The following is a 144179-nucleotide window of genomic DNA, read 5'->3' on the forward strand; positions in this document are numbered from 1 at the left end:
AAAGGGGAGAATTTAGCCAATTGTGTCCACAAAAGGTTTTTGAGCTGTTAATCTGGTGACAGTCGAGTCAGGTGTAGCTTTAAAGGACATAGTGTGAACAGTTCACCAACACACCTTTGACCTGACTATGAAAGTTCACTTTAAAATGCAACTTTATGTAAATGACATGATGACACAGATGACAAGAGAAAGACGAGAACAGGCTGCTGACATGTTAGTAAATGTCCACAACTCCACCATTTATTCCTGAGAAATCGTTTCAGACAGCTTGCTTTGATGGACAATCTGCCACATGATCCTGTGATCCTGTCCACCAACTTCACAGGGCCCTTCAACAGCCTCTTGATTCTCCCTGTCACAGATGTGGGACTCACTACCAGTGTTCCCTGTAATTTTTCCTGAGTGTGAGCAAACACACAAACTCCCTGAGCGTTCCTTGGACCACTGTGAGCAACATCAGACGTGTGCACTGTGGTCACACCAGCATCACATCCATTCAAGTTACATGGTTCATTAAAAGAATCAAATTACAGCATTTACATTTCTGTTAAAACACTTTGTCAACAGGAGCCAGTTGAAGGCTGCAGTGATTTTAGTGACACTACAATGTATAAGAGTGAAGTTATTGAATATTTGTCTCTCTTTACTGTTGCAGCGGTTTTGCAAATTGCAGACGGACCCTGTTCACTCCATAGACACCAATGTTATTCCTGTAGCTTGAAAGACAGCTACTTTTGATAAAACTGGGCTTGTAGCACATTGTCTGCCTTGCAACAATGGGAAAGAGGCACCGTTTATGTTTTGACAACCTATATCTAATGAGTTATTGATGCTGGAAGTCCGAATCTGTGAATATCTTTCCAACTTTACTGAACTTGGGGCCACTACCACCTAAGGAGTGATATATTTAATTTTGAAAAAAGCATTTAGCCATACTTAAAGCTTTAAGTGCTTTATTAACGCGGAACTAAAAATTTTGTATTGTTTTATTATCACAGGTTCTGTCTGAAAAGAGGTGGCATCATCATAAACAGTGAAATCAAACTAATAAAATGTAATGACCAACCAGTGAGCAATACTGGATTCTGCAAAAACATAAACATTTTTTTAAATCTAAATCTTAACACAGTTAATGTATTAACTTATTTTTGTGTGTATGCATGTATTTATTGATTTATTTAGTACTGTTAACATATCACAGTTCTGAGTGAATTTTTCTTAAGATAGGCAAAGGCCATTTATTTATTACATATAGGCTATTAAATGTTTATTAAAAACTAAAAAGCATTTTAAAAAAAACAACTTAGGCATTTATTGAGTCACTAAAATACTGCAGAGTACAGACCACATCAGCATGATTATAAGCATCCTCTGGTAAATTAACAACCAGATACTGATGTCTCTCACCATATGGACTTCAGGAGATGATTAGATGATGATAAACTGTGACCTACTGGTTGGGTTCTCTCTGTTCTCATGTTTCTTACATGTTTGTCCCCTGACAGCCGGGTCCTAATGTTTTTTGAGCAACACACCATACTATGACGTTTTTACAATGATGGTTCTACTATGGAACCAGTTTGACATGTTCAGGTGTTCTTTGTGTGAAAACTCAGAGATTTCAGGTATCAGAAGGTGGTTTTCAACTTTCTTTGTTAACTTTCTGCCTCAACTTTAAACTAAATTTCCTTCACTAAGCCAGCCCTCTGGACTTCCAGGAAGCTGTGTTCCTATTGGCTGTCCAGGTGGCTGCTTGGTGTTATCAGGAACACCTGAGCAGCTTGGTGTTATTAGGAACACCTGAGCAGCTCAGTGTCTTCCTGCTTTATTTACCTGCAGACAAACATTTCCTCTGTTTCTCTTCACCAGTGAACTGGGTTTGGCTCCATTGCTTTAGCTTGTTCTTTAGGCGTTGGCTTGCAGCTTCCAGCAGTAAAATCGTCTTTAATGTGTTTCTTGGTGTGTTTTAGGGCTTTGTACTGGATAGTTGTCTCGGTAAATGTGGTTCTTTAGCCACAGTTAGCACATGGTGCTAATGTGTGCAGTGATTAGTGGATTTGATGCAGCTGAGTTGTGTCTTTATCTTGGCTGTAGTGAGTCTTTAGAGGTTTTTGGTCAGACACATTCTGTATTCTTGTTTGTGAACCAACGTTGGTTGTCCAGAAGGTAAGAGTTCCTGTCCTGATTCTGTGTTCTCAGAGGTTCTCTGGTAGGCTGCAGGAGACTTTAGTGTTTGGGTTGTGCTAGTTTGGTTTTTGTATGGTTTCATTTGGACGACTATCTTGAGGCCCCTCCATGTGGTTTAGTGAGGTTTTCTGTACCAGTTCTACAAAGCAACCTGCAGCAGAAGAGACTGAGAGTTTTTAGGAAGTTCTGGAGACCAGACTTTAGAGCAGCAGAAACATTTGTCAGCAGATTGAGAAGGTGAGCTTCAGAGTAGAAATGAGACGGAAACCTTCTTGACCCGTGTGGTGAGGTCCTGTACCAAGAGTTTGAGCAGGTTGTGAAGAGTCTGTAGTTCTTTGGTCTGAAAGCACAAGAAGAGTCGACTCATTAAAGGAGAGAACAGGAGATATTGTTGCTTCTTCTGTCACTCTGCAGTTTCCTTAGACTGAATATCAAGTTTATATTTTAAATAATTTACCATGTAAGCCCAAGAAGACTTCAATAAACTCCCTCCATCCCCTGGACACAACATATTTTATTACCATGTTAAATCTTTTTTTTTTTTTTTTTTTTTTTTTAATAATGTTTTTGAGTTTTAATCATAGTTTTAGCATAGTTTTTTTTCTCTTTGCTTATTTAGTTTTGTCATCTGTGTAAAAGGTGCTAAACAAATAAAGTTGAATTGATAAACTGAATAATTGACTAACTCATGATTGTGACAACAGAAGTATTTTCATTGTGATTTAAGGGTTTACTTCATTTTTAAGGTTGGGGTTAAAATCTTGACAGAAAAAGAAGATTAAAGAAATAAACTACATAACAAAAAGCAATTACATCAAAGGAAAAAAAAGTTAATACAATAAAACTTTTAAAAAGATTTAAGAAATTTAAGATGTAATTTTCTAATTAAACATTTAATTTTTTAATTAAATGTTTTGTCTATTTAAAGGTTTAATAATCTAATTAAATGTTTTGCATTTTTTAAATGTTTAATATTCTTCTTGTTTAATTGTGTTTTTTAAATGTTTAATTATGGAAAATATTTTATCTGTAATTTTTAATATTTGTATTTTAAAAATTTTGTGTAATTTCATAATGACATGTATCTTGTTGAATTATCTAATTCAATATTTTGTCTGTTTAATATAATTTAATTGTATTTAATGTTTAACTCTATTAAACAGACAAAATATTGAATTAGATAATTCAACAAGATACGTCATTATGAAATTACACAAAATTTTTAAAATACAAATATTAAAAAATTACAGATAAAATATTTTCCATAATTAAACATTTAAAAAACACAATTAAACAAGAAGAATATTAAACATTTAAAAAATGCAAAACATTTAATTAGATTATTAAACCTTTAAATAGACAAAACATTTAATTAAAAAATTAAATGTTTAATTAGAAAATTACATCTGAAAGACAATAAAACTTCAAATAGGAATTACACAGAAAATACAATGAAGCATTTAAAAAGAAAATTAAACATTAAAAGGTGGTAAAACATTTAAAAAGAAAAACCTTAAAGATTTAATCGAAACATTAAATATTGGGAAAGAAAAAAAAACTCAAACAAGCCGATAAAACATTTGAAAAAACAATTAAACATTAAAAAGACAAAACATTTGGAAATCAAATCAGACATTAGAAAAGAATAAAAGGTGAGAAAAGAGCAAAACTAAATGTTTAAGAATCAAACTAAAGACAAAACATTTGAAAAGACACCAGTTAGACTTTAGAAGATCAAATTAAACAGAAGAGACAATAAAACGATCAAAAAGAGCAAAAACAGATAGTCTTAAAGCGTTTTCTAGTCTGAAATGAAAACATCAAGTTGTTTCTTCAAACATTTCCTCTTTCTATGTTCTTGGTTTGATTGTGGACAGATTTACTAAGAACTCATTTCAGAAAACTGCTTTCCAGATAAAGTCTACTAGTAGTTGAAGGCATTTATCGAACTAATGTTACCTTCTGATCTCCACAAACTTTACTGTTCAGTGAAGAGAATCAAAGTTTGTTCAGGATTTCTAAAAAACCCACAGGTGAAGGTCTGAGAAGAACTCAGATGGATGGTCTAAATGTGAAATCAAGACTCATGGTCACAAGTTTTAAGGCTTCTGTTAACCAGAAAGTTCAAACTAACAGAGAAGTACTGAGAAACTTTTAAGATTTCAGTCCTCAGACTGTCTGAAGGTTCAAACGAACAGAGAACTACTCAAGAACTTTCAAGATTTCAGCCCTTGGCCTGTCTGAAAGTTAAATCTAACAGAGAACTACTGTGGGACTTAGAAAATTTCAGCCCTCAGACTGGGTGAAAGCTCAGGTCCTGAGGACTCGGGAGGTGTGGAGGCTTTGGAAAGTCTTGGAACTGAGGGTTCCACCCTCCAGCACAAAGGCTGAAGTCCAACCTCCTGAGAAAAACGGTCCAGACGAGACTCGAGTTAAAAAAAAAAAACTCGAAAACGACAAAAAATAGATGATAAATGCGCAAAAAAAAGAAGAATTAGTATCTGAGCGAGTAGCTCAGGGGATAAGAAGACAGACTACCAACTGGAAGGTCGCAGGTTCAAGACCCACCACAGGCAATTTTCTTTCTTTGTCTTTGTCAGGATTTTGATAAAAATTTAAGAAGGGTCTGGTCTTGAACCAGCGACCTGCAGCTCCACAGGCAAATCCTTAACTCACTGAGCTACAGATCAGATGAAAAGAAATAAATTCGTCGTCCCTTTGGCATCGTAGTTTCTGAAGTGACTACATGGGTGGCGCTAAGGCGGAGTCTGGGTGGAGTCAGGGCGGAGAGTAGGCGGGGAGGTGGGTGGCGGCCTCCCCCCTCTACTCCCCCACCACCCACCACACCTTCCCCCACCCGACGAGTTCTTCGAGTCTCCACGAGTTCTTCGAGTCTCCATGGGTTTTCCCGAGTTTCTGGAGTTTCCACCAGGTCGGAGGCAGAACAAGTTGTCATGAAGAGGTGTTGAAGTCAGTCAGGATGGACTGACTTTTTACAGCGACTAGAAGGAAGACCACTCGAAGAGCAGGTCTTTAACCACCATCCATAAAATCCATGGAGTCGCTCCAGAGAAACGAAAAGTTAACTATTATCAACCTCCATCCAGATGTTCAACTTGTTATCTTTACTTTGACATTTTTAGCACCACAAACCTTTAGTATCACACTTTTTTTTTTTTAAATCATTTATTAGGACTTTAATGGAATCCACCAGCAGATTTAGTTTTTGTTGACAAACTTTATTCTTGTCATCGTGGGACTGCAGTATTTAAAACTCTTCCTTCTATTTGACCTCATGTTTATTAGTTTTAGTGGAGAAAGTTATTTTAGTTGTCGATTAGTCTCTTAAAAACCAAGTAATAAATTGGATTAGTCAAGAGGTTTAAATTTCTTACTGTCATATTTTAAATATGACAAAAAATATACAAATAAAATGTCTTGAGACAATTTGACCTGTATTTGGCATTATATAAATAAAATTGAATTCAAATTGTATGTATCTTGTAATGTTGGAGTAATTCAGCCATATATGTTGGAAAACACATTTTCTTTGTCCATTAATCTGTCGTTTTCTCCAGTAATTCATTTCTTGTTTTGGTTTATAAAATGTCAAGCCCAAATATATTCAGTTTACTGTCATAAAAACCAAAAAGATTTACATTCATGATGCAGGAATCAGGCAGTTTTTCACTTTTTATCTTAGTTTAGTCAGAAAGATAGTTGATAATGTGTGAATTATTGCAGCTTGTGAGGCGTAGAAGGTCAAAAAACATTTAGAAACCAACATCAACAAAACACTCAACAAAGATTTGAACATCATTAAAGGGAATTCCAACTTTTGCATGACAATGTCTAATTAAAGGACATTTATTTCCAACGTAAATGTGTGATATTCATCCTCTGGAGCTTTCTCTTCACATCGTCTTCCACCTGGACTGGTTTGGTCGGGAGCATGTGCAACAAACATTTGAAAAACTGCAATTTAACATCAATGAATGACACTGAAGTTTAATCTCTACATAAATGAGACTGAGTCTGAATGTGCTGCTCTGTCATTAACTCCTAAGTTTAGGGAAAGTTCAAACAAAAGAGTTCAGATAAGACTCGAGAATGAGCTTATTTTGAACAAACATCTCAGACTTTCTGAGCTTCAGCACCTCTAGCAAGATATTTTAACAACAAGCAACTCAAGAGATCCAGAAGTTGGAGAGAGTTAGCTTTAGCTGAGCCAAAGAACATGTGGGACGCTAACCTAGCAAACATTTCAGACTTTTCTCTGTGAATTCTGAGAAATAATTTCCTATTTAATGACAGAGCTACACATCTTAACTCAGTGTCATTAAAACAGACTCTAATTCAGTGTCATCCATCCATATTAAAGTGCAGTTACCCAAAATGTTTGTTGCATGAGCTCCAACAAAACCTGTCCAGGTAGAAGGCCACTTTGACAAACAGGAAGTGGAAGATTCCAAGCAGATTTATAGAAGGGGGAACCGGACTGTACTAAGTGTCGAGTATAGAGGGGTGTTTTGTGGGTTTTTAAGGCTGCTAATGATTATTAGTGAGACATTTGGAGTAGATATTCATTTGCAGTAAATGAAAGTATTTAAAATCTCGGAGTTAAACTTAGAAGAACACAAACTAACAGAAAACTTTGTTGATACGTTTTTGTTTTGTTTACAGATGTTAAGTTAAAAGAGTTTTATTCGTTACGTATAACCAATCAAATCACTCCAGAAGACAGAGCGACCACAGGTAGATAAAGGTTCAGAGCCAAAGTAGCGCCATTTTTAAATGTATTTATTACCGTAAATCAGTAAAAAATAAAATACTGATAATCAGTAAATCAGTCAGCCCACAATTACTACAATTCTACAATGTATGTCTCTTTGCTTTCACTTGTTATTTGTACAATATACGATGTATATGATGGCGTTTTTTTCATACCAAAGGCTCTACTATGATGTTTTCTAAGAGACATATGATGCTACTCTGGTTGTTCTGGCTCTGGGCTGCTGCACTCCTCCTCTGTTGTTTTCTGGATTGTACTCAGCTGCATGCCTTCGTCCACCCGGCCTCCGTTGACTCGTCCCGCCTGCCGTCTCTGGAGCTGAAGCTGGATTGGAACAGACCAAAGTACAGTCCAATCACGATGCCAGCTGCCTCTCAAAAGGCTCCTTCATCTGGCAGGTGGCAGCACTTCTTCTGAGGGGAAGCTGAGCTGGCCCAGCAGAACTTTGGAGATGTGTTCCAGTGGTTGGTGGATGTGTGGGGAGATAGAGAGGGACCTTTGAATTGTTCACAAAGGAAAACAGGGAACCCTTTAGTAGTTTTAGTTTAGGATGCTACTGCGGTGTGTTTTTGGGTGAACAGGAAGAGTTTTTTTTTTCGTATTGATTATCTTTTACTTTGTTCCTGGTTGGAATGCCCATCAATGTCAACATGAAGTTCACTTTTAGTTCTGTTGATTTATTTTTATTTTACTAACACCCATTTGTTTTTAACCCCCTCACATGTTGTGTTGTTGTAAACTTACTCTTTTAAATAAATTCTCGTCTAACCCTCTGGAAACCAGCATTTGGACTGTTTTTGTGTTGCTCCTCACCTACTGACAGCTGTGGACTAAAGGCTATACTGTGACGTTTTTAGAGCAACATGCTATACTATGATGTTTATTGGGCGACATGCTATACTATAGGCTTTTTAAATTAATATATTACTGACGTTTTTTTTGTTTGTTTTTTTGCTTTTTTTAGCAACATATAAGAATTCGAACAGTTTTAAAAGTTACTATACTTTTACTTGTGCAATGAAATTATTATTCTATGGCATTTTTTAGATGACATATTATACTCTGATGTTTTCTTGAATTACATACTATTTTGACAATATACTGCACTATGACATTTTTTGAACCACATATCATACATGACAATTTTAGGCAACATCCTATCATTTTGCGCTTTTTGAACCACATAATAATCTATGTTTTGTTTTTTTTTCTTGCCAACATGCTGTACTATGAACTACAGGCCATACTATGTTATTCTTGAGTAAAGCATACTATACTTTGACATTTTCTGAACTACATCCTATACTATGGCGTTATACACAGAGTGCTTTGGTTACATGTTGATTTATAATCTAGATTGTTTTCTGTATTGTTTTTTGATGGGATTACCACAGACCTGACCGTGAACACCGTCAACACCCACCTGAGGGAGACGCTGCCTAAGATCTCAAGGCTGCTTGGTCGTGGTCTTTCTGGCACGTACTCTTCCAAGATGAGCCGGGAAGTTTAACACTGATGGAATGACACCAGGTCTAAGCCGACAAACTTCCAATTCCTCCTCAACCCATAGTCTCTGGGAAACCTACATGGAGTAAGAAAAGTAGACAGAGAAGTAATTAAGTCTGTACACAACATATTAAAAAGAAATCATGCTAATAAATTAAGTACAAAGAACCGAATTCACCAATATACTGGAGACCAGAGCTATTTAATTTGATAAGTATAACCTTGTTTAGTAACATTTCAATTATTTGAGAGCAGTCCTAAAGAACTGCCTGTAATCCCAATCATAAAATGGGTTTGGAGGAAGAACATAGATGGTAATCTGGATATACATGAGTTAGGCTTTATAACTACTATTGGTAGTATTGGTGGTAGTAATACCAATGTGACTAGTACTAGTAGTAGTAGTAGTACACTCTACTGCTGCTGATACTGACACTGCTACTACAACTTCTAATACTATTACAAATGCTGATACTACTTCTATGACTCTAACAGCTGTTTATACTACTACTGCTGCTTGTACTTTTAGTATTACTACTACTGCTTGTACAACTATACTACAGCTACTATTAATCGTCTGGTATTTGGTTGTCAAGCTGCTAGCTCGCCTTAGTGTTTTGCTAGTGGCTAACTAGTTAGCTCCCATAGACTGGAAGCTCTCAACAAGATTTCATAATGAAAAAAGAGCTAAAAACTATTCTTACCTATGAAAAGTCATTCCAAGTTTCCTTGTCTCAATCGTACGACGCAGTGTGTAATTGTATGCAGCACAGTGAGCCGGCATACTTGTTGTTTCCGTTTTCACGCCGTCTACATCAACGGAATGCACTGAAACTTTGCCCCCACTAGCTTAGCCTCGCTGTAGCACGCAGCTCAAAGGGGCGTGTCCTATCTACTTATTCATATCTATGAGAACAACGTTGCTGCACATAAGGACGCCTGACGTTGATTAGCTGCGTAAATACCATTATATACAGTCTATGGTAAATATGTATGTGAATCGCATCATTGGCTGCAGCAGCCAGTCACCGGTCACTCACTGACTCACACTGAAAAATAGAACAGAATGAATTGTTACATGTTTATTTTATTTACAATTTAGGTTGGATCTTTTTTTTTTTGTGCGCAGCGCAGATTTTCTGTGCGCGGAGACCGTGTCAGCAGTGCGCAATTGCGCACACGCGCATCTTGGAGGGAACAGTGCTCACTACTGACTTGCGATTTCTCATCCATGACTTCACGCCTGATCTGTCCATTACCTTTTCCATGATAGTGTGTACCTGATTACGTCATGGCATCCATTATGTTGTAGGGATGCCGAACAATAAATGTTTTTTCCCTTGATATTTTTGTTCGGTATAATAGCACAAAGCTTATTGAAAGGAGTTTTGAATGTGTGTGTGTGCTCTTCAGGAGTGCTCTTTCATAGTTTTACAAGTATTAAGAGTGCACAGCAAAAAGCCGCAGGGTGTCAAATGACCTGCGGTTTTAGCTTTGGCTTCCAGAGTAGCAATTCCTGTAAATTCTGATATTTTTTTCTCATTTTACTTCACAGTTTCCAGTGTTGTAATTAGTTGTCCTCCACTGTTTGGTACATTTTTTTCCATTCTTTTCTCTGAATTATGTGTCCGACTATCTGCAGCCACTTGGCCTTGGAGCTGCTGATCATTTACTTATTAAAGATGACTGATTTATGGATGAGCGCTAGCAAATGCTACATATCCAGCGTCATGTTCAATTTCAGAGCAGGGGACCCTGAATAAAAATCCATCATATTTTAGTGGATGATAGTGAATGTTCTTTAAACCAGACGTGCCAAGCGAATACAATTTACTGCCTGGTAGGACAGAAGTCCGGCTCTCGTGGGGATCCTGGAGGACGGGGGCCTAACCACAGCTTTTAGGCTACATCTCTTCCTCCTCTTGTCCCCTGCCTCTTTCTCTGCCCTCTATGGCTCTCTATGGATGCCAGTATTCCCCTGGCTCTAGCCCTGGTCCCAGACAGCGGTGAGAGATGGGTGTTGAGTTTCCCAGATCGTGTGAAGGCGCTGTCATGCGAACGTTGCAGCACATTAATCATACAGGGAATGTGGCTAGAGATACTCTGTATCCTGTACTGCTGAATATTTATTATTAATAAAGACACAAATCTGAAGGTTGAGACCACATTTGGTATCTGTGAAAAATTCAAAAGCTACTAAAGAAACAAGGATGATAAAGGAACAATGGAAGAGGGCTGTTTTTCATTCTGGAAAGCATTAAGAGAGTAGAGTGACCATGTTGTACAAAATTTCACATTATTGGGTTTGAGCTCAGTGGTAGTCGACATCGTGAAACTTTTGTAGATATCGTGGTGTTTTCTGATTGCCCCAGAATGCTCCTGTTGCCACCAAGCAGGCAGTAATTTGGTGCCTTATTAGCTCGCTAGCAGTAAAAGAACAATACTTCACCCTGACTTTCCATATAAAGAAAGATATTTTAATAGATAAGTCCCATTTGCAAAAACACGTAGAAACATTGGAAGACACTGCATATATACACTGTGTTCGCTACCTTGCAGCTACCTCCTCCATGAGACATGTATGACAGTCTTTTCAACAATTATCAAAAAGATAGCAAGAAAAAAAAGCCATATTTATTCACGTTAGTAAAACAGAAAAGCCTTCAAAACTGTAGTTTTTAAATTATACAATTTTGCCTCTTACAATAAATACGAATCATCAAACATTTACTGAAATGAACACACAGAGAGAGAAAAAGACAAATCCAAAACAGTGACACCATGTACAGTTGTGCGTGTCGACTCAAAAAAAAAAACCTGTCTGGGTAGGCTGAACTTCAACTGAACTACTCCCAGTAGTGCAATTTAGAAACTACGACGGTAGCTTCACTGAACTGAGACTGACATTGAATCAATTTGGTGCTTTTAGTTCATTTGTGCAAAAATACTGATGTGAGGACAACGTCTGATGTTTTTTGGACTGAAAAGACAACATGAAAAGTGTATATTCATTTCAAAGGAAATGTGTCATATCTGCAGTGAGACGTGAGGCTGAGCGGAAATGCTGATCTTGTCATAAACACTAATCTAAACTGTACAACATTAGCTTAACATAAATTAACATTGTTTGTTCAACAGGAGTTTTATGACCTAAAATATTGACTTTGTTGTGCACATCGACAGAAGACTCAAATTCAATAAAATGTTTTCTTTAAACTAACACGTCTATCTCATCTGAACAAACCTTTAACTGATAATAAATATAGTCAGAGTGGTGCAGAGCATCTTCCTTAGGACCAAAACCACTGCATGTCCTGCAATTTAAAGGGCAATTTCAACATGTTTTGAGTTGTTTTCACCTATCATCTTAATTCAGTGCTGTTAAATGTTAACCGTGACTTGCTTCTGAACTTCAATAACTTTTATATAGTGCGCTCCTCATTACAATTTTGTTTTTATCCCTTCCACAAGGAGATCAGAGCTTCTGATCAAACACCGAGCAGCACGTCACAGGTCTGTGATGATGCTGCTTCTAGTGTAACAAACAAATACTTTAAGCTTTTGCCTGACTGATAGTTTTACATGTTTTGGTCCGTTAACTGTGAATTGTTTGTGACTGCGGTGGAGTTTTCTACTTGATTCACCAGCAAGCAGGGACCATTTTCAAAACTGTCGTCAGTGGTATGCTCCAGGATGCCTTGACAAAAGCACTGCGTTGGTAGATGCGTTCTTGGAAAATCTAATTCAGAACACAAACACTAAGCAAACAAGCATGTTGTGTAAAAGGATAATGTGAATTTGGTTGTCATGCATTAAAAGTGTCCTAGAGTGCATGAACAAGGAGTGTTTTCAAAGCACATCTTGCGAAAAGCATATAACTTTGATAAATTTTTTTTTTAACTGCAATGGATAGCAAGTAAGTTTCAAGTCTCTGCAAGTTGATTTAATACGATTCTATAATGCATAGAAACCAGCAGATTCCATTCATACATCACTGGAGGCAGTTATGACAAAGGTATTTATAGTTAAAGCACTAAAACATGCAAAACCAGCAGTTGTTCTTTAAGCTGTTATCACTGACTCATCAACATAGTCTCAAAATCAGCCGTCTCACTCCAATAAGCCCAGCAGTTGGTGTAAGTCATCTCCTGTGTACAAAGTAAAAAAAAAAAAAAAATCTTTTTACAGCAAAATCTTTGTTTCTCCCACAAAAACCAGGAGTGCACAACATAGAAACCAAAAATAAAATTGTGTTTCTAGACATAATTTGTCTCATTGTCACTAAATCCAAAAGTGCTTGGAACCAACTACAAAACGTATTCCTTAAAAACAAATCCATGAGCTGGATTTGAAAGTATTATTTCTGATTGTCACAACACTGACGCTAGAACCTGAGCCTTGTTTGTGACCTCTTCATCACACAGAAGAAGAAGTACTTGACATCCTGGGAATCCTCGTAAGCAGAAACTCTTGTAACGCTGGTGCATGTGTATGAAAACGATAAGACGAAGTACTCTAACATTTGTGCGTATGGAGTGAGTCTGGGGTGGAGGCAGGTAAGTATCTGTGGTTGTGTTTCTGTGTGGGTAATGCACCAGTCACTCTTAGGGCATATAAATGTAGGGGCTGGACTTGTGGTGCCCTGTGCTCATCACACAGGGCATAACGTTCCTTGGACCAACCATCATGGACTGGTTCATGTCGTGGCCGCTCTCGGACCAGGGGGGAGAGTCCATGGGCTCCCGCTTGATCGAATGGATCAAACCGTGACCTTTGAACTCATAAGTGCCATGCTTGTTGTAGTCCGGGTGCATGTAGGCCTTGTGCGGGTCCTGTGAATACACGTGCGAGTCCATGAGGTTGACGGGTTGGTTGCTGCATAGAGAGTCTGAGTGAGAGAGTCTCTGAGGGCTAAACTGGCTGGAGTCATTGTTATTCCCCAAGTCTTTGTCACACTTTAGGAGACGTGTGGAGTTGTTCCCACCGTTGTTGACTGCATAGTTCTGGTAGTTGCCGTTGTTGTACGGTGGGCTGATTCCCGCTTTCCCTCGCTGACAGGGCGAGTACTGAGGGTCGTAATAATCTGCCTCGGATTTGAGCTGCAGGCCAGTGTTTGGGTCGTACACCCCGTTACCATAGCGTCGGTCGATGGCAGCCGGGTCGCGGCAAGCCCAGGGTCGTCCGTACGCGTCGCAGCCGTTCTCGGAGTCCGAGTCGTGCTCTATCTTGATGGGTGGCATCTCGGGCATCAGGTGGCCATCGTAGCACTCTCCGTAGCCGTTCTCGCTCTTCACCAGATCCACACAGTAGGCGTCTGGGTCTGCCGGAATCTGGACATTCCCGTAGAGCCTGGAGACAAACACCTCACCATTTCTGCTGCTGTGACAGTTCGGGGAAAGGCGGTATGGCTTCCCGTACTGGCCGGTCTTGTTCAAGCGGTTAGAGGGGATGTAGCCGACACCCTGGCCTGCTCTGATGGGACCTGAGTTCTGCCGCAGGGGCCACCCACCACCCAGGCCCGGGCTCAGACCCTTATGTGGAGCCATGGAGGACTTGCAGTAGTTGAGGGGCTCCTCCTGGTTGTAGTAACCATCGGGGCGGTACTTGAGGTTGTCTTTGGAGAGCGGAGTCCAGGGAGTGTGGTGACCTCGCTGGGTGGCACCAGGCGTGGGGCAGGAGAGGAGGAGAGGGTCCGCAATGTCCCCCATTCCTCCACTGTAGGAGTGCCTCCGGAGGTGTTCCCCACGCTCACTGAGAGGGAGAGGGATGGCATGAGAAGAGGGAAAAACAGAAAGACAAATTCAATCATTAGTCACGAAACAAGTAGACAAATCAAATAAACTCCCGAGTTTCTTGACAACAAGGTATTCTCCTAAATTCTCACTGGTCCACCCATATATCCATATGAGAATGTCCACATACTAAATCTAGTGATGAATGACTCAAAGCATAAATATCTAGGTTTGGTTCACTTTAGTTCATGACAGAATCTGTCCAGAAGTGACTCATCTTTTCCGGGATGTGTCTCATCTGAAAATTGAGAACAGAGTCAACTTCCAGACCCCAAAGATCAAAGATGGCCTGGACTCCATGTTTATAGGCAGTACAATGCAGTATATCGTCACTTTTACACACTGCAGTTGCGAAATGCGAATGTGTTTTAGCTTTTGTGGGTTTTTTTTTAAATGTGTGGCAACCTTTTTTAATACAAGTTTCTGATCTCTTGATTTAGAAGAATTAATTTTTCCCTGAACTTGATGCACTGTGAAGATCATGATAATCAAAGACAATAACACAATTAACAACTGTTCAATTAAACTGGGCAGAGCTTTTATTTACTTAGACCACACTCTGCATGTGTTCATATAAAATGCATTTAGTCAGTTTCAAAAACCTGCTTGAGTTTTTCTTTTATGCCAGAAAAAACACCTCAAAAATGTGTTGTTTTTTTCTCATTCTTCATTTAGTAATTGAATTTAATCTGCAACAAAAATTCTTGGAAACCATGGAAACCCAAACACAGTGCACAGCTTAATAGGTCCTAGTCTGGACAAATTAACCTTAATTATCTTATTTGCAGTCCAGAAACTCTGACAGCACATCTGTTTCATCAGTTGTATATCGTCTGTTTAGCGCCTTTGCCTCTCCTGATCATCTCTTCCCTCTCAACCCAATAACAGCAGCTGAGGCTTTGGAACAGAATAAGAGATCTGAGTACATGTTAACTGCTGTATATTCTCTGGCAATATCTGTGTTATGTGAGTCTTTATTCTGCTCTTAGATTGGTCTAACGCAATGTACACAATGTCACAAAAACAAAGAATGACATAGTTTAAGCCTGGAAACTCAGCTGCCATACACACAGGTAAATAATGAACCATGAGGAGGCATGTCGCCATGGTAACAATCAGAGACACCTGCTGACTACTGGGTTAAAGAACAAAAAAAGAAGAGTGTTTTTATTGTAATACTCTGGTGCAGTCTCTCTCTTGTCTTTTGCTAAATGGAAAAAGCCTTAATTTACGCAGAATTCATGGCAAGTTACTCCAACTTTGAATAGTCAAGAAGCAGACATCGTTTATTACAAATATTACATATTTTGTCAGCTTTCTGAAGCCACAGCTGAAGTCTGTCTTTGTGGAGCCAGACCCGGATGCCACGTAGAGTAAACATTATGCTTTTTATGCTTAATGTCCCAAGAATAGTTCTATTATCCACCATGATGTAGAGACGGAGTGAACAGCAGAGGGGGTGGTAGGCTCTGCTCACCGCCTGCAGCTCAACACTTGGCCTCTCAGCCTCCTAAAGCTGTTAATGATACATGAATCACTGAGGGCTTCATCCAAGCTGAGGCATGTATTTGCTCCTAATTGGCTGCAGGTATGGCGTCCAGCGCTTGTTTGGTTTGGTATCAGAGCCTGCTGGGTGAGGAAAGAGCTCATGTTTGTATTGGTAACTGGGTCTCAGGGTAAAATAAAGCTGTTGCTGGGTAATAAGCGGGTATCTCTAAAATAACAATCAATAAATGACACAGGACTGCTGCACATGTATTTTTTCAGGACTCTCGTTATTTGCTTTACTTTTATGTTGTGGATCCTAGCCAAGGTGTTTGGTAGGTATATTTTACACTGACTGTGCACTCCACAAGAACAAATCGTCACGCCCTTATGCATTATGAGCCGCTACAGCCTTGGTTGTAGTTTCTGTGGTTTCCCAAGCTCTACAGTTTTGACCTTTAGTTCTAGCTCCACTGCAAGTCAGTGTAGTTTTCCAGAGGCCATAACAAGGTGCCAAAATGCATCAAACCTCAGCTTAAATTCTGTGTTAGAAAGGTTGACCTTTAATTACTATATAGTACCTCATTAAAGCAATCAGTATATTACACCAGGACATGGTGAGAATATCTCTGCACCTTTAGGTAAAGATACAACATGTATGAGGTCTTACCTGTGTTCCATGGCAGAGATGATCCCTCCTCCTCCACCCTTGGTCTTTCCTCGCATTAACATGTTTTTCATTTTCATCTCAGTGATGGAGGGCAGTAAGAGTGGCACACCTATGCAGAACAGAGCCAGCTGAGGAGGCAGTAGAGCCCCAGATGCTGACTTCTTTTTCTGGCCATGGAGGAACTTCAATCGACCCTGGAACTGCATAGTCTGAAACAGAAGAGAAGAAGGATTAGAACTCACCTAATGGTTTTTGATATTGAAGAGAATTATATTAGTATGTATTTGTCTTTGTTTCCATTTTTCATTGATTGTAGATGGACCCATACTCGCACCAATGACTGAAATGCAAAAAAGACTACAGTCTTGGTTATACTCCCTTGTGGACGCACACATGGACAGCAATGGACACATAGTTCCTGTCATTATACTACTTTTGTAGTCTGTTGGGAGGACTCCATTCCATATATATACAGAAGGTCACACAACCAATCCTTGTACTGTAGCCATTGTGCGGACTGTCCATGCAGACACACATTTTGGCATGCATGCCTGTACGAACTTTTATGTCATTATAGTACTTTCTAATCTATTGGGCAAACTCTGTTCCATACATGTGCATACTAATATACACTACTATTCTAAAGTTTGGGGTCACTTAGAAATGTCCTTATATTTTGAAAGAAAAGCATTTTTTTTCAATGAAGATAACATTAAATGAATCAGAACTTCAGTCTAGACATTATTAATGTGGTAAATGATTATTCTAGCTGGAAACAGCTGATTTTTAATGGAATATCTCCATAGAGGTACAGAGGAACATTTCCAGCAACCATCACTCCTGTGTTCTAATGCTACATTGTGTTAGCTAATGGTGTTGAAAGGCTCACTGATGATTAGGAAACCCTTGTGCAGTTATGTTAGCACATGAATGAAAGTGAGTTTTCATTGAAAACATGAAATTGTCGAGGTGACCCCAAACTTTTGAACGGTAGTGTAGATTTTATTTGTTTAGTAGATAACTGGAAGAAATTTACCATGCTGACTATCTCGCTGTAGCTTGCTAGCATGCTAAAATTTGCTAATCTGCACAAAGAAAAGTTAACATTGGTGGTAATCTTTTTAGCTGTTGACACATTTCAGCTTTGACCAACACTGATGACTGACTGACATTATCTTCCATAAACTGATGCTGCTACGGTGGCTGAAAATACAGGCAGGTGGTTTAAAACTTACTCTTTTACCTTAAGTTAAAGATTCTCTGGCTTTCTTATTTGCCAGCAGAATGAGCAGGGGGCATTACATTCCAAATTTTTGTGTCCTAGCTCTAATTATGTTGACTGATGAGGAAAGCATTTCACCAATATTTGCTCACTACTTGGCTACTGTTGCTTGTAGAATATGTCAGAAAATTGCCATCTAGAATTTCTGTTGTGCAGCCAACATCAGTGCAGCCAGAGTGGACTTGGTGACAGTGAACTGGACTGACCCTGATAAACGGTCCAAACCCATAGTCTTGTTGCTCTGTCATCAGGGCCTCTAGTTTTTCCACTGCTGGTCTCCAAACCATTCTAGTCACAGCCATGAGGGATGAACCAAGCTCCTATTCTGCTGCAGCATCCAGGCGCCCAATTACTTTGTAACTCCTTGCAATACAACTATAAATAATGCTACACGCTGCAATTATAAATGAAGTTCGGCACTACTCAAGGGGTCATAACACTCTTTATAGGTCTGGGTCTTCTCCCAACAAGTGGGCAATAGTTTGCCCATGCTCAGTTTTAATGTTTAGCGTAAACTTTAATGCACTGAAACCTGAAGTTTCTGTTTATTTTCACTGGTTCAGACCACTCACCAAGAATCCAGAGGTGCTGTCCAAGAGGCATCGAACTCTGGCTATGAAACATCTGTTGAGAAAGCAGGAGAGCTCAGAAGAGATTTCCCCTGCCTCCTGTGAATGGAACAGGCTGCTCACTACAAAGTCTTCACCTGCAATGTAGCAGAGAAAGACGGAGGAGGATATCAATAATTTAACTTGAACTGTAATTTGTGTACAAATTACTTCACAGTAAGAAAAACAAAACATTAATAGCAACTAATAGAACATAAAAAATTACACAGACACTGAAGAAACTAAGTAAGACATCAGTTTCAAAAGATGGGTTGGAAAATGATAATGTTAACTGACTATGTTTTAATATTTTACATATTTAATGATGCAGTTTTAATGAATATATTCTACTAAATGAAAGTTTAAAACAATTTTCAGGCAGTATTATATTATTTAAAGTCCCTTTCTGGTTGTTGTGTAAACCCCTAACAACTCACCTCAGTTATAAATTTAGAAGTTTTTACATGATAATAATCCCCTCTGCCTTCAAAATAGCTTAGAACTAATTAAACAGTGTTCTCTGTCTAGAATGTGTGGATCTAACTCGCTGCAGCTTGAGCGCACCAGCTCACCTACGACTCTGCTCAAACACTGTAAAACAACTCTACACTGCATAATGGCATGTAGTATTATCGGAGTAACCCATACATTCATATATGTACAAACTGGTAACCAATTCTGAGGAGTAATATTGATACAGAAAGTCGACAGGTTTGGTTCTTTAGGTTTTTTATGTATGAAACCCCACAAGTCTGAATCTGAGTCATCAGTACACTGCAGTTTCAAGTGGAAAAGCTTAGTCACGCGACTTCCTATTTTTCAATGCACAATTTTGCTTCTAGCATATAAAAAAAGCACCACATGGAAAAGTTATCGAGGTAAAAAACTGTAACTGTCTTTAATACGTTTAGCATCTCTTTAAAGTTCACATTTTTCTGAGGATTTCTGGTAATGTGCCAGTTGTCATACTCCCTCCTCTTCCCAGTGAGCTACCCACCAGTTCCTGTAGCCAGCTGGTTTTCCTGGTGTGTTGATGTCCCCTGATGCTGTGGAGGACACATGGCCCAGTGCAGCTGGCGTCTAAACTCCTGACGGTCGTCTATGTGGATGTAGTCAAACACATTCTGGTGCATCACGTCAGTCTGTAGGTAGATTTAGTAGAGTAGAGTAGAGCAGATTTTAGATACTTTGTTAAGGAAATCTACTGAATAAAACATTTCAAATAAAATATGTGCATAATCAGTTGGACATATTTCTAGTTTTAGACTTTTTTGTGTCATGTCATCTCATGAAAATCTTAATACACGTGAGATTGAGTATTTTTAGCAGCATGCATGGAGTGACTTCGGACTGGTGTTTTGCTGCTGTCGGTTCAGCAGGTAGCTGCTGTTTGAGAGGGGATTCCTTTCGTTGCTATTCAGAAAGGCTCAATCTGCCTCAGGATTCGTAGGAAACTTGCAAACTTCTCCATGACACACACAAGGGCCTTAATGTATACACAAAATCAATGAAAGTCAAGAAACATGCATGCACATTTACTTATATGTATATATTCCTATGCATGCATACAGGCAGGAGAATTTATCTAGTAGAGTAATAGTCTAAGGGCAGCTGCAGGGCCAGTGAGGGCAGCTGTGTTTGTCAAACATCGCGTGACACCGGCTCCCGAACAGCAGTCCAGCCCAGCTTACCCTCCCCATCCACACACACACACACGCACGCACGCACGCACGCACGCACGCACGCACGCACGCACGCACGCACACACACACACACACACACACACACACACACAGTGAGTCGGGTTCCAGCACACTCTCGTCATGCCTCCCTCTCTTTTCCAGCAATAGCTTTGCTTTCTGTCATTCCATGACAGATTCCTTACTAAAATGTTCAACCTTCTCCGCTTCCCTCTCTCCCTCCTCCCAGTCCTCTCTCCATAATTTCCACACTGGTGGCACGCGAGGGTTTTTGATCGCCTGCCTCTGAAAACACAATCTGTTCCCACCGTCTTCGGCGAGCGCTTCGTCCTGTGGTTTGGTTCCCTACCGGCAGTCAGGCAGACAGACGGATCGAGTGACTATTGTTTATGTTTCTCGTAAAAAACACAGAGAGGAAAAGAAGAGGAAAAAATGGAGAATAATTGATATTTTCACTGACCTTCAAAGGCTAACTGCCCCCGTAACAAATTGGATCAAAGACCAGTGGAGGTTTTCTGCTCTTCTCCACGGCTTTCTTGTGGTGCTACTTAGTGAGGCCTTCTCTTTTCTTTTTTTTCTGTGGTATATTACGGATAAGTGTCCTTGTGACTACAATTGTGGGCTCAGAATTATGTGACATGTTGTCAAGGCCAAAAAGGCAAAGGATGTGACTTAAAAACAACCGACAGCTCCTTTGGAGGAGTTGAACATGTGGGAAAGACAAAAGGAATGTTTTGATGACAGTCTGAAATATAATGTGAGGATCTGTGGGTATTTAAAGACAGATTGTTTTGATGTAGGACCATGTAGAAGTGTGTTTACTGTCAACTGCACATTCATTCTTACTGAATATTTAATTAAAATCCCCTATGTTTTGATTCTCAGTGCTTCACCAGCACAGAGAAAACTACCTGATTTGAACCAAGTTGATCTTGTGCCGAGATAAATAGTGATTTTTCTGCCTCTACTGAGTGTACATCACCTTATCACCCAAAACGCTTTGCATAGCTTGTCAATACCTTATCTCTTCCTCTAAAGGATATACAGTACTTTTCCAATAAAAAACACTGATGTGGCATGATAGTTGCTATGACTACACCAGTATTTTCCACACTGCCTTTGCTGAGTTCAGTACTCACAAAGAACCAGTTGTGGCTGTATTGGCTTGGGATGGTAAATTTGAATTTAATCAAGTGCACTTGTTTGTTGACATCCAACACTGCACGAGACAGCATGACACTTGAGAAACTGTCTCAATCCCTGAAGTGCTAAAATTGTCCAACATTTTTGTAAGCTTGTTCACCACAGACTTTGGTGATCTATTAACTTTGAATCTAGTTACATCATCAAGTCAAAATTCAGAATTGTCAAATATTTAGGTTTATGACTAAATACTTGACCAACTAATGACGTTAGATGTAATTATACTCTGTTGCTTCCTCTAAAATGTGCAGATCTGTAAAGTCTCCACCTCTCTTTCACCACTCAACCCTCTCCACTCGCTGTAGTTCAAGCACACCGGCTCACCTAGGACTGTGCTCAATCACTGTAAAACTACTGTACGCCACACAATGGCAAGCTGTAATACTGGAGTAATTGCTGAAAACAAAACTTCAAAGATAAAGCCCCACAACGCCATCGGTACACTGCAGTTTCAAGGTGGAAATGGTCTGCCATAGGGCAAACTGCTTATTTTCCTCATAGTGTGTCTTCAAGCACATAAAACACACCCCATGGACATGTTAGCAAGGTAAAAGTCCTGATTTTTAACCTTGTCATAATGCACATTCGCAATTAGCATCTGAAAGCCCTTCTGTGTTTTAGCACAGCCTTTCAGAGCTGCAGACCCTTAGTCTAGTGAATATTTATGTTTATTTCCAAGGCTACATCAAACAGAAACAATTTGTGAAGCATTACCTAAAAAAAAAGGTCCTTATTTTTGAAAGAAAAAAAGCAGTTTTTCCCAATAAAGATAACATTAAATTACCCAGGAATACAGTGTAGACATTGTTAATGTGGTAAATGACTATTGTAGCTGGAAACAGCTGATTTTTAATGGAATATCTACATAGAGGTACAGAGGAACATTTCCAGCAACCATCACTCCTGTGTTCTAATGCTACATTGTGTTAGCTAATGGTGTTGAAAGGCTCATTGATGATTAGAAAACCCTTGTACAGTTATGTTAGCACATGGATAAAAGTGTGAGTTTTCATGAAAAACATGAAATTTCCTGAGTGACCCCAAACTTTTGAACAGTAGTGTAAATGTAAAAAAAAGTCATCCCAAATTAAATCAGAGTTTGACTGAGCTGCTGACACATAAATGCACCTTATAGTTTTAATTATCTTTGCCTGTCATTACTGATCAACCTAGACACACACTCACACATACTGTGGCAGGGTCTCTCAGACCACTTTGGTTTTCATGTCGATTTCATGGCGCTGTGTTACTGCCCCCGTCTGCTTGTAAGCCAAGTAGGAGCACTGTAGCAGAAGAATTTATGCCCTGATGTGACTGTGTGTGTGTGTGTGTCTTTGAGTAGACATGAGGGCAAAGGAGGGATTTTAACAGTGAAAAGCACTTTATTCATGGTTTTGAAGGAGAGGAATGATTTCAGCATCGCAGGACAGGCGAGCCCGTGTTGATATCATTCATAATTAATGACTGGCTGGGTATAGCCGCCGGAAAGGAAGGAAGTTAAACCGTTGGTGACTTATCAGGGCCCGCACACACAGACATATGCAGACACCCACAGAGTGTGTCTCAGGGTGAAACAGAGGTCTTCACCCTTCTGTGGCCTCTTAGCTGTAACCTGTGGGTTCCCTCTGCCCTTTACAGAGAGTTATCAGGCAGCAGGAGGCAGACTGGAAGAAAGACTCTGGCTCATTAGCCGAAGGATGAAAAGGAAAGCAGAAATAGATCGATGGTACAGAACAGAAAGAATGGACTGCAGAAAAAAATGAGAATGGTGACCTTGTTGAATAAGGACAGCGATATGTCCCCTTTCAAAACCTTGAGAGGGTGTCTCTTGAAAGACTATGGGAGAGGCTATTTTAGTGGATTTATTAACTTACCTGCAAAAAGGGACACAAATTAACGTCTTTCACATCCTCTCATGTAACTCGTGGTTAGAAATATAGAATGTATATAAAAGGTAGGCGTACGAGTTAATGTAGAGGTGCCCTCTTGTTGCAGAAGAGACCTGCCTTCTCTGTAATGGCCAGCAGAGGGCGACTCCTCTAGTTGCAAAAACAAGTCTGCTTGTATAGAAGTTTATGTGAAACTGGCTGCACTTGTCACCTGATTTGTTCCGTTAGTAAAATTTCCCAAATCAGTTTATGGTCTCAATTGCTTGTTTGACATCTCATTCAACACTGCATGAAGTTCATTTAATAAATTATGGTCCCACTGAGAGTAAAACAGACAATAAAACAGGGTATTTCTTAGGACAGGGCCACTTGGTCCTGGAGTTGCTTTTCCGATTTCAAAAATCAAAATAGTGACGGCCAACTTCTAATCTTGATGGTAGTCCACAAACCAATAGGTGACATGACTTTGTCTAAGCCCATATTTGTATATAGTCAATTGTTAGAAATCTATGGTGTTTATTTCTCAAAATGATGTGATTTAAGGTGAGTAGCACCAGACAAGAAAGGGTGCAACAGAAAGAAACTGAATATTCAGGAACTCTGACAAATTAAAATGTAAGTCTTACCATTGGCTTTATTATTATTGTTTCCCCCCATGATTTTGGTGAATGTATTCAGGCTACCCTAACCTCAGGCAAGAGTCCACTGGAAGAATGACACCTTGCCAGAAATATGATAAGTCATCTGACAAGCTAAGTAAAACGAAGAGACACGAAGAACACGGCTTATTTTTTTGGGAGAAATGTTCCATATTGGGGCTCGAAGATGTCGCTGTCTGCCTGTCTGTTTGGATTTCAGTACAATGACATAAAAGAGTGACGCCATGTTATGAAACAAAGTCTGTCCAACTTATTGGTGCATTTTAGGTTACATTTATACACACTATACTTGCATTCAACAGTATTTCAGTTACAATACTGCAAGATCAACTCACCTGATGAAATCCCAGATAGTCCACAATGGTGGAGGAAGCATAAAAAACCATCCCATCACTGCTCACCACCAGGGCAAAACCTGTCAGAGACTACACACACACAAAGACACACACACAGAGACACAAACAGACAGAAATAAGCAATGACTCAGGACAGCTCATGCAGCAAATAAACTCAAGTGCAACCAACACAACCCGCTCCTTTTTATCTATTCTATCTTTGCACAGCTAACCTCAGATGGCATAATTCACGCTTAGCGTGCACGCAGCACAAACATGGTGAAACTGAGTCAAGTTGTTTTATCTGTGGCCCGACTGTGGTGACAGTCATTACTGTACAATTATTTTTTTTTAAAGCTACAGACAGAATGCAGCGAGGCACATTTGCCAAACTTTTTATAGCGCAGTTTTAATTTACATAATTCATTCCATCATTTACCGAACAGTAAATAACAGTAAAAAATGGAACAAAAGACAGAATAATACAACATTGGAGAAGGAATCAAAGACAGATGGTTACATTACAGAGTGGGCCAAATAAAACTTAGCGATTTGTAACGCTAAAAATTGCTTTTGAAAGACTTTTTTTTGAATATTTTCTAGTGAAATTTAGATTCATGGTATTTTTTAAAGCAGTTAACTTACAGATGACCTACGCACCAATTTGCTCTCCTCTGAACATGTGTATTTCATAAGTTCAAAACTTTGATAATTAAGTCTGTTTGAATAGTAACATGCTTTGATTTGTGATAGCAAACACATTGATTAAAAGCAGAGAAACTCCAGACACAAACAGCCCTACTTTCCCTCTTTGCACACACACACCAGTGGACACAAGGGGGAATAATGTGTTTGTCCAGTGCAGCTTAGAGCGACAAGTGTTGATTAAAAAAGAAAATTTTAAATAAATACATTACTGGCTTCAGTTGGATGGGGTTGGATGGACAGATGGGGAGGGAAGCAAGTGGGGAAAAAAAAGCAGGAGAGGAAGAAAAAAGCACAGGAAGAGGGGAAGAGGTCTTCCAGTGTGTATGTGTGCACACAGCTGTGATAGCGTGACAACTGCAAGGCTACTTGACTTGCGTGACTGCTGCTGCCAGAGTCTGTCACCTCTATTTTAATGCGAGACTATGCAGGTCTTCCCTGGTGTGTGTGTGTATGTATGTGTGTGTGCATGTGTGTGTGTGTGCGCGTGTGTGTGTGTGCGTGTGTGTGTGTGTGTGTGTGTGTGTGTATTTTACGCATTCTACATCCCCGTGGCCTCTCAATTCACACTCATACCTACTTTTCTTCCACGTCTCCGCCTCTCGCTCTTTCACTTTCGCCCCAACAGTGATCTGATTGCCTTAGCGAGCGATGTAATGCCGTGCTCGCTGCACATGCTCCCTCTAAACCTCTCTGCGAATAGAGCAATTTGTAGCCCGAAAACCCAGAGGTATTAGAGTCATACTGTGACAGAGCGGCCCTGAGAGAGGAAAACTAACTCGACTATGATATGATGATGTCTGAAAAACACGTATGAAGGCATGACAAGGGGAGCGGGGATGGGAAGGAGGGTCAGGTTCTCAGCCTTGGAGATGCAGATGATGTTTGACAAGCTCAACTGACACATGTTCGTGAAGTCCGGGAGGAGAGCGATCCCTCCCATGACTCCCCCCCCCCGACTCACACACATAACACGCACACACATAGCCAGCATTCAAATATAAGTGATTTTCTTATTTATTAAGAAATAACTCACACACTTACATAGCACGGTTTCTGACTCAGCACCTACTAAGCAAGATTTGTACATCAAAGATATCTGTCTGGCTGTTACGATGAAAGGCATACCGTGCATTTTGGAGGACTCTGAAGCTTTTGAAATGAAGGCAGGGTAATGATGGATCAATGTAGCTTAATATGGTTTCCAAGATACTTAATATAGAGGGCACTCGGGGCAGCATAAACATCTGGTAACGGTATGTCCGAGCCAAATTTAATATATTCATGAAAACCGTGTCTTTTGTCTAAATCCAGCATGTCTGTGATGACAATGTGAAAATGTCTGGTTTTTAGATTAAGAATTTGACTATGTGGGATCTTTACTGCATTGAAACCATATGTCTAAGGAGGGATAAGGTGTTCCGAGCACTATAGTTTGCTGCTGTGTATTACTTTTTTAATTGAAATGTATTTAATTTATTGATACCAACATTTACTGCCTGAAAATTGACTGTCCGGTTGAAGAGCTTATGTTCAACTAGCATGGGAAGCTTCAGTGACTCACTGATCTGTCATCTGGAGAATGTGTCCAAAAAAAACTAACATTAAAAAGTCATGAATATGGTGGGAATGCTTTTCTGGGATACAACAAGCCCAGACTTTACACATTGGGTTAATTTAGCCAGTTCACATTCCTCCGTTCTTCTTCCAAGTCATTGCAATGCCATGGTAAATTTCTGCAACCCATTTTCTTTTTAAAGGACTTTGACGTTTTTATTCTCCTGGAACAAATAGGCCTCAGCCTTGTGACCTGAAAGAGTATGTGCAGGCAAAAGTCTGTATTTTGTAAGTTGATTACTTTAATTGGCCTGTTCAAAATGAAATGCCTGGCAGATGAATACAGTTCGTTTGCTTTTCACATGTCCAAATCCATTAAGGGAGCACCCATCATTTATTTTGGAAAATGGCAGCCCATTTACAATTTAGATAAAAGCTGGAAAGAACAACTGAAAATGTACTATTCAATCACAGTAATTATTCATCTATTTTCGTTATGAAAACAACTAAGTGGATCAAAAAGGTCTTTGTTCGTCTCTTGTTCTAAACTAGGAAAAAAGTCCCAAAGAAAGAAATGCTGCAGTGATATTGGCTGCACTGTGCTACATGCTGTTTCTACATGCTGTCTCCATTCACATTTCCCTCAGTTCCTTGCATACTGAAGCCTTTAGGTAATGGAAACAGGCACCTGCTGCTGGCCCGCTCCACCACATATCTGAAACTACGACGCCCCCGGCTCTCATAACTGCCCCTGGGAGACTAAAAGCTTTGACTTACAAATCTTAAGAGGCGCTTTGCACGCAGAGCCCAAAATAAAATATATGTTCACTGGATTTGGAAAGAATGGGAGGAGAAGGGGAGAGGAGGAGGTGGGAGAGAGAGAGGGGGGGGGTGGTGGTGGGTGGTAGCCTTGTCCCATTGTTTCTACAGGGTTTCTTTGGTTTTTCTGCTGTCGAGCTGTCAGAGTGAGATGATGAGGTCATGACAAACATGGAGACCTTCTGCCACCAGGAACACGCCCACATCCTACACAAATACTAAGGTTACAATAATATGGGATTCTGTTACATCCCATATTAGTATAAACACTCAAGGGTACAGAAATGAAAGTTTATTCATTTTCACTTTAGTTTTAGGGACGGCATTGTTTTTCACTGCTTCTGTCCTGACTGGAATATTCATTAAACTGTTGCCATAAAATCTGATACATATAGAATATTAGGACTCTGATGACAGCCATACTTTTCCTGTGGTGCCTCTGTGACGAGGACATGTGTGGCTTTGAGTCTCAATAACTATTAGATGGACTGCAATGAAATTTGGTATAGATAGATTCTGTAAATGTCCTGCTCAAGTTGAAATGTCATGTCTTTGGTGATCGTTTTACTTTTCAACTGACACCTCTAGATCATCATTTTTTAAACATTTGTTTTCTGGCCAACACTTTAGGCATTTTATACCTTGTATTAACTACTAATTAATTACTGAACTAACTCTCTGAAGCCAAAAGTCTGCCAGCAGGACTAAAAAAAACACCAAAATTACACAATTTATTAGACCCAGAAACTGTAAAAACAGAAAGAATCATTGGATTTTCAACTTAAAGAAAAATTTTCATCATTTTTACTCATCTATGATTTTATTTGTTTTTTCATTTAACCTTGATTTAACCTGGTAAGTTAGTTGAGAACTGATTTTCATTTTCAATAACGACCCAGCCGCTGTTACATCTGTAAACATAACTTTGTAAGACCCAAATATTGAAAATAAAATAGCAATAAATAAATAAATACGTAAATAAACTAAAATATGTATATATATATATATATATTTATATATATGTGTATGTATATATGTACACACACACACACACACACATACACATATACATATATATGAATACAAAATAATATAAAATAATGATAAAAAAATAAGCTGATGCATTTGTGCAGCAGTGGGTTTTATGAGGTTAAACTTACTTTTTTTTAATCCCATGTGTCATATTTTTAAGTTTACAAACAATAAACCATTTTCTCAATCCAGATTGTATAAAAAATAACAAAAAAATACTGTGCTTCTCAGCACAAAGAGCCATTAATGACTCAGCTGTAACCACCAGTTACGTGACAAAAATTCAGTAACTTTTCAACTGCAGGCTGTGCTTCCAAATAGCAGATAGGAAACTAGCATGGAAACAAATTACAAATGTAAGTCATAAAATCTCTATAATACGTAGAATTTCTCCAGTATTGGTAGCTCCTGTGGACACTTGAGAAAATGTAATATGTTTATTCTAGTTTCTTTCTGATTTTTGTAATCAAAGGACTCAAACTTACATTTTTTTAAAACTTTTTTATGATTTATGGCATAACTTTGTTATACTGCCCAAAAGACATTTTTGAGTTCTTATTACTTCTAGTTATGGTTTTGCTGTTACCATGGAAATGCGGGGCTTTATATTGCAGTGAACAATGAGCCCAAAGAGAGCAAAATGGTGACAGGGACAAAAAAAATACGAAGAAAGTATAGCTACACAAAATTGTAATTTACAATACTGCAAATAAATATGTGTTTTATTGTACATTCTATTAGCTTCAGACTCCAAAAATCAATACTGGCCAAACACGTCTACAGCACAGCACACACAAGCACACAAACCAGCACAAAGTACATATAAATGTACCTGTCAGACACAGACAGATGCTATACAGAAGCATGCATACCATAACTCACACATACGGAGACATGCAACCCCACCAGACACACGCAAACACAAATATCTTCCCTCTCTTGAGATCCCATCGCCATAACAACTAGCACACAGCTTGCTATGGGGCCCCGATCCAGGTTTAGTCACGCAACGGGAGGCAGCACATCACTATGGTCAATCTAGCCCTTTGTTTACTGTCCCATTGAGAAACCTAACACATTAACAGAAGCATCAGTGGATCAGCTCGGCTCTGCTTGTCTGACTGCGCACGTAGTTGTTGGGCGATGATCAGGGTCATAATTTGCTGCTTGACCGAGAGCCATTAGGACATTGAGTGTGTGACGATGATCTGATACTCGAGCGATTCCCATGTAGCGTGCTGCTATATCCGTCTGATTATCACACGCTGTCCGCTCCGATGCCTTCAACAGAAACCGTCAGCCTTTCTAGGAATTTAACAAAGTAGCTTCACAAGTTTGATGCAAAATATATACAAAATATGCATGTGTGCACTAATGCAAAGCCTAATGTAACCGGGTGTCCTTATGTCAAAATACGACAAAAACACTTGTCGCACGCTATTCGTTCGCCAGTGTAAGTGGAATAAATGCCCTCATAATGAATCTGTTGTTAAAATCTGATCAAAGGTCTTAGGTCAAGTGGCTGAAAAACAAATCTCGTATGTGCTCTGATTAGTGTTGACAGGCTTGGTGTGTTCTTCTCACTCTCTTCTGCTCACTTTCACACATGACCACATGCATTCAGACACAGATGCGCTCACACAGACACACACAGACACACACACACACTCAGTTCACTGGCTGCTCAGGCCGCCAGCGTGTGTGAGTCCCCACCTCCTTCATCAGCTCTGACACTCCTGTCTCACCCGTATGTCACGCAACACCACAGTTCTGCAAAGGAGGTCAGGGCAGAGGGCGAAGGGCACACACGCATGCACACACACACACACACACAAAAAAATGCTCCCCTGCCTCCAATTCCCAAGTCGCTCACTCACTCAGACACAAACGGTGTATGAAAGCCGGAGAGCATTTCATTGATGGAGACATGCAGGAGGCACAAAAGTATAACGCCACCCAGTAGTAGTAGTAAAAATATAGATTAGTAAAGCAGATTGTTAGGCAGCATTTGTGTAGACACAGTACACGAACAAACATCACACGTGTGGTTTCTTACTTCCAGCAGGAGGCTGCTTTCATTGACGCTGGTGCCCAGTGGAAGGCTCTCTTTCCTGGGTTCAGGGTTAGAGGATGATGTGCTGATGTTGTGCTTCCTGGAGGTTTTCTCTTGAGTCGCTATAAAAAAAAAGAAAAGATAAAGGGTCAAGAGACTCATTTATGTTTAAAACAAAAAACTAAAATCCACCACTGTGTGTGTAAAAGATGATTAAACTAAAGAGGAAAACCATGCATCCCGAATTCAGCCCTTAAATTGACCTCATATCTGCTGCACCCAAGTCAGATTCTTAACTTTAATAAATTTGCTGCAGACTCAGAACACAGAGCGTATATTAAGCATCCTGTCGACAGAAGAAAAGTGGAGAATGATAACAGTAATGAGTCTGTTTTCCAAAGTACGCTTGGACGGACTCCACAGCCTCTGCTCTGGTAGTGAGAGAGCTGGACCAGCGCTCAGACATGTGGCGGACACATTAACTGTATCAGTCTCCTTTGTTGCACTGCGCTAATGCCAGGTATTAGTCTGCAAGGTGGGCAAGTCTAACGAGATAAAACAGTGGAGGATTTCATGACTTTACAGGATTCCTCACGCACGATATAACCACATGCAAAACTCAGAAAGAGGGCGGCGACTGGGGCATCTGGGAGGTCTGGTTTAGATAGGTAACCAAATATAACCAAAAGAGCAGACCATGGTAAAAATAAGCCTCAGTTTTATTGAACTAGGCACTATGCTTTGAGTACTATTTATCCTATAAATGATCAAATATCAATAATAATACATATGAGCTGTTCAAATGAGAAAATTCAATTATTGCTGGAGAAATTCATCTTGAATAAGTAGAAGTTTTTTAGTCCACTCAAGCTACAAACTAGCATATTTGTACACAAAAGAACAAGACGATCGTGTTCTTCATTCTCTAAACTCTGTACAGACGAGCGTCATCCTTGCCATAATAAAAGCTCTTCATATTCCAGTCATGCTGTAGTCTAGCTGAGCCCGACCTCTGGCCTCTTTGTGAAGCAGAGACAATGGATCACAGAGTGGCGTCCTGCGATATTTTACTCCTACAGACAATACAAGTGGAAGATGTAAAGAGCGGGCCTCTCTGCACGCTCTGTATTGTGATGTAGCTGTAATGCAACCCTGCCTCCTAATCGCTCTCCTGCTCCTCTGTGTTGCTTTTTAATAGAAATATCACAACTGAGCCACACTCCATCAACCACTGTTTTTTTTCCACCTTAGAATACGGCCGACTCACTACCACACCACAGTGTGTATACATGCAATTAGCCGTTACGACTGTGGCGTGCTGAATTGTCACATGCGCCCCGGTGACGTATGCGTTGCGTGTTGGAGGCATGTTTGCGTGTTTCTCTTATGGGTGTGCTGTCAGGGGGCATGTGGCTCACTCCAAGAGATCAGCCCTTCACTCCGTCACTTATTGTAGCAGGCACAGATTAGTCACGCAACACACGCACACACATCATAGCTTCATTATGAAAAAACTATCTAAGTGTGCATGTATATATCTTCCGATGCTACGTTACAGTCCCCACCCCCATGGACTAACCCCATTACGGCTTCCATTCCTCCCCCTTTAACCTTCTACTATCTCCCATCCTCTGTCCATCTCCCCCCTCCCATCCACATTTCTTCTTCATCCCTCCTCCCTCGTCTCGCCGCCCTTTTTCTTTGTTCGGCTCGGCATCGCAGGCGATCGACAACCGATTTCGTGATGCTAGGAGAGTTCCCCTTGTCTTAAATCCACATTAAAGCACGCAAAGCTAATGCGCCTGGTTTTTTTCCATCCATACATTTTGTGTGGCTTAATTTTTCTCACATAAACTCGTTTATTCCCACAGTTGGTTTATTCAAGGTAAACGTGGAAATAAAGGCTGCAATGTGCGCTTGTTCTGCTCAGAGCACTGACAAGTGGCTTCATGAACTCATAAAAGCCAGTAATAATGTTAAGTATTTTGTCATCACCTCCGCTAGGTGCTAACACGCACAAACAAACAGACTCAGACAGCCACACACACACACACACACACACATAACCATTCTGTTCAATTACTGCAATATCGTCCAACCAGTGGAAACCATTGCAGAGGGAAATGAAGCTAATAACCGTCTTTATTTTCCTCCTTCAACGCCTCATGTATTTTTGTTTTCTCTCTTACGGCAGCTTTTGGAGAGGATGCGGCGTCAGGAAAGACAAACACACGGGATGATTAATTATCGGCACCGGCACTTCCTCGGCCAACAATACTGGTTTTATTCATCGCCTCTCATGTGTTCGCCTTTGCTTTTCTTTGCCTCTATTTTCTCCCTCACTGCTCGAAAAAGGAAAACAGAGTAGGTAATGGTGAGGCGTTTATGTGCTCTGTGTGAGGACAGGGTGTTAAGTAAAAAGTGACAAGTAGCGGGATGTAGATGCTGCCAAAGGGTGAGGCTCAAAGTGTCTAGCTCCTCTAGCTGGCCAGGTCCGTCTTTCCATTTCCACTGAGTATACAAAATATTAAGACCACCCGCCAAATACTAAGCTCCAGAATGATTGCATTTTCACAATCTAAGTCACAATTGTCTCAGGACCTCAACTGGCTCAGAGATACATGGGCTAAGTGACCATGGAGCTTATGATGACATTAGATAAGTTTTTGAAATGAAACAATAATATGAAAGACTGCTGATGCTTTAGATTGCTGTGAGCCAAAAGAATCATTTCTTGTGCTTCTGTTAACATAAAAAAACTGTATTAAATTACCTCTCTTTCACAAAACTTTCAGCAAACTGCAGCTGCCTGCCAGTAACCAGACAAGAGCATCGTCCTTATCAATCACATATTTATTTCTACAGCCTCTAGGGGGTGAGGTGAGTTTAGCAACGTAGCGGACGGATGTGCACAGCACAGTCTGGGTGTGTTTGCCTGTTTTCAACACCCTCTCCTCTAAAGCCACTTCCTCTTGTAATACCGAGAACAACTGAAAAAGAGAAAAATAGAGAAAAATAAAGAGAAACCTAAAAAGAGACAAAAGAAGAAAAAGCAAAGCTCTATAAGGAGAGAGAGAGAGAGAGAGAGCACTGAAGTAGGGAGAAAAATGTCCATGAGGGTCCAACATGCTACTGACATGCTTTCATTCTGGGGATAATGGACATAAAAGACAAAGAAATGTCTCACAGAATTATGAAAAATGCAGAGATGAATATTTCAATACAATCTTGTACATTAGAGTAGAGTCAGAAATGGCATAACATTATGTTGAGGAGTCCTGCAGAGAGGTGTTGCATGACTTTAAGTGATTTATAAATCCTGAGTACAAGAGTAGCATGCGTTTGGAACTGAATGGTAGAAAATACTCCAGGTCTGTTCTTTAGATCATGTTCCTATCCAGAGCAATGTGCAGTCAGGAGCAAGTAAGTGTTCATACATGTTACATGCTCAAAGACACAACACCAGCTGCTGCACGGCTGTAACCTGGGACCTACCAGCCTGCATGCTACTCCACACCGAATCAAACAGGTGGTTATGGCTGCTGTTGCCTTACTGTTCCTTTTCATTACTTTAAACAATGCCAGTTTAAAGGAATCTGCTTCGGAAATGAATTTAATCTACTTGAGGACAGCAATAGGCACAGGTTGAACAAGATTAACCTAATAGATTAGTTAGATTTTACATCCAAAATATATGCTAAACTTAAAATAAGGATGCAGCAGTATATAAAATTGTTAAAACCACCTTAGTCCAAAAACATGACAACTGGTTTTAAAGGCATGCTATCGTTTAAAAAAAAAGATATTTTAGCATCTATCGGAGCTAGAAACTGCAATATAATATGACAGTCTTTAAACAAATCATGATGTGCAGCTACTCTAAGTTTAAAATTGTGATACTTCAAGTGATATTTTGATGTCTCCTTTAAAAATGTGCAAAAAAATAAACATCTGGACTAATCAGATTCTGTTTAAAAAAAAAAAAAAAAAATGCATTTCTTGGTGTAACCTACAAACCATTAGTCGCTCAGATGTAACCAAGAGTGACATGATAAAAACTCAGGGACTATCCGGTTGAGGTGGGCTGATAGGAATGCAGATAGGAGACAAGTGTGGAAAAATATTCAAGATGTAAGTAGCAAATCTATCTATATTTATAGATACATATAGATACACATCTATAGTTTGTAGAGCCATCATTTTTTCTAGTATTGGTAACACCTGTGGGCACTTGGACAAATATTGTACATGTTGATTCCAGGTTTTTGAATATTTGAGAATTTAGAAAGAAATAGAAACTTTTTTCTCTATAATATATGGCATTAAAAGTTTGTTATGTTGCACAAATAGATGTTTAAGTTCTCTCTACTTGTAGCCATATTTGTGCTGTTTCCATGGAAGCAGAATTTTATATTATAGTGGAAAATTTTCCTACAGTGAGCAAAAAACGCTCAGAAACTGCTTCAGGTTCCAAGACTTAATGCATTAGTAATAATAACACTTTAGGCACATTTTGCAATAAAGTACTCTAACTTACTTATTCATATTTTTTACATGGCAGTATTTGAGCGAACACATTCATGTTCTGCGTTGAGGCTTCATGTCTCCCTGATTCGAGCGGCATGGGTGCCATCTCTTGGCAGCTGATCCTCAGCTGTGAGTTTGGCTTGTAAAAGCAGAGCTCCAGACCTGAACATGCGAGCTCAGAGCAGCACAGCAATCCCTCCCCTCCCACAAGGCTTGCGTGAGTAGAGCAAAACCGTGTGTGTGTGTTCGTGTGTGTGCGCTTGTTGAGGTTGGGTTGGCTTACTGCCACCTCCTTTGCCTATTCCCGCCCCCTTCCCTCAGCGCTCTTCTTCGGTGTCTCTCGGTCTCTCTCTCTCTCCGCAGGCACAGGAAATCCACAGTGGAGAGAGCAATACCAACACAGAGAGAGAGAGAGAGAGGAGCTGGCTGATCAAGGGCTGGTTGTCACGCGAGCTAGCCGTCTGTCAATCTCCCCCCCTTCCTCCTGACAGGCTGCTGGCGGACAGCCAAGGCCTTGCGTGCAAGCCGGCGAGCCACATTAGCCCATAAAGAATTTCATAATAGCAACAGCTGTTAAATATTGATGACTGTTGGCAAGCGCTCAATGGTGCTCCGCAAAAAGGTTAAGCCTGCACTGTAATGGAAGCTAATACTTCATTATGCCACAGATCAAATGTCCGGATCTCGCCCTGTCCAAAACCAACCCTTAACATTTAAACTTTTTTTTTTCCTTGTTTTTGCAATGAAAAAAAGGATTTACTGTAAGAAAGTTTTTGGCATTTTCGGAGTTTTCTAAAGACAAACAGGAGCAGATTTTACGACCAGTTTAATTGTGCTCTAGCGGTTAGACATTAACAGTACGCTGATTCCTTCCTCATTCATCCCGCATACCAACATTAATGTTAAACTGAGATTTATGATCTTTCTGATATTGTTGTGGATGAGGAAAAAGTACTTTTGTTAGAGGCAGGGAAGGAATTACAAATATTCATCTTTCAGAGGAGATTATGATGTGAGTGATTGATTTCTGTGGCAGCACATGTGCATGTAGAGCTGTGAGGGGAAGCCTATCTCTGAAGCAGGAAAAAAAAACTGATTCCTGAATAGAACACAAACAAAGGCCTCGGTTGTATGCCTAGATACTGAATAAGAAGGAAGTGATATTATGACAAAGCAAATGGGATCACACAGAACGAAGGCTCGGATGTAAACCCAATTGTTTCCACTTCAGTTCTGGTTGACAGGCTGATACACCAGTCACCATGTTGTACAGAGGTAATATGGGTCCATACATGTGCCCTGGGGCAAAACAGACTTGTATGGCAACTTCTCTGGAGCGTCTGTTGCTACTGTATGTGGCTTCGCTGCATGGTGCATCATAAAAGTGGCGCCATGCACTTGTCCCATACACACACCCTGGAGGACCATTATTGCAATCATAATCTGAAAGTCATCTAATTGCTTCTATAAATAGAGAACATGAGTGATTGTGGCACACATGTTTTATGTGATGTTTGTCTGCTGGGAAAATTGCTTTTCTGATGAATCCAGTGAAAGAGCGACACACAAGCCGAGCCAGCTAAAAGGCTGTCTAAACACTCCTAAATTTGGCTTGTCAAGCCCTGGGAAAATTAACCACAACACAAGCCCAATGTGGTGCAATATTTATACAGACAATTAGAAAAACTAACAGAATGCAAATGGACGGAGGCCCAAGGAGAACGTGCACGAATGTGACGTGCTCTCCGCTCACACACACACACACACACACACGGGCTGCATTCAGGCATGTGTTGCGTGAGATGAGCCAGTTATGCAGGAAAGCTTTTTATTTGACTGTACCCAAATGAATGCAACAGTGTATCTTCTAATTGGAGACAACAAGAAGCTCCAGTTTTCCTGCCGTTGCCGGGGATGTGACATGTTCCACCAGCCCAGCGTCGACCCTGGCCCTCCGTCTACTCAGCCGGGTTGAGCTCAGGATACGCACTCCCTCATGAGTCACATATATTCCAGCAACACAACGCTGCCTGGAGGCTCCATGGCAACACGTGTGTACACAATGCATGTACAGAAATAAACGCATGTAATGAAAGCATATTTTGTGGGAGGGGAGTGGAAGGGAAAGTCCATTGTTTGGTCTATTATATAGCCATTACAACTTGTCTCCTTTTCTTCTATGTTTATGTCAAACTTCCTCTGATACACCCATTCAAGCAGTGACATAATAGATTTACTTTCTGCAGCACCTCCGTGTCCAGACACACTTTCTACTCCACTTCTTTTTAAATTGTTGGTGTACAGTAAGTGATCTTTTTCCAGTTAGCCAACTGTAATAAACAGTGAGAACTGATGAACTTCTCACACAATGCAATGTTCAGGGCGGGCATACAGAGAAGTGCAACATCCACATCTCAGATCTGCTGCTAGAGACATCAGCTCTGGCATGCATGTACGTGTTTGCATGGTTGCTCTATAAATAGCTTTTCCTTGGATTCCTGTTTTGATGAGGATGGCTGTGGCTTGTTGCTCTCTCAAGGAGCTTGTGGTTAATAAAAGTTGCATTCAGGAACCCCACCTGGCCACAATAAAGCACAGGCCTTCTATTTTTGCACTCACACAATCTCTTTTTTCACAAGCAGTCTGAGATTCGAGAGCTTGAAGTTGCCGTACGAAGCAAACTGTAAAGTTCATGTTAACATTTGCTGGATGCTGTAAAGCCAAAATTTTGAGTTTAATTAGGGATAAATTTGTAATGAAAACCTCTCAGGCTTTATAAACAGCAGGAAGCTTGCAGACAGATGTGCTATAAAAGGTGAATTTAAGGTTTTCAATTAATTAAATATGAAAATGCAACAGGGAGAGGGGTGAAGAGGAACACTTTGTTCTAAAGAACGATAAAGTTCATTAAATTCACTGCATTAAAATCTCAAACTTATACACTCAAGAGCACAAGACCTTCAGCTCACGATGTACAGAATAAACCAGCATCAAGTGTTTATTATAAAGCTCCCTCGTCGTGCTGCACTATTTACTGCTGCAACTGAGTTTTTCAGTACAAGGAGTACCAGTGCTTTTGACTTTCCTGCTTATTCTTACTGAAAAAGGAAATACTTGAGACAAGTCAAACAACTCACGGAATAATTATTAGTTTTCTACCCCTGTATTTTCGTCTCACTGAATTCCTGCATGAGAGGGGAGGAGGGCAAGAGAAAGGCAGAGAGGAAAGCAGGGGTTACAGTTTTCAGCATCACATGCAACTCCACTTTAGCGAAATGGTGTTTCCTTGCATTGCGTGCCAACAAGCATCACTCTTATTATTCACAATGACAGGGGGGAGACAGAACCACAACAAGCCTTATATTATCCCTCTCGCATTCTGCTCCTGGTTGGCCAGTCAAAAGCAATCCTCGCTTTGTTCCGTGTTCACCGTAAGCAGAACAGGTTTTCAGGAAAAGAACCACACCTTTTACAAAACATTGATTTCATCAGTGATCCCATTAGAATATTCTTTTTTTTTCATCCATACAGCCTCTCCATAACAAGAGGGTAATCTGTTAAAAAGGATTATGGTGCCGTTTCGGCCCATTGAGGCAAATAATAATGGGCAGATGGTCCCTCAGGCTGAATCCATATGGGAAGAAAACTACACTAATGCTGCTGTAGCACGCAATGCTAAACAAATGCTAACCACTGACACAGGGTGGAAAGAACGCTTCACAGCTTTACAACAAGTTGTGTTGATTTGTGGAAGGTTAACTCAAGCAACATTTTCAAGGGGGGGAGAGATTGAGTTAAGAATAAAGTAAAAAGTGGCTCATTTAATGCACTAATGAGTAAAGTGAGTTAAGGAGACGGTACAGTTGCCACAGCTATGAAACAAGGGTTGAAAAAGAGCAGGATAGATGTACTTTTACAATATCTTACAGAAAAGCACAACATTACCATCCACCACAGATCTCCAAAGCTTTTCCAGACCTCGGTTTTGCTTCATTTCGAGCTCGTCTAACAGCGTTTTAAATGGTTCATTAAGCTGAAGAGTGGGAAAACGTTCTTCATCCTTTAGTTTTAAGATCAATAAGCTTAGAAAATCTTTCAACAGTAAGCAAAAAATGCATAAACCTTCTGTATAAGTGCATACAGTGCGCTCCTTACAGCACACACACTGCACATACTGGCACAGAAAGGCCCACCAATGTGTAATTAAATGGGTGTGAGGTGGTTAATGTGTCCAAGGTTGAGGGGGATCAAGTGATAGCCATGATGCTGATCATGCTTTATGCATGAAAGCCATTAACCTGTCAGTCAAACAGACACTACCTGAGGTGTTCTATATCTGCTGTGCACGTATGTGAGTGTGTGTGTGAGCAGTACCAATCTGTGACCCAGGTAATCTAGAGCAATAGCAGGATGCAGTATTTATTGGTCTCTTTCAACACACAGGCACAGTTCACTTCATTTTCCACCACCATAGCTCTTCAATCCAAGCAATTAACCTCATTACTAGAAAGAGATGGTGTGTTTTCAGTGCTCAACATGCATCTGAATGAGAGGTGTAGAACAGACATTTCTGCAGTGTTTGATTTGATTTTACCTGTCAGCTCCACATAAACCGAGTGACTCTCAGCCTGCGCCTCTCGTCAATAATATCACACAGCGATTTGGCCTCTGAAGGAGCTAATTCATTAAGCAACACTCTAACCCAACAGTAATCTGATTATCTTTCTCTTAGCACCTATTTAGCTGGAGCGGCAGGGACACATCGGATCCCTGAGGCATCAAAACCTCAAATCTAGAATGAGGCTGATTGCAAAATGGACATGTTAGTGATTAGAGGTAAAAATTTGGGGAAAAAGGCAAAAAGTTTGTGAAAATGAAGAGTCACACCACAGGCACAGCAAAACAGTGCATGTTAATATTTTGTGTGTTAATAATATGTCAGAAAAACAAGCTTTCATCTCAGTAGTGCTGGCAAAATCATTATGGAGTGCAAGATTTAAAAGGAGGCAAAATGTCCAATTAATGGCAACATTCATTAAAAATCGTCATCCATCTGCAATATTTTATAAGTGATGAATAAAACTTTATCTCAAATCTATGTTAACTTTCCCATAAGGATGGGTATTAATCAAGTTTTGAGATTTTTTTTTTTGGTGTTTCTGAAGCTTTTCAACCATGACAACACTAAATGCATGTAATTCTGTATCTTGGAGGGCTCCCATGCAGCAAAATGTTACAGATTTAAGGTATTAGAGCAAAGCATCAGGTCCCAGCAGCATCAGTTCAATAACAATGGTATCGGTGTTCCAAAAACTTTGTCCTTCACTCTAGGTGTGAGTACTGGGAGGACAGGTGACAAAGCAGCAATATGGCCTCTGTCATGTCCGGACATATCGTGACTGTCCACTTCACATTCTCCCATCTGTGCCCCTTGCATGTCACCACTACCCTCTAATCCAAGCCTGTTTACGCTAACAGTGTTTGCTACGATCACTTCATTTGGCACAGGGAGGGAGGACATACACCCCCTGTGCCATCGCCCAGCAGGCGATATGTATGCTTGTGTACATGCATGTGTGTGTGACTGAAGGATATAGGGGGGCGGAGGGCTTGATGGGGAATGATGGTGGGATCACGCAAGCTTGCTAAAAGAGGCAAAGTCAGGAGAGAGTCACGCATGGTGGGACTTTGCTGCAGATGCCACTCAGTCGCCACTCCACTTCCTGGCATCTGGTGTTAGCGTGATGCTACGAGTGTATGTGTGTGTTATGTTTAATTCCTGACCAACTGAAGAGATTTCCAGAGTGTAAACAAACACTGACTCGTCTGCCCTCTCTAAACAGGCTGTCGCTCTGAATAGGAAGACTATTTTTCTCACTACACATGCAAATCTGCCAACTGTAGCACACTCAGCCATGCTCCCGCTAGAGGGAATACTGAAGGTCCTGTATGGAGGGAAGTTCTACTTGTGTTGAGCTGAATAGGTGCAGTACACTCCACCTGTTCTAGTCTTTAGTCAGTTTACTAGCCGGTGGAAATATTTCTATGTCTTCTGTGGCTCTGAAGGATCTCAGTCAAGTTTGAGGAAAAAGCCCTCATGGTGAGACAGCGATGTGATCAGGGTTATCTCAGAGTGGACTTACAAACAAAGCCTGTTTTTACAAATCAGAAGTCTAGATTTGATTTACTGCCATTAGCTGCATTAATGGGAGGCTTGACTCATATTAGTGGCTAATTTAATGGGATTTATTGGCATCTGCTGGTCTAAATGTCACCTTTTTTCTTTGGGGGTGCCCTAACTTCATGGGAGTACAAAACTAAATCACTGGAGCTAGTCTTTAACACTCTGAGTCTATGTTTTTTGCTCCTGTCACATTTTTTTCCTCAATGTGGGCTCATTTTTCACTAAAACATGAAGTTCTATACCTCTTTGGGAACAGCTCAACCATGGCTAGAAGTAGAAAGAACTCAAAAATGTCTTGTGTGCAGTATAACAAAGTTAGAACCCCATAAATCACACACACAAAAAAAACAACTAAAGTTGGATTTCTTTGATTATTTTCCAAAAAAACTGAAGAACCTGGAATCAATGTGTACAGCATAGCAAGTCTCCACGTGTTTTAACAATATGGCAAAAAAGATTCTATAGATATTTTACTACTTGAATTTTTTAAAGTCTGCTAACTAGGTGTTTTTCACGCCACTCTGCACATCGACTCTAGAACGATGTTTCACCGTGCTGAATGTGTCTTCCAATGACTTGCTAACAACTTGTCGCTCTGTATACTGTTTTTGATTCATGCTGTATTTATTTTTTATTAGTCATGTATGTTTTATTTTGCACTCAATCTCTCTAATGTGTTTCCTATCTGCTCCGTGTAAACACAGACTGCAGTTCAAAGGAATAGTCACACATGACTTAGTCATAGCTTAGTCACTAATGGCTTCAGGGAGAGAATATTTAGGTTCTTTTTACAGCATCTGGTGCAAACGGTTTAGTTTTGGTGAATTTTTAAACAGAACAAGGAGAATTAAGTGATTTTGATGACATATCACAATTATTGTAAGCTTAGCCTTGGTTTATTTTCGAGACATAACCGCACATAAACATCATTAGTTCGAAGACTGTTGGAAAGTTGAAAATTCAACTTGGTTTTAAAAATTTTAGCTCTGATAAATGGTGTCATCAAATTTTCAAACCCTCTGGTGCAATTTGGGGTTCAGAGGGTTAATCAAAAATAGCTAATATTTGTAGCTATGAGGCCTTTAGATGTGTAATTTACCATGAAAACCAAGTCTCAACTTTCCATTCCACTTCCTGTGTGGAAACCAGTTGTGGTCAGAACAGATGTTCTGTCGTCATATAATCATTGTTTACAGTTCTGATGAGCTGAAAAAGCTTGGAAAGTTAAAGACATCATTAAAAGAAACCCCTTGTGATTTTGAGCTGCTCGGTCCGAGAGTTAAAGATATGTGAAAATTGAGGTATATTCAGTTATGCAGCAGAGCTACGTTGTTGGAGCAGGGCTAAGTAAAGGGGTAAGAAGATGATTCTAGTCTTCGTCTACATCCAAATCCAGTAAAACAAAAATGTTTCTGTGTGTGTGATCTATTGAGTTTCATAGGTCAGAGCTCGTTTTTGGTGCTCTGTTTGTGTGTGTGCCAATGACACAGCAGTTGTTTGTGTGTATGTGTGCTTCAGCCTGGTAATGATCTCATCTCCATGTGGTCAAATCTCCTTGTCCCTTAAAATGAGACTCATGGAAGCAAAGTGGGAAGCTGTGGCGAGCACGTGTGTTTGTGTGCGTGCGTTTGAATCGGGGTAAAAGAGGGATTGTTTCGGACGGCTAGGCAGAGTACAGTAGGGCGCAGCAGGGTCAGCAGACAAAATCGAGTGTCTCTGTCCAGTGACCCAAAAGCCTCCATGTCCCTGAATGACACACTCAGACTCAAACCCTGTACCATATGTTGCACTACTTTAAATCTACTGTCCAAGTCATTTTTAACAGAAAACTGGAGCTGGCCACCAATATCTTGGCTGATTCCATGCATAATATAGTAGTTATTTAGAATAATAGTTCTTGTTAAATGTCAAAAAATGCATTTAGACGATACAGAAAGGTAAGAATCTTCACCGAGACTAAGGATGATCATATTTATGTCCTTCTTTTTCAATGATTGCTTACAGCAGGACGATTGCATGACAAATCTCAGATGGAATCCAAATTTCAGCCAGGATAGAACCAAGCTAAAGATTTATTTCGTTGCCAAATTGCGCCTTTATGTTTCCATACTATCTAGAAATCTGCAGATGGTGAAGAGCAGCGCTGTAATGCTGTGGGAATGGATAAATGTGGAAAAAGTTTCAGAGTAAATATCGTAGGCTAATTTGATTTATGTAACTAGTAGGTATGATCCAGTAAAAATATAATTTGATTTGTTGAGATTTATGGTACTTATAAAGACAGCAGCTGCATGAAACGCAACATGAGATCACGTGCATCTGATATTTGTTTAGTGATCATACAGACATGCATCTGTCAAACCCTTTAAGATGGTTTGAGTCCTGGAGTGGCTTCTTTAAGTTTGACGTTTTGAAATCTGCTTAAGCCAGAGAATTCCATCGGTCAAGGTTCATAAAGGTTGAAAATTCAAAGAGAAGTTCTTCTACATGCTGTATGGTGAACATCAGTTATCTAATGCGCGGCACGCTTCTCAAACTACCCTTACAATTATCGCCTCCACACTAATGAACCTCACATTACACCCTGCGCCCGTAAACCACCACTTAGGTTCAGCAGCACATAAACTTCCACTTCGGCTCTTTGGTGGCGCCCTACAGCTGCGACCTGTGGGCAACACCGCTGGACCAGCGCCCATAGCCGCCTATCTGTGACTCCACTTCTGGCTTTTTTCATGTTGTCGCTTAATTTGAAGGGTGACTGCATACGCTTGTCTGCGGCTCTGAGGGCTGAAAGATCCTATTTAATGTCTTGTTGATGTGATAAACTGCTTAAAAACCCTTCAAGACCAATCAAGACTGGTATGATAGAATTTTGGAAGTATAAAGTATAAAGTATCTCTCAGCGCTTCTACTTCACTCTCATCTACTAGCGCTGATATTTTCTGATCCTGTGTCCAAGCAGAATTAGGATTTATTTACTTCATTTATTGGTGGAGATGTTTGATCTGCGCACCCAAAAAAAGTGGAAAACTTCTCTGTTTTTCTCATCTCTGGCGCTGCAGCCCAATTTCCTCACAGAAATCGTCTAATCAAGTCTAACTGCTGTGCTGGGTGAGATGTGAGATGGCAGCATTTAGAAGAAAAAATACTCTTCAAACCTGCATAAGTATTGCGGTTACAAAAGTAGCTGATTTGTCCATCGAGAGCTCCAAAGTCAACTTCACTTCATGGCCTGGTTTAATCGTATTGTAAATAGTCAGCTCAGCTTGAAGCCTTAAAAATCGCTTGTCATAATTCTCAGTTTTTGCTGCAAGAAATCTTTACCTATATTAAAGAATTAAAGAGATGCAAGGACTAATCGGACATTTTTATTACATAAGCACAACTTAGAAAACGCAACAAGACACCTCAAACAAGGTAGAAGTGAAGAACATATGTTTCTAAAGCTGTTCAACTGAAGCTGTGCTGTACTTTACTGTATGTCGCACTGGAGGCCAGTCCTACAATATTTTCTGCTTGACTTTTCAGCTGAAATCTGATTTATGAGCAGGACCACAGAAATTCCTGTGCAATAGCTTCAGGATGTCAGAATAAGAGCAGCATCTCCGATTTGGAAAAGTAATAGCGGCTCAAAACACTGGTGTCACTGCGAGCAACTCACGCGAGGCAGAAGATCTTTCCTCTCCAGACTGTGCCTCCTTTTCTGTTCTGTTTACTCGTCAATCCGGTTGTAAAGGTTGTTATGACTTTCCACAACTGTCAGCTTAACAGACAATAAAGGATTTCTCAAAACACTGACATAGTTTGAATTGATTTTAACATGGTATAAAGGAAGTGTGATTTTTATTCCTAGTGCAGATTTTACTGTCTGGTGATATAAATCACTGTCACTGTACTGTGGAGAAACCGTCACATATCATTTAGATCCTGGTCCAGTAACACTTAAAAACACACAGAAACTCTAGCACCAAACACACAATGCAAACATTGCATTTCAACCATTTATAGACATGGTGTCTTGCTCAAAGATACTTCAACTGCTGCTGGGTTTGAACCGCCATCTGTTTGGGGGCCTGTCTGCACACACACACACACACACACACACACACACACACACACACACACACACACACACACACACACACACACACACACACACACACACACACACACACACACACACACACAAAATAAACACACCAAATACCCACATCCTCCTCACCCAAAAACAGTGCTGCAACTGTTTCTCATGTGACAGAGGAGGGGGGTGGGGGGAGCTGCAGAGCTGAGGGAGTGGCGAGGAATAGCGTGCGAAGACCTAATGCAATGTTTCAACCCCAGATGGGTCACATCAGTAGCCCGCAATCAACAAATTTGGCCCTGCCAAGTTTACACGCTTTATATGTCAAAAGGGACGGCGCAGAGAAAAGAGAGAAGGGCAACCCCCCCCTCCCACCTCCGCCTTGCTGCTTTTATATCAGCCGCCACAGGTTCTAATTATTAATTACTGTGACAGGTTTTTCCATTGTGGAAGAGAAGAGAAGAGAAGAGAAGAGAAGAGAAGAGAAGAGAAGAGAAGAGAAGAGAAGAGAAGAGAAGAGAAGAGAAGAGAAGAGAAGAGAAGAGAAGAGAAGAGGTTCAGAGTGAAAAGGACCCAAAATATCTGAACCCCAGTAGGATGAATGCGGAAAATAACAGAGCTGTTTCCAGACATAAGGCCTTTCATAGGAAATTAGTAGGAATGGGTTAAATGCAACAGATTCAAAGGGTCACGAGACATCCTCAAACCTACCACCCCAGTCTACATTTTAGCTCTGTGGTCAGCCGATCCATTTCCTCACTGACACCAGTGATTATTACCACCGCCGCAAAGCCATTTAGAACCGGCAAAACACCTTTGTGTCTGTCCACAGTGGTTAGTCTGAGCCAAGAGGACACCTGGTGAGTAACTTTAGATGGATGGCTTCCTAATGCCTTCACAGTAGGGATGTTTAAATAAGGCAGATGATATCGCTCTCTCGAGAAATAAAGCTGGAGATAACAGAAGTTTCTGCATCCTGCCTGAAATTATCAGTGAGAAATCACAAACATGCATGCTTGCATTCGCACAAACAGGCACAGGACTAGACATACAAGAGATCTCTGTCTCACACACACACACACACACACACACACACACACACACACACACACAGATAACTCTCCACCATTCTCTTCCCATAGCAGTGTGTGGTCTTGTCATTCAGTCAGTTTCCACTGTGGCCTCTCATCTTTAAATAGCCTCCTATAATCTGTCCATTCAAGCACCGACACATCTAGTTTCAGAGCAGATTTTATACTCTACTGTGCACTTTAAAATCCGCTGTTCAGACCAGACTATATGATCTGAGCCCAGATCTGCTTTCAGGGTTGTGAACATAATGATGGAGGCTTTAAATAAGTGGAAAGTTCACTTTTATAATCGCTGTAAGAAAGGAATTAGTTAAATGAAATGACACTGTTCCCTGTGAGAGTACAATTTACTGAAAGATCAGAGAATAATAGTGTCAGAATGATGAAGCAAAACTTCTTGATGGTTTCTGCACAGAGAAAATAAGATAATGATTTGTCAAATTGCCTGGGTGTGGGCTAATCCTCATCATGAACTTGTTTATGCAAGAGCACTTGAATCTGAACTTAAGGTTGGTTGAATCTGATGTTGCAATTCAAGCATCGACTCCAATGATACTGACTGACAAAGGAGAGGTGGGAGGAAAAAAGAAAGAATGGAATTCCTTTGTAAGATAAAAAAAATGGCAGAAAGAGAGGAAAAGATAAAGAGAATCCAGGGTGGGAACTGTCATAAAAAGAACAGAGAATGAGATTCAAAGTTTTTTTTCCCACCGGACAATAAAACATGAAAAAGTGTGTGTTAGAAGGAAGGAGAAATCCTTTGTGGCTCCATTGTACTGAGGAGGAGAGTGAGAGAAAGCTCCAGATGTGTCTCAAACATGCTTCAAGTTTCATTGTGATACTTAGTGGGTCTTAGTGAAGCAGACCCAGGGTTTGTATTAAACCCAGTCCAGTCTGGCCCATGTTCATCCAGATGGTTAGCATATGATAGATAGCCCTGACCTTAATTGTGCAGTTATCCTTTCAAAGACAACTGTACACAACACTCACCAAATTACCTACTTTTGATTTATTATGTAGCTACCAACAAGAGGATGAACATCATTCCACAGCAACAGTCTGATCTAGAGAAGCTTTGAGTCAATGCTGCATGTTTAAAAGTAAAAGTATTAGGAATTTTAAGCTAAATATGTAAGCTTTAGTGGTACAAGGTTGCTTGTAGGTGTGAAAAAACCCCTCCTAAAACGTATTTAACTGCTGCATGAAAGTGTTTTCTAGGTACTTGTGTTTATGAGGAAAAAACCACCAGCAAACGGAGAGGATATTGCAACCCCTCCCTCATTTCAACACTTCCCCGATGTGAAAGTCAGCGGCTGACATCACCTCTGCTTTCCTGCCTCGCTCCCCTCTTCCCCTTTGCTCGGCGGTCACAGCTTCTCCCTGTCCAAACATTTAGTGTCATTATGCCACAATAGAGAAATTCACCTTCGATCAACAGCGGGGAATCGCTGAGGCAGGAGGGAGGGCAGCACAGCAAGGGAAGATTAGGATAGGAACCGCACCACCTTGTTTGTGCTATTTGAAAGGAAAATATTACACAGAATGGCTGAATTTGACAATTTAAAAAGTCAAATACAAATACAACAATACATGCTCATATCCTGCCTTCGTCAAGCCGAACAACTCAACTAGAAGTAAGACAGACACACAATATAAAGAAAAAAAATTGATGATGGTCTCTGTATAACAGGGAATATGTCCAAAATTCTGATTTTTTTAATTATGTTTTTCTGGAAGTTGATTAATTAAAGGTTCGTGTCTACCTCATAGTTTCCATCCTGTGTCAAACATTGACTTAAAAGAGGCGGACAGTTAGATGGAAACACTGCTACAGTTAAATTATGTACGTCAAACTCACATTTTTTTGGGTCAAAGCCAAACAAGCTGATTGATAAAACGCCAACTGGAACACAAAATGTTGCGCTCTGGGCTTCTTTTGTTGTTTCCTTTTTGAGTTACTTAAATCACATCTGACTGAGAGTGAATCTTTAATCTGGCACATAATCCCACAGCGCAATCAGCTTCAGTGTTCCTATGAAACACAGTATGATAAAAAAAACGGCACTTTGACAAGGGAGGAAAGAACATAAAAGGAGGAAGAATGTTGCTTCTGATTGCCAGTTCCAGGTCCAGATAGTGCAGATGTGTGAAAGTGTGTGTATGTGAGTGTGTGTGCGATCTCATCTGATCAGTGTCAGGAATGACACCTCCACATCCTCAAGGCATCTGAGGAGTGTGTGTGTGTGCATGTGTGCAGCATGTCAGTGATTTGTATCCAAGCGGAGTGTATATGGCGCCATCTCTGCGACTGACTCTACCTGATCACTGTTAACTATGTCAGCTCCGTATCCTGGAGGTGTGTGTGTGCCGCTGTGGGAGGGAAAGAGCTGGGATTCCCTAAAGCGTGTTCAGTAAATCCTCAACCGGCACGGATTCCCAGGCATCGCGTGCAGCAGGGTGGGACTCCCCGAGCTAAACCACGCCTTCGCACATATACTGTACACACACACACACACACACAGAAGACAACAGCTCATCGTAACAGAGGCTAGTGTAACAGTTAGGTGCGAGGCTTAAGCTGGTGTCGTGGGAGGGTTAATGGATTTCAACCATTTATTCACCTGTCATTCCCATTAAATCCATAGCTGGTGCTTCCGTGACCAAATGAGACCTCTTATCTCTGTAACAGCCCTCGTCTGGTTAACCTCAACCCTGCTCTCTCTCCATGCTGTGTGTGTCAGTGGAAATGCACATTCCCTGTTACGCTCTCGGCAGCACTCCTGGAAACACAGAATGATACTTATCTCATGTAAATTGGAGAGCAATACCTGCCGTCGCAAAGAATCCTCAATATGCTTGTGATTTCGTCGTGGCCCGAACACCTAGAGACAAATGCGGTTTAGACTTTAAAGAGCAGGTCTGGCTGATGAATCTCACATGCCGAGGAAGTTCTGGTTGCAGTGTGGGTGGTCAGTCCACAATAGATCAGAGCACTGACAAGAAAAACCAGTCTGAACTGTTCCTCTGTGTGTGTGAGAGTGTGTTGTGGTGGTGGTTGTGTGTTTGAGAGTGCAGCCTATTATGATAGACTACTCCAAAACATGTCATTGCTGAGAAATGGTCGGTTCTCCACCTCTAAACTATTTTCAGTGAGACGCTTTTCATTTTGAACAGAGTGCTGATAAACAGCGGCCGTTTCGTGCTTTGAATGGTGAAATATTTATCCGTGAAATTGGATTTCAAATTGGAAGGCGTTGAAATCGCAGTCCCGGCTAAGGGTCCGGTTTTGGTCCAAATACTCCTGTGCGGCTATAGTGGCAAGAGGAAGAGTCTATTTTGGCATCAAGGTGACCTGTACTGCAAAAAGACCTTTCCACTGGAGGAGAACAAAACTCTGCTAGATCCATTTTTACAACTTGCATCGAGGACCTACAGGGCAGCTGCAAAGTTAGCTCACACATTTAGCTTTGCTCATTGTGGTTTGGCAAGTCTGGACATAATATTTCAAATGCTCTGCACAGTAGACAAGTGACAGTACTGTCTGTCCTATACTCGATTATATACTGTATATTCACCACTTGCCAGACCATCATTGGGCTTTCCTTCAGGTTGTAAATTTTGACAAACATGGCAGCTGTTCTGGAGACAAGTCTTTAAATGTCAACATATTTCTTCTGTCGAGTCTGAAACACTGCCGTTGTGAATTTTATTTTGGGAAGGGTCAGTTGGACCAACCGATGCCACCACTCTGGGAAACATAATGCCACATCTCAGTACTCTCAATAAATAATATAATTCAACATGACAAAAAAAGCCATCATCTGGAGAAACGGCATGGTAGACGTGCCTCTTTATCTGTCGAACAACGCAGTAAAAGATTCAGTGATGGAATCTTGAGGCAGGTTTACTACGTAGGCAGCTGTGATATTGTGGATCTCATTGGTTCATTGGTTTGACTGATTTGTTAAATAGTCCAGTACCACTGCCTGGAGGTTAATATGATTAAGGAAAAAGAAGGGATGCTATTGAAAGCATGCATTCTGCCCCATTTTAGTATGTACAAGTGTGCATAAACATAAATGCGTGTCCATGTGCGCAGCCTTGATGGTAAACCTGACACCATTACAACATGTGATGCTCACCACCTGTGCAAACAGCACTACAAAGACTTCCCTGTTTTCACGAACTGGCCCTTTAATTAGCCTTTAATTGGGCCACAGCTCCCACAGTCAGGACAGTGCGAGACAACCAGCCAGCTGTGGAAGGAACACGAGCAGAGAAAGGAGATTAACTGGCGGCTGGAAAATTACTTTTCCCTACATCAACCAGTCAGTAATCAGTCATTTTTAATGGTGTGATGTGCATTTCTGAGAACTCCGTGCTTTTTTTTTTTAAATAAAAGGGTTATCTCATGACATGATGATGAATAGTGTTAAGGTGTCTGTCAGAGCACACAAATGCACACTCACACTCACTTCTACACCCCGAAATACTTCATGATTTACAAACCGCATCTGAGAAGTTATGCAATGTTCAAACATGTGGCCAGTACTGAAAACAAACCGTGGCACGCAATGGGAGAGAGGTCATTTTTATACACTGCTGCTCTGCTCTCTCTCTCTCCCTCCACTCTCCTCCATCTCTCTCTACCTGCTCTCTCTCTCCCATTCCCAAAGGAGCACTTACGTAGCTCACAGGGAAAGTGGTCGGACATTATTAGCTCAGCAACATGCCACTGAGTTTTTCCTGACATAAGGTGACATAAATAGACTTAACACTGGAGCAGCGACACGCAATGTCTTTGACAGTCATTGATGAGAAGAGGAGCAAGTTCAACTGAATGTCAAGGGGAACAGAAAACGACTAAATTAAATGGGACCAATCTTGATGATGAGGTGATGATCCCTGATCACGGGAGGCAAGCGAACTAAACCGAAGCGTGTACTTAATGGCTGATAAGAAACATGTGACTGCTTCTTTGAGGTTCTGTATGCTTTGTAATTTTCATGTAATCACTACCACATTAGAGTGGCAGGAAGCCACTGCAAAAGGTTCTTCTTGTTTTTATTGCACACCCATATGCACCCACACTCAATGATATTTCAGACAGAAGCAAAAATGCACTTTTTGTTGAAAATCAACTTTAAACATGTCTAAATCCCCAAAATTGATTAATTGAGGTATATAAATGACCAATAAGATGTAAAAATACAGCTCATTTAGATACAGACTGCTTTTAGAAGTCCAGTTGTATGAGGGCGGTATGTGGAAAACCTGGGGCAAAGAGCTGTTTATAGCGAAAATGTGTTTTCATCATTTGATTATGCTAATGTTAAGAAGCAAGTGTTATTATTCAGTTCAAGTTTTATAGGTATTACGTCTTAAATTTGGCAAGTGTGGTCATAATAAAATAAGTTGAAGAAATCAGATGTGAGGCTCTGCCTGATTTATGTATGCATTAGGAGGAAAACACAACTAATAATGGTTGATATAGAGCTTAGTCACCTTTCTGACCTGTAATAAATTTTTATTGTGTAAAATATAAAGACGGCTGAATGAGGACCATATGAAAAATTTCTATTAACTACAGGGAGGATGAAGACCGCTGCTCACATGAACATTTTCTACAGATGATGGAATGCAAGCGTGGACAAAAAAAGAGGTGAGAAGACACTATAAAAACCTAAGATTCCTCCACTTGTTTTCCATATCCTGTCCCGTCTTTATAAGCTGCATTTGATGAGAAATTTGAGAACCGATACAGCAGGTGATCTGACTAAAGGTGAGTCGTTTTTACAAGAGAAGAGTCAGCAGTTGTAAATGAAATGAAAGCAGTATGAGTAAGTGTGTGTGTGTGTGTGTGTGTGTGTGTGTGTGTGTGTGTGTGTGTGTGTGTGTGTGCATTGCACATGTGTGCATAAGCAGACGGCATCCTGTGGAGAAGCAGAGGGAAACCATACCATTGTGTTGGTATGTGTCGACACCTCCTGCCTACATCCTCCTAACGAAACGGACATACAATAGAAAAGCAGGTTTCTCTTCTCAACCTCTTCACTGACTTGTAAAGGTCCATCCTTTGTAACAATGATAGATCTTCATCACACAAATACAAGGCGAGCATGAATCATTTTGGCGATAAACAAGCAGCCTGACGCCTTTCCTTCTTTTTGTCCTGTATCCTTGATTACTTTAGAAATCATACAGCTTGAAAGTTGAAATTTATACATATTTTAAAACTTAAAAACTAGGGCTTAAATTCAAATGGAAACATCTGAATGCATCCGTGACAGGATTCGTTATTAAATGTGACAGGGTTGTGAGGTGAAGTTTTGGAACCTCAGATTGAGATATTAAGTCATATTTACACCATATGACTTCATAAAAATTCTTAGAGACTCATCGGAAGGATCAAAAGTCTCATAATATAATACCTTATTTTGGACCCAAATTTCTCTCGTGTGACTACAACGTGTATTTTTCAACAACATCCAAGAAATAAATCTAGAAAAGGTGCAACTATATCAGGTCTGGTCACCAAATCCATTTAATGCCGTGCAAAACACAGAACAAAAGAATCCCCTTTTGGCAAAGCTTAAGTGGGCAATTGAACATCCTCGATTATGCCCCAGGACAAGAGAGGAATGCCTCGATATACACTGCGAACGACACACCATTAAAATCACATTTACCCACATTCCAAGTGGATGCAACAGCTGTGTGAAGAATGAATTACTACATGTAGTACTAGCACGAGGGACGGGGAGATGAGAGATGGAGGAGAGGAAACACATATGGAGGAAGGCATGGATTGGCACGAGCGAGTTGCCAGTAATGTATTGCTTCCACAGGATGCCCCGCACGCTCAAAACAAGCCATAATTGGCCTTGATCACGCTCAGCCATTGAGACGTACAGTAAATGTGACAAGCAGCGGGGGGGGGGAGAGGGGAGGGAGGGTAGCGATGGTAAGGCGCTGTGACAGAGTGATTTTGCAGAAGAGGATGAACTGTAAATATTGACCCTGAAGAGGAGGGCGAAACAGTCGTGCCGCACCAGCAGGGAAACCATATCACACACACATACGAACGCACACACACAATTCTTCTTTCGTCTGGAAAATGTACAAAGCTATGAATATTTTGGAGAGAAAATAAACACTGGTTGTAGAACTTTACAGTGATTGTGTGTACAGTTTCAGAGCAGAGTTGACGATTCTTCTTGAGACCTTGTGTGGTCTCTTAAATCTTCTAGTGGAAACCTCAGCATTATAATTAAAATACTGTAGATGTACTCATCATATGCACCTAGAAATGATAACAAAATTCAAGACTTCACATGCATACACTTCTATGATAATTCTACTTTTAAATAAAGTCATTATTAGTGATGAGGCTGAGGCTCTTAAATCCTGAACCAGAAACAGTCACCTTAGTATCCAAGTGAGACCAGAAACAACACATAACTCTTCTCCTGACACATATTGTACACTATTTATGAAAATGCATCTTTTTAACTCCATATCAGATGACTTTTTGACCCTTTGACTAATCCACATACCATGTACACAGGCCTTCAACCCCCTGAGCCCCCACCTTTGGAATGCACTTCTCCACCATCTATGAGCCCCTCAAACTTTAGTGTCCTTTGAAACAAACCATAGTGTAAGAAGGCATTCATTTCTGCCACTGCCTGAGAGTCACGTCGTTCCTTTCCAATGCATTTTAATTGCTACCTTAAACTGCAGCGCAGCAGTAAAATCATTGTTGTCATGACTATTATTATGCAGTAATAGTAGGTACTTTTAAGTAGTGAGCTGTTTTTATTTGCAAAGATAGCAGCCCATGATGTAACAAGTTACCAAGCTAGTTTTCACCTATTCTCACCTCATTATAGAGCCCTGCTGCTTCATAAACAAGGTTTCCAGTTCTTAAAGGCTGGTTGGAGTGAGATTCTAATCATTTATGTTTTTATTTATGAATGAAACTTAGCAGGTACCATCAAGTTGGGTTGTTTAGATCAAGAGTTAAACAGGAAAAAAAGGACTTTTATGTTGAAACAGGCACATTTTCTGCAAAATTAACCCCTTGACGCCTGTTGTCCCGAATGCACAACATACAGCTTTCATTCAGACTGCAGCCGAGATAACACATCCATTCCCCCAATGCTGGTTTGTGCATATTCAACACAAACCTTTTGCAAGTACTGGTTTCTCATAGGACCGGTCAGAGTGGGACCTAATTATTATATATTTGTTATTATTGTTATAGATCTGTTCTATGTGTAATAGATAAATTAACAATCTCCACTTATTTTAGCATCAGCTGGAAAGCAAAAACACACAAAAAAAATGTTTTTTTATTTAACTGTAAATAAATTCAGGTGTCAATTGGTTAATACTTTACGTTTGTGTGATATTCCACTTGCTTCTACTTTACCCTCAACAAAACACTGAAGTTGTAAAATAAAATGACCTGCAAGTTACCTAATGTCTTTACACAGTCTGGTTTTGTTTACGTAATTACCCTTTCCTTGCTGTAAGACCTGTATGGTGAGTGTGGGACCGAGCTTAAAAGTGTGTATCTCACGGCAAAAGCGTGAGACTTGGAAACCTTGCTCATAATAAAGATCACAATTGTCATGACACAGGCTCATTCACCCTCCATCTCTGTCTTAGCCCCTTGTCCTGGTATGCCCTCCCTCCCTCCCTCCGTCCCTCCGTCATGCTGCTGTCCCTGTTGAGCGACTCATGCATGGATACAATGTGCTCCACTGTGCTCTTTCAAGGCTAGCATTACTGTTCACACGCAATCTGCACCAAACACCGATACGTTTCCCCCTCTCTCCTACTTCTTCCTTGCCTCCTTCTTTCATCCCACTTTCATCTTCTGCTAACTCTGTGTATACTTTTAGTAATATTTACCCGTTGCTGTATACCACATTCACAGTTCTATTCAACAAAAAAAAAGTTAATTCCCAGAAATTACGCCCATGTTTTGATTATTTTTGTTTTAAACTGCTAAAACTTTGTTGCGGTGACAGATGTTCTCGGCCACATTTACATTCACTTGCTTTTGGTTAAAGCTCGGTTTGCAAAATCCGCATGTGTCTGCTGTGACAAAGAAAATTGAGCTCTTACATCTTTCTTTGATTACACAGTGCAGGTCTACCGCCCTCCTGCTCGCCGAGGAATGAGCAAAAACAGTCACTGGTCTCACCACAGTCGCATTATGGAAATGAACCTGATGTTCCTCTAATTATTTTACCACACCGGAAATCTAAAGCGCATTATGTCACTCTGTTGTTGGGGGGAAATATGTTCATATAAGTGGGTTGATTTATATAAAAATGTGAAAAAGTGGCACAATAAAGTTTATTTATTCCTGCATTAAGCACATGCTAAGAAGAATGTATGCAAATTTAGCAGTGTGTAATTGAACAGTACATTCTATCCCTCCTGTCTTCTGTCTGTCTCTGATTGTTTCCATGTGGTCGGCCTCAGGAATCTCTCCTGGATATTCAGAGCATGCCACTGCCACAGGAGGAATATGATACCTGACTTTCTCTCCCCATCTCCCTCCTGTTTTTACCCTCAGTGACAAAAATATTCCCTTCCTGTCTCTGTTTTTTTTTAATCCCTTTGCTTTTTGTATCGCGTCTTTGTACGCACGCGATCTGCTCCCCTGAGTAAACTGGCCTTTAGTGCTGTCCTGTCATGTTAAACTGCTGTAAGCACAGCAGAGAGCTGCTCCTACAGTAGCTCTTACCACACAGTGTGTTTACTGCACGTGTGCTACGGTTGGTGTTTGTGCATATGCGTTGAATACCTTAAGGAATATGTGTGTGTGCAGCAGCCCTCCGGTGCCATTCAGTGATACTATAGAACGCAAATGAACTCATTTCTGCAGGGTTGGTCTCCCTCATTCATTCTCTCCCACTCTCTCTCTCCGCTCGCTTCGACAGATCGTTTTCATAACCACTTTTCTGAGGTCACAGCCTCGTCTGCAGTAGTCACGCAACCCCTCGCCTGCTCAGTCAGCTTTACATGCGCGCACACACACACACACACACACACACACACACACACACACACACACACACACACACACACACACACACACACACACACACACACACACACACACACACACACACACACACACACACACAGAGAGCGTATATGGCACACACAAACTCCACCACAGCAATACTACTCTACGCTACACAAACCCCTGTCTTAAAGAGACAGTGTGCGTCTCTCTCCCAGCAGCCACAACATGTTACAGACTCCGCTTTTAAAGGGTCAGCATGTCTATTTTTGGCTCGCTGTGCTCAAAGCATTCCTCCGCTGCTGGCAACACAAATGCAACCTGTGGCTGCAGCGTGGAAGTGTAACACCAGTTAAAGCCGATTTTCCCATTAAACCTCCGAGTGTCAACAATTTTATACTTTCTTTAGAACGCACATGGAAATGTGTCACGGTTTTTATGTTTTTATGTGTGCAAAACGGGTGGATTTATCATAGCAGTGATACGCTTGTTCTGGCAACATTCCACTTCAGGGGATTCATTGAAAACTGTCTTGATGTGGCTTGTGTGTATTTAGGATGCACTTTTTTCATCTTTACCTCATAAACCTCATTTGAATCAGTCATGCCAGCTGTTAGAGCAGGTGAGAGATAATTCTACTCTAATGTATGCACAGATCATTGTAGGGAAGATAGGGCAACTCCTCAGTATCGGATTGTCTTTCTATGTGTGTTAGATTTGTTAGTGTGTGTGTAGCATAGTGATGGCCATTCTTCCAGCGTCTAGAAAACAGAGCCTCACATTGTTGTGATCAGGACAAATCCATGTTTGACTCTCTGTCCCTGTCCTCTTCTCTCTGTCTCGTTGCCTCTCCTAACACCTCTCTATCCTCTCATCACCTTTGTACAACCAGGATAGCCCAAGGAGGAATATACAGTAACTGGGGATGACAGGGAGCAAGAGGAAGAAACAGTGGGCAGAGAGAAAGTGAGTGCCTGTGATTTTGAATGGGCTTAGGAGGACAGAGAAACAAAGGAATCATTCACATTGCACATGGCCTTGTAAAACGCGTTCAAATTCTTACAAAGGTCTGGTTTGTTGGACATCTCTTATATACAGCGTGACGGATGCGTCTGAGACCTGATGCCAATATGAAATGACAGGAATGTTGAGAAGATGCACACACAAAGAACCAAAAATAATTTGTTGGAACTTAAATTTTTCTGTTTAATCCATTAAAGGTTGCAGAATTTAGACAGGGAAAAACAAATAAAACAAAAAAACTTAGAAATGTCCTTATTTTTTAACAAAAAGCATTTTTTTTTCAATGAAGATAGTATTAAATGAACCAGAAATCCAGTCTAGACATTGTTCATGTGGTAAATGACTATTCTAGCTGGAAACGGCTGATTTTTAATGGAATATCTCCATAGAGGTACAGAGGAACATTTCCAGCAACCATCACTCCTGTGTTCTAATGCTGCATTGTGTTAGCTAATGGTGTTGAAAGACTAATTGATGATTAGAAAACTCTTGTGCGATTATGTTAGCACATGAACAAAAGTGTGAGTTTTCATGGAAAACATGAAGCTGTCTGGGTGACCCCAAACTTTTGAATGGTAGTGTATATAAAACAAAAAACCTATATACAAATCTATCTAATTTTTTTCCCCGTGTAAATTCAGATGCATTTCATTGTTCCGCTGCTCAGCTTTGTTTTCCTCTGGTTCAGACAAACAACAGAAATGATCTAAATTGTCCTTGTACACGCATGGATCATTTCTTCATTGGGCTGTGGTAGACTTTTAATCTATTTTTCTTCTGCTAATTGACCTAGCCAGCTAATGTTAGTTTCAGTAGTTGGTTGAAAAAGCCTCCTCTTGCTGACTTTTTATTGTTTCAAGCTGACTAGTTTTATAGCAAAAACCATATAAAGGGATCTATGTGGATAGAACTATGCAGATGGCCTGTAATGTTACAAAAGAGGACAAACAAGCGTGTTTGGCAAAAGTAATGCTAACTGAGATAATGAGTTTGGCTGTGGCTCTTGAAGTTTAAAATCCCACAAATCCGACAGAGCAGGACAGATCTGCTAACATTAGTCAACACTCCTATATAGTGTATTTGCATCCAGGACACATAGTGGTCAAATATCACACAGTCAATGTGTCAGTCACAAACGCCTGTTTTTAAAAATGTAAGTTGTCACCCTACCAAGTACTGTAAAAATATCCCCACCACACAAGTAAATTTGGGTTACTTTACTATGAGTTAGTAGTTTGCAGCTTACATAAGAGCAGACAAACACACTATTTAATCCATCCCTTAGAGCTCTTGTATTTTTGGTTTCAGACGGGGTAAAAAAGAAGCCAAAGAACATCCAAACTACATTATATAAAGGAACTACTCTTACCATAGCCCCATGCACGCCACTTCAGAATTCAGAATCCAAAATCTGCCAGCCCTGCCTCGCCTTACTAAGCTAGGATTGGGTAAAAAATTTTAGCTTTGTCTGAAACAATGTCCATTTGTTGCATATGTACATATTCCCAAACTGTTTAAATGCATGGACATGCATGAACACACACAAACCTTGTTGAATTCAAATATTATTACCTGCACTCCGGCTGTATAATCAAAGTTGACATTTTGACACTTACTCTACACAGAGTGGACAATAATTCTTTACAAGCTGGAATGAGATTTTCCAGCTCATCAAATCTCAGTTTGTGTTTTTTTGTCATGACATCACCAGCAAGGGAGTGGAGGCCACAAAACAGCCTCAATATGGCCTGGAAATTGACAGAGAATTTGGCCAGGAGAAGTTGCATGAGAAGGAGAAGGACTTGAAGTAGGAGGGAGCGGAGGCTTGCCAAGAGAGAAGGCTCAGGCCTGAAGGCTTTTGGCAGGTGTTTTGTCTCTGCTATCCATCCAGCTGCTGACTAAAAACATGGGAGGCGTTACAAGAAAATCTATTAGCTGTACAGACAGGCTGTAATCTCAGTAATCTTCTGCTGTAGCTGCTTTTGCTAATTTCCACGGAGTGACAGCATTTTAAAACTGCAGTAGCCTTTATCCTGCTACAAAATGGGACATTATTATGTGTCTATGCAGGTCAATACATGTAACAGGAGTTTAAAAGTTTAGGATTCTAGATTTTAATGCAATTTCACAGCTACTCAGTCATGTCTGAGGGGGATTACTTCAAAGCTAGAGGAGAAATTAATCTTCAAAACAGCTGTATAAACAGCAGAAATATCACCATAGAGAGCTGTGCATCAAATGTTAGGATACTTGACTGATTAGTAGATAAAGAGATAAAGAGCTGGATCACTATTCTGTAAAATCTGAATCATAGTTCACTGGCTACCACAGCAGCCCCATCAGCAATCATACGGCCCTACCAATTTGGTCAAGCCTGACAGTTTTCTACATGAATTTAATAAAAATGCTAGTCCATGCTGGATGGACGGATGAATGGAGGATTGGTGGTGTGATGGCACAATGAATTATGCAAGACAGTTTCTCTACCTTCTGTTTGCAACCCCCATTGACCTCCCTAAAACTCTGCACTGTGTTAAAATCCTCCCTGGTGTTAGCATGGCGTGACACAGTGACCTCATTGCAAGGGTTTCCCTGCTCAGTAGCTGAAATGTCAGGTTATTTTATGTCATGTCTAATTCACGATCATGGGAAAGTGAGAAGAAGCGCAGAAGTCGGGTGAGTGATGGTCAGCAAAAACACAGTCTGAAGCCTGAGATACCGAGTTAAAAACAATGTCAAGGGAGTGAGTGAAAGGGAGAGTTGGAGGCAGGACGAAAACACCGGTAGGCAGCCAGGCTGAGGCTGTCCAGGCCTCTAGCCCAAGGTGTGGTGGCACCACAAGAGAGGAAGGATTAAACTGGAGATTAACAAGCTCAGCAACAGTAAAACAAAGAGACGTACACATGTGAACATGCACACACAGAAACAAAACGCAGCTGTCTTGACATTCAGAATATATGACACAGTAAATGATAAATCAAGAAAAAATTAGCTTTCATAGACTGTTACAAATAAGTGTTATTTTTACAGTAAAATTCCAGCAGCTGTGGTTTCTAGGACACTACCGTAAAATTATGGTAAAACATTTTCTTCATTTACAGTAAAGAAATGTATTGCTGCTGTTGATTTTACTGTAAAAAAAGTTTTAACCTTTTAAAAAATTTTTGTTTTACTTGAAAATTTACATGCAATGCCACTGTTGAAGAAGAAATTTCACTCTTTGTCCTGCAAAGTTTGCTGTAGTGGGGTGTTTATTGGTATTCCAGTATACGGTGGGCCTACCAACACTTCTTCAAATCCACATAAAATAAAATTTGTGTGATCTATTATATTTAACATTTAATATGTGTATTTTTAAAAAAAAAAAAAAACATTTATAGCTATCATAAAACCATTTGTCTGTTATTAACACAAAAGTACATCAATTTGACAGGTACAAATTGTATTTTTTTTTTACACAAAATGAATACAAAAATCACCATGTTATAAATATTATGGCATGTTTTTATTGTAAGCACAACAATACATACATTTAACTGTGAAAAATTGTATTCTTGTCGAGAAATACATGTAAAAATTACAGTACTAATGTTATATACATACACATATATACATGTATATTTTAAGAGAAAAAATGTAACAAAAAATACAGTTTTCTTCTAATTAACTTATTTATGGTGATTCAGTGTTATATAAACAGCATCAACTGTTTTAGAGTTTACGTATTTTTACCATCATGGTTTTTTCACCATAACATTTACGATCATTTTTTACTGTGTATGCAACAGAAATTTTAAGAAAAACTATATATCTATTGCTGTTATATTATTCAAACCTGTTGATAAACAAAGGCTGAAATATATCGGGTTAATGTGAAGGACAGAAATGTAAATTTCTGTGAACTTTTTGACTATTTGAATTATTTTACCATAATATAGGTTTAGAATCACTTTTCAACGTGATTCTGTTCAAAACAAACAGATGTAGCAAACCAACAACTCATAAAGAAAAAAGTAGAGCAATCTGTGTCATTACTGTTTAATGATCCACTGCAGGATCATCATTATCATTTCAAAATCATCAAAAAAAGACTGCAGTGTCGAGTGTGCAACATCAGTTTTTCTAGTTAGCTCCCTAAGCTACTGATAACTCTTTTCTTTAAGCCAACATTAGAGAGTATTCCAAATATGAACAGATGGTAAGGGGTGATCTGCTGGATCCAATGGCAGCATTAGCTCAAGGGAGAAACACTGACAGACACAAAACAATCGGTATTTGTGGCTCAGTAAGAGAGAAAGAGTGGGTATTTATAAAATGATCACCACATTATCATGCCTGAGACATGTGAGCGGGCGCGGCATCTTCATCCTTAACTCGTTTAGGACATATTGAGGTCATTTTCCCCGGGTTTACACAACATTGCGTGAGAAGGGAAGGGTATCTGGTGGATCCAATTGCCCTCTGTGAGGGCGGCAGCGCCTCCATGAATGTGGCCTTTGAGTGGCGAGAGGCCAGTAGTCATGCAGACAGCCTGTACTTACTGTATGTGGGAAATAGGCCTGATGCGACTTCAAACAGCCACAATGATGTTATTATGGTCCCCCCCTCCTCCCCAAAGACTGATCCTCTCTCCCTCTCTCTCTCTCGTCTTTCTGAGAACTTGTTGCTCATGAGTCACAAGGAAGGAGTCTCCAGTGATCTGTTGTTTACCTCATATTACTCATGGTAGGACTTGGACGAATCTTTGCTACAATTCCAGTTTAAATAAGATGCTTTTTGTTATCACTCCCTCTACAAGAGACGGAAATTGAATTATGATTACCTCCTTTTTTCCTCCGTTGAAAATGAAGTTTATTTTCTTTTGCCCAAACTGCTTTTACAGCATTTATTTTATTGACCAAAAGAATGTCAAGAACATTTGCCGTAATAAGCATGTGGTTTTCAGGGGAGAGAAAATAAGAAAAAGTCCTTGTTTTTAAGGTAAAACAGGGTAATTTCGTAGTGTGTAATGGAAAAAGACATGGAAAAAATTAAAATGACGGCTCCTCCACTTTCAAAAGTGATAACCCTGCGTTGACTCTGCTCTTAACCCTATAGGCAAACAAGTATTTCACACTCCTTTATCCTAAACTGGGTTGTCTGTATCTTTAAGCCAAGATTTGCTGCTTTTTCCCTGAAAAATATAATAAGGCCTCTCAGCAAACATTTGACAGGCAACAATGTGCAAAAGGTAGCAAAGTTCAACATCATCCTAAGCAAAGTTTTTCCAACATGATGGTACAAATCAGTAAAAAAATGCATGTAAAAGCTTGTCTGAACTTGTATCAGATGGATATTGAAGTCCTGGTTTCACAAAATGACGCAGGTGGCAGCTATGGACGACGAGTGGATGTGACTCAGCTTTGATTCTGGTGCTATATTTACCCGAGCTTTCAGCGTCGGTGCTGGCTGTCATATCAACATCTTTTCGGTGTCAGAATTTTTGCTGGGCCAGGCTAACTTTTGACAGCAAGAAACTGGGTTAGACTTGTGAATGACAATTTCATCACATTTAATTTGTCAAATAACACTGCGAAAAACACTTATTTTGCCCTGTGAGTTTTCATTTTGGTGAAGCAAATGCAAGTTATGATATTTTTTAACTGTGCCAGATTAACACTGTGACACTATTTTGCCACTATTTCCAAAGTATATAACATGTGAATATATTTCAAAACAGCTGGAAATTAAAATATCCTGAAAAGTGAAGTGTCCTGGTTTTCACAGTTAATCTACAAAACACATCACTCAGTTGCCGCATTAATCCTCCTGTACTCAGACTAATTGTTATCCCACTTTGCATGTGTTAATTTGTAGACAGTTCCAGAGTAAGCACTGAGCTCCGTTATAGTTCAAGAAATTCTCTGTTAGAAATCAAATATGATTGAATAATTATGGGAGTGGTGTATGAAAAATAAACATGGGTGGAAGCCACTTCCAGCTCTATATTTGACAGATGACACTGTATGAAAACAAGGATTAGACTGTCAGTGCTCTGACCGGATAAATGTGAGTAAATGTGCGAGTGTGTGTGCATGTGATGCATATTTAAAACATTTGCAATTTGATGATGAAAACAAACCCTGGCACATTAGCATGGAGAATTTCCCAGCTCCGCACGCAAACTTAGAGCAGGGGAGGGTGGCAGTGTGTTTGTACATGTGCGCGGGAGGCTGTGTGTGTTTTGCTGTGGGTGAAGCCGGCAGCTGTTTAAATTCAGTTTAACAGCGTTCTCTCTGCAACATGCCAATTTAAACACGATCCTCTGAGACAGAAACAGAATCTGACACTTCTCTTCACCACCTCTTTGTCACTTTGTGTCTTTCTCTGCATTTTGCTCCGTTGCTGAAAATATTTGCTGCTCCGATGACTTTAAATTTGAATTTGACACCATAATATCCATCATTGTGCTGAACGCAGAATTCACTTCTCCTGCTGCACGAGCTGTGATGGAGCTCATGCACCTGATATGATGATCTGACTTGATCCCTTTGCTCTCTGTCATGTACCATCTATAAGAGGTCGCGCCATCGTGCCTGATGAATAAGTCATTAGATCAGCGCTGTGCTGGTCCCTGAAAGGTCCAGAGGCTCGTTGCCTGTGGCTCCGTTTCTAATAAGGTCACAAACACAAAGGAGCCACCGCGACAGAAAACAGCTCGGCCAAATGGTCGTTAAGGATAATGAAATTACGGCACAATATGGAGCATATAAACATCAAGTTTAACATTAAAGAATAAACTATTTACAGAAAATGTATGCTTATTTATGAAATTTGGCAATTGAAATGATTAAATTTAAAACGGTTGAAGCTTGAGCTGAACTGACATCTGAATTGCAAATGCAGAAAGAAGTCGAAACAGAAGAGATGACAGGAGGTGAAGTTTAAGTGTAAGAAGCTGAAGAATCAGGTGAAGGAAATGTGTGCAAAAGATGAATTTTAACCACTGAAAGGAGCTGAAATGTCAGTGGATGTGAGGGAGATAAACTGATGTGTCAGAAATGTCAGCTCAAGTGAAAGTCTGCAGGAAAATGTGTGTCATCTCAAGTGTATAAATTAAAAGACAATTTCAGTTGAACTGTTGGCTGATCAGTGAGCATTGAAAGCAACTGTAGTGAAGGAAGAAAGAAAGTTGCGAAGATATGAGATCTGCAAGGATTAAAGTCGTCAGCAGTTTAATTGTAATTTAAAGAGATGGAAAGTGGGGAGATGAAACACTAAAGAAATCAACAACTTGTCACTAAAAAGCAAATTTCCCTTTGTGGGACTAAAAAAGGATATTCTATTCTATTCTAATAAAACCTACATTAGAGCTTTAACACTAACAGCATTTTAAAGTGTTTGTGTGTAACATTCAATAAAGGCTGCAGCAAGAGATTTATTATTGCATTCAATCAAATTAGGTGACATTTGATTCCTATATTTACTTTAAACAATGAGCCAGTGCATTTGTAATCCTTCACAGTGGACTAGTTACATTGCCAACTTTCCAAGGCATGTGATGGGCTGATTTTATCACAATTGCCCAAAATCAGATAATATCATAAACGGGCAACTCATCTCAAGTCATCACTAAAAATAGCATCCCTTCCTTTCCTTCTTCATTATTCAATCACTACATCTTTTACTCATTTTTCTTTCCTTTTTTGAGTTGAAACCACAGTTTAAGGCACTCAGAAAGCCTCAGAGAGTTTTTACCATGAACTCCCTCCACTGGGCCAGTGGGATGCTGGTAATGTTAGTGAAAACCTCCAGTGGTGGCCAGCGATCCAGAGACACACACAACCCAAAGAAAGTGGAGAGACTGACTCACAACCAGACTTGATGATGTTTATCGGGATTTCTGTGCCGGTTTCAAGCTTTTCTGGGGAAATAATTAGTTTTATTTACAATTTATTTACAAATAAAGGAAGCACTTGTTTGAGTTTCTTGAGCTAATAGAAAAAAATTGTGTAATGTGTGTGCGTTTGTGTGTAAATAAGCACCTGTGTGGTTATATTAAATCATGATCCCCTGCAGGTTCTGTCACAAACCTTAATCGTGGGGGATGGATGCATGAGGAGTGAAATCCCTCGGCCTGCTCATGATTTTTTAAGTGCACACACACACGCACGCCCATGCGCACAAATCTGCACATTCCAAATAAATCCCAGTGAGCGTTCGGGTCCTGTCGCTGCTCTGTTTACTGTAGAACACTTAAGATATACCTTCCTTTCTCCTGGCTAACAAATAACGCCCGGGGGGCTTGAGGGCTGAGCTAAGCACAAGTCACGCAACTGCCTCCCTCGGTCTCTCTCTCTCACACACACACACACTCTCCTCCCCCCTAAAACACACACTTTCATCTCCCTGACTGACTGGATACCTGGCTGCCTGGGTGAGACATTTACCCCTGCAGAGCTGTTCCTCTTTAGAAATGCGCCTGGACGCTGTCAAGTCAGAAGCGATCCTGCTGCTGCTCACTGATGTTCAGCCTCACTTTGCCTCTCTCTGCAATGTACAACCGCATGTGTGTGTGTGTATGTGTGTGTGTGAGATAAGGAAGGATTGTCTTTACCCTCATTCCCCGTTGCCTCACCCTCTTCTTGCGTCTCTCTCCATCCTAAAAATATTTTGTCAGGCTCACTCATTCGATCATAATTCGGCAGAGAGCGGGAGTTCACTCAGAGTTCAGTCTGCTCTGGGTGTGCAGAGTGCAGCAAAGGCCTGCCAGCCAATAAAAAAACACACAAACCCTTTAAAACACACTCTTGCATCACATTCTGCTGCCCTCTTTAATTAGCCCGTGCTAGGCCGTTTCTCACTGTAATATATGCCTTTTACAGGAAGATGTTTTGCGTTAGTGCTATTTCAATTTGTACGTTGAATCTAGTCTGAGTCTGAAAAAACAGAACTTCCCCCCAAAGCTTCTCCAAATAAGCCTAACTTTATATGACATGATCTAAGGAGCCATTTTTACTCGGGCGAGTTACGTGCTGCTGTTTTCCCATATCAAATGCTGATGAAAGGGGACCTCATCTGGCTGACGGTAGTTAGCGTATCGAGCTGTATCGGGTCAGATGCCACCTTTGGTTAGTGATCTTTCCAACCGCATGGAAACATATCGATTTACATTAGGGAACAACAGCAGGGACCGGGTCTGGCCGCTGCTGCACACTGAAGCATGCTTCAATTAAGATAAATGGAGGTGACAGACAAAACAAACGCTGTACAGTACGCTCAGGCGGGCGGCACACAGACACAGACTGACGACATGTACTACATGTGGTAGCTGTGCCACGCGAGCCTCCCTCTTCAAACATCCAACATGATCGCTATCAGTAATATTGCTTATCAGAGGCACATGCTCCATTTCCTTTGCATTCATTCCATCACTCATTCCTTCTGGTATTTATGGAGCACTTTGAGGTCAAGCTGACAGTTTTAAGAGTTCACAATCATGATGCATTCAGCTGAGGTTGTTTCCCCGACCAGCAGACAGTTAAATTTATGTCAGACAACAATGCAGGGCAACAAATGTGACACAAACTACAGCCTTCTTGTTGACCAAGTTAGTTCAGTTGTGTCTAGTTTTCATGCTGTTATTTTATCTTCTTTTTCTTGGTTTAGATGTTGCTCCATATCCTCACACAGCAGCAGTGTCAGTGAGTTCATTCATCAGCCACTGTGAATAGCCTCCATTCGCTCGGTTTAGCCATCAACAGATCGCATTACTGACACCAGTGAGCTTTTTATGCGGGTGGCCATGTTAAATTGCTTGTGCTGTAGCTAATAGGCCTTGGGTGCTCAGTGGGAGGAAGCTGGTGGCTATTTGAGCCAGGATGATGACCAACATTTCTTTGTGGATCTATGTCAGGTCATCGATCAGTTCATTGTGATTTTTTTTATTATAATCTTTAATGTTCTTCTTGGTTTGTAGGCATTCCAGCATTGTTGCAAAATGGTTTCTTAAAATTCTGTGATCCCACAATAAATAGTCATTAAACTTTTTCCTAAACTCAGGAAGCTGTTTCTGTGTTGAAATGCCTGCATGCCACAACAAATTAAAAAAAGAAAAGACTGCTCTGAGGTTTAATTAGTTATCAAATGGGCTTTCAACATGTGGCTTTAGGCTGTGCTAAATCTGTAAGCCATATTGCATGTTTGCATGGAGATCAACAAATTTTATTTGTTTGTTCGGTGGGGGAACGAATATAAATGGGCAAAGTAAAATTTTCAAATCTAATTCAAAAGGGGTGTAGTTGGAGTTCAGCACTTCTGCAGTGACGTGCCTGTAAAAACAGCACACACAACAGCGGAACAAATGTTTGTAGGAAGAAATATGTTTGCCAGTAACATCACCATTCAATAACGGAAGATTAACTGCAGTTTGAACGCCCAGTAAACTTCAAATATTCTTGCCTTCAGACTTCAGCATGTAAGATTTCGCATCGCATGCCATAGTATTATAAACTATGTAAAACAACAGCTGGGATGTGTCAGCACGTTTTTAGCACCACTGCATCTTTAAAGTGCTTCCATAATATAATTATCAGCTTAATCTCCTGGGGCTTTGGTGGGCTCGTTGCTTCCCTCCTCGTCCCTGTGTGCTTCCCTTTGCTCAGGCAGACCATCGCACCGCGAGGTAGCCATGACAGTAATTACACACGGCAGCTTCCAACAATAGTGTTGGGCCAACAAAGGCTTCTGCTCCCTCTGCAAGAGTCCTGGCTGCCTACAGTTCAGTGTGTAAGTTTATATACCCAAGCAGACTTTGTAAGATGTGCACCAGTCATTAAAGAAAACATGAGAGCAAAACACAATTCTACTATATTTTATGGGATTTAAATTAAACCAATTAGAACATCACAGAATAGCAGATTTATTAAACAAAAAATAGCAACAAAGAAAATTACTGAGGAGGTTCCCATTCAAAAGTTTGCACACTATTTATTCATAATAAGGCTGCAACTGACAATTATTTTCATTGCTAATTAGTCTGTGGATTATATTAATTACAGTTTATTTGGTTCTTAAAATGTCAGAAAATGGTGAAAAATGTCAACTACTGTTTCTTACTGTTGAAAATACTCAGTTTACTGTCATAGAAGCAGAAAATATTCACATTTAGGAAGCTGCAATCAGATAATTTTCATTTTTTTCTTAGAGGAATTACTCAAACTCATTAACTAATTAACAAATTGTTGACTTTAATAGTTCAGAACAGATCAATTATTCGATAAATTGTTGCACCTCCAGTTCATAATACTGTGTATTGCTCTCTTTAGCATCAATAAGTGCTTGCAGCCTATAAAATGATAGTTATAGATGAGGTCTGTTATTTTCTCAGGTGCTAAAGCTGCTCATTCTTCTTGGCAGGGACCTTCAATATCCCGTAAATTCTTGGGTCATCCTGCATGAACTGCACGTTGGAGATTTGTGGCTCAGTGATACTGAAGTCTGGATACTGCGATGGCTACTCTAGAACTTTCACTGTTTTTCACTTCAGCCATTGAAGGGTCGAGTTGTGGTTTTGGATCATTGTCATGTTGGAAAGTTCAAGTGCTTCCCATGCGCAGCTTCCTGGCTGATGAATGCAAATTGTCCTCCAGTATTTTCTAATTACATGCTGCATTTATTTTGCCATCAATTCTGCCTAAATTCCCCATGCGGCTGTAGCTCACACGCCCCCAAAACAGAGATCCACCTATGGACTTAACAGTAGGGATGTTGTACTTTTTCTCATAGCCCGTGTTGTTTATAGTTGTGAGCATAAAATTCCATTCTGGTGTCATCGCTCAAATGTACTGCACTCCACAAGTTTAGAAGCTTGTCTAGGTGCTGTTTGGCACATTTTCAGTGAGCTGTTCTGTGGTGTTGGTGCAAATTTTCTTGTAACTCAACCGTGTAGCCCATTTTTGTTCAAGTATCTCTTTTTTGTGCTTCTTGAAAGAGCCACACTACTTTTTGCAGAGAGGTATTTGTACTTCAGCTGATGTTGCTTGTGGTTTTATCTTTGTATCTCAACCAATTTTCCTGACAGCTGCGGTTGAAATCTTTCTTGGTCTACCTTACCATGTCTTATCAAAATTTTCCTGATTATCAACCTTTTCTCACAGGTCCTTTGACAGTGTTCTTCTCTCTGCATGGCTCAGTATCCAACATTGAATAGTATATTCAAACTTCCCTTTATAGCCATTTAAACCTGTATATGTCAACTTGTGTGCACATCATCAATGTTCAAAGGTATTTTGGTTATTATTATGATTTAAAAAGGTCACACGCGGTTTGAAGATAATAAATGGATTCATCTGACCATATTTGAATAAATAAAAGAAAGGTTCTGTGCATGAACACCCATACGTTGCAAAAAATGGCAACTATTTCAGGAATTCTATCAGGAGTATTTAAATTTATGAGCACAACTGTTTTCACACCATGTAAAATGCAAACACACACTGCCTGCGAGTTTCACACACGCACTTGCACAAAAACACACCTCCCACAACTGCACGGCCGCCACTGGCTGTTACAGTTAGCGTCTTACGGGGCCCCCCTCGGCACTGATTTGAATAATTCACTTATGGCCTTTTGTGATCCCGAAGGGCTCTCTGGGCCCCCCAAGCCGGCAGAGTCCAACTCCACTCAAGCGAGTTCAGTGTCTGTGGCACGAGAGGCCAGGCAGGGACAAAGCCAGTGTCATGCCTTTGATTCAGGCAACTAATGAGTTAGCTGTGAGGATGCTAAATGCATACGGCGGCTTCTCCATTCATGGTTCTCGACACATACAAGGGATTAGCATGGCTGGGCTGTCGCACTAGTTAACAGCTATTGTGTTGCTGATAAGTGCAGAGGGGGCAAACACACATGCAAGAGGGTGGGAGAGTGAGCCGACATGCAACTAATGTGCAATTTAATATGGAATCACTGGGCGAGTAATTGCTATATGTTAGCTGCAGAACAGGGAATGTAACACCATTTAAACTAAAAAATGTATGCAACCAGCTCCAGTGGGAATTTTCTTTACAACTTGTGGGGATAAAAATGGCCTCAACAATTTTATTAGTGTGGTTTTAATAGTGATTTTAATTATATTAATTGAACCTTTGGAGAAAAAAGCACTTCACCGTCTACCAGTTCTCATGGAGGTGGTAGAAACCATTTAGTCATCAATCAAATCAAAGATAATGCAAGATCATGGGCTGTTTTATAAAATGGTTTGAACTGCTGGTTGTAAAAGAGGTACAGGAGAATATACATTTTGAAAATATACTATATTTAACAGTAAACAGTGGTGATCCAACTATCTTCTACCAATGGATATTGGGTAAAGTTATTTCTGTTGCTAGATTTTTATTGGGTGGGAATCAAATTGCCAAATTTAACAATTTTCTCTTTTTGCACAAACTAAATTTACAGTAAAAACAAATACTGCCATTCAAAATACCCATAAACCTATTTCTGTCAGACCCTGCTCACATAAAACCAACAGGGTTTTTGCATGCCAAAATAAAGGAAAGGAATGATAAGACCCTGAGCACAGACATTAGGTTAATCATAACAATGAGAACACATTAACATTTACACTGGAAATGTATTAAGCAGCCATACATCTACCTTTGTATATAGAACTCATAGCACGGAATTACAGACATCGCATGTGGAGGAAAGAGGAAGAAGAAAAGCCTGAGCACTGGCATTTAGCCTGATCACGCACTCTTTGTGAAGCACATGGAGATGAGAGGTGACTTTCTTTCACAGAGGTCAGTGAAACAAACAGAAGGGCAGAACCCCATAGGGAGGACGAAGGGGAAAGGAGGAAGAAAGAGAGACAGAAATGTGAGTTGTGGTGAGAGCGTAAGAAGAAAGAAGCAAAGAGGAGAGAGAGTTAAAAGAGGAGACAGAAATTGGGTAACGGGATGGATCTGTACCCTCATTTGAAGATGATAATCATGCATAAGAGCAAATTTTCTCTGCTTCAACAGCAGGCACGCACACACAGATTGGGACGCTGTGAACCATTATCTCCCTGGATAATTGTAATCAATACACATCACTAGATCTCATGAAGATTTAGTGATGTGTGTTGATGATAAAACTGATGGGAAGCCCAAATGATCAACTGAACAGTCAAAAAAATCGTGAGAACTTGACCTGCTGGCTGCAGCTCTGGTTAGTCTGCGTCATGAAAGCTGAAGGGACGCTTTTGTCCAGAAAAACATGCAATTTTCAGCGTCACCTTATAATCTCTTACTCTTGTTTTACTCATAGAAAGTCTTGCAATGCAACAGCTTGAGGTGAACTGGAGATTTCGTGCCACCACCACCAGTAAAGCACTGGCCAGTCTCTTTGTCTCCAGGCTTGATGCGACATATGACATTTAACTGATATGATGGGCTGATGGGCTGATGGGCGGACATCCTTGCATCTGTTGGGCTTTGATGCGTTGCGTGCTGGAGGAATCAAATATAGAGTCATCCTGCACAGCTAAGACAATCAGAAATCAACATGCATACACTGATTCACAGTTTGTCGAGTTAGTACTAATTACCCAAGAAGTTGAACTGATTCCCAGTGATTCCTACCTTCTAGTCCCTCTAACATTGTAATTGGGTCAAACAACAGGGGCGAAAGAAAAGGTCAAAGGGTTTGACCTTCGTAGGGTTTGAGTGTTCAACTTTATAAAAGGTTTAGACAGATGTAACAAATGGGTTAATGAGCTGTGCAGCCAAGCACTTAGTGCATAGATACAACCTGGGAGCATATGATACTTGAACCCCACGCTGACCTGAATAGGGTCCTTGAAAGGACCAGTTGAGCCAGATTATTGTGAAATGGTTAGAAAACAAGATTATGACGCAACGGCAATGCTAACAGCACTATGACAGCTGTGCTTTGAAATAATTGGTAAATTTAGCAGGTTACTATGCTCAATATGATAATGTTGACATTCAGACATTCAGCAGGTATAATGTTTACCATGTTCACCATGCTAATTCACCAACTCAGCCTAAACAAAAAGCACAACTGAATCTAATGGGAATGTTGGCTGATTTCTAAGGATAGGCTTAAATAGACTAATGAAGATGGATCAACCCTCTGTGTGGTCACCCATAGGTTTCCTGAAGAGAAGCTCTGGTTGTCACTGTCTTGTCAGTGCCTAACTCCTCCTAACTCCCACAAACAAGAATGAGCAAATAGGTAGAACATGAGTGGAGCTGAGGTGGGTCATGGACTGTCCTTTAACGGTACCTTGTCCCTCACTGTAGCGACACCTGTAATTATAATCAAATTTAAGCTTTAATACAATTGTAAGAGCTCTTTAAGAAATCCATCCTTTGTAAAGTTGTCATGACAGTAATTATGAGCTATAGAAACCAAAACTTTTTTTGTACCAGGCTTTAAACATGTTTATTTCTGCAGTAAAGTTGGGCATTTTAACTTGGAGATCCATGGGGATTGACTCACTTCTGGAGTCTGAATCAAGTGGTCATTCAAAAAAAACAATGCAGGTTTTGGTAATTCCCCATTGGGTTTATTTTTTCAGCTTCATACTTTTCTGCTTGCTTTAAACATATCTGGTCATAAATCAAAATATTGGAAATTTCAATTTTTTGCCTTGATGATGTTGTCAGATGAAATGTGACAGAATCATCAAAGTCAGTCAGATTGATCTTCTCTGGACAGTGAATATCTGCACCAAACGGTGAATCAACTGGCAGATCAACTTACATAAAATACAACCAACTACAGAGCTATACATCTATTTTAGCCAAAAAATTATTAAAATATTATATATTTTCTCTTTATTTGACCTTTCCTTCTAATTTTCTTTGGCATTTCACTGTTTTCAGCTTTAGAATACAGAGAAAATGTATTCAACATCACAGTTTGAAACAAGTGGCCTATCAGGATATAGGAAGAACATCTGCAGATTTACTCAGTATAAACTAATAAGGGCCGTACCTCTGTTTTCTCTCTACATATATATTGTACACAAATACATAGGAAGTGGATCTTGTGTACCTATGTACTGTGATGGCTGACATAGGCCGGAACCAGGCCAATGTAGCACAGAATAGATAAGTATGTAAGAGAAATGAAAGAACAAGATGAGTGATGAGTCTAGAGCACTAACATCCATAGATGTGTACTGCAGTGGGCTTAAAAGGTCAAAGACAAAGCAAACAAGCTGTCAGTACTATTTAAAAGCATTATTTAAGAATGGGTACAGCTGTGGCTTGCAGTCTGTGATTCACTGGACATTTCAAAAGCGAAGGCATTTCTTTATAAAACTCAGACAACAACAGTAAATTGACCACATCTTGACCTTTCTATTGCCAAACCTTTTCACTTCATTTGTAATCCGTGCGGCTTGCTGATACGTCTTGGCCTCTGCCCTACCATCTTGTCTGCCTTTGGCTTCCAGAGTATTAGGGAAGGAAAAAGTGTGGGGGTCACTGAGAGTTTAGTAAACACAAAGTCTGTCTATAATGTGACCTGATACACATTTTCACCCCTGAGCAAAGAATCCTTTCAGAAGCTGCTATCACGCTACAGCACTTCCCTCTTTAGGAAATCAAATGGTCTGCACTTACACTGGCTTGATTAGATACAGACTTGACATGAAAAAGATTAATCCAAATAGCGGTGAAGAGGGGGCTTACATCCGTGAAATTCTTTTAAATTAGTAGATGATCGAATAAGGATCTAGACTGATTGTTTTCTCTTATTCCATCCTTCCCCTATTTCACGATGGTGGGTTAGTTACAAAACCGTCTCCTGTCTGCTGGCTGACGTCACGAATCGTGTATGGTTGGCGTGAGTCTGTGGGCTCTTCGGCGTTTCTCTTCCTCTTTTATTATAGCTCAGCCAGCAGTTAGACTCAGACAACACACATATTGAAACTGCCTCACACACTTTTGCCAATTAGCAACGCAGATGTATAGCAAAGATCTAAGCGCCGACGGCTGTTTGGAGTTCGGTTTTGCAGCGTGTTGATCAGCAAGTCACATAACCAAACTTGGCATTGATTGGTGTACTTGTACTGAAGCCTCTCATCACATTTGTTTGTGTCTGCGTGTGTGTGTGTGTTCCCACAACCTGTCAACACTTTGAGTGGACTGACAGCTATGAGTGAAGGTGGGGTTTTAATTGAGGACTTCCAGACTCACACATTTATAAATATACCTCGCTGCGATGTGGATACATTTACACCAAGGGCATTTATATTTGGCCATGAGATTTGTTTTGGTGGTAACATTAGGGCTGTTATGATATATTGCAAGACGCTGATGGTTTTCAGGATTATTTACTCAAAGCGAAGCAGTTCTGCACTGAAGTCATCCGAATGGTTTTCAGGTTGTTGATGTCTTACAGAGAGCAATTTGCAGGTTTTTATTTTCACTAATTTAAGAAAAATGCTCTGCACTGTATTGACTGGTTTGTGTATGTGTATCTAAACTGATGCATATCAACTTTAGATATATACTATCGTTCAAAAGTTTGGGGTCACCCAGACCATTTCATGTTTTCCATGAAAACTCACACCTTCATTCAGGCGCTAACATAACTGCACAAGGGTTTTCTAATCATCAATGAGCCTTTCAACACCATTAGCTAACACAATGTAGCATTAGAACACAGGAGTGATGGTTGCTGGAAATGTTCCTCTGTACCCCTATGGAGATATTCCATTAAAAATCAGCTGTTTCCAGCTAGAATAGTCATTTACCACATTAACAATGTCTAGACTGGATTTCTGATTGATTTAATGTTATCTTCATTGAAAGAAAATGCTTTTCTTTCAAAAATAAGGACATTTCTAAATGACCCCAAACTTACTAGTTACACATATATCATTCCCAACCAAACAGCATAATAAACCCTCCAGTGCACTACTGCATGTCATGTCACTAGCTGTGTTTTCAAAATGTATTTTTTAAAGTATTTTGGCTTATCGCATTGGTAAAGATCAATAATTTTGTAATAAAGTGGTTTTGACTTTGCAACAGGTGATGGAAACAGTTTTATAATAAGGTCTGATGTAGCAAACATTTAACTCATGACTGATCAGCTGTTTCCACCTCTTTCATCGTCATTGCCGCTGGACAGCATGAAACATGGCCCGTAACTGCTGACTTTAAAAAATAGTTACAACTTGTGTGATTGAAAACAGTTCCTGAGGACTTCTCTCCTTTCTGTCGTAGATGGCCAAAGTTTTGTTTCCTCTTCTTCTCCGAGGATCTTTGACAGTTGGCAAACAACTGGTTTCATTTCCGGGTTCTACTCTTTTTATTACTGCCTTAAGTATGGTAGCGGATACCGCCATCTTCTGATAACACTATGCTGCCTAGTTTATTTGCTCCAAGGCAGTTAATGAAGACCACTTGCAACTCGCTTAACAATTTTATGAAAACTACATGAGTACAACTAGTGCTCCAAAGATATCGTGGCCTACATTAGAACCGTGGCTCAGGTAGCAGGTCTAAAGATCAATGGGTTGATTTTAGTTATAGTTTCGGTTTTGATTTGAAAGTTGGGGAAGAATTCACGTGATCCATGGTCATAGTAAAAAAGACTGGACAAGAGCCCGTCTACCACTTTGAATTTCCTTGCAATTTCTCGGAGAAAAACGTTTTTTCACGCCATGGCGAGGCAAAATGTGACACTGACACGGTATCTTCTAGTGGACCGGTGGGTCTATTACACACTTAGACGTGAACCTAAGCTGAATATTCGACATGGTAAAAGGCATAAACTTTCTCAGCCCAACTCACAGTGGTGACAGAGTTATTACTTGGCCCTGAGAAATGACGACAGACAGAAAAATAATGTGCCTCAGCTTCTGCTCAATTAACCATTCATTTCTAGTAGAGGAGTACAGCAGTCGAGCAAAACAGATAAATGCAGATGCCAAAAGCTAAACGCTAGTCATGAATATTGTTCTAAATCAAATAAAAGTTCTGCCTATTCGGGTGACATCAGTTCCTCGTATATAATGAGTAATTTGTAGTCAAAATTAGGCAAATTATTGAGAGTTTACGTGAGTTTTTAACCTGGGGATTTTAATAATTTGAGGTGTTAATTAAGACCATTGAAACTTAAACTATTTGACTGAAAAAACACACTAAATCTAACTAAATTAACTTTAATTTCGCTTTCAGTGTGTTCTCTTTGGAGCAGAGGCTGAATAAAATGAAAAGCAGGGAAAACAAAAAAATCCAAAACATGCAGAGAAGACTATGAAGGTCCATGAAAACAAACTGCAGTGAGTCAGTACTGGTATGCTGGAAGAGATGAGGGATACATTCTTTATATGTGATTCCAGGAGGGACGATGAGGACAGAGAAGGGGATAGATACGGGCAATGAAAAATACATAAGGATCAGTGCCAATGCTTCTTTTTTCCAGGGGTGTGATGGGGAATCCGATCGCAGTGACACAAGGTTCAAGAACTTCGATGGTGACAGATTAGCTTCTGTTGAATTTCATCGAAGGACAGAGTCAAAATAGTCACCATGGCTTAGCAGAAAAACACGACAAACAGACTTAAACCATTTTACTATAGTAGCTGGAGTTTCTGTAAAGCTGTGTTTTCTGCATAAGAAAAGCAGGTTTCTACTTTTCATCACCAACTAATAGCAGGGGTTCTTCAATGGTAGTCTTTCCAGCAAAGAGCCAACTGAAACTTTTCCAACTATTCCGGGGATTTAAAGTTTACAATGACGCTTTACAGTTTCTCAGAGAGCTCGTGTTTGCTTTATCAGAGACAGACAAAGAGAGGGAACGTGGCTGCAACAGACAACCAACCACAAGCTGCACTCCAACTTGCAAGGATGTGACCACAATACAAGCAGAACACGGCCCACAGAAGGAGCACACTGATGCTTGACATTTTTTGACAAACATGTCGTGCCAAGGGCGAGTATAGCACATTAGTAAGAGTTACATCAGCTGACAGAAAGACGATAACAGTGCAACACATTAGCCTTATTTATAGGGCGATGGGAAGGTCTGTCCTTTATTATGTGGCCTTCAGATTCTCAGCGTTAAAACTTCCATCTGATTCTAATCACAAACTCTGTTAACTTCTACTGTTGTTAGTTTCAATTTGTATCAGCTCAAAGGGGGACTAAGGATAAGGGAGACAAGAAAACAAGAGGAGGGTGATTGAAGAGCATAAATCTGTGTGACATCCAGTTGCTTCATTTATTAATTATTATTAGATATTAGAACTGCTTTCAGGTCACAGAAATAAAAAAACAGCCCCCTGTTTATGCGATAATTAAATCAATTTAAAAAGCAAAGTTCCCCTTAAAGACTTGCCTTAAACTACATAATCCCTTGAAAACTATGGTAGCGACCTGATTAAAATTTAGTAACAAAGAATAGTCTACTTTCAAATAATGAGGTAAAAAAGCAGCGTAACACAATCACACAGAACAGACTCTAAAAACACATATACACCGGAGGAGAAATACAGACAATCGGGCCAGAAAGACAAACGAGGAGGGATAGTTAATCCTAAGGGTAAATATTTAACAAGCTCAGCAATTACAGTGAGGGCAGAGACCTAACATGGAAGAGAAGGGAATTACAGCCTGCTGACTGTCAACACACACACACACACACACACACACACACACACACACACACACACACACACACACACAGACCTGCCTGACTGGGTATCTGTTGAAAAATTTTAGTGACCTAAAATAAAATTTCAATGAAAAACATGGGACAAAGAGTTCCACACAGCCTGTAGGCTACAAACTGATGACTTTTGTTTCTGTCTTCTTGTTATTTTTTTGTTGTTTTTTTTTTTTAAAGGAGAGGTTTGCCCCTCTGGACTTGCAGCCCATTTTCACTGGCTCTGCAAACTTTATTAGAGCCGTGGTTTATGTAAACGTGAATATATGCATTTCTGTGTAGCAGCAGAAATACTATTAAAAAAATTAAGACTAAGCAGTGAATGATATGTTCACAGTTACGCTTTCAGTCTCCAGCTATGTGCTAAGGAACTTTTGAAAAGCCTTCCATACATTTTATACAGCCTATAATAAAAGAGAAATGTTTACTCAGTGGGGCTTTCCATTTCCAATAAAAAATCCAAATATACATCTATGTGAAAACTTGGGTTTTCTTTTAGACCAGTGGTTATTTGCAACCTTCAAGCAGAATAGATAAAAACTAAATAAAAGTCGATATAAAAATAATAGAGTGCACAATATTTATGATTATTTTTCTGCTTGGGAAGCATGTAAAACAGCACATGGAGTCTTCCGAGGTCATACGTGCCCGTAAACACATCATGATCCCATGGAATATGAAGATCAAGGGAAATTTGGTGAGGAGAACCTCAGTCTGATGTTACTTTTTATTTGCACACAGAGACACACACAGCCTAAGGGTTTATTTGCATAAAGTGCATAGGTACACACTGCTTGTGAGCTCCACCCTTGTGTAGTCACGCAACAGACAACTGGCAGAATCTCGGGGAGCTTCCAAAACCACCTGCTTCATGATTTTCTGCTCCTACTGCTGCTGTAAACCTTTTAACTCACTGTATACATGATGTCTATAATTGTTTTATGTTAAGTAAATAAATATATGTTTCGTAAACTGTTAAAAATAAAAGATTGAGTCCAAACTGTAGTCAAATCTTATATCCACTCAACAAACTGCATCAGTCATGACTCAATAGTAACTTCACATAGTCCCCCCAGTGGACAAAAAGCTTAACTGCATCTAAAAAAAACCCTTCATTATTCCTCTATGAAACGAAGGCAAACGAAATCCAAAGCTGCAAGTTTCATAACATGTTTTCTGTCAATGACTCACTGTTCAAAAAAAAAAACCAGACAATTATGACTGTTGTTCTAAACCACAGGAAGGATGTGGATGTGTACTTGTTGCTCATCTTAGATTGATCTGGAAACACTCCAGCCACCCTCCATGCTTAAATATCAGAGGAGAAAACGCGATTGTGAGAAACAAGTTTCTAAAAGAGAGGGGGAGGGCAGAGATTCCAGATGTATATAGAACCAAATCCCTCATGTTCCACGCTAATTAATCTCATTAGTGCAGCATCAAAAGAGAGCTAAGCTGGTCACTACCGCCACTGATAACAAGGCATCTAGCAGAGGCAGCAAACAAATAAGCTTGAGAATGAATGCAGAATAGATGGTCCTAAAATATTCCAGATAAATGCCACCTATACCGTTGTTTTCAAAAAGATTGCTGCGACTTCCAGCCATAAGACTGGTCCACAAAGCCTTTGGTAGCTATTGGCACTGCCAGGCAACACACAGGCAATATCACCACTCCCTTTCAACAGCTTCTACACACCTTTCAACACTTCTAGCAGCTTCCCACACAAAATTGAATCTTGTCCATTTTCCAATCATTCCCTTCACAGGCCTCGCTCGCCACTGACAATCCTCAGCATCGCTCCTCATTGAAGCAGCGGTTGCCGTCTTTAACTCTGCGTGAGCCCTTCTCCAGGAACGGCACCTTTAATAAGTCCGATTAGCACCTGTACTGCAAGTTTGCGTGTTGGCTAAGCTAAATGAGCATTGAAATAAGTCAGGGTATGTGTGTGTAAAAGCTGCATGACTGCAGCCAACAGGATGCCAGTTGTTGGGTGCCATGCCAAACCAAGGCAGCGGATGATGGAGATTAAGAGTACTGTAAGGATCAGGAGAGGAGAAGGTGAAAGAGGAGAGCCACATGTGCTTGAAGAGGACATGGCTGCACAGCTCTCAGATAGTCAGACCCTTACAAATCCCTCTGCCAACTTCTCCAAGAAAACAGCTTTACATGAGAATTTTCTTTCAACCCCCAGGACTAGGACAGCAGTGAACCTCAGAGGACCTCTCCGCTGCCTCTCTTCTCCTCTGCTCTCCCTTTTATCCTCCTTTATCACATGAGTTTTTCCTTGCAAAGCAGAAGGAGGGATTCTTTTTTTTTTTCGTTAATAAGAAAAGCACCTCTTGTTTCTAGAGCTGTCACATCCAGCTGTGCCAGTAGCCTCTGCGTTGATAAGGCAGCTGCCAAGGCCACCGGCAACAAAATACGTCTGAGGCAGCGCATGAATATTTGAAGCGGATTGTGGAGCAACGCAGGGAGACGGAGGGAGGCGGTCAACGAACAGCGGAGGGGTGGGAAAACAAGAGTAGACCTCAGTATAACTGTATGTGACTAAAAGACACAAAGGGATAATAAGGATTTGGAGTGGATGAACAGACAAAAACACAAACAGTTCCTACTATCTACAACCTATCTTTAAACTGTAAATCACCGTCAGCAGCTAAATGAAACTTGTAATTGGAAATGTTTCCTAAAAAACAATGTGAGCAGATAATGCAGAAGAGTCTTATCTTCTATCTCAATTCAAGCCTAAAAATGCCAGGCAGAAAAAGTTCATAGGTTTCTACAAAACCATTAAAAGAAAGAGTGCAAAGAAAGGCAATACAGATTAATTTTGTACAGAAAATAAATAAGCAGCTACTTAAGTGCGTTTGACCACCAGTCACAGAGGAAAAGCATTGAACCAACACAGTCTGCTAGTGGGCGAATGTTTTTACAGCTCCTGATCAATATTTGTGAATGATATTGAATATCTTTAAAGTGACCATTTCCAAGCATAAACATTATGTAGTTTTCCACTCTACTGTAACCATGTGATTATTTACTACTTACAGGACTATTGCTACTACAAACAATATGACTATTATCATATGTTTGGATACTTATGTAGAATCTTATCAAAACATTTCTGTAGAATCAACAGTCTAAACTAAACAGTCATATCCTCATATCAGAGGTTAATGCAGCCACTATATCAAAGCTATTTATCAGTTAAATCAGCAGCTTCCTAGTAACTCAAAGCCACATAAACACATTCATGAGCACATAAACAAAATACCCACAAACAAAAGTTATTTTCTGACCTCCTTTACCTTGGAAGAAACTCTTGACGCGGAGGTAGGAAACTGCAAGGCGCAGCACTGACAGCTTGTCCAGCTTAGAGATCACATCCGGCGAGAACGGCAGCAGGCTGGCCAGCCGGTCCAGTTCAGCATTCAGCCTGTCCCGGTGCCGCTTGGACGGGTTGGTTTTCTCACTGGCAGCCGACGGCTTCCTGATGCGAGATAGACAGGGCTCAGGGGGAATCATCCAGCATGTGTGTGGAGATAGACGTGTGAAAATCACAAGTCATATGTTCAAATAAAAGTTATTTCACAAACTTACTCATGCAACTTTTCACATACTGGACTTCACAGAGCGGCAGAGCAACAAGTAGTAAAACAACAGCAGCACACAGAGAGGGATTAACACGTCTAACTTCACTTGTTGTGTTCTGCTACTGTTAGTTTAAATCTGATTCACATAACATAACACAGAACTTTCTATAAAGTTAACACGGCAAAAGGACTTTAATGAAATTAATAATCATTGATATAAATACTCTAAATTGTAAACCGTGTAAGTAAGAGGAAGTATTTAACGTCCGAACCACAAAAATGTCCAAACGCTCTCATGTTAACTCATTTTCTGGGTTAAAAGTAAAGCAAAGCCAGATTCAGGACTTTGTTTATTATTATTATAATTATTACATGACTTTTTGAGAAAGTACTGGTCTGAATTATATATTTTAGAAAAGATTTCTGAATAGATACCCAATAAGTATTTTTTTCCCTCATTATGATGACACAAAACTGCAGGATTCTGATTTGTCTAAGTGTGATTTGTGTGTGGCAACCAGTGCAACTTCCAAACACAAGCAGAAACACACAACCAAATAAACAACACTGTGCACAAGTCCGTCTTTCTTTAAACTCAGCCTTTCCAAATCCACCGCGCACCTCACTGAGTGCTGCTTTCCCTAAAGACAAGTTTCATGCAAAAGTTGTTTTTTCCCCCTACAAAAGACAAAGCAAATTATTGAGGCATTCTGTCATATCAGATGTCAGTCCCTATAAAATATCTCTACAGGCTGACATGAATCCTGCAGTTTTACATAAATGTAAAATCAGCTCTTCTTAGTGACTCCCAATATTAGAGGTATCGGACAGACGGCACGATCCGTCCCACTGCCGCAGAACATTAAACACTCTTTAGGCACAAAGTTATTTGTGTATTTTAGTATGGTGCACCACAGCTTCACCAGCTGAACTTAACGTGATCCACATATGTTATGACCAGCTCAAATTTCCACAGCTGAGAGTTTCTGTTTATGTCCAGCGAGGCCGAATACTTTTGCATGAATGGTTTTACTTTGTTTAATTCTGATGACCCGGCAAGTCATTATATTTTACACTTGTTACTACTGGAAAAGTGTGCAAAGAAATACCTGCAAATGTCAAAGTTTGATTAGAGCATTCAGTTAAAGTTTAAACTAAAAGTTACAAAAATAAAAACCTTCATTTTAACATTTAAAAAAAGATCATTTAACTTCAAAGTCTGGTAAAGTTTAGTGGCACAAGCAGCAAGGCGACAGACTATATTAAGAGCCTCACACAGTATCGGTTTGATGTGGCAAAGATTTCCTTTCAGATCAGCAGCGAAGGCAGAGCAAAACATGAAAACTTTATAAATGCCACAAGCCTTGTTAAATTACCATTTCCCTCTTCACAAACTTATATAACCTGCTAGTCAATATTCATGACATCAGCTGACAAGTTTGTCCCAAAATAATGTGTCCTCTCATGTAAAACCACTTAAAACAAATGCAAACTGTGACTCCTACGGCTGCATACAGACATGCAAACTTTCAAAAAAAAAAAAAAAACATAGTCTGCGGGCTAAAACTTGCAACAGCTGACATTTAGGAACCAAGAATGAGGCGAACCAACTAAATTTCCTCCTCACTTTAGCTACATTTCTTTAACTTATACATAGTGGGAAGAGCCTTATAATTAACTTTATAATAGGTTCAGATTATTAATAATAAGCAACAAAAAATGCTATCATCTCTACAGTTAGGTATGATTGCAACTTGTGTTTAGTGCTGTTTTTAATTAAAAGTATCAGTCAATACCATTTATGCTCAATATTAATCATAATCCTGAGAGAGGGGCTAATCTCAGGGCTAAGGCGGACCAAAAAAAAAAAGCACCAGAAAATTTTGCAACCTGAGCAGGCACTGATTTAACAAATGCACAACATTAAAGAGCAGCTCCTTAACTGTTTTTGGATGGGCTTCCTCCTCTTTCTGCCCGCATACATGCAGTCTCCCGGAGGGATCATGATCGTGCGCTCCGTGGAGGTAACAGGTGCGCTGCGGAGGAGAAACAGCAACTTTAACTTTGGGTGAAGCATGACAAGAGAAACTTTGCAACAGAAAAATGAGAGAGGGGGAGCAAAAAAAAGAGAAAAAAAACATGCTGAGACTTGCTGTTGCACATTATGTCACTAAAAGTCATTCCTTTGGGATCCAGTAGCCTCTGCAGTAATTCCAAGCATCCCTAAAATTAAGTAAATTACCTTAAAGCAATCCAATTATGATGCTCTAAAATTAAAAACAAATGTGTGAATGTGCGAAGTAGCCAATTAAGATTTATTATAGGTATTATTCCTTACTAATAATTGAGATTAAAATAAAAATAAATAACAGACTATGCTAGTTAAATGCTAAAAAAAAGTACAGAAAGCATGCCGGATCCTTAAAAATGCACCATGAATTAATAATGGCATTAAAAAATTTAAATCACACACTCACATACAAAGAAAAAAATGTGACCGATTACAGCACTAACCGAGAATATCCGTGGGCTTCAGTTAATTCCAGTATAGTGTTTGGCTGTTGAGTCACATTGACTTTACGCGCAGAAAAGAGATGCGTCTCCCAGGGTGCACCGACTGCGATAAATCCAAGATAAACGAAATAAAAGCGCAGAGAGTGCGGCGTGAGCTCCGAGCTGATGTTTTCATCAGCTCCACACTGCTCGGGGCAGATGTTGGCTGATGCTTTATACCCAATTGAGTCGCCTTCACTTCCTCGCGTTTCAGGTGGCGGATTCCTCTGAATGATATGTCGAGTCCTTCGCACGCAACTCTCTGCCTCACAAACACGGCGGCAGCGCACACACAAACACACGCGAGGCTTATGCTGCTTTCAGGTGCCGTCCGTATACGGGGCTTTTACATTTCAGTTTACAGCCTACATTGTGTCCACGTGGTATTTGGCTCTTTCTGTTTTTATCGCGAAAAAATACATTTCTATTTTCTGTTCTAAATTTCTATTTCCTGTTTTGAAAAACATGTCGTTTAATGTTAAATAGTTGCGTGTGGTTAGAATGCCAGCGTCACTCTGCAGCCTGAACTAGCCACAACGTCTGTTCGGCTACAGAAAAAAACGCTGCCGACAATAGCTACATTCTACGCCGTGTTCCAGTCATATCTGTGTGAAAATACGTGTATTTTTCTAGAAAAATACTGAGAAATGTGTGATAAGTGTGTAAATTTACGAGCTGTACTTGAAAGTGGCAGTAGCCCAACCCGACCCGACCGTTCGTTCTCGGCAGCTCGAGCCGAAGGGGAGGGATCACACACGGAGAGCAGCGGCAGCTCAGAGCCGCTCACTCACTCCGAAGCTGCCGGAGGTCGACGGTACTCACGGACCGAGGGGGTTTTTACTACCACAAACCTTTACGGAGGCGCTTACATTTTACACTGAAGCCCGCTGTACTCGAGTACAAAGCTGCGTTGGACCGGACGGGGCGTCTGAAAACTGATTTTGCGGATTCCAGACGGTTCTCTGGGACATTGTGTAGCAGCTGCGTCAAGTTCCCCACACACATCAGGTTTGCACAGGAACTAAGAGACTGCGCCTTCAAAACAAAATCAACAATGTGACGTGGATTAGTTATTTAAAATCATCTGCAGAATCTCTGGAATAAAATGTCACACCGTTGTGAGCGTGAAAGGACTAATCACGGTGGTAGCTGGCACGTCTTTTGGTGTAATTTACAAAACTGATTGAATGTCCGTCAGGGTAAATTGAATTTTCTAACCGGAAGAAGGTATGTTAATGTGATATATTGACAGAACTGGGCTCTCATTCTTCTGTGCCAAATATTTGACATTGGATTGAATTGTTAATTGATTAATTAAGTCTCACGATGCGATTTGGCGTTTTATAGCTTGAGTTAGCAATTCTGAAAGTCACTGCACTGTGATTTTTTAGGTTAGATTAGCTCAACTTCATTGTCTTTGTACAGAGTACACGGAACAAGACAATGTAATGCAGTTTAGCATCTAAGCAGAAGTGCAAAACAAGCAGTAAAAGTGCAGTGACATGAAAATTGTATCCTTCATTTTCTCCCTGGTACCACTAAAGCTATATTACCTGAAGAATACAATGAACACGACAAAAAAATGAAGCTGATTCCATAATACAACATGTCCTATTTGACATGTTTAAGCTTAATTGTATTCCCACAGTATATAAGAGGCCATTTCATGTCATAAGCAGCGCTGCACATGCAAAGGCCTAGAGTGGTTTCCTGCTGACATTCAAGCTGTAGCACAACTCAGAAGTTGTCAGCTCTCACATAATGCCTAAAACTAAAGAATTATGTGAAGCCACAAAGGCAGCCATCTTGGCACTGCTGGCAATTGGCATGAGTGAGAGACAGGTAGCGAAAAAACTGAAAGTCTCCAAGACAGCCATTCATTACACCAAGAAAAAACAAGCCCAATATGGTACTACCAAACTGCTAGCTGGTCGTGGCAGGAAACGTCTTTCTACCCCACGAGATGATCGTGCACTCATCCGTTCCTGTGTCAGCAATCTTTGTCAGACCACCAGGGACCTTAAAAATGAGTGGGCATTGTCAAGAAATGTGACTTGTTCAGCAAGGACAGTTCGAAACCGACTTCTTGAAGCTGGTCTGAAGTTAAACAGGCCACGGAAGGAGCCCTTCATCAACGAAAGGCAGAGGGAAGCCCGGTTACTCTTTGCTGGGGATCACAAGGATTGGACTGTTGATGATTGGGCTAAAGTTCTCTTCAGTGATGAATCCAGTTTTCAGTTGATGCCCACTCCAGCCAACTTACTGTTCAGGAGGAAGCCTGGAGAAGCCTACAAACAAGACTGTCTTGCCCCTACAGTAAAACATGGGGGTGGATCAGTGATGATCTGGGGTTGTTTCAGTTTGGGTGGAACAGGGCAAGTGCAATTGTGTGAAGGACGAATGAACCAGGTCATGTACAGGGCTACTCTTGAAAACAGTCTTCTTCCATCAGCTGCAAAACTCTTTCCTGCCTCCAATGACTGGATTTTCCAACAAGACAATACACCTTGCCACACGGCAAGATCAATTAAAGCCTGGATGGAGAACCAGAACATTCAAACCATGTCTTGGCCTGCTCAATCACCAGATCTAAATCCAATTGAAAACCTGTGGAAAATCATCAAACGCAAAATGGAGAACCACAAGCCCAAAAACAAAGCAAATTTGTTTGAATTAGTGCAACAGGAATGGGCTGCTGTGACAGCAGAACAATGTCAGAAGCTAGTGGAGAGCATGCCAAGACGCATGGCTGCAGTAATCAGAAACAATGGTTATGTAATCAAGTACTAATTCCTGTGTGGATCATGTGATTAAAACAGACAAAAACAGACAAAAAAGAAAACAAAGCTGTTTTTGGCAGAATAATGCCATAGCTATTGATGGAAGAACTTAAGTGGTTTTGGTTATTATCAAGAAAACCATGGACAATGTCAGATAGCAGCTCTTAAACTCTTATGAGCCATTTTTGTTATTATTATATTTGTCCAAACAAATGTGCCTTTAGTTGTACCAGGCATTAAAATGAACAAAAAAATCAAAGAAAACAAGGGTGGATATAGAATTAGCATTAGTAACAGTATGAACAATGCATGCAAGATGTATAAGTAATAAATGTAGTACTGTACTTACAGAATTGCTATATGCAGTATGACACAGTATGAACAGAACTATAAGCACACAAGTGTACAAATAGAGTAAGTTGTAGGTAGTATAAATGTGCTAGATAACAAAATATAGGTAGGAAAATGTAAATACAAAGATAAGATTAAATTACAATACTATAAGTACAGGCAGTGGACAGTATAAACTGCACTATGAAGAAACCATGTTTATATGAATAGTTTCTGTCAGTTTATAGTCAGAAATCAGATGCTTGTTCTGAAACAGTGTATTTTGTGATCAGTAAAAGCTCCTTGAACAGTGTGACTAGTGAAATGATGTTGATCTGAAGGTGGATGTTCATCAATGAAGAGAGGACACAGGTAGATCAAATTAAGAGTACATTTAATACGGACGAGCCCGTGATTCAAGCATCATGCGGTGAATGAATGAAGAGAGTTACAAGGACTAGATCTTTATAGATTTCAACATCTGGCATACATTAAGATACATCGCGTGCGAAGGAGAAAGAGAGAAAGAGGGAGCCAGAGGGCCCCTAGTCCCTTTAAGCTAAATCACGTCAAACTATGATAGATGATAGCTAAAGTAAACGTTTCAATATATGGTTTCATTTTGTTTAACATTCTTGAGCTACAGAAAATATATGGAAAGCACGTATCCCAGAAAAACACATACCATCAACTAGCAAGTGGTGGCCATCACTTTTATTATAATTAGTTATAGGGTTGCAAGATAAAGCTATGTCATGTATTCAACCTGCGTTGTTTGTTATTTCAGTGCCAAACTTTTATGCATAAACTGTCTCCAGATTCCCATTTGTACATCCACTGCTGCCATTTATTAAAAGTTTTGTAGCAGCAGCCACTGCAAACCTCGACTGATTGCGTGATCTTCCTGCAGTCGTCCTTCTGAGGCTACAAATGCCTACAAAAATCTACAGACTAAGCATACATACTGTTCTGGTATCAGCACTTTTGCCAAGTCACTGCAGGACAATCCTTCTCTCTGTATTTCTAAGTGCATTAAAAATGTGTTTGACTCTCTTGTCTTGTCACTGAAACCCATGACAGTCGCCAGAAAATGCATGAACTGCATGTAGCTTCAATGGTAGTCTACTCTACTGCACCCTGGTGTACTAATTCATGCACTACAAACACAAGCACACAAGCTGATTGTCTATTTATCTGTAGTGAATCATGGAACAGAAGCAATGCTCCAATGCACTTCATTAAATATAGGTGACACACTACAGGAGATTCCCTTTGGTGATGATGTGTCACACATCCTACAAAGTACAGAAAAAGGAAAATGAGTGTTTGCAGGCAATGTGGATGTTTCTTTGGCAGACTGACATCAAATCATGAATGAGTCTGTTGCAGCAGCTCTTTAGAATAGAACACATGAAGTTAAACAGCTTTGTATTAACTGGGTCAATATATAATTTAGGCACTTTTGAAGTACATGTGATATATCTTGCATACATTTATATTAAAAGTAAAAAAAAAAGTTTTTATCTTCATTATGATCATGTCTTTACAAATGCCATAATTATCTATTACGGAAACAATCACTTATTAATAAAACGTGACTGGATATCACTAAAATGTCAACTAAACCGTCCAAATTTAATAACAACCACCTTCTAATTAGCTAAACAATAATAAAATGAGCTTATTCAAAGATTGTGTTATTTTTAGTAAGTTGAGATAATCATGACAGATATTTCTTTTTTGGTAATATATCAAATTTTATATGGAAAATAACAAATTGTATCTGTGTCCGAGAAATTTACTTTCAACTAAGTTCCCCATTACAAAAACACCTCTCAAGGAAGTGTATTAATTCCAGATCACATGACCTGCTCCACATGATGTCATTTCCTCCTGAAGAAAAGCCTGGCCAGACTTCAAGGCTTTCTGAGTTATTTAATATAAAGTACTGTGTGAGTCAGGTGTGGATTTATCGCATGTCAACAGGTTTACTACAATATCTTTAGAAATAACTTTCAATTTAAATTTTACTCAACTGTATATATAATATTTAGAAGAATCTTTCTGTAAAAGTGATATGTGGTGTTTGGTTAGAGGTAGCCATGTTGATTTTAGGCCTAAAAACAGCAAAAATGTCACCTATGATAACTGTCAACTATACAAAAAGTCCCACAATTCTGTATTGATCCAACCACATTATTTATAAAGGGTAGAAAGATAGTGTCGAGCCACAACTTGTGATGTGGCTCAATCAACTAAGGTTTATGTCAACCAATAGGATTATTACTGAAAAGCTCTGAGTGATGTTTGTCTAACTAAAGCTTTAATCTACAAGCTAATAAAACGTTCTGACAGCCGACAGCAGCCAGTGGGCATTTTGGCAGCGTGATGAGAGCAGAGTAAATCGCTGTTTAATCACCACCGGTCCTCAGAAATGTCACATTTTAATGCATATGGCGTATAGAACAGCACGCACAACAATGGCCTCGTGCTGGAGGTTGATGTGCCAAGGAAGCCTGACACATTTGTCATTAAATCCTCATTATTTCCCCTCTCTTCTGGCTGTTCAGGAATGCTACTCTCAGTACACAGCAGTCACACTGCACCATTGATGGAGCAGATGGCATCAGGCTGCTGTATCAGAGTGTCCATCAGGGGAGATGCTTTATTTGTTGTGACAGGTGGAGCTGGGGATCTGAAGAGGTCCTAAGGTCCTGTTAACACTGTCAGTGGCTGCCATTAAAGCCACAGGGAGCTTTGGTATCAATGCAAATCCACTGGCAACACTACCCAAGCTGCCTTCCAGATTAGCCCGGGCTTAAAGCTCTGCTAACACTGCCGGGGCAGACCTTCGCACGCAACTGTGCATGCGTGCGTGAGCGCATGTTTCTGCGTGTGTGTGTGTGTGTCTGTGTGTGTGTGTGTGTGTGTGTGTGTGTGTGTGTGTGTGTGTGTGTGTGTGTATGCATACAGTAAGTATGTGGCTAAATACACATTTCAGAATAATGACCATGGAGCCAAACAGGACTTACTGAAAGCCATCTGCCAGGTGCAATAGTGTGGCTTTCATTGATTAAGATGTCCCTCTTAGCATCACAGTGGGATTTCAGGAGACGTGCAGCGCCGTGACATGACAAGTCTGATTCTAATGGACATTCATAATTGATGGGAGGGTCAATATCGGAAAGTACCAAACATACACTCATTTCACTTCTGTCACTGTCACTTAGAGAGAGCTCATTTCCCATGAAGTGCTACATGATTGCTCAGTGACAAGGAAACAATATTTGACAATACAAGACACACAACACACGGTATAGCTGCCAGTCTTCCTTTAGCACAAAAAATAAGTGGTTGTAAGAAAACTACCAGAGAAAACATGCAGGAATTGAAGTACTTCGCCTAAATTTTATCCAATACTGACGAAAGTGGTGCCCATAGAGGACCCTGAACTCAGCATGAAGAGAGCTCTTAGTCTGGCAAGTGCTGCTGAAAAACAGGAATGGTGTTGTCAGGATTTGTGGAGCCAGAGCATAAGCCATGACCACAGAGAGTTGTTAATGCAAGAGACTGAGCTCAGGAAGGGCTGTTAGGTCAAAAAGGAGGCATGTTCGGACCATGAGGACCTGCGGGAAATACTCATACATGTACGCACGTGCACAAACAAAAGCAAGGCTTCCACTCTTCATTTTCATGCAGCAACCAACACACACTGACCTTGAAGTGTTTAATACCATATCTGAACAGACTGATGTTTATATGAGGACAATGATCAGATCTGCTTTGATCTCATAAGACCACAGACCTCAAATCCAACGTAAGAGGCACAGATTAAAAAAGCCTGTGATGGAAAAAATAAATCAGACAAAAGACTGCCATCCTTGAAAATCATTTTATGACAGGACTGTTAAGATATTTTTGTGTGGTGCTACTTTTTACCACTTCCTGGAAAATGTGGAATGAGGTGTGAATCAAAAAGACATGTTTCAAAAATAACAGTTTATGTTAAGCAGACAGTCAGAAAAATAAATATTACATTTATTTGCCTTTAAAATTAGTTATGGCATATTTTAGAGTGATGCCAAATATTAAAGAAAACAACTTCACACATTTCTCTCAGGGCCTGAATCTGTGTCAGAGCAAACTGTGTGTTGGGACTGATTTGGGTTTGTTTTTTTTCTGAGGCTATATGGAGCATCTCTCCTTCTTCTGCTCCCCTCAGTGTCTCTGTAATGTGCTCCATCCCTCGGCTCTAGTTGTGTTTCTGTCTGTGTGAAGTGCAGAAAAAAGGGGGGGCAGAAGAGGCCAACAGAGAGGCTCACAGTGTTGTGTAACACCCAGGATGCCGGGAAACCCTGCAAGCAAATGAGTCACTTTTGCAAGGATGAATGTTGACAGTGGAACACAAACGGAAAACCAGGCAGCAACTGTTTGCACAAACAAAACAAAGGGCTATGATAGTTATACATACTGGTTATTGGATGCACTTCAGCTTCTCTGAACAACTGTTTAGCTCTTCAGTGAGGTAGGGGGAAAAGTGGGCAAGAGAGACAGAATGAATCACAAAATGAATCAGCATAGAAAGCATAGTGTATAATATGAGATCACTGTGCTGAGTGACGGCTCCAGAGGCCTCAAATCTGCAATCATTGCTCCCCACTACATCACAGAAGTATCACAGGACACACACACACACACACACACACACACACACACACACACACACACACACACACACACACACACGCACACAGACACACAGTATAGGAAAACCATTGCCTTAGGTGATGGGCATCTGAAAACCGCACTGGCTTGTACAGCCAGAGGCCGATGGCCACAAAGTGAATTTCATGGAAACGGCACAAAGCTTTTTGAGAAGACTCCCAAATGCTGGGAAAATCCTTTATATCTGTCCACTTAGGCAAAATGTGTCACCACTGGCAGAGCAAGTCACTCTTTTGCCCTTCACTCCATTCCCAAATATGTCCACACACACACCTGATGGAGCACAGCACCATCACAATTCATTAAGGGTTCGCACTTAATCGGAAAACCTTGTATTTCTTCTTCAGGTGAAATAAATTGGGAGAAAGAGTGTTTGTTGATTCCAAGAAAAATACATCATGGAAGTCACTTATTCCAGTGCTTTAAAAACAGATGAGGTGGCTTTGAAACTAGCAGATTTGTAGTTGACCTCAGGTAAATGATCTAGTCTGAGTCCCATGATTTTGAGGCACATTTGCATTTGTGAATTTTGTGAAATTTTCCCCCATTTTTGCATTAGTTTATCCTCTCTACTGAGGACTACAGTATGTATGGCTGCAGCAAAGCACAAGGAATGGAGATCGGCAAACTGCCACTGAGGAGAAAATTGATCTCTAATGGGGATCTTAATTTAGGCTTCACAGCAGACAGACTTTCAGCCAGCCTGTTTTACCACAGACGGGAGACTACTTTGAGGCAGACATCTTGGCTATGGATCTTACCAGTAAGAGGGGTAATTAAAAATCCAGTTACTAATTAATTTGAAATCCTTAACAGAACAAAAAAACAGAAGCTTCTCTTGATTCTGTTAAAGAAACAATCGTCTTGATCCTGAGTCTCTGTCGGTAGTTCATGCACCCATGATCTGTCTGTTGTTCTTCACTCCAGCACGACTACTGTATTGACAGCTACAAACAATATTATTAAATGTTATTCAATCCAATCAAAACCGTATGTGAGTGAAAACAATTGGGAGGAAATTGAATGAGTCACTCCATTTGCTGCCCACATGCCACAGCGATGTTAATATATTCCAAATGTACTTCTCTCTCCTCCAGTTTCTTACAGCTCACATATGACTGTACATCTGAGCACTCAATCTGCCACAGTCCTGGAGAGGAAAGCGTTCCTACACTGAGCGATGCTTTTCATTAAACTCTACAGGAACCCTGTCGCCTGTCTGTCGGGCCAGTCTATATCCAGGTCATCAATAATGATTTCAACAACGTCAGTGTGTTGCTATTTGGTCATGTTTGGGGATGGTCTGTGTTGCTGAACTTCAGGCAAAGTGGTTTGAAGAGCTCATCGTTTTAAACTGAAACATTTTTCAGCTCATCTGTCTCATACGGTGACAGCAGTTTCAAAACACAAAATACCAATATGTGGCTGTGCATCTTAATGTGGTGGATTTTTGAGTCCAGATTGTGTTTCACAGTCAACACTGACACAACGTATGGACTAAACAGCTGTCTCAGCTCAAAAACATGTTTTATTACCGTCATTTCCCTTGCATTTTTGAGCTTCGCTGTGCATAAAATCTGAATCTAAAAAGCTGATTTCACATTTGCATTATGAAAAATTGTGATTTGGAAACTTGAAACCTCCACTGCACATGCATTTAGACCCTTGAGAAGGAGACATCTTGAATCCGGAAGTCAAACCTTTGATATGAAACATATTTATTTATTCATAGATTCTGTATTTTTCAGTAAGAGTGAAATAGCAGATTATCTTTTAATTCACAATACATATTAAAAGACCCTTTCAATGAAAAACAAGACATTTTCTGTTACATTGTTCATATTGTGGGCTGCACAGTGGCTCGGTGGTTAGCACTGTTGCCCCTCGGCTAGAAGATCCCCGGTTTGCGTCCCAGCGTTTCCGGGATCTGCATGAAGTTTACATGTTGTCACTGTGCATGTGTAGGTTTTCTCTGGGTTCTCTGGCTTCCTCCCACAGTCCAAAATCATGCTGAGGTTACCTGGCTGTAGCCACCAGTTAGAATACCATTCAAAAGTTTGGGGTCACTTAGAAATGTCCTTATTTTTGAAAGAAAAGCATTTTCTTTTAATGAAAATAACATTAAATTAATCAGAAATACAGTCTAGACATTGTTAATGTGGTAAATGACTATTCTAGCTGGAAACAGCTGATTTTTAATGGAATATCTCCACAGAGGTACAGAGGAACATTTCCAGCAACCATCACTCCTATGTTCTAATGCTACATTGTGTTAGCTAATGGTGTTGAAAGGCTGATTGATGATTAGAAAACCCTTGTACAGTTATGTTAGCACATGAATAAATGTGTGAGTTTTCATGGTAAACATGAAATTGTCTGGGTGACCCAAACTTTTGAATGGCAGTGTATATGGTTGGATTTGTAATTCAATATTACAACTTGTCATTATGTAGCCTAAATTAGTTTCACAGTGTTTTAGAAGAGTCGTAGGTGAGCTGGTGTGCTCAAACTGCTGTGAAAAACGAGGGATGAGTAGAGAGAGGGAGGCTGCATAGATCTGCACATTATAGAAGTAGTGGTGTAGAGTTACATCCAAGCTATTTCAATGCAGGAAGGGATTATTTTCATGCAGAAAACTTGTGAATATGTAACTTTGATACACAGAGTTGAGTTTTTTGGAAATAAATACACAATTCATGACATGTAAAAACTGTATTTCTACTTTTTTTTTGCATAAAAACTATATCAAATTCTCATTTAGGGTATTACTGCTTTTCTTGAATCATGTCTGAAAATGAATCATTGAGTTCTTTTAGTGTCTTAGCTCAGCTTAAAATGAACCTCAACAAATCAGTGAAATAACTCAATATTGTCAATTAGCCACTATAAAAAAAAGTTGCCACAAGCAGCTGAGTGAAGTGAGGCTGTAGCGGCAAAAACAAAATGAATAGGCTTCACTCTAGTTTTAAAATCCCTCTCCACTCATTGATTAAAGCCATAAAAGCTTTTGATTGAAGCTTTTCATGTTTTTTTAATCACAGGTGTATGTTTACATTTTTTCCCCCATGAAAATAATCCCTTCCTGCTTTAAAATGACTTAGATGTAACTACCGCTTCCTCTAGATTGTGCAGATCTGTTAAGTCTTGTCCTGTTTCTTCACCCACCGTCCACTAATCACTGCAGCTTCAACACACCAGCTCACCTGTAACTCTGCTCAAACACTGTAAAGCTACTTTTGGGATCTGATTATGATATGAAAAACTCCTCCCTGCAAGTTGACATGATTGGCTCTTTAGATTTGTTACATTTTAAAGGTGAAAATGTTGAGTCATGGTGTTGACTTTTCATCTCATTAATATGTTTCCCAATAACTCAAACACCATATGTAAACATTAACCAGGTAAAAAACTTGATTTTTACTCAAGCTATGTTTAAAATGCTGAGGAAAACATCTCAGTCAAAAAACTGAACACAGGATCTGTGTCGAACATTACAGCTGAAGAGTACTGTAGTGCTGATAATTTACTGCATCAACAGGAGGTCGCTGCCATCTTGTGGAAAGAAGATGGTCTTGCATCATGGATTTTAATTTGTTTTCATGTAGGGTTTTTACACAACCAAAGCTGGACCTGAGACCTGGTTTCCAACTATTAAACCCGATCACCTAGCTTTTAATTTTGGACACAAGTTTTATTTTGTTTATGTAGTGATTCAATTCATCATGCTGTTCATGTTTCCCAGACTCAGTGACTCATGACTCAACAGGATGTGACATCAGTGTCATCTCATGTTTAACTGACCAATCCCGAACACCATCACAGCCCATCATTGGACTGGATTTAAGACGTGGATTAAAGTAAGGACCTGATATTTAGGAATGATATAGCACTCCATCTGTCTCCATGCAGACCAACTGTTAAATGGTGGAGCCAGAGGCAACAACATGGAACAGGCTCAGTGGAAAGTATTGCTCAGTGCACCTCTTTTAAACTAAATTTATACTCCTCATAAAAGGCTCCCAAAACGTTTCTGCCAACGTCTTCCCATCCCAAGTCCAAGAAGATATTAAAAAGCATTTTGTTATTACATCACCATAATGTTTATTTGTTCATGGCAGCACAGGCTTTGCTAAAGTCATCTGTATACATAGTGGTTTGTGAATTCAAGACATAAACACACTAGTAAAAGCAGTCCAAAAGACTGGATGACTCAAAAAGTCTGGCTAATGTTCTATTTCCTTTCTTCATTTGCTCTCCTCATCAGTGCACCTTCTTAGTCATTGCATCTTCCTTAATGTGTCAATCACAGTCTTGCTAGCTAATTTCTGTTTTACTGTTATATACTTATAATCTCTATTCTTCTCTCTTCAACTTAACTTTCCACTTTTACAATTCATTTGCTGCATCTCTCACATTCAGTGAGATAAAATAAAAATCTCTTATGGCTCAAACTCACTCTCTCTGCTGTGTGCACTGATCAGCACCAACACTAAAACCACTGACAGGTGAAGTGAATGACATCGATCGTCTTATTACAATGAAATGTTCGGCACCCTCTGATGACAGTGGATAGGACAATGTGCCCCACCACACTGCAAAAACTGCTCAGGAAAGGCTTGAGAAACACAACAAAGAGCCCAAGGCGTGTTCCCATCCTCTACACCAACTAGATTACAATCCGACTGACACAACCCATAGGTCTCAAAGGATCCATTGTCAACATCCAGGTGACTCCACAGGACATCCCAACCTATTTCCCAATGGGTCAGAGTCTTTTTGGTGGCAGTAAGTAAGGCAAGTGGTTTTAATGTTGTGGCTGAGATGCTCTCGTCTGTCAGTGCTCCCAGCTCTCTACCAGCTCAGCAGCACTAGCAGTACATTTGGCAACTGCATTATTAATGGCAAAAAAAGAAATTTGCCACACATCATGTGCTTTGTTGAAAGCAGCAGGGCAGTGATCTCAGTCGACTCTGTCACATCTCTCCTGCTGTAAAATCCATAAGAGGAATACTTAAAGGCAGTTCGGTCCAGGCGAGTCCCATAAAAGCAATTTATCAGGGCCTGTTTAGTCGTTTTCGCTACAGCGTCCTCATGCTGTAAGACCTCTAGTGATGTGGGACACTGGCGTCCAGAAGACTCCTTATTATTCGTACCTTGGCAGGTGATCACCAGCAACTTACTCTTGGTGTACTTCCTTGTGGGCAACAGGGCTGATGGGTTACCTCTTGCTGGAAGAGCGAACCTGGTGTCTCATCCAACTTGTTGGAGCTGATGACAAAAGGTGGGAAGAAAAACAAAGAGTAAGATGTTGCCTTTGTGTGAACTTCCTACATTTTCACTATCAGGTTTCCTTGCACAGTTTTATTTTAATTGACACTTACAGCGTGGTTGTCCTGGCTGCCTTGGGTTGCTGGCGCTGCTACCAAAGGAAGACTGGAAGTTATGGATGGTCTCCTGGAGGATCTGCCTCTCTCGGCCCTGATGACAGCCGACAACACTCATTACAGATCAGGAACATTTTTAGGCAACATGTGGAACACGCTCCAGTTACACTGTCATTAATTACATTGTGTCATTCTGGTATGAATCCATTTTTTTTCTTTCCAGCCATGTTCAAAGCAATTTTACTAATGTCTGCAGGCTCAGGCAGTTTATATGACATAATGTTGGGTTAAACTGTGGAAAAACTAACATGAAAAGACTATAAATTAAGCAGACAAAGTACTGAAAGACACATCAAATTCACAACCATATACACTATGTTGAACCAAATGCACCTTTCCAGCATTGAGCTCTGATATGGCAGCTAAAATCTGTTGTCTGGGTCCGTCTGTTTTAATGCCCAGCTCCTTCAAGTCTCCATCTGTGAGGGTCAGGAACGCTTCCATGTCTACCTAGAAGAAGATAAAAAAGAAACACAGATTAAAACATTCTATGAAACAATCGATTCAACATAAACTAGCTTCTGTTTAATTTAAGTACAGAACTGTCCAAGTGAAAGTTTTATGGGAAAACAGTTTCCCTCATACAGAGAACTCATGGCTCAAAACATGAAATATCGGACTTTAGAGGCGAAGGACAATATTTTCTTTCCCTTTTGAAATAAAAGATAGAATACCTCTTGTTCTTCAAATATTGGCTGGTATTTCTCAAGTGACAATTTTTTCAAAATACTAGACAGCTCATCTGAAAAAGAAAAACAATACACAGTATGATTGAAGGGAAAATCATCAAATTTGGTGAAACATTCATATCTGCAAGTACATTTAGTATGTGTGAGTTCATTTATAGTTCAAATGGGACTTTTTATTTCACAGCATTCATGAAGAAGACCTGAACTGAACACCTTCATCAGTGATGGTTCCACTGCTGGAGCCACCACTGCTCTTGGATCGTGGATGAGAAGAGGCTGAGGACAGAGAGTCTCCTGGCCCAGGAGGAATCTTGGGTGTTGGGGAAGGAGAGGGGGTTAGTGTTGGCGATGTGCTCTTGGAGGTGGAGGAATTCCCAGACTGAGGTCTACTTTTCAACTTCTGTAGAAGAGGACAAATGAGGATGGACAGTTGCACTGGTTTACTACCACAATAAGAACTTTTTTAGGTTTGGCTGCTTTATACAGTTAACAAAGCCATGACAGACAGGATGCTGAAGAAAATAGAAACTGTTAGTGCCATAGAAAAGCTGTGAAATCAAAGTAACTGCTCTGAAAGTGATGCCAGAGAGGAAACTAAATACAGACCCTTCTGGAGTGGATGTCAGAGGCGACCAGGCTGGGGTGGGAGTGAATGTCAGGGAGGCTGATATCAGGCGGCTGCAGGCCATGTGCTGAACTTGGTAGTGGGGGTTGGCTCTGTGTCTGGCTGTGCTGCTTCTCTGGAGCTTGGGCTTTCACTTCTATCAGGCCAGCTGCTCTTTTACGTTGGGCAGCTATTTGGGAGAGAACGCTGTCTGCACTGCCCCCTGGTGTAAGAGAGAGACAAGTGAATGCAGTGCTTTGTAGCTACTGTGCAATGCATACATCTTATGTTTTTGCTTTACCAGTGTTGTTTTTGTGTGTGTTTTTGTGAACCTGAGCGGTTGTGAGAGTCCCTGTTGAGTCCGGCTACTCCATTAGAGCCTCCGGAGGAGTGGGGAGAGTGGTAGTGACCAGAGTTGGAGGGAGAGGACGAGGAGGGGCCCTTAGGGATGCTAGGAAACTTAATGGATCTGCTAACCACACGACTGATGGATGTCTGCAACAGAAAGGAAAGAGCAGAAAGCAAAACATATATGAATGATGGCAGACTTGCTGACAGACAGGTTTCACCTACGCTCTCTCTCTCACACCCACAAACACTCACAATATCTGAGTTTCCACTGCTGTTGAGCTTCCTCTGAGGGGGCATGGGCAGGCGGGGCACTTCGCTCTTCCCCTCTCTGAGGAGACGTGAACGGTCCGAGTTCCACGACTCAAAGTTAGACGGAGGCAAGAAAGGAGGAATCACTGCTTTGAGTTTGTCATTTGGCAGACGGGTCAGAGGGGCACCACTTCTTAGCTAAAGGACAAAGAGAACACAGAACAACACTAAAACAATAATAACCAGGATCCTTATGTATTTACACTGTATCTACTAAAATGTTTAGATTTTGCTTAAGTCCATTTTTAAAAACGGGACAGTTGGTATTAATGAACATTTACATGTAAATACGAGAGATGATAGGCATACGGCTAATTTCCATCTCGAGTCCCATTTGTGGGTCAAAAATAAAGACATTACAAATAACATAAAACCATAACCGAACAAACACATACAATAAAGGATAACAAGCAACAAGTGATAACACATTGTACAGTAATTAATGAGCATTTACACATGATTATATTGCAAATATCTCTTTGTTGCTATTGCACATATCACTCTATCAGTATTGCACATTGTTACACTACACTTACTCCTGTCACTGTACCACAAGATTTCACTACATATTTCCCATTGACACTGCACATAATTGTATGGCACATTTCCCACTGTCACTACTGCACATGAAAATATTGCACGTTTCTCTTAATCACTATTGCACATATCCCTGTCTACATTACACATAATTACCTATACTTGTCCCTTTAACACTATTGCACATATCCCATTATCACTATCGCTCATGATCTTTTAACACTATTACACATGACTGTATTGCACAAAGCCCATGTCTACACATTTAATAGAAATTACACAGAGTCCTCAAGAACAAGCCCCATCAACGGGCAAACAAATTTACAGTGTTATGATCACAGATCTGATTTTCCAATAGCCATGCTTTGAGATGTTTAGTAAATGAGGTGAGATGTGGCTGTTCACAAATTGCACTTGGTAAAAATAGTTACAAAGTATGAACCCTAAACTTATACTTTTCAAAGCTAATGGTAAAATTTAAGGCCAAATGAAACATAACCAAACTCTCCTACCATTGTGGTTATTAGAAAGTCCTCCTTTTCTGAGGATGATCTGCAATGACCTGCTGAAAGGAGAATACATAAGTTTTACACATTGCATTGTAAGGAAAATACATGCTCAAAAGGGGTTTAAAGTGCTTAGGTATGACAGCTATATTTACAACTAATGTCTGATGTTATCTGATGAAGAAAACTGATAAAGAACTCAAAATGTTCTTAATGTGACTCACCAGCATCTTTGGTCTTGACTGCCCAGGCAGTGCTCATGTCATTCCCTCCCAGGGCAGGACTTGGTGCCACGGCACCATTAGACACAGCAGCAGGTTTTCTATTCGCCTTCATTGTGGCATCCAGTGACGTTTCAGCGTCATCAGGGAACGGAGCGAGGCGATTGGATGAAAGGCCGTGCCTCAGTGTGTGCGTCAACTTCAGCCGCCGAAAGCGGTTTGACATCCGACTCCACCAGGACTGGAAGAGAATTCAAAGAAGAAACGTGATAATGTGAAGATTTTTTTCCATAAAAACGTATCATCCAGCTGGTATTATAACACCAGGGATGAAATGAGATTACTGTAAATCCCTCAAACTTCAGTTAAATAACTGAACAAATGAAGGCATTGAGCTGCAGTGTGCAGGTGTGGGTCTGTATGTGTGCTTAATAAATTAACTAACAGGTGGTGTGGGGATTGTTTATGAGTTAGTGATGGTGAGGATGGTTAGGATTTTTATCCAAATCAACAGCATGAAGTAATGCAGAGTTTACCAGAGCAGAAACAGTGACTTTAATTGATCTTTACCTTAAGGCCTCCCTTGTCGTCAGGTGGCACAGGGACATTGTTGAGAGACTGTCGGCTTTTGGAGCGAGTAATTAAAGCTCTGCCACGGTGTTTGGACTTGTCTTTGTCTACCTGCATACACACTGATGCTAATAGACGGACCAGCTCTGTATCTGACAAAATACAGAGTAGACATGAGGAAAATACATTAGGATTCACTGAGTAAGAAGATTAACAAACATCATAGAATCAGATTTCAACAAAACAAACCTTCCTGAACTCTGCTTTGTAACTGGTTATGTCACCAGACAGCTCTCAAAATACATTACTCACATTAAAAAAAATCATAAAACAATTTCATTTTATAATAAAAGTCGCATATGCAATGACTTATGATTGCTGAATGTTAAGTGAAACTAACAACTGAGGTGTGTCAATTTATCAGGATTATAATGACTATTCTTTTTACAGCATAGCCTATTGATTATTTTGTCCATTAATGAATTATTTGACTTTCAGAAAACACTGACAAATGTCAACACAAGCCGACACCATTGGTAGTATCTAAGTAATAGTCCAAACAATAAAGATCATCACTCACCACCTGTAAAATACCAGACTGTAAGGGATACCTTTGTAAAAGCAAATGAGAGGCTTGTTTTCAGGGCTTTTGGTTTACTTTCCTGAATCATATTTTTCATTTACACTTAACACACTACAGGAAATATCAATCAAACTAGTGTTGGGTTGCTGTAAAAAGATATCTACAATTTTTCTATTTTTTTTTTTTTTTTTTTTTTTTTTTACATGTTTATATTATTGTGCAGTCAAAGAAATATCAAACTAATGTTGGTTAATTCATTTTAAGAATAGCTTTTATCCATTTTTGCACTTGAACTCTTCACATATCTGGAATTAAGAAGGTAGTATAAGTAAATTTGGCATTTTTCCAAAAATAAAATAATAAAAATAAAATAAAATAAATGAATGGGGCGCCTGGATAGCTCAAGTGGGTGACCCATGAGCAGGGGCTAGTGGCCTGGATTCGATTCCCGCTCAGCCTTTTACCGCAGGTCTTCCCCCCGACTCTTCTCCCCCCTACTTTCCTGTCTGCCTCTTCACTGTCTCTATCTAATAAAGCCAAAACGCCAAAAAAAAAAAAACTTTAAAAAATAAATGAATCATTAAGTTATGAACAAATTTGTTGCAAATTAATGTCCAGCCTGTGGTTTGCACCTGCAGCTCTACATGCTTAAGTAATTCAGTTGATATAATATTATGCACATTTTGTAAAATATGCTTCTGAATTAGGACTGATTAAGATTCCAAAATCACTATTTCTATCATGCATCCTCATCTTGAGCCTCAAGAACACTGCTCATGTCCATAGGTACTTCAAAAATCAAATATCAGCTATCTATGCACTTATTTTCAAGCAGGTATCACTATTTTCACAAACACCTGACACTGTACTTTTTAAGAACTTGCTATTTATTCCAGTAGAAGAAGCTGATTGTTCAGTCTAACCAGATTCTCTCAAAGTGCTATAAAACAGAGCACTAACTGTAAGGACTACCTGGGTCGTTGAGCAGCATCACCAAATCAAAGGCTGTGTATCCATTCTTAGCTCGAAGGTTGACATCAGCCCCTTGACTCAACAGGTACTTGACAATGTCTTTATTGCTGGAAGACGGTGGGAGGCAGAAAACAAAAGAGAGTGAATGAAAAGACTGATGAAAATGTCACTATACATGCTTTATATTTAACATTACAGATCTCAGACGTCTTCATAATCAATCATGAGTACCCAAAAATTGAAAACTGTTAAATCGATAATATATTAATTTAAATATAGTAATCAATGAACTTAATCTAAGACACTGTAAATCTTCCATCAGCTCCTGCCTACCCGTGGTAGGTGGCCTGCATTAAAGCAGTCCACCCATGGACTCCATCTTGTTTGTCTATGTCAGCATTCTTCTCCACCATCAGCTGCACCACTTCCAGCTGACCACTCACTGCTGCCATCATGAGAGGTGACGCTCCCTCCTGATTGGATGAATTCACCTGGGCAGGATCCTCCTCCAGGATCTCTTTGACTAGCTGTGAATTTCCTGAATCAGCACAAAACACACATACAGATACATAAATATACAAATTATGTGTACTTCCCTTTGTTTTTCAGTGAAAACCTACTAATCTTACACTCAAAACACAATTTCCATGCAGTTTTCCTTTTTCTATTTCAATGAACTCACCCAGTTTGAGAGCACTGAACACATCTGGCCTTCTTCTCTCATCATCTGTGAAGAAAGGAGCAAGACTGAGAACAGAAAAAGAGTTCTGATATACTCAGAAACAACAGCCCTACTTGGCCCGACTCCACATAACTCAGCACACTCAGTCAAAGTGAGGGGGGTTGTGTACATAAATACTAACTGCTGCAGAGTTCACCACTCACAAATATTTAAAAAAATGGCCTGGAACACAGAGGACAAATGACAGAAGAAAGTGAGAAAGGTAGAGATTTAAGAGACACATAAAAATGCTGCGCTGCTTTAACTAAACATTATGTACACTATAAGAGACTCAGACAGTTGGATTAACCTGACACATTAAAACTGATCTTTTTGTTCATCTTCCTGTCAAATCCATAGCATTCTGTTTTAAATACATTCTAGCCCATTAATCATTCACACAAGAACCTATACATCTAAATCTAATAGATGGAAACCTAAGCATTAAACAACATAGCCACAAATCACAGATTTTGTTGTTATTATTGCTACAATCAAGGCTCTTTAAAGACCACAGAACTACTGGTGAGAAGAGCTATTAAACTTCAAAGAGGCTGAGAGGCATCTACTGCCAGTTTCGGTCTCGCTGCAGTGTTAACTGCAGTACATTACATCTAGATTCTTGTTGTGAAAACACACCCCCACACACACACAGAGACACAGTGGTAAGCTGTCAGTGATTCTGTTAAAACATAAAAATGTTTCGGCAAAAACAGACTTTAAAAAAAATCATCAAAAAATTTCCACGCACTATCTGAAACCAAAACAAGATTAAATATTTAGTTTGGGGTCAACAACTGACATTTCCATAGAAGCAGCAAACACACCAGAGCCTGACAGAAAACCAAGAGAACACATCAAACTGCTTCAAGATCTGCCTCCCCTTTTTGATTTTTAATTTGTCCACTAGTGTTTACACCAATTTCTCATTAATAGCATATTCATGCAGCTGTATAGAATTTTTTTAAAATTGTTTTACCATCTGAAGTTTCATATCTATGTTGTAAGCCCTGTACAACATGCATGGCAATAAAGCAAGCTTGAATTACAATCAAATGGGACCTCTACCTGTCTGGGGTCTGACCGTGGTGATGGAGTCCAGATAGGCCTTGATGTCTCTCTGTTTCAGCTGCATGGCCAGTTCAAAGGCTGTTTTGGACAGAACGTTGGTTCGGTCTGGGTCTGCTCCACGCTCCACCAGCTGCTGAGCCACGGCCACCTTTAAAACACACACAACTTTTTGCCAGCTGCTCTGAATAGTTTAAACAAGCAGAATCACCAAAAGCAAACAGAACCCTAACCCTATCATCATTTTCATCAGACCATTCAGTGCCCTCTGTGGATAGGAGCACTATCATCCTAAAGAGACCAGTCAGAGCAGAACAGAAATTTTTCCTCACATGTTGCACTGATGTATGAGAATCATGGTTATCAAACATGTGCTGTCGACTAGTTTCCAGCCATATTTACTGATGTTTTTTCTCAAAGGTCTAAACGCAGATGCCACTTTAGTCACAGCTTCTATTAAAACATGAGCCAGCAGAGCAGTCTTTGTGACTGCAGCTCCTGCCATCTGTGCCCAAACAATGAACCCTCTTTCAAAGTCACTTCGACCTTTTCTTCTATCTTGATACCAAATCAGCATCAACTGGGCTTGCTCAATACATACCACAGAGTATGATTGGATGTTAACTGCATGAATGTACCATGCAGTAGACCTGTGTATATACACTTACTTGTATATTGTATTTTAAACAAATTGAGAGATATTAAGATGGAAATATATTTAAAGTGGCGCATGCTTTACAATGCAACACCCAAATAATGCTCAAAACCATCCATATTTTCATCTATACATCCATCCATTGGCCCCACCTTCCCACTGAGGGTGGCTATCATCAGTGGTCCCCAGCCGGTGGTCTTCTGTGAAAAGTTCACATCCGAGCCCCACTCTAGCAGCAGGCGCACGGTGGCCTCGTGCCCATGCTGCGACGCCACCATCAGGGCTGTGATGTCCATGAATTCTCTGCCTCCTCCTCCTGGACAGCCTTCACCTGGTCCAAATCCAGCTGCACTGTGGGAAAAAAAGCACAGAAAAATCATCAGTTTCTCACATATGAATTAAGAACAGTGACAGACTAAATGTACACAACTGTTCAAAACTTTTGGATCACCCAGGTAATTTCATGTTTTCCATGAAAACTCACACTTTTATTCATGCACTAACATAACTGCACAAGGGTTTTCTAATCATCAATCAGCCTTTCAACACCATTAGCTAACACAATGTAGCATTAGAACACAGGAGTGATGGTTGCTGGAAATGTTCCTCTGTACCTCTATGGAGATATTCCATTAAAAATCAGCTGTTTCCAGCTAGAATAGTCATTTACCACAGTAACAATGTCCAGACTGTATTTCTGATTGATTTAATGTTATCTTCATTGATAAAAAATGCTTTTCTTTCAAAAATAAGGACATTTCTAAGTGACCCCAAACTTTTGAACGGTAGTGTATGATTCAAAGGTTTAGTCTTCCTGAAAAAAAAAAAGAGTAAACCTGCAGCTGTTGTTGTTGTTGCCGTTGGAGTCCGCCTCTGCTGCAACAGCCAGGTGATCATAGTCATCAACGAAGGCGTTGCTCTCCAGAAGTAGCTTGACTACATGAGTGTGTCCTCCACGAGCCGCCATAGTGAGGACGCTCGCACCCAGCCGGTTCCGTCCGTTAATCTCTGCCCCGTTCTCCAGGAGAATATGGGCAACAGTCAGGTGACCAAACCTGGGTGGAGAGTTAAGACAGAGAGAATGAACACGATGTAGAACATAAAGACGCTGAGGAGAGCTCATCCAACTTATTAGTGAATCCAATGTCAGAGGGTTAAGAAGGAATGATCACAGCCACGTCAAGTTGTTTACTGAATGCTCTGACTGTGCACTTCCATCGTACAGTAAAAGTTTAAAGTATGTTTGAAATTAGAATAAGTAACATATGAGCCAGCACACTCATTTGACACACGAACCCCTGAATGTTTCCTCTGGAGATCAGTAAACTCTTATCTAATTTTATATTTTCTTACATGGATGTTGAACTCCAGAGTCATGGCTGCATAAAGGTCATCTGCCAGTTTCAATGCAGTGACAGCTCCAATATTTTAGTACAGTGACTGATAATATAATCTTTGTTGACACCATGACACTAAGAAAAGTAATGTCATTGATGAAAATTAGCAGAGAGCAGCGATGGAAGAAACATTTAGATCTTGCTAAAATAAAACTACAGCAAAAAATGTAAAGCATCAAAGTAAAAGCATTGCTTATTATGAATAGTGAAACATCAATGTGTCAGCAGCATTTTACTGTTACAGCTGCTGCAGGTGGAGCTAGTTTAAAGTTCTTTATATCCAGGGGTTCCAAAACATGGTTCACACAGGAGGAAAGAAGACGAAGAAGTTCTGGTACTGCAATCTGTTTTCAGTTTTTTCCTCTAATCCTTGATTTTTGGTGAGACATTGAATCATTGGGACATTCACTCAAATGAAACCATGTGTGAAATTCAGGGGGAAAAAAAAAAAAATCGCTATTTGGTGGAGCTGTTAACAACTCAGATGTCTGAAATGTGACCCGACCACACACTGATCTTTGTAGGAAGCCAAAAAAGTTGGAAATCACTGGTTTACAAACAGGCTCAAGAACACTTTTGTCTAAATGTAAAAATCACTTTAAATCACTGTGCCATGAAATGTCTAAATACTGCATGTTGACTGTTAATACACTTAGTATTTCTATAGATTTTAAATGAGAAGTGTTTTGTTTATAGTACTGTAGAGTAAGTTTTTAAAAAGTATATACTAACTTTTAATGTTAATCTGGTTACTAACTTGTCTTTTTGTTTTTTTGTTGTTGTACGTAAGCTGCTGAATACTTGAATTTCCCTCAGGATTAATAAAGCATCTATCTATCTATCTATCTATCTATCTATCTATCTATCTATCTATCTATCTATCTATCTATCTATAAAAACCTGTTACATTACCAGCTGTGTAAAACATTCAACTTAAAAGCAGCTAAAGCTGTCAGATAAATGGATACTGGAATGGAAAATACAATTTCCTCCTATGGAATGTAGTTCATTTGAAGTTTTGAGTTGCATTAAATATTGAAATATTCAAAAAAAGCATAAATGTCTTAAATTTGCACATTAAGTACAATATTATAGTAAATATACTTAGTTACATCTCAGCACTGACACAATGTCAACACAAACGTGGTTCCACCAAACTCCATGTAAAAATCTGGTAAATGTTTATATGAGATTTACACTCACAATTTACCACAAATACAAGACAAAAAGAAAAAACAAGTTGGAAAATAAAATTCCCGCACTGTATTGTAAAGTTCGTCATCATTTCAGACAGTAAATGACACATATTGTTAACTTGACTCTCCAGACACCAGGACTCCAGCCCCACCTAGCAGCCTGCATCAGCGGGGTCCAGCCGTAGTTGTTCCGGCTGTCCACCGAGGCCCCCTTCCGCAGCAGGAACCGGACCAGGTTCTCGTGTCCGCTGGCCGAGGCGAACTGCAGGCCGGTGTTCCCCTCCTCGTCCGTGCAGTCCACCGGCACCAGAGACAACATGTCCGCGGCGGGGCACTCCGAGCCCGCCTCGGACCGCAGCCTGCTCTGCCGCCCGGACTCCTTGGGGGCTCCGGGCTCCAGGATGCCCCGGGCCGTCTCGTAGTCCCCCTCATCGCAGGCACGGAGGAGAAGCAAGGAGTTCGCAGGGACGCCGAAATTCATGTCTTCATTTACCGTGTCACTGCGCCTCCATTCAGCTCCGCTTGGTTTCAGGGACGGTCACGGAGCAGAACTTTTCCTCTGTCAGTCGGCGGCGGCCTCCGTTTGGAAGTCATGACGCACCGTAAAATAAAGTTTAGTCTACAGGACAGGAAGTAATCTTCTTCTTCTCAAACACTACAGCCACGAACTCAGCTCCAGTCTCAACATTTACTCCTTTCTTTCGGACAAAACAACTTTCTGGCGTCCAGCCGGCACTGCCCGGTTCCGTTACTTGTTAGGGAATCTGACGGTGACGTCAAGCGCCACAATGTAGCGCATGACTTCCACTTTTACTCTTCAAAATAAAAGCCCAAATGGTTCCCAACACACTCATGCCTTCTATTGGTGTGCCTACGTTTTTCTGATTTATATTTGGGAACTAGATAGAGATTTATATTATTCATAAGTAGATTTAGTGTATACATTTTGTTGCAATAATCCTATGAGCTGTAATTTTTAAACTGTATCCAACATTTGTACATTTCTGCATCACTCTTGTATATTCTTGTATATACATATTTTCTTTCTATATTATATTTTCTATATTCTTATCTTATTTTATATTACCTTCACTTTATACCTGACCCTAATATTCTGTGTTGTGTTATTGTTTACCCCCTTGTTGAATATCCAGCTGCTGTAACAACAGAATTTCACTCTGAGGATTAAAAAAGTCTAAGTCATTAATGAAATGAAGCCATTTAGAAGTGTTCACAACATTTCAGTCACAATGTAGTTGCTGCAATAACTTTTTGTCAAGTAGAAAACTGTATTATAAGAGCAGAATTGGTCTTTTTCAGTTGTTTACCTGGTTAAAATTGTTTGATTTATTATAAATAAAGAAAAGAATGTTTAGACATGAGAATAGTTGCAAGAGATTTATGAATGACTGTTTTGCCAAGATAGAAGAAGCTTCAGATGCACAAAAATGAGGCGATACAATTTTTAAAAACAGCAACAATCAGTTTTTGGCAGTACAGTACAGTGTTAAGTGTCAAAACAGTATTATTGGTTTAATATTTGATGTAAAATGTGCATGACACTCTTGTCATTTGATTCATATAGTGTCAGCAAAAAATGACACCTCTTACAATTTGAAATTTAGATATAATCACCACCGTTGTTGGTGATCTAAAAGTATGAAAGTTTTAGTACAACACTGTGAAAGTCCTACACTCAAAAAACATATCTGTATTCAAAACCTTACTTATTTAAAGTATGTAAGTATTATGAGCAACATTTACCCTAAGAATCAAATATAAAAGTACTTATTGTGCAGTAAAATGGTCCAGGTCAGAGTTTTACTGTGATAAATTATGATTTTGTACTAATATTACTGCTGCATCAATGTTGATGCTTTTTTTGTTATAAACGTTTGAAGCTGAGCTCGTCTGAACTACTTTACATACGGTTTGGTAGTGAATTCTATAGTGATGCATCATATTCCATAAAAGCATCATATACTTGTAATGTTGCTGCTTTTTCAGAAGTATGTGTGTAAAGTCAGAAATCAGTCATGAACTTAAATCCTGCTCTCAGCTTTGTACATTTTCCAGCTGATCATAGAGAGCAATTAAATTGTTCATTTAACTTTGGGAGTAGGAGAAATTTCTCAACCCCCTGATGGGACACTCAGCTGACCACAAATATTCAAAACCACAAAAGTTGGAGATGTGTGGTTTGTACTGGACAGGGAAGGTATGAAAATTGTGAAGCACAGACTAAGTAGTAACTCAGGCTGTCAGGCAAATTTAGTAGAGTTAAAAAAAATTTATATGTAGAAGGATGGAAGTATAAAGTTGCATACAGTGGAAATACTCAAGTAAAATAATAGTATCCCAAATTTGTACTAAAGCACAGCACTTGGATAAATGTATTTAATTACATTCCACCAACGGCAATTCAGAATATACACTTAGCTATTATTAATGATCACTTCTTATCACATCAGATATAATTACATTAAAAATTCTGGTTTGTAACATTGACAGGTAGTTGCAGACGGTGACTGAACATGGTTTTACATCTTCTTTTATATCTGCCACTTGAATTCTAATGAACTACCCCTGTAACAAATACATGCCTTATATGAATGTTTGTCCATTGTGCTTTGCATCGATGGAAGACAACAAAATAAATGAAACTTTATCTGTGTTTTAACAGGAAGTTTTTACTGGCTGTAAAATGTTATTATATCTAACTTGACACTTTTCAGCTGCTTATCAACAGACTTGGTTAAAATACGTCTTTACTGCCCTCCAGTGGTGTGAATTGTGAACTTCTAAACACCTTTTGAGCGTCACCAATTTAAACAAATCACTATTTAATGGTAGTTTGGCTATTACAAACAACACCAGGCACGTCTGTACATGTAATATCTGTAATAATAATAAATTATCACAGAGGAATCCAAGACATAACTCACACAAAGCCATACTAAATTTCCCTGACAATTAGATTTTTTCAAGAATAAAACTTGTCAGCTAAAATCAAATTACCAAATCAATCAGACTTTATAGCACTTTTCTCATGAATAGAGCGCTTTACACAACGAAATGGAAAACAACAACAAGAAGAACAATTCAATCTCTGATTCCTATGAGCACATTCTGTTAGAAATTCTTGAAAATTAAGAAATGTAGCCATAAATAAAAGCAATAAGGAAACACCAGTGACAGCATAAGTTAAAATAAATAAATAAATAAAATAAATAAAAAGACCTTTAAAATGATTAGTACTTGGACAAAAAGAAGTATTTAAATGCAACTTGTTAGATAGAATGTACTATTTGTGTGAAATAAATATTTCGAAACTATTAGTGTTTGTGGTGCAATAAAACGTTGATCATTAGGGTAATCATAAAGTATTTCTATTCTATTCTATTTTTTTGTAGAAATCTTTATTTAAGAAAATAATGCAGTACAGTGCAACACAATAAAATGTGAACACAATCACCAGGGGGCTACAAACATTCAGGGGCAGTACCTCAGAGCATTACACTACACAAATATATTAAAAAGAACACACAAATCAAGAGTCTTCATGGCTTTAATATTAGTGGAATGTCTAATAGTTTTAATATATCGTTTGACTTCATTATCAAAGACAGAAAGAAGTGGTTTCTGATTAGTGTATCGACATTTGTGGATGTGCCATTTGGCTAAATATATAATAAGAGTCATAATATAAAATAGTTTTGTTTTTTTTTTGTTTTTTTGGCAGATGGATAGTCAGTGAAGCCAAACAATATATGTTCAAAGCACAAGGAAAAATGTGATTCAGTACAAGTAGAAATCAATTTGCAAATGTCGTCCCATAATTTGGTGGAGAAGGGGCAACACCAAAATAAATGAAAAACGTCTTCAGGGTGTCCTTCACCGAAAGAGCAAATTATATCTATGTCTCATTTGAATCGTTGTAAAAAGACTTTTGATGGGTAAAATCTGTGAATTATTTTTTAAGATACTTCTTTTACTTTATTATTTATCATATATCTAGCTGGCAGGTTCCACGTCTTTTTCCAGTTAAGGATATTAATAGTGTTCCAATAAGCTACCACATATGGGACTGATACGACATCTTTCTGAAACACTGAGCGTATACGATGATTAGTATTGCTTGTTGAGGAGAAACAAATTTGACCAATTTCAAGTTTGGTTGGATCAATGGGTAATAATGTTGGATTCTGTCCTGCTGTACTTTTAAAATTCGATTCTATTGTATTGATTCATACAGTATGTGTTGCTGCCCCCTAGTGGTAACAGCAGCCAACTACAGCTCAAATTCACGCCTGGCCGTTAGATGTCGCTGTTACTGTTGAGTGTAAAACACCACCGAAGAAGAGGCGGGGCCCCGGATGAAGAGTAGTTAAGCAGGAAGCGGGCCTCTGCTCGGTCTTTTCCCGAAGAGCTAACCACGTTAGTAGCACCTGTTCCTGGCTCACCGCTGTTCGCTTGAATTTCTTCCGAATAAGTCGGTCAGGAATAATCAAAATGGTATGTGATGTTTAAAAATAAACGCAACTGACGAATACGAGCCGTTTCTGCTTGTAATTAGATAATTTTAGAGCTTAATTTGCACTTTAAAATTCAGAGTGGGGAAGCTAGCGCCGACAGCTAACGACGCTAGTGGACCTCCCGCTATACGCAATTCACCAAACATGCTCTTTAATATTATTGTAATATTTGCTGCTATTATTAACGTCTTCACACGTGAGACAGCAACTCCTCCGTTAAATTGGAGCATAATTTACTATTCGGCATACATCTCAGTGTGACAGGAGACTGGTAGAAAGTTTAGTCTTTGTCTGGAAGGTTCAGGTTCTGTTTAGTGGCTGTTTTAGACATCAGCTGTTGAGATTAATGCGGGATTTAGAGAAACAATCACACTTACCCAAAAGGTATTGAACATGAAACAATTTATGTTCATACGATTATAGTTTTTTAGGTCCTCCATGCGCTGCTAAACTGACGTTGCGTTCAGGTGCTGCTGCTTCCAGAGTGTTTTAGGTTGTAAACAGGAGGAATAATTATGGCAGGAATTAGATGTAGTAGCTTATTTAGATTTCCGCTGGGGTTTAACTTGATTGGGAACAATCTCTCCTATATTTGTTGAGTGACTTCTTTCATATTAAAGAAGTAAAGTGATAGAAAGTAATCCATAATCTGTAATACAAGTGAGATATTTCAGCCCTTCAATTCTCCTGTCCTCACCAGTGTCCATTTCTGCACACAATTTCTGCCACCTATAACTCTAAGAAATGTCTGAATGTAATGTCAGTTTTTCTAAAAGCATTTCTTCTACAATTACAGGCTTTCAAGGACACTGGCAAGGCACCTGTTGAAACGGAGGTTGCCATCCACCGCATCCGTATCACCCTCACCAGCCGCAACGTCAAATCTCTGGAGAAGGGTAATTATGCTGCAATAAATGTTGACAATTTATTCTAGACCTGAGCTATGAGGATAAAAATTTGACCGTGATAAACCCTGATGACTTTATACGCTATTCTGAGCCATGGTTTCAAAAGTATCATAAAGAGTTTGCTTGTTGCTTGTGGTGTTAAGTTGTCTTTTTGTGATCTTCAGTCTGCGCTGACCTGATCCGTGGGGCTAAGGAGAAGAACCTGAAGGTGAAGGGACCTGTCCGCATGCCAACCAAGGTACTAAAGATTGTGAATCAGACAAATTATGATTGCTCTATTTGTCATTCTCATTTGGGAACTCTGGATTTTTTGACATTGCAAAGATATAATCTGTTACCTCTGCCTCTCCAGACTCTGCGAATCACCACCAGAAAGACTCCCTGTGGTGAGGGATCCAAAACCTGGGATCGCTTCCAGATGAGGATCCATAAGCGCCTGATAGATCTGCACAGCCCATCTGAGATCGTGAAGCAGATCACCTCCATCAGCATTGAACCCGGTGTCGAGGTTGAAGTCACCATCGCTGATGCATAAACTGCGCAGATGTTTCAATAAAGAAAATCAAAATAAGGAATCCGTGACATGGTGTTATTTGGATGTTTCCGTGTTTGTGTGAATCATGAGCCTTTTTGATAAGAGAAAACATATATAGTCCCTAAAGAAGGGCGGTATAAGGACTGAGAAATCCATCAGCTTGTAAACTTCTAATTGAACTCCAACTAATTATGCAGGAAATGGAAAGTCACAGAAGATGCTAGACTTGGATTCTGGATGATGTAGCTAGCTGGCTGATTTTTGTGAATGTGGTTTGTTGCTATGACAACTGGAGCAGACCAATAAGGCAGTGAGTTAATTTAAATCAAATCCCTGTTTATTCAGTGTTGTCCTGTTCCCTGTTATCGTCGGCTCAGTGAGGGGTTTTTGCAACCACAACTCAGAAATGTACTGCTTTAAAGTCACAACATTCAACTTATCCAGGATTATTGCCTTTCTGTACGTCTGTTAGTGGGAAAACCTTAATTTCTGAATGCATCTAATGACAAAATAAGAGGGAAATCTGTCCAGGAACCACAGGAAATTAACTCTTTAAATCACCTCCCAAAAAAAGAGGACATGCTTCATGTTTTTTCTGACATTCTCATCCAGAAAGTACAGAAATAAACTATTGAATCATTAGGCAGGAATCTTTTCTATGGCTCCTGTACAATAACTCTGTCTCTCACCTGTCAACATCTTCACACTTAAAATAAATTTCATCAGACTATACAATATTTTCCCCTGAATATTGTCTAACTAATAAAATTCCTCCTCACTAACTTATTCTTTTCACCCAGAAAAGTTAACACTGAAAAAACACTGCAAATGTCAGCTTTATTTTCAGGTACTTTGATAGAGTTCATTAACCAGCAGAAATGTTTCTTTCTACTCATATGGGACAAATCAATGCTCAACAAATATAATCCCATCTTTTCCATTTGGGTATTTGGAGTCTTGTGACTTTTTATAGAGGCAAAACTCTGAATTTCCCAGACATTTATTAACCCTCGTGTCATACTGCGGATCAAATTGACCCGTTTAATGTGGGAAAAAAAAAAATGTTCCCAGTGAAACTTCTGATGTCCACATTTTCAACATTTATGTGAAAATTTTGAACATTTTTTCATGGAACAATAGAAATGTTTAAAAAAAATGTCTCTTAAAAAAATTCACACACACAAAAAAAATCAAAATCCAGCAAATTTCACTAGATTTTGGTTGATTTTTATGTGAATGTTCTTAAAGAAAATATTAGAAGTTTTACTGATATATATGTAACCACTTTAGATATTTTTTAGGATTTTTTTGGAAGATTTTTACTCATTTTTTGAAAATATTTGCAAGAATTTTCTTGCAAAATTTGGAGGATTTTTTAAAAATAATAAAACTTTTAAGCAATTATTGGAATTTTCTTCCTGAAGGTTTTGCAAATTTTCAGAAATTTGGGGGATTTTTTTGCTGAATTTTTAGATTTTTTTCAGACAAGGAAACAATACTTTTCGGTGCCCGTAAATGAGGACAACAGGAGCGTTAAGCCCAGTAATGCACTAAAAGGCTTTTTTCAGTGGGGTTCGTCATTAATTTTTTCTTTTAGATTAAAACTAAACTGGCTGAAGAAGTTCTTGGGTGGTAAGAGAAACTATCATCCTATAGAACTAACATTTTTAATCTGATATAAAATCATCCCAGCAGACATGCAGTGAGTCTCCAAGCTGGTTGGTCAAACCTGATGAGTCGCCTGAGTTCACATCTGCTTTCAATTAAAACTGATCAGAAACTCTCCTTGGATTTTCAGAGGAGGAAAACCAGCCAGCCTACCTGCAGCGCTTGTTACACCAAAAAAGGTCATTTTGAGGCCAAACTATTTTGTGAGTCGAGTCAGGAGCTGTTAAATTATAATTTATTCACACAAATAGTTATAATTTCTTGTGCACCAAGTGAATTAGGTGGATGAATAGGACCTTATTTTGGATCTAACCTGCCTCAAGATGAGTAAAGTCACTGACTTGAATGGTGAAGACAGTATCTGTATGGCACCTGTTGACATGGATTTGACTTCAGTCCAGCAGGTAATTAACAGTAGCTGCAGTAGTAGCAGTGCTTACCTGCCTGTACAAGTTTGTCAACATTTTTAATTAAAACCGTGTATAACTTCAGATTATATGCACTGAGGTTAGTTTCTGCTCTACCTTGTCTTTTTGTCATTGATAGACTGACACGCCGACTTGTGCTGAGCAGCAGACGATGAGAGTTTACCTCAGAGTCCGGCCTTTCTCTAAAGAGGAGCTCTCTGACAATGAGGATCAGGTACAGTACAGCGTGGAAACTGTTTCATTCTGTCTTTCACCAGGTTGACAAATAATTATTTAGAAATATTACTCTTTATCCTGTTTTGTTCATGTAAAAGTCTTGCAGTTCATCTGCATTATGTATCTGGTTTCCAAATAATTGGGTGGAGTGTAAGGAATGAGCTTATATTTCAAAACAAGATACTCTACAGTTTTATTATTTGAGACTGAGGCAAAAAGCACAAGTTCATTCAAGGACCTGAAGTCAGCACTGTTGTCACCCCACTCCAGACCGGATAGAAAAACAATTATTGTAAACATTAAAAAAAAAAAAATAAATAAATAATTTAAATCCATATCTAGTCTTAGATTAAACCCATAAAAACTCACCTCTGTGTATTAAAGTTGCATATTCGGTGCTTTTTTGCATCATAATTATCCCTTCTTGCCTTACGATGGATTAAATGTAAGTGTACACCATTAATTCCTCTAGAATGTGCAGATCTATGAAATAGGCTCTTGTTTTTCCCACTTACCCCTCCCTACTCACTGCAGCTCGAGCATATCAGCTCACCTACGACTGCTAAAAACTGCTACCACATACAACAGGAATGACACAGAAAGTTCCACAGGACTGATTCTAAGGTTTGCCGAAACCTCAGAAGTCTGAATCCATGTTTTTGAAACTATCATTGCTACGCTACAGTTTCAAAATGGAAATACTCAGTCATGGTGCTGATTGCTTATTGTCTCCAAGATGTCTCTGTTGGCATATAATTAAAAAAAACTTATGGATATATTAACAAGGTTAAAAAAAATGTGACTTTCATTGGAATAGCAGTCTTCAAACATGAATAAATATGAATTTGATCAGCTGATCTTGCAGCTTAATATGTTTGAGAGTACACTTGTTACTGCCCATCAAAATGAAACCAGTTTTGCACTATCTCACAACTTTCCTCGTGTACTTGATGAACCTTTAATATAGGATAACCTCATGACACATTGTACTCTTGTATGTTATGGTCTGAGCAGACTTGCCTGTTATAGATCCATGACTACTGTTTAAATGATCTGATATTTTTATGGAGAAGATAAAGCCCTGATCCAGAAATGGTACTGTATAGACTAAATCTATATCCACTCCATCTCTTCTGACTGAATAGTTTTTACAGTTGCAGTACAGTCTTGTTCCATGAATTATGGCAATACTCCTTTTTTTCAGTGATATGACTAAGATTGTGCTTTCTTCTTTTCACTTAGGCTACTCTGCCAATATTCCTGTTTTTGTTCCTCTCTTCAGGACTGTGTTGTGATTGAAAACAGCCAGACAGTGACACTGAATGCACCAAAGGGTTCTGCGACCATGAAGAGCAGTGAAAAGGGAATCGGCATGTCACTCCACAAATTCTCCTTCTCAAAGGTTCGGAACTTTCCAAATGTCTTTTGTGCCATTTTCAGCGAGTACACACGTCCATTTTTAGCGTCTTTTTCATCTTTCTGTTGGCTTTTAGATTTTTGGACCGGAGATGACGCAGGCTGAGCTGTTCGAGGACACAGTTAAAAGCCAAATGTTTGATTTCTTGGAGGGGAAGAATGCGTTGATATTCAGCTATGGTGTAACCAATGCTGGGAAAACATTCACAATCCAAGGTATGGATCCTCACAACTTCCTGAGCATTCTTCCAAGCCAGAAATCATCCAGAAGTTCTTGTAATACTGCTGTGACATCTTTTAGGAACTCCTAAAGAGCCAGGAATACTACCTCGAGTGCTGGACGCCACCTTTCACTACATTGAAGGTCACCAGTATGATGGGATGGATGTGAAACCCTTCCTCAGGAACGGTGCTCAATATCTGGATCCTGAGCAGGTCAAGCAGGAGAGAAGTGTCAAAGCTGCCATTTTTGCTTCAGTCAAAGAAGTGAGGACTCAGTTCTGCCTAAATGTGTTCCTGAAAATAGAAAATAACAGGAAATGCACACCAGAACCATGCTGCAGGTAGTGCTCTAACACAGTATGTCTTTGCTGTGGTCTAGGAGTGTGATCCTGTCAGAGCCAGCAGCGGTTCAGAGACTCTGGCTTCTTCTGTCGCAACTTTGTCATCATCAACTTCAGTCAACAGTCAGACAGGTAGCATTAATGAATTCAACACACTGTGTATTAGACAGTCCCTCCAGGATTTTGCGGGTGTTTTTTGAGATTGACCTAAAATGCCAGAATTCGCGGCAGCTTTTCTCAAAACTTGCGATGTAAGATGTGATGTTTTAAGTGTATTTGTTGCTATGAAGTTGCAGGAGACAGTGACAATTGCTGAAAGGTTGCATATTTTTTCAGCTTTTAGAACATATTTCAACATTGTAATTGACAATATTTATTCCGAGATTAATTCTTTAATGCTCCAAGCCATTGACACAACTGGCACACCATGGTGGGAAATTAGCAGCAGCCAGATACTGGTTTAACATGAAGTGGTAGGTAGATTTAAAGCACAAGATGATAGTTTACTATTGAATTAATAACATTGGGACATATCTGTCAGTGGCATAAAAAGTTCATTTCACATCCTGGCACACATGCATTCACACACACATGCTCACAGCTTGTCATGTCAATTAGCAAGAAAAGCACTCGGAGAGCACAGTACTCCCCCAAGACTATTCTTTCCCACACCTTGTCCTGAACACAGGCGTGAGTTATGCATGTGTACGTTATGTACAGACACCGAATCGCATGACCTAAATATATAGCGGGTGGCGGGAATTGATGGGACTCGGAAACACCCCCACAATTTAATCAATTATTCCTTGTATTATTTCCAACAGATAAGTCCTGATAAGTCTGCAACAGTGGATTTGTAGTAGGATCGCAATCATGTGATCATCAGCAGGCAGCTGACGTAGCGTTCACTTGTTGTCATAGTTACAGTGACATTGTGCCACTATCTTGCAATGATACAGAAATCTTGAACAAATCCGTGGATTCAGACTATAAGCTGCATCACTGCCAAAATCTAATCACTTGGTCCTTGTGTCATTTCTGACATTCCCTGAAAATTTCATCCAAATCCATTATTCCGCTTTTGAGTAATGTTGCTAACAGACAAACAGACGGACAAACGTACGCCTTCGCCGAGTTCCTTGGCAGAGTAATGAGTATCCTGTCACTGTGCATAATGCTTTTTCTTTCCCAGAATTTTGCTTCTTTGGTTTATTTCTCTCTCTGTGCTCCCTGCTTTGTTCCCTCTTCAGTGTTGGCTACAAACCCAACAGACTCAAGCAGCAGCCAGTTTGCCTTATGGGTGGCATTCTTTGAAATCTACAATGAGTGTGTATATGATCTACTTCAACCGACCCTCTACACAAAACCTAAAAAGCGAGCCTCTCTTCGCGTCTGTGATGACGGTGCTGGAAATGCTTATGTTAAAGGTGTGGAAATGATTTACCATTTGTTCTTCATTTGGTACAAATATGGCTGCAATAGTTCCGGCTCAAAACTGAATGTATGTTTTTAATCTAAGATCTAAGGTGGATTAACATTCACAACCTGGGTGAAGCCTTCAAACTGCTACAGTTTGGGAATAAAAACAGAAGTGCTGCAGCCACTAAGATGAACCAATCCTCTAGTAGAAGGTAAGCTGAGTGGTTCATCTCTTAACTCAATGTTTTCTTTTGTTTCAAGACTCATTTCAGTGCTTTTTACAGCCACAGCATATTTACCATGAAGTTACTGAGGATTGATGAAGATTCAGTTAAAGGAATTTCAGAGTGAGTATCTGTGGTCTTGTGAATATTCAAATTTCTGCTCATTTTCAAGCTTTTTTTTTGTTATCTATGCAATTTCATCATTGCGACAAACATATTGTAGATCACCATCTCAATTCTGTAAGATTTAGTATTTGTTTCCCCAAAATAGATCAATACTGCAGTAATAATGACTGTAAAATTTAAAATGCATCAATGTAGGGCTCATCCCCTTGCAGCAAAAATCATAAGCTTGGCTGTGTCATCTAATTCAGGGCTGTCACACTCATCTTAGTTCATGGGCCACATACAGCCCAATTTGATCTCCAGTGGGCCGGACCAGTAAAATCAGAGCATAACAACTCCAAATTTTTCCTTTATTTTAGTGTAAAAAAAAAAAAAAGAGACATGTTCACATGTAAGGAACAATCTTTTTACAAAACATTATGAACAAACTGAAATTTAAGAAAAATAAATTCAATTTCAACAACATTATGTCCCAGTTTGTCTTTTATACATTATAACTTCCAGATCACAGAGTGTCTACAAAGGAACAAAACATTTAGTCACAGGTATCTGGAACTGAACGATATAGTATTTTACTTTAAAAAAGAGAAAAAAACAACAAAAATTAGACGCGTAACAAAAGCGAGGAACAAAATTACAAAAAATGAGACAAACGTCACAAAACAAAAAAGACACAAAAAAGTAGTCAAAAAAGTTACAAAGAAACAAAAAAATGGACAAACAACACAAATGAGACAAAAAATGACAAAAGCATGAAACAAAACGAGAAAAACGATACACAAAACACTAAATAATGCTAATCACAAAATGACAAAAATGAGACAAAATACACAAGTGAGACGAAAAGGAAACATAAAACGACAAACGTGAGAAAGGATAAGTCAGAAAGACAAAAACAAAAAAACAAGACAAAATATTACTTTATATTACATTATAATATTTTAATATAATATTATATTATTATTATAATATTGTCTGTTCCAGTCGCATTTCTTCTGTACTCATTACATGTGTCAAAGATCTGATGCACACGTTTGTTCTAAGCATTGAAATATATTGTATAAAATGTGGTTGCCTCAGTGGGGACAGTATGGAAAATAGTGTCAGCAGAGGGCAGTTAAAATCATAAAGATTAGTTCTGCATCTTTCTTACACAAAATGCAACTGTCAAAGTACAATTGAAAAGAAAAAACAATTCAAACTGTTAGAAATGCATCTAAACGAAAAGTGAAATATAATAACTCATTTGAAACTGAATGAACAACATAAATTAGCTTGATAAGGAATTTATTCAGAGCTTAACTCATGAGTTATTGGGCCACATTTAAGGTTCTTGAAGACTGATTTAGCTGCTCTGATAGATCCCATATCGCAAACGAGGCTGTAATACAGGAAATAATTGCTAAAATTTTAATTTGCTTCTCAGGTTTTCTCTGTGTGACCTGGCTGGCTCAGAAAGATGCAACAAAACCAAGACTTTTGGAGAGAGGCTGAAGGAGGCGGGAAACATCAATAACTCCCTGCTCATCCTGGGAAAGTGCATCACCGCCCTCCGTAACAATCAGACTGACAGGTACCGTGAGCCACGGGTTGGTCACCAGCTGCTCAGAGTTTAAGTTGAATCTGTAAATGATTGGTGAACACGCCTAACTCATTGAACATTTAGGTGAGGCAAACATGACTCTGAATGAATCATATTGTTCTGTGTTGCTGAGATTATCTGTGTTCTCACGTTATCCATAAGAATGAAGAGCAGCTACATCCCTTTCCGAGAGAGCAAGCTCACCAAGCTCTTCCAGACTTTCTTCTGCGGGAAAGGAAGAGCCTCGATGATCGTCAACATCAACCAGTGTGCTTCCACCTACGACGAGACTCTCCATGTGATGAAGTTCTCTGCTGTTGCCAAACAGGTTGGTCTCAGTGCGTAATGCGGTGAAGTTAATCAAAAAGAATCTGGTTGAGCTGAGGCTCTAATCTCACCTGTGCTTTTTGTAGGTGGTGCAGGTGATCCCAGACAAGCCTCTGGAATCTCTGTCTGCTTGTGTGGTTGGTCGAGATGGAAAACCTCTGGTGAGGAATGGAGTGATTGACAGTGAGGCCCTGGAGAGCTTCCTGTCTGAAGAGGAGCTGCTGGACGACGAGGACGAGGCCGACACGTCTGTGCTGCCCCAAAGTGTACGACTCCTGTTTCATTTTTGTTTTACAGATGTGTCAGATGAAGTACAAAAGACATTCTCCAGTTGTATTTGTAGTATTTTACTTTAAGCTTTTCAAAGGATGAGATCATCCCCAAACTGCTGGCTTTGCGATATTAGCTGAAAGCACCCATTATACCACAGAGCTGCTGTACACTTTCAAATCTCATTCTAATATAAGGCTTGGGATTTAGTTTCTTTACTAATGCAGTAGTTGGGGAGTAGTTTATACACTCCACTGCATTTCTAACCATTCTAATCTGTATCTGTTTCACTCTAATGTTCCTAGGGGCTTGTGAATATGATCGAGAATCTGAAAACAAAACTTCTCGCTGAGCGAAGAAAAAATCTGGTACAGGAAATGGAAATTCGCAAGGAAATGGGTGATGCCATGTTACAGCAGCTCATGGAGAGTGAAGAACTCCGCACGTATGTTCCTTATTTAAATTTAAATTTTGCAATACATACACTACCGTTCAAAAGTCTGGGGTCACCCAGGCAATTTCATGTTTTCCATTAAAAACTCACACTTTTATCCATGTGCTAACATAACTGCACAAGGGTTTTCTAACCATCAATGAGCCTTTCAACACCATTAGCTAACACAATGTAGCATTAGAACACAAGAGTGATGGTTGCTGGAAATGTTCCTCTGTACCCCCATGGAGATATTCCTTTAAAAATCAGCCGTTTCCAGCTAGAATAGTCATTTACCACATTAACAAAGTCTAGACTGTATTTCTGATTCATTTAATGTTATCTTCATTGAAAAAAACTGCTTTTCTTTCAAAAAATAAGGACATTTCTAAGTGGCCCTAACCTTTTGAACAGTAGTGCACATACTGTATAATAACAATTTTAGCAATAATGTCTCCATGTAGAGTCAACATGCAACCAAACCTTGTAAATAACATTTTCTCCAACTGTTAAGTCGAGAGATAGAGGAGCTGAAGGAGAGCTACCAGGAGAAACTGGAGAACACCTTCGAGATGTACAAAGACGCTATAAAGGAACATGCTTACCAGAGCGCTATGAACAATCTGGAAGATGACTATGTGCCGCTCGATGAGTTCACGGCTGAACAAGAGAAAGTAGAGGTCTGTTTTAAAAATGATCTATTAGCAGGTCAGAAATAAATAAAATTTTAAAGAGCCCATCTTATTTTTTTCTTTAATTTAGTGTATTATAGCTTTTCTTATTCACATGTTAAAGGTCTGCAAGCTAACAAAGCCAAAAGTTTTTGTCTGTCAACACTTGTCTTTGATTACTTAATTGCGTCACTATTTAACCCATTTGCATGAGGCCTGTGTAGCAGCTAGTGTGACATGCCCACCATTATGTCCTCACAAGAGCCACTTCTGCTAGAGGTAGGCTACATTCCTGCACTCAGAATTCTGCGGTTATGGCAATACCCAAGGTAGCCTCATTTTCATCAGACCAGCTGTCCAGTCAGAGCAGATGGGGCTTTAAAGAAGCAGGAGCTAAAATGGAGAATTTTAGAGAGGTTGAGAAGATGTGTTGCAGTATGACATTAATATTGTGGTGTTTTGTTTTGTTTTTGTTTTTTTTTTTTAACTTTTAAGGCATGTAAACATATTACAGTTAAACCCCACAATAAAATTTTGAATCTGTAAATGTGGATAGTATGGGCTCTTTAATTGAGGTTCTGCTAGATTAAGGCCTTGAGCTCACTTCACTGACCTGAAAAAGCCAAAGTTTGCAAAGTAATGCAGTTTGTAATGTTGAATGAAATCTTTTTAAACTGCAGACAGACTTTAAAGAACTCTGATAATCTCCCATGCTATGCTGACAATCTAAGTAGTCGGTAAATCTTTAAATCAGTAACAAAAATATCTGCTTTGGCTCCTATGGCTGTGTAGGCTCTCAGACGTAAAGTGTCTGAGCTGGAGAACGTAGCATCCAGAACCAGAGGAGGAAGTCCTGCAGTTCCAGCAGTGGACCAATGGTGCCAAACCCAACCATCTAAAGCGACAGAAGACACAGGTCAGCTTAATATCTTTCCTTTGGACATAGCTCAGTATCTTCTCTATTTCAGAAAATGTCCAATCAGTGAAATATGAATAATTTGTTTGTTGAAATGCCGCCACAGTGAAAGTCGACACAGGAGATGATCGATTCAAACGTCTTCACAGAGAAAAATGTGCCATAGAGAGGATGTGTGAGGATAAACAAGAGGTAACGAGGACAAAATTTCCCAGTTAAACATGTGCTCAGCCTGATTATGTAATCACATCAGTGTTAATGTTTGGTCTCCAGTTAATTTTGTCCCTAGAGAAAAGGCTGATGGAGCTCAGTGGAACACTGCAGAAGGTCAGAGACGGCTTCCTGGAGAAATCTGCTGATCTGGAGGTTCTGCAGAAGAAGTCTGATGATCAGGTGAGGTGACTGACGGAGGTTTATGAATAATAATATTTGAAGTTCAAAGGGTGCTGGTGAATTGGGCAAAGGTGACCTTATCAAGATTGGTGTATGTGGTGTAAATATTTTCATTCCTTTTGTCCAATTAAGGCAAAATCCATGCAGGACCTCGTTCAGCAAAATGTTGAGAAGGACAGGGAGATTGCCTCGCTCAAGGCAGAACTTGTCAAGCTGTCCCAGGAGTCCCTTGTACAGGCTAAGACCAAGAGAGGTCTGCTGGCCAACATCAGGGAGGCAGTCACGTCACCACGGAAGACACCTGGCCGAACACTCAGAAAAACCTCTAAGACTGTAAACCACTAACAAACCAAGCATCTACACAACAGTTGCACTTTTAACGATAGTTTTAATTTGTTTTTTAAAAGCTTTTGGAGGAACCTGGGTACACAATCCCCAGAAACCATATGAATGATGACACTTATTTATGGTTTTTATTAAGTGGAGTGTGTCATTTGTTGTGTTTTTTTTTTAAAGGTTTGTGATGTTTCCCATCTTAAATAAAACTAATAACTTCCAAGAATTAATTTCTATTCATGTCACGCACAATATGTTTTCCATTCTGAGCACCAGTGGCGTGTTGTCAGTTCATGGTCACTGCTTACGCATATATGGGTTCTCTTTTGTGGTGTGCTTTTTCCACATGGAAACCTCCTCATACATGCATACATACACTGCTAAAGAAATGTCGCGTGCTTCTTCCAAGCATGAATTCAAGCATTATTTCAGTACAACAACCTGGTCAAATAAGGCCATCCATTTCCTGGCGCCTGAGGGGGAAATGAACCACGGAGGACCCTGATAGAACAAAGAACCTATGTACAACTTTCAGTACCCTTAAGTGCGTCACTATTTACTGTCTAATTTGATGACTGGAGTATCTTTTTTTCCCTCCATTTGTAAAATGAATTAATTCTGAATCAGTGCAATGAATGAAACCTATTGCCCCCATGCTGCTATGTTGCTTATATTAATAAATAAATTGACCTTTACAGTTGAGTGAATGAGGTGTAGCCAGTGTGGTGCGTTTGAGGTAACGGAGCCCTGCCTCCTCAGTTAGTGAAAGGGCCATTGTGGTAGACAGCCAGCTGCTCTCCTATCTCTCTCTGGTCTCAGTGATGGTTAATGAGATTAGCTGTTCGTCTAAGCCTGAGTCAGTGCAAAGGGGTCAATCACAGGATTAACACCTTGCTTAAGAGTTGCATCACTTTATTAGACTTTTTTCCTCTTTACTTTGACTTTCGTGCAATTGGCTCTTTGTCAAAAAAAATATTCCAGCCTCCAAAGCATGTTTAGCGCCTGTAATTGAGATTTAGTTGCACGAGTGGAATATTGGATCGCATCATGCTGCCTTGGGACTGAGTCGGTCAGCCACTGAATGAAGCATCTTCCAGGGGGAGAAGAGGAGCAGGGGCAGCCAGAGAAGTGAAGGGCTGCTGGGCCAAAATCTTGCCTGTGGCAGAGTCTGAGACTCTGGACAAGTCGTCCTCATGCCACTTGTAAATAACAAAGTGGGCGATAATAGCACAGTTGGCAAAGACAAGGCTTTGATTGATGGAGAGGCTCTGGTGGATTCCTTGATAAAGGTAAGCTGCTCTGAGTATTCAGTTTTTAGTCATGTTGTTCAGGACATAACAAATGCTGGGACACAATTTTGTTGTAATGTAGAAAAATCACACATTGTAGAATTTTTAACAGAAAAAAATCTATGAAGTTGCTACATTTTATAAACTGTAATCAGTACATTTTATATGTGAAATATGTGGCTTTTAGAACTATAAAACAGCAGTTTAGTATTGCATGGGAGTAAAAATGTCTAAAAAATTAGAACTTTTTTTTTTTTACCTGTTATATCATCTTCACCATGTTAATATTTTACAGACCGAACACACACGGATCACTGAAACATCTTTTCCCCCCCGTGGCTAAAAAAGCACTCTCATTGAAAAGAATTTCCTGCTCCACTGCATCTTTAGGACTCTTCTATGTTAGATAAAGCCATGACCATGCCAGGCATTTTCCCCAGTTAACCGCATCCATTTAGTTGTACTATACTATGTACTATACTGTTTTGTCTGTAAACAGCAGATTTATGTTATCATTTTTTAACATTAAAAAATATAGCTTTTATATTTAGATGTATATCTATACTAAATGTAATTTTTTCTTTATATAAACAGTTCATGGGTTGCACCTCATAGACTTGGATTGCTGTTTGCAGCCACAAATAAATAAAAAACAAGTAACTACTGGTCATGGTGTACTATAACATGTTAAACTGTGTCACATAGAAAACAAAGGAGAAGCACAATTATTACATGATTAAAGTTCAAATTACCAAAAGAGAATCTACACAAGTGGAACAGCACCAGTGATTTAATATTTTTTTGTGACAAATTTCATAATTTAAATAAATCTAAATTAACAGATATTTGAATATACAATAAAAAAATAATATAGCATAGCTGTAGTTACTTTTGTTGTTTTCCTTCTTCTCCTCTCCACACTATGAAAATGGGTCACGTGTGCTCTGTGTGCACAAGGTTGTTTTAGCTTATCTAGAAATAGATCAGTGATAATAAGATTATTTCTAATATTTTTAATGAATGAAAACCCGCCTGCTAATCCTCCAAGGTCAAACTAATGCCAGTGATGAAACAATGTGTTGCCATATTATACAGATCATAAAACCAGAACTGTAGCATTTTCCATATTTCCCTGTTATTGCTTAAGGAGGAACTACAGATTGATGCTGGTACTGATCATCATTTTTCAGAAACAATTCAGATTTTTTTTTTCTGTTACAGTAAACTATTTACATGTAAATGGATGTGTATTAGTGATGTGTTCAGTAATGGATAGCTGCTCAGAAACCAAGTAGACACACAATACATGATTAGGATTAGTGGTTTAGTGCATACTTGAACAGGTCATGTGGACAGTGAGAGCATGTTCATACCTATACAAGACAAAGAGGCATTCCTCTTTAAGCTCTAAGTTAAAGAAGCAAATTACAGACATTTACCTTCAGAGTTTATGAAATCTTTGTTGCCTGTTTTCCCTCCCTCAGGTGGTGGCATGCTACCGGCATCTGGCCTCGTGTGTTGGCAGCTGCACTGACAGCCTGCAGCTGCGGGATGAGCTGCGACAAACACGAGAAAAGGCCCAAAAGTTGTCAGTGGCCATCTGTCATCATCTGACCTCTCACCTCCGGAACAAGAGCCTGCCGGAGGAGCAGCGGAAGGAGATGGAGCTCCTCTGGGTGGCCTTCTCCTCCAGCCTAGAGCTCCTCCACGTTGACATGTGCAAGGTTTTCAAAATGGGGGACGTTTTCTCCCTGGCAGACACTGGTACCCTGGTGCAGACTGGCCTACAAGGTAAATGGAAGCCCTGCACATATTGTTCTGTATGCAAATTATATTCAGGAGGTAGAGGAAAACTGGTAAATGATATCAAATAATACTCAACCTGGACTTGCAATATGAAAACTTTGGAGATAATAAAGTAAGTGTTAGTTTATAATCTGCAAAATTATTGCAATTTCACGGATTATTTTGGTGTAAAAGGTATTTTCTTAATTCACTGAAATGATTGAGCACTGACATAGACAGATGTGAAAATGCAATCATGAAGTATTATCGTAAATAATAAAACTAGTGTGGAACCTGCTCTTCAGTCATAACAATTGTGATTTCACATTGCATTTACTATTTAAAAAAAGGAAAGCTGTTCCTTGATGATTCAACAGTTAGTTGACCAAAGTCAGCTTTAAATGATCGACCTTAAAGATCAACACTTTCTGTAATATTTGTTGAAGTTAAACTCTTATATTGACAGCTTTGGTCTACTACTTTAGACTTTTTCTTTTTTTGGTCTTAAGGCAGATGTTTTCCTTTTCCTTTTACGTTCCTCTTATATTGCTATAACTGTGGTCTTGTAATGTGTGATCATCTGGCTGATTTCTAAAACATTTCTTAGAGGGATGTATAGCTCTAACAGTTTGTTATTTGTAGCCATGTTGGCGACATGGCTGTATAGACATTAGGGCTACTACTGATCATTTTTACTGTTCATTATTCTATTAAAAAATGTAAAACTTTTTTCCTTCAAAAATTACATAAACCAATGAATCAATTATAAAAATAGCTTGCAAATATACACTTTTACATTTATTCCACAAGCCACTTTGTATTGTTGTTGTTTACAGTGTATTGGTGCTGTATTTGTAAATTTTCATTTTTTCATCCTTGTACATGTTGTACATATTATTATTCTTATTATCAATACTATACGTAAGTTTATTGCTGTAAGAGTTGTTGCTGCTGTAGCTATGTAAATTTCCCCCAGCATGGGGGGCAATAAAGGGTTATCTTATCTTATCTTATCTTATCTTATCTTATCTTATCTTATCTTATCTTATCTTATCTTATCTTATCTTATCTTATCTTATCTTATCTTATCTTATCTTATCTTATCTTATCTTATCTTATCTTATCTTATCTTATCTTATCTTAATTAGTTTATTAGTTGACAATGAATTTATTAATTGATTATTCCTTGCAGCTCAAAGGATGTTTGTCTGCAGGTTCATCTCACTGATCCAGGACAGATTCTCATAAATATTTGTACAGATATTCATGATTTCCTGATGATGAACCCTACTGACTTTGATAACAGTCTGACTTTTCCACTAGCGCCACCATGAGGAACACACTTGTGTTTTTGAATGAGTTGTATCAAGGCGGATTTTTTCCCCCAAATATTCATGTTCACCTCAGGATGAACGCAGCCCTGACCCGCTTTTCTGAAAATGATCAAAGGTTGTACTATTTTAAGTTTGTGCAACAGTTTATAAATGTTTTTTAACACTTAAATCAGTGAAAGTGACTGACGGAAATTTAAAATTTTCATTTTGCCAACGCAGGAGGAGGCAGTGAGGTGGCAGCTCGAGCACTCAGTATACCAGACCTGAACCAGGCTCAGCCTCCAGCCCTCCCTGCTGGCCTGGAGAGCCAGGAGCAGAGCACCCTGGAGCAGGAGATCAGCCAGATTGACCACATGATCGATGACATGGAGATGAAAGTCAACGTGTTGCGCTGGATGGTGGAGCCCCACGGTCCACAGTATGCAGACCCACTGAGCAGCACCGACAGCGCCTCCCTGGCTCTGCTCTCCGTGGACGAGGAGCGGCCTGGACACCAGCCTCTATGCCAGCGCAGTCACATCTTTGTGCTCTTATTGCTGTTTGCTGTTGTTTTTGTGGCAGCCACTTTATCTGTCTGTATATTCCTTTTCTCGTGAACAAAACCTTAATATAATCAAATTATTTTTCTGTACAGCCTCAGAGATGCTCAGTAACACCGTAAACAATGGCAAGCTTTGCATGTGCAGTAGTTTTCTCATTACACCTTATGTACAAAAACAGTTTTGTAATAGCAACTAAATTATTTATTTAGAACATAAGATCGACATCTACACTGAAATAAATGCGGATGGAAACCAGTTAATCCAAATCTGCCATACACTTTAAACTATCTTTGGTGAATAAAGGGACAATAAAAGCACACGGTGGCCACTTAGAACTGATTTCATCAAATGTAATTATTATACAGATGGTTTATTTTATGTTTATTTTTTTTGAAATACTGCTTCTATTTTCCTATACTTTCTCCTGATTAGTCTGTGAAAGGAACGATTTTGAATTTAAAAAGAGGCCAGGACACTTGTCACATTTTGTTCCTTGCTGCCACTGAGAAGAAATGCTGATGCTTACCCTTGACATGCTATGATAACTTCTTAAAATTCATTAACTATTTTGTATATAATCTGTGTTGTAGAGAACTTAGGATATATAGTATAGTTATGCAATATAAAAGTAACTACTTTGATAAGACAGTGTCATTTGTCATTCATTTTTACTGATTTGCACTGTAGTAAAGAGTTAAATCATGGTATGCAGAGCAACAAGAAATGTGCAGAACTGAAGTGGTTTTGAACTACTCATTGTAACAGACAGGCTTATGTGGATTCTGAACTACCGATAACTCAAAGGAAAACTTGATTATGCATTTAATGTACCTAGTAATGGAAGCAATGAAAGGATTAAAACTTGCCCCCTTCCACCCAAACTCAGCAACATACAAAGCTGAAGACAGGATCAGTCTGCAGGCTGACAGCTCACACACACCCACTCTAACTTTATCATGATCTCTAACACCTTCACTGTCATAATTAGATCTCATGCTGGGATTTCTTAAAAAATATTTAGATTACTTTCAGATGACCACAAGAAAATTACATTTTGACATAACCAGCATAGTTTTAGGTTCATGAGAAAACAGAACAACAATGTCATCATAAACACGTTTAAAATAATTGTGTGAAACCTTCAGGAAATGTCTTCTGAAGGTTTTGCATTTTGTGAAACTTTTAGAGGGCCTTCAGGGAAAGTTCCTTGAAAGACAAATGCAAACCTTTCAGGAAATGTTTCAAGAACGTTTCACAAAATAACCTCCAGAATCCATAGGAAACCTTTCCATAAAGATTCACTGCCAGTTTCACAAAATAACCTAAAGTAAAGTTCCATGAAGGTTAAATGCAAAACTTTCAGGAAATTTTCCCTAAAGGTTTCATAGAATAACCTTCAGGGAGCCTTCATAGAACCCATAGGAAACCATTAGAGCACTTCGTGACCCTTGCGAGGAGCTCAGAAAGTGTTGCCTGAAGGTTCTCTCAAGGGTATTTCGTGAAACCTCCTGGGAGTTTCCTGAAGGTTTTGCATTTAACCATCACACAGCTTTCCCGAAAGATTTTCTAAAGATTTACAAAATGCAAAAGTTTCAGGAAACTTTCCCTCAACGTTTTAACAAAATAACTTTGAGGTAACCTTCACAGAACCTTCGGGAAAAGTTCTTTGAAGGTTCTCCAAAGGTTTCCTTTAGATTATTTTGAAAAACCTTTATGGAATCTTTGGAAAGGTTTCCTATGGATTCTACAGGTTATTTTTGTGGAAGGTTTGCATTTGACTTTGAACTTTGACTTCAGTGAATTTTCCCTCTAGGTTTCATGAAATAACTTCCAGAGCAGGTTTCCTGAGGCTCCTCAAATGTTTTCTTTAGGTTATTTTGTAAAACCTTTAGAGGAACCTTTGGAGAACATTCTACGATGGTTCGTGTTACAGACCCGCTCATGTTGGCGGTATTGTTCCGTCTGTGGGGAAAAAAAAGCGGTTTTCAAAATAAAAGTCCACTGCTTCTTTCATATGTTTATTGGGACTACGAATGCACATGTTCTAACTGCTAGGTGGGCTCTATTCACCGCGTTTCCTTTTGAAATCTACAACTATGGCATCATGCCCAAATCATGAAAATTGTTCAGCTTTGTGTGACATTCCCTCGAGACCGATATGTGCGCTTTATTTTGAAAGTCCTAACTGGGGTTTGCTGATTGTGCTCCACCCTTGATGCAGCGGGGCAAAAACTAGGGGAAAAGTGGCGACAGAGGGGCAGCAGGGACAGTTTATCGTTTGAGGACCTTCGCGGGCGGAAGCAGAACGGTGACAGAAGTTTGTGCTGCGGAACACAAGCTTTAATGACGGCGCTGAAACAGTGTCAGACGAGGCTCAGACTTCGAGGTTTTAACCAGACAGTGAAGTGGTATGACGGAGCTTTGAATAGAGACAGAGCCTGCAGCTTGGTGGAGGCTCCGTGGAGTGTTTGTTCAGCCATGTCGAGGCTGACAGGTGTCCGGACATCAGCCTGTTTCCACCGTCTTACCGCTCCATCTTCTGGCAGCTTGGAGAAGCCGCCATTGAGACGGAGACTGAAGGTTGTCACTGTTTCTGCTGCAGCACAGAGGACCGCCAGAGGTAACACGTGTTATAGTCAGAGAACTAAATGTTACTGTAAACCTGTTTATGAGGCGTAACAACACAGTTTGTGTCTATTCACAGTGACGCATTAACTTATAAACTGCATAAACTCATTTCTTCCATTGGTGGGAGCGAGGCGCCCACTCACGCGACACTATATAGTTCCAGTTTTTACTGTTTTGAGAGTGAAAGTGAAAACTTAATACATGGAGTCGTTTACTTCTGCCATTCCTCAAGTCCCCTCACAACTAAATAGCCCCTAGCTTTACAAGCCACAGAGAATTAAAGTGTTATATATCAACATGAATCAACAGTAATCCAGCTCATGGATAATCCTGCTCCCTTTACCTGCTGCCTCCAGGTGAATCATTGAGAATGAGCAGCTGCATGACAGTCCACCAGGTTACATAACCTGCAAAGCACACCTAATGTTCTGCTGTTGGCTGCAAGAGTGAACACAAGAGGCTTCATGCACCCCCAGCATCTGAGGAACTTTATTATTATCATCAGAAATGTCACCACAACAACTGGAAAATCGTCCCCTTTGCAGCTAATCTGGCTAAAGTTACCATTAGCTTTGACTGTATGGTCCAAACTGTATTTACAGTCTGAAGATGAGGGACATTTAAAGATGGTGGGAGCTTTTAAGAGTGGTTTGAAACCAATGAACAAGAAAAGAGTGAGTTAACATGTTTAATGTTGCCTGCTGTGATTCCAACCTGAGCTCAGCAGTTGTTTACATCTGTTTGCTTAGCTCTGGGCTCAAATATACTGCATTTCAATACAGCCAAATTACCAACAAAGCTGTTCTTGAGTCTGTAAAAGTTTAAAACAAAAGCTGTGGCGAGAATTTGGTGGCATTTTCTTGTGAAATGGTTACTCGGAGAGAAACTCCTGGTTATACACACTCATTCATGCTGATGTTGGCAGCTGCGTGATCAATTGTTTTTCATAGACACAGAGTTTTCCTCTTGAAAGGGGTGTGGACAATAGTAGCTTAGCTGTATTTAAACTACAGATACTTAAATACCTTATTTAGAATGTGACTAATACCAGGAATTATACAGTCATGGAAAAGTGAGCTGTCTTTGTGGTATTGTTTTGTGAAAAATCCAAATACACTGTGCTGACATGTGAGGCTTTCTTCAATTTACTGAAAAGGGACACAATATGTAATCTTTATGTTTTATTTAAAGAGTGCCAGGTTTTGTCTTGTTAACTTTACGAGCAGAATCTCTCTGGAATATGAATGTGAAAGTCCTCTTTGTTGAGGTGATTTTTACTTAAACACTGACATCACTTTCAAGCAAGTCAGTAAAAATGAGATTTAAGAAGTGTTTTAAAAGACGTCACTGATTCTATGAGCCTGATCTCACCTGATCAGGTTGTTCCAAAGCTGAAGGGCCCTGATGGCTCAAGCCTTAGCTTTGGAACAACAAGTAGGGCCCCACCTGAAGATCTCAGGCAGCGAGCTGACTCATGTGGGGTCAACATTTTAGTTCCAAAACAAACAGGGAGACAGTGGACAGAAGTGGTGTTGTAATGTGATGCTGCAGCCTGTGAGGAGGCAAATGGCTGTGTTCAGTTACAGTTAGCAAGGATTAGGAACTGTGGAATGGAAACGACGTGTTGTAAAGCAAAAAATTCCTTACTGTGGTCACATCTGGAGATGGTGATACACAGTTTACATGAATGAATATTTAAAATAAGCTTATATGAATTGAGTGGTATACATTAATTAGCACAGCCCAGATTTGGTTTCATTTATCGTCTAGGTTTTGACAGTTCCTTTAGTTTTTGCAAACATGGACAGAAAATAAGACAGAATACAGACTATTAAACATAACTGCGCACAGAATAACCACACGTTCTAGTAAACACTTGTCAATCAGTGTTGGATATTTCTAAAGTCAAACCCTGATGTTAAATCCACAGTGTTTTCAAAATAAACTGTAGCCCAGATCCCACACTGTATTCACATAATATTATCATGTGCTTCCCTTTATTACAGGTCTGTCACCCTGACAGTGTTTTTGCTTTTTAAATATGAATCTTCACAAATCATCAAAAAATTGTCTATATGGTCGAAACTTGTAAATTTAGGTTCAGGAATTCTGTAATCAAGCATTTTCTCCAGTTGTTGTTTTTTTGCGTGTGTTAATGTAGGACACCAGATATGAAGTGCTGTGAAGGGCTATTATATAATACTATGCATATAATAGTTCTAAATATAAAAAAAATAGTAGTACTGTTTAATGTCGTTTTTTTCAGTATGAAAAAATGAAGTACTACACCATGTAAAGCATGTGATAATCAGTAGCATGTGAGAAAATGTCAGAGCTAAAGTGTTGATTTACATCATTTACAAATATATATTACATTAAGATTCCTGCTGAAGATACAGCCCAAATAAAATGCATATTTTAATTCACTTCAGTGATAAAATAATAGGTGCAGACGGCTTAGATAAAGAATGTATAATTTATATAATATGCTGTTTCTTAACAAAGGATAGAAGACTCAAGGTAGGTTCAGCAACAGAATAATATTCAGTTTAATTTTAGACAGTGTTCAAACAGATATGTAGTGACATGATAATATATGGAACGATGGATAATAATTAATTGATTTCTTTATTCCAGATCTAAGGACCTCAGTCACAGCCCCCCAGTATGATCTGAAACCAGATGTACCGAACTCTGAAGGCCGGAGGCTGTTTTTCGATACACATGCGGTGGTGCGACTGCTTGAGGAAAACGGTTTGGTTTCTTCTAAAACTTTAACAGCATAAACCTTCTTTGTTATTACCACGCCGTGTTGATTCATGTTGTAGAATAACATGTTCTCTTCGTCAACAGGTTTTACTACTCAGCAAGCTGAAGTGTTGGTTAAAGTACTGGTGACGATGACAACCTCCAACATGGATGTCATTTATACTGACATGGTAACCAAGGTGCAGCAGGTGAGACTTTAGTGGGAAGTTTAGATATTGTACATGTCAGGATGAGGAGTAAACACTGTGTGCAGCCTCTGTTTGTGTTTTCTGTGTGTCTCTAGTCCTGTAAAAGTCACTGAGCCAAGATCAACATGTTTAGAAAGCACTACTAACTTTGTAGTTGAATACAAATTGCAAAGTTTGGTCATGTAGTTAGAAAATCTAGAGGCTCTTGTGAGCATTAAGAGCTGATTTGGAAATGTAGTTCCAGCGGCAGGAATGTCTGAGGAATCTGGTGAATAAAGAGCAATTAATTTACATCTCTCTTGAATTGCTTTTCCCAGATTAGGATTTAGACGGTATTGAGATTGATTGTGTAATGTGTAGACAGAGGAGAAATAAAATGGCAAAATTCAAATTTTAAAAAAAAATTTAAAAAAATTTGCTTAATTTTTCTCTCTATGATGTTTTAATGTACACTTTTAATGTGATATAACAATAAAACATCCAAACAAGAAATTCTTAGAGTAAGAGTTTATAGTAACTTAATTGGGAGAGTTAAGTTACTATAAACTCTAGAAAAAATCCAGCATTGGTACACCATTGAGATTTCAAAGTACCACCCATACTAAATTATTACTTAAATTTTTTTTTCAGGTTCCATATTTGTTAAAAGAATTTACCACCCTCTTTGTATGTTAAGGACTGTGTGTCAGTAACTTGCTCTACAGTACTTTTCTTTTAAACTTTCTTGATAACTGATGTGATTTTGGCAGGAGATCATGTTGCAGCGTGTGATGTCTCAAATTGCAGCTGTAAAGAAGGACATGATCATCCTTGAGAAGAGTGAGTTCTCTACTCTGCTGGCAGAGAATGAGGTAAAATGTTCACCAGGTCGCTTAAGCTGTTTCAGAAAAGTGATGGTTGCATCTAAGCTCATTTCTGTTCTAAGGACGTCTGTGGTCACATCCATGTAGACAAAAAGCAGTCAGATGACACAGTTAAAGTTGACATGAACTGAATTCAGCCACCAAACATAAGCAATTAATACACAAATGTAAATGACTGTGCAGTGTGTTTGTTTAACCATTTCCTTCTGTTTGGAACCCAGTATTTACAATATTTTCGCTTTTTCCCCAGAAACTCAAGATCCAGTTATTACAGCTCAAGGTCCAACTGGCTGTAAGTGGTTACTGTCATTTACTTAAAGCAGTTCCTGTTTAAATTGCAGAGCTTCAATGTTAAATTTACCTTTATCTATTGCATGATCTTATTTTTTTTTTTAAATGAGATGATTAGCATTACATTAAAAAAACATTTTAACAGTCACAATGTTTTGACTTTCCTTTGTGTGTCTCCTTTACCACGTTGCAGGACGTCATGAATCAAGTGCGCTCGGACACTATTTTGGATATGAATTTGGAGAAAAGTCGTGTGAAAGAGCTGGTACGTGTAAAATGCTCGACCGTGGCACAGACAGCTTATTTTCCTCATGTTCTGTCATATATTAAGATAGCATAACATAAGATGAGTGAAAAATCGATTTTTATAATAAAGGGGTCTTAAAAAGAGTCCTGTTTATGTTTTCAGAAAGCAGAGCATGAGAAGAAGCTTCTAGAAGCACGAACTGAGATCATGGAAATGGTTTGTATATGTGTTGAACACCAACAGAACCTTATCTGTATAATATGTGATCATGGGCATGCAGTGATTTGGCCTAGTCTCAGTAGTTCATAAAGGTTTTTGCTCTGCTATAAACATGCAGTCTGGTAGGATTTTATTGGAGCTTTTCTTTATTTCCTTTGTATATTTTTCTCTGTACAGACTGCAGAACAGGATCGCCATCTGACTCAGACAAACATGAAGATAGACACTGAAGTGGCTGGTTTGAAAACTATGTTAGAGTCTCACAAACTGGATACTATCAAGTACCTTGCAGGTAGGATGAGGCACTTGGTTATTTTGGTCTCATCAAAGGCAAATGCAGCAACATATATACAGTAGACATGCTTGTTATTCTGCACATCTCATTCATGTAAATATGTTTCAATACTTTATTTAAACACACATTGATAAATAGTTGATAACGAATTCAGAGAATACAAGTAAAGTTACTAAGAGTCACGAGACTCACTGAAGCCAGCAGACTAATGATTTCTTTTTTTTTTCTGTCTTTCAGGTTCAGTGTTCACCTGCCTCACTGTAGTGTTGGGTTTCTATCGTATTTGGATGTAAACAGGACCTTGAATGTTGACTATGTGACCTATGCTAACATTTGAAGGTTCAATGCATCCTTCCAAATCGAACAACATTCAAAGACTAACTGTTTTTCGCTCTGACCTCACTTTGTTGGATTAATTTGCATTTACTGGTGCGATCATATTCTTTCCTCAGAAGAACAAACAATGGAAGAACAGCTCTCCCACCTGTTCACTGGTGGACATTTTGTCCCCTTGCACTGTTGTTTTTTTGTTTTTTTTTTGGTGGTCCATTGCTATTCCTGGGCTGCTGGAACAAAGCTGATAAATGCACTTATTAAAAATATTGTATGTTTTATTCTGACTGATGCCGTTTGAAATTGAGGATGAACTTTTTTAATGCCATGCATTTTTGTTATATGCTTATATTTCAAGCTGTAGCTGCTGGAGATAAATTTGAAGGTGTTTCTGAATGTTAATATCTCTGGTACACTTATATAACTATTTAACTTGTGGTTTCAGAAATGCTACAAGATTGTTGGATATTATTTATTATTTAAATAAAGTTAATTGTACATAAATGTAAACTTTGTGTGAACAATTAGTTTTCATTTGTGGAACTGTGTAAAGCTCATGTTGATTTAATGTATTATGTTTGGGTTTTAAAATATATTGACAATCCTTAAGCAATAAAGTGATGAGAAACAAATGAGTTATGTGTGTTGCAACGCCGTTATCTGGAAAAGTTATTTTTTGTAACAGTGATATTTTCTATGATGAGCAGGGAGTAATTTTCAGGGGAAAGTAAAGTTTTCTTGAGGTAAACATTTTCCAGAAAAGTAAGTGGCAGATGTGCCAAAAAGTGATCATGTACCATACATGGATTGTGTACCTTTTAATATACGGTTGGACTAAACGGTTTTAACCTCAAAAGGCACAAAACTCTCTTTGGTTATAGTAAAGGTATGTCTTTGTGAAATTTAAGCATTTCCTGTAACCAAACAGCTGTGACTAAACACACATTGGAGTATTTTGAATGATTGTAGACAATAAAATGGTATTCTTTCCAGTGTTTAAGCTGTAAGTGTTTAGTACGTTATTATCCTTTTGTAGACTGTAATTAATGTGATTTACTGATGGTGTTCATATAGAAATTAAAAATGTGTCTCTTTTGCAATTATCCTATGGGTTATAATTAAAATATAACCTTCACGAATGAAATCAAGTCATTTTGATTAATTACATTAAAGTGACAGTGTAGGAGGTGCAATCATCTTTTTGGCAAGTGAAAAACTCCTTTATATAAATTAAATTGATCCATTTAAGCTATTTCAACTGGTAAAAACAGCTGGACTGGTTTTATTCTAGGAATCATTGCAGGTAAAATAAGATAGAGACATTAGTATAGTTGCTACTACTGACAGATCAATGGCAGATGATCCTTTTTATTCCAAGACAGGTATTCGGCATGTCAATTCCCGCGGCTTTTATTTTGAAAAACCTTTGACATGGAAGTGTTTTTCTTGGAGATGCTGCTCTGCGGGTCGACACGTGTGTAGCTGTCAGAGAGGAATTTACAAGGCAACAGTTACCTACATGACAACGAATTGTACGTGTACATGTAAGTAGTAATGAAAGTCCCGAGCTACATGAGCTGTAAACAGAAGTTTGTCCATTTAAGCGACATGCAGACCTCGAGTTACAACAGCTAGCAGCTAGGCTAAGCTAACAGATAGCAACAGTGTCGTAGATGTGTTATGTTGTTAGAAAACGTTCCCTGAAGGTTAGCTTTTGTGCAATTTCATAAGCAAATTTAAAAAAAATTTTTGTACATTCAGCCCAAAAACAGAAACCTTCACGGAAAGTTCTTAGAACGTTCTTAAATGTCGTATTTTTGTTTGCTGTGTTGCTGGTTTGTTTTGACTGAGAGAATATGCGACTACTATATGTTCATTATTTTTTACTATTAGGGATTTTATAAAAGTTACATGCCATATTTGTGTTAGCTTGGCTGCTTAATGTATTTTATTGTATTTTTGCAGGCACCTTTGACTGTTTCTTATGACATCATGGCTGATGCATTCAGCAGCAGCTCGGAAACTGTAATTCAGCGTGTGGTGGACGTTACAGTGAGGACAAACACCCCTGTGGAGAAACTAGAAGAGCTGTATCAGATTAAGAAGACTTGTGACTTCATTTGTGAGCATCAGTTCAAAAAGGTGGGAGACATCAGTTTTCTTTTTGACAACACAGTCACTTTGTTTACAAAAGTAATGGTATAGTTATTCTCAAAAAGTTCTTTGATGCCTTTTTCAGCTCAGTAATTGAAGTTGAAAATTCTGCTCTATGCTTGAACGAAGGCAGAGGAACTAAACCAAAACGGTGGCTTAAATAGTCCAGATTCAAGGCAATACTTAGTGTGTGTTTCAAAAGTAAAAGGAATTTATTTCAGTGGGCTAGAGACATTAATACTCACACCAATGCATGTCGACTTTCACCTTCTTCAGGACACCTTGAATGCCTGGACCTAGATTTTTTTAAGGCCTTTTTTGGTTGTAATTCTATTCCCTTCAATGACCAGCGACGGTTTTGAAACTACTATCACTAATGTCACTTTTCTGCAATGCTATATATATGCTTTAGGAATCATTTTCATTGCTATTGTTGTCTTAAATGGCTCATTTTTCCAGGTTGCTCTGCAGTTTCCTGATGAGCTGCTGGGAGATTCAGTTGCAGTCTCAGAGGAAATCCAGAAAAACAGCGATGCCACACCATTTATTTTGGGAGATACATCCTATGGAAGGTAACAAACCAGGTTTAACTGGGGAAAGTCCTACTTGTTTTATGAATGCGCACATGGGTGATAAATTAAAGGAAAAACATGACCTCTTGATCCCTACAGTGGAGTAGATCTGGTGGCTCTGGTGTTCTGTGTGGATATTTTTGCTTCCTTGCTTTGGTTTCACTTGTCATTTTAGGCAGAAGGGTCACTACAAATCCATACAAAGTTGTTCTGAGTAATCAAATTTATACTGTGATGGAGCAGGGTGGTTTCCTCCAGGATGACAGTGCCCCCATTCATAGGGCACAAGGGGCCACTGACAATAATTACAATCACCAGATCTCAATCCAGCTAAGATCCTATGGATATTAGACCGATGACACAAAGAGCTCAGTATCTCTGGTTTATCGCTGCTAAGAACTACTGCTGGATTTTTGTTGACAATTAATCCTGCTGCCTCTGAATGCTGACTTCTCTTGGTGATTTTTTTTTTTGAAGATCTTCAACATTTGAACACGGTCAAGACTTAGCCTTTGGTCCATGACTTGTGACTTAAATTCCACTTCATCAATGGTGGTAGCACCTTCGTTAATGTGTACAACAATGACAAATTTTACACTGCTTTATTTATGTGCTTTATATCTGTCAGTTTTATGTGGTTTAATTTCATCCATTCATTCGAATCACCAGGACAGATGATAAAATACCTCACAACTCTTGCTTGTTCAAGCTGTAAAATATCAGCTTTAGTCACTCAGCTGTGAGTTTTATTTTCCCATAGAGGCATATCTCTAATGTATTCAGAGTTGCATATATCAAGGTGTAACTAAAATCTGTTTGGGATTTTGACTTTAAAGTTGTTTTTATTTTTGTTTTCACCCATCGTTTCTGCGAGCAGTTGCTGTGTGGACGAGGTAGCTGCAGAACATGTTGGAGCTGAGTGCATTGTCCACTATGGCAGCACCTGCCTCAGCCCATCTAAACGGCTGCCTATGATGTACGTCTTTGAGAAAAGACCAGTGGATGTGGAGAAGTGTGCCTCCTCCTTCAGAGAACTCTACCCTGACACACAGAGTCACATCATCATCCTCAATGATGTCAACTACAGTCATGCTATTAGTAAGTTATCCAATAAATAGCTCTACTTGGGTTTATTTAGTTGGTTGTCTTTCAAATCCATATGTAGAAGTTTAATACAGTTAGCGATAATATGAACTGTCAGCATCTTCAGTCCAGAAATGTAAATTGTAGTAACTGAATACACCGTATTTTAATTTTTTCCAGATGATCTTCTGTCCCTCCTGTCACCAGAATATTCAAACCTTGTTGCCTCAGAGCTTGTTGTTGAAGGGGAGCAGTGTTACAGCCATGGCCGGATTAAAATACAAACTAATGACTCCTGTCTCTCTGAGCAAGACAACAAGCAGGTTATTTATGAGTTTGGAAGGCAGTTCTCCTTGAAAACTGGCTCCAGTATAACAGACTACAGCATGTTCTACGTCGGTCAGGAGGGAGCAACCTTACGAAACTTCATGATGACTTGGAATCGCTGCTCCTTTTGCTCTTTCGACCCTGTGACTATGAAGGGGAGGATTGAGTCAATAAGCATCAACCGTGTGCTGATGAAGAGATACTACGCTATAGAAAGAGCCAAAGACGCTAATGTGGTCGGCATCCTGGTGGGCACTCTGGGGGTGGCCGATTACCTCGCCATCATCCAGCAGCTGAAGGACACGATCCGTAGAGCTGGCAAGAAGAGCTACATGTTCGCCATGGGGAAACTGAACGTACCTAAACTAGCAAACTTTCTTGAAATTGACATCTTTGTGTTAATAGCGTGTCCCGAGAACTCGCTTTTGGACTCCAGTGAGTTCTATAAACCTGTAGTGACACCATTTGAGATGGAGGTGGCCTGCAACAAGAACAGGGAGTGGTCGGAGGAATACGTCACAGACTTCCGACATCTCCTGCCAGGTGGGAATGGGATTTATTCACATCAGAAATTCCTAAATTTCTCTCTCTTATGTTAAAGGGCTGTGTGAACAATTTGAGGAGGAACTGCTGTGTAATTTTACTTTCATTATAACTGAAATAGCAAAAGTGTGGCTTTTTTTGGGAAGAATAAATATAATAAATAATGATATATATATAATAACTAATAATAAATTGTAATAAGTAATGTATAGATAAAATAGTGTTAAATCTTTTCCAGGTTCAAAACACACACAAAATATGTATGAACCTAATAGATCTGATGCAGTAAATTAATTATAATAATTATAATAATTAATTATATGTAGTATTTATTAAGTATTCATTAAATATGTTATATAAAGTTGAAGTAGAGCGTTTTATTACATTATCCAATAATTATGGGACTGTAATATTAATGGCATTGTTTGCTATTAATTTGGAAAGTGCACATTCCCCTTCAACTACGTGCCATTGTAGCGTCAATTCTAACATTAGTATGACATAATAATTCTAATAAATAATACATTGATTTATGTTATACATTACCAGTCAAAAGTTTGGACGCACCTTCTCATTCAGTGGTTTTTATTTAATTATTTTATACATGGTAGACTAATACTGAAGACATCAAAACTATAAAAGTACTTATGGAATTATGTTGTGAACAGAAAGTGTTAATCTTCAATATTAATTACAGAATAATACAATTAAATAAAAAGCATTGAATGAGAAGGTGTGTCCAAACTTTTGGCTGGTATCGTATGTGTTGAAAAAAAAAAAAGAACAATTTACTTTGAATGTTGAAACCTTCAAATGTTCACACAGTTCTAAACATGAATACAACTGTTAATGGCTAAACATATTAAACAGGGGATTATATTTTTATCACAAGCAGCTAAATGAAGGTAATTGAAGTATTTTTTTTGCCATGTCCATCTTCAGTTTTGTCTAAATTTTGCTCCAGGTGGACTGAATCACGTGCCTTTGGCTGATCAGCAGGAGGACGGTGATGAGCCTGACGTTTCGTTAATCACTGGAGCTCTGCGAAGCCACAATCTGCTGAGCAGCGAGCCTGAACAGTCTTCATTCAGCTCCTCTGTGGTCCTCAGGAACCAGACGATGACTGTCGCCAACACAAACTCAGCTGGTAGGACCCAGTCAGAAAATCCTGCTCCGTTTATTTAACTGACTTTTATTGTTGAATTTTGCACACGTACAGTAACTGTTGAGCATTTGTCAAGACAGTAAAATGCATTGTGTGTTACATTCTTACACAAACAAATAGAAGTAGACACCTCACATGTCACACATTACACTACAGTACTACACTACACGTTTCTGCCGTTTTTTCTTCCAGCGTCCTTCCTGGCAGGTCGAAGCTGGCGTGGCTTAGAGCAGAAGCTGGGAGAGACACCTGTGGTGAAGGCGGTAGAGGGCAGGAGAGGCATAGCTATTGCCTACGAAGAGGAAGGAACGTCTTCACGATGATTCACCAGCAGTCCACCAGGTCTTCAACAGATTATTTATTCACTTACAAATGCACCAAATGTATAGTATGCAGCTTGTAATTTCTGGAAGCTCTAAGTAAGTGTTAAATGTTTTTAATGAAATAAATATCAGAGAGCACTATTTTTTATTACTGAATCCTAGAATGTAACTTATGATTTCGATCAATTGCTACAGCCTGTTGAACTGATATAATGACCACTGTGGAAAATAAATAAAGGAAAACATGAAGGCTCTAATTGATCAAAATTTGGCTAGATTATGAATTGACATGTGCAGAAGGTGCCAGACCAGTTTTTAGCTTTGGTCACTGAGCGGGGCTTGGTCATTTATGGTGAGATAAAGTACGTCTTCCACAAAGGATGCAGGAAATATACCAGTGTTCCCGTTACACTGTCCTTCCAACCAGTCCTGGTTAACTGGAGAGAAAGAACAAATAAAGAATTAGAACACATGTTTTGATAAAATCGCAGTGTGTTGCAATGTGTCCTAAAGAACAGAGCCTCACCTCTTGAGAGCAGTGTGATTGTGTCCCCCTGG

The 144179-nt window shown here is 39.6% G+C and overlaps 8 protein-coding genes, 1 long non-coding RNA gene and 1 other non-coding gene across 15 annotated transcripts in view; 6 read left to right on the top strand and 4 right to left on the bottom strand.

The window, feature by feature from the left end:
• Nucleotides 1–2418: 2418 nt before the first annotated feature.
• LOC129347986 (uncharacterized) lies at nt 2419–9372 on the bottom strand. Of its 3 annotated transcripts, XR_008600362.1 has the most exons (4): nt 9190–9372; nt 8403–8561; nt 7135–7475; nt 2425–2527 (listed from the first exon to the last, which is right to left on the bottom strand). It is a non-coding gene; the product is annotated as an uncharacterized LOC129347986 (long non-coding RNA). The 3 variants fall into 3 exon arrangements; XR_008600361.1 differs by lacking the exon at nt 7135–7475 and having other exon boundaries at nt 2419–2527; XR_008600360.1 differs by lacking the exon at nt 2425–2527 and having other exon boundaries at nt 6021–7475.
• A 1568-nt stretch (nt 9373–10940) lies between these two features.
• On the bottom strand, nt 10941–84305 carry ahrra (aryl-hydrocarbon receptor repressor a). Of its 2 annotated transcripts, none has more exons than XM_035946023.2 (9): nt 84009–84305; nt 83438–83530; nt 81201–81391; nt 30278–30396; nt 24109–24198; nt 19320–19464; nt 18287–18420; nt 16433–16641; nt 10941–14236 (listed from the first exon to the last, which is right to left on the bottom strand). In XM_035946023.2, the coding sequence occupies exons 2-9, from the start codon at nt 83497–83499 to the stop codon at nt 13090–13092; spliced, it is 2097 nt and encodes a 698-aa protein (XP_035801916.2). In that variant the 5' UTR covers nt 83500–83530; nt 84009–84305; the 3' UTR covers nt 10941–13089. The 2 variants fall into 2 exon arrangements, with proteins under 2 accessions (XP_035801916.2, XP_035801917.2); XM_035946024.2 differs by having other exon boundaries at nt 81210–81391; nt 84009–84303.
• Nucleotides 84306–87534: 3229 nt separating this feature from the next.
• Nucleotides 87535–108472, bottom strand: LOC111565362 (ankyrin repeat and SAM domain-containing protein 6). 2 transcript variants are annotated; one of them, XM_023265421.3, is made up of 18 exons: nt 107858–108472; nt 105949–106167; nt 105265–105463; nt 104458–104608; nt 103351–103395; nt 103002–103206; nt 102669–102775; nt 101114–101265; nt 100547–100784; nt 100329–100378; nt 99223–99417; nt 98952–99114; nt 98622–98842; nt 98229–98415; nt 98001–98068; nt 97660–97776; nt 97264–97360; nt 87535–97150 (listed from the first exon to the last, which is right to left on the bottom strand). In XM_023265421.3, exons 1-18 carry the CDS (start codon nt 108184–108186, stop codon nt 97101–97103), a joined length of 2793 nt encoding a protein of 930 aa, XP_023121189.1. In that variant the 5' UTR covers nt 108187–108472; the 3' UTR covers nt 87535–97100. The 2 variants fall into 2 exon arrangements, with proteins under 2 accessions (XP_023121189.1, XP_023121181.1); XM_023265413.3 differs by having other exon boundaries at nt 100329–100381.
• Nucleotides 108473–112061: 3589 nt separating this feature from the next.
• Nucleotides 112062–113719, top strand: rps20 (ribosomal protein S20). The gene is made up of 4 exons (XM_023265448.3): nt 112062–112220; nt 113037–113136; nt 113313–113386; nt 113501–113719. Exons 1-4 carry the CDS (start codon nt 112218–112220, stop codon nt 113681–113683), a joined length of 360 nt encoding a protein of 119 aa, XP_023121216.1. The 5' UTR covers nt 112062–112217; the 3' UTR covers nt 113684–113719.
• Nucleotides 113178–113245, top strand: LOC111565423 (small nucleolar RNA U54). The gene has a single exon (XR_002745903.1). It is a non-coding gene; the product is annotated as a small nucleolar RNA U54 (small nucleolar RNA).
• Nucleotides 113720–115417: 1698 nt separating the features above from the next.
• zgc:56231 (uncharacterized protein LOC406257 homolog) lies at nt 115418–124822 on the top strand. Its single transcript, XM_023265459.3, has 18 exons — nt 115418–115755; nt 115898–115993; nt 117278–117397; nt 117489–117627; nt 117713–117897; nt 118013–118106; nt 119225–119401; nt 119494–119605; nt 119678–119740; nt 121170–121316; nt 121488–121653; nt 121739–121918; nt 122228–122367; nt 122870–123035; nt 123819–123942; nt 124049–124134; nt 124216–124335; nt 124468–124822. The coding sequence occupies exons 1-18, from the start codon at nt 115675–115677 to the stop codon at nt 124678–124680; spliced, it is 2409 nt and encodes an 802-aa protein (XP_023121227.3). The 5' UTR covers nt 115418–115674; the 3' UTR covers nt 124681–124822.
• A 636-nt stretch (nt 124823–125458) lies between these two features.
• Nucleotides 125459–130265, top strand: rgs9bp (regulator of G protein signaling 9 binding protein). The gene is made up of 3 exons (XM_023265475.3): nt 125459–125960; nt 127445–127751; nt 129299–130265. Exons 1-3 carry the CDS (start codon nt 125865–125867, stop codon nt 129673–129675), a joined length of 780 nt encoding a protein of 259 aa, XP_023121243.1. The 5' UTR covers nt 125459–125864; the 3' UTR covers nt 129676–130265.
• Nucleotides 130266–131840: 1575 nt separating this feature from the next.
• On the top strand, nt 131841–138089 carry mcur1 (mitochondrial calcium uniporter regulator 1). The gene is made up of 9 exons (XM_023265464.3): nt 131841–132241; nt 134887–135003; nt 135103–135206; nt 135956–136057; nt 136320–136361; nt 136554–136625; nt 136770–136823; nt 137004–137118; nt 137359–138089. Exons 1-9 carry the CDS (start codon nt 131965–131967, stop codon nt 137412–137414), a joined length of 939 nt encoding a protein of 312 aa, XP_023121232.2. The 5' UTR covers nt 131841–131964; the 3' UTR covers nt 137415–138089.
• Nucleotides 138090–138858: 769 nt separating this feature from the next.
• dph2 (diphthamide biosynthesis 2) lies at nt 138859–143878 on the top strand. 2 transcript variants are annotated; one of them, XM_023265341.3, is made up of 7 exons: nt 138859–138998; nt 139420–139596; nt 140068–140180; nt 141058–141278; nt 141444–142133; nt 143098–143280; nt 143491–143878. In XM_023265341.3, the coding sequence occupies exons 2-7, from the start codon at nt 139447–139449 to the stop codon at nt 143619–143621; spliced, it is 1488 nt and encodes a 495-aa protein (XP_023121109.1). In that variant the 5' UTR covers nt 138859–138998; nt 139420–139446; the 3' UTR covers nt 143622–143878. The 2 variants fall into 2 exon arrangements, with proteins under 2 accessions (XP_023121109.1, XP_023121120.1); XM_023265352.3 differs by having other exon boundaries at nt 138881–138986.
• Nucleotides 143310–144179, bottom strand: part of ncf2 (neutrophil cytosolic factor 2) — a 5636-nt gene continuing 4766 nt past the window's right edge. Inside the window, 2 exon segments of the mRNA XM_055007316.1 lie at nt 143310–144058; nt 144148–144179. The exon segment at nt 144148–144179 is cut by the window's right edge and continues 86 nt beyond it. Coding sequence (XP_054863291.1) covers nt 143937–144058; nt 144148–144179 — 154 coding nt within the window. The 3' untranslated portion in view covers nt 143310–143936.

Source organism: Amphiprion ocellaris, chromosome 22, assembly GCF_022539595.1.
Source record: "Amphiprion ocellaris isolate individual 3 ecotype Okinawa chromosome 22, ASM2253959v1, whole genome shotgun sequence".
In the NCBI taxonomy this organism is placed as follows: domain Eukaryota; kingdom Metazoa; phylum Chordata; class Actinopteri; family Pomacentridae; genus Amphiprion; species Amphiprion ocellaris.

Coding starts and splice junctions, on each gene's coding strand:
- ahrra (XM_035946023.2), bottom strand. CDS start 83,499: ATGATCCCTCCGGGAGACTGCATGTATGCGGGCAGAAAGAGGAGGAAG. Junction 19,465..24,108: donor ACTATCTGGGATTTCATCAG/GTGAGTTGATCT, acceptor ATCTACCTACAG/ACTGACGTGATGCACCAGAA. Junction 18,421..19,319: donor CCAGCTGGCTACAGGAACTG/GTGGGTAGCTCA, acceptor GCTACATTGCAG/GTGAAGACTTTGTAGTGAGC.
- LOC111565362 (XM_023265413.3), bottom strand. CDS start 108,186: ATGAATTTCGGCGTCCCTGCGAACTCCTTGCTTCTCCTCCGTGCCTGC. Junction 100,382..100,546: donor AGTCAAGACCAAAGATGCTG/GTGAGTCACATT, acceptor TTCTCCTTTCAG/CAGGTCATTGCAGATCATCC. Junction 99,115..99,222: donor GCAGTGGAAACTCAGATATT/GTGAGTGTTTGT, acceptor TTTCTGTTGCAG/ACATCCATCAGTCGTGTGGT.
- rps20 (XM_023265448.3), top strand. Junction 113,137..113,312: donor CGTCAAATCTCTGGAGAAGG/GTAATTATGCTG, acceptor TGTGATCTTCAG/TCTGCGCTGACCTGATCCGT. Junction 113,387..113,500: donor CTGTCCGCATGCCAACCAAG/GTACTAAAGATT, acceptor CTGCCTCTCCAG/ACTCTGCGAATCACCACCAG.
- zgc:56231 (XM_023265459.3), top strand. CDS start 115,675: ATGAGTAAAGTCACTGACTTGAATGGTGAAGACAGTATCTGTATGGCA. Junction 115,994..117,277: donor TCTCTGACAATGAGGATCAG/GTACAGTACAGC, acceptor TCCTCTCTTCAG/GACTGTGTTGTGATTGAAAA. Junction 117,628..117,712: donor GAAAACATTCACAATCCAAG/GTATGGATCCTC, acceptor GACATCTTTTAG/GAACTCCTAAAGAGCCAGGA.
- rgs9bp (XM_023265475.3), top strand. CDS start 125,865: ATGCCACTTGTAAATAACAAAGTGGGCGATAATAGCACAGTTGGCAAA. Junction 125,961..127,444: donor TGGTGGATTCCTTGATAAAG/GTAAGCTGCTCT, acceptor TCCCTCCCTCAG/GTGGTGGCATGCTACCGGCA. Junction 127,752..129,298: donor GGTGCAGACTGGCCTACAAG/GTAAATGGAAGC, acceptor TTGCCAACGCAG/GAGGAGGCAGTGAGGTGGCA.
- mcur1 (XM_023265464.3), top strand. CDS start 131,965: ATGACGGCGCTGAAACAGTGTCAGACGAGGCTCAGACTTCGAGGTTTT. Junction 136,058..136,319: donor CTCTGCTGGCAGAGAATGAG/GTAAAATGTTCA, acceptor CTTTTTCCCCAG/AAACTCAAGATCCAGTTATT. Junction 137,119..137,358: donor TACTATCAAGTACCTTGCAG/GTAGGATGAGGC, acceptor TCTGTCTTTCAG/GTTCAGTGTTCACCTGCCTC.
- dph2 (XM_023265341.3), top strand. CDS start 139,447: ATGGCTGATGCATTCAGCAGCAGCTCGGAAACTGTAATTCAGCGTGTG. Junction 139,597..140,067: donor GTGAGCATCAGTTCAAAAAG/GTGGGAGACATC, acceptor TCATTTTTCCAG/GTTGCTCTGCAGTTTCCTGA. Junction 143,281..143,490: donor CGCCAACACAAACTCAGCTG/GTAGGACCCAGT, acceptor TTTTTCTTCCAG/CGTCCTTCCTGGCAGGTCGA.